We start from the raw sequence: 134,089 nt of genomic DNA on the forward strand, positions 1-134,089 counted from the left end.
TCCAAAGCTTAGCAAAAAATTTAATTTAGAAATCTTTAGTAAGCCATAAACATGTCATAGGAAAAAAAAAGTTAAGATCCTGCCTGATTCCTTCATAAATTGCTAACTCTTAAAAGCCTTGTATTAAAACAGTGACACTATGTACATCACTTTGCCTTTGCAGTGTCATGGACCATATATTTAAGCTTATACCCAGATGATCAACTATGTGCATACAGATATATACACACATACCAAACCATTGCTATGTTCCAATTACAGTAATTCCTGAGGCACAGATGATTCCTATTTTCCTGTGGCATGTAGATAATGATGCAGGAGAGGAAATAAACAAACTAACCACTACCCCAAGAAGTACAAAATTGCAATTGAGCTTCAGCAAGCAAGAATCAGATTTTCAAAACAAATTACTGTCACTTTGTAGACAGAGGACAGTCACCCCACTAGAACTAGCTGGAAACAGAAAGAATGAGCTGAGGTGTTCCATGAACACATAAAAAACCTAGGATGAGGAGGAATTGTATCCAAGGCCCTGGAAATGCATGAGACTGTTTAGTGATTAGTGCTCATCCTGTCTCATAAGATAAACTCTCATTTCATCGCTGCTGCCCACCAGAAGCACGTTCATGTGTCCAGATGAGCTTGATTTGAATTGGAGCCTGTTCCTCTTCCCTAACATGGAAACTGAATATCCTAACTTCTGGTGTGCTAAATCACACCTAAGTTAGGTGTGATTTAGCACATACCTTAAATAAACAGCGTGGGTTAAGTCCCTCCATGGACGATAAATTATCCAGACAAATGTATCACTATAAATTATATCAGTATGATAGATACATATAATTGAGGGTATATAGTTCCTGATTAATTAACTGGCATATTCATCTGCAATTAGCAAATAACCACTCAAATCTTGGCATGGGTACTGCAAATTGTATAAGGCATAGATGCATAATTACAATGAAGGATGTTCTTTTTCATGATAGTTTCTTCAGGAAAACATATTCACTCCAACCTATATTCACAAATTGCTGTGACTCACCCAAAATTACATTTTTTCAAAACAAGTACAGTGTTTAGAAGTCAATGGAAGGATTATTAAGGATATATTAGAGACATGCTTTGTTGGGACATCACTTTTATTACTAATGTTACCTGGTTGGTTTTAACCACCTTTGCTTCAGAGTGGAACAAATCATTTTGTACCACCTACAGCTGAAGATATAACATCACATCAGGACAAAAAGTGCTCCAGAAACCTTTACAGCCAAGGGAAGTTTGCTTGTGAAGTGGGACCATGTTCTTCCATCATATAAGTAGAATGAGTGAAATATTTTGCAGTGCATACTCATGTGACATAGAAGTTCATGTCCATCTCAGCAGACACTGACTGAACTGGCCTTGGGTCTCCTAACAGCTGACTGCCAAAAAAAAAAAAAAAAGTAAAAAGAAAAAAAAAAAGAAAAACTCCTGCTAAAAACTGTTCAACTTGTTTATTGATAGGCACAGAGTTGGCTAAACTGCCTCTGAAGATTTCTCAAGTTGAGCCTGCTATTTTTTGAAGTATTCATTCTTAAAACTTTCCTGTGCAGCCACCACTGTTTAAAGCAAGGAACCATGTAAAGTTTTAGTGCCCAAACACAATTATTGCTGTTTATCTGCAAGTCACACATGACTGTGGGAGCCCATGACACACCACGTTGCCAAAATCCCATTGAGTACCATGCAGCAGTGGCATTAAAAAGACACCCAGTGCCATTAAGATGTCATGCTGGATGTATGACCTGCAGAGCAAGCACTGCAGCCAGAGCAAGAAGCATTGCCTATGGAAACCACGTTCCTTCCTGGCATCTCCAGGGCACAGGACTCACTGTGTTTATGGTGAATGTCTTAATGTATTATTATTATTATTATATTAAACATCTCAGGCACTTTCACTTACCTTTCAGAATTAAAGATTAATCAATTCCATGACTGTGGACATCTAAACAAAATGTATTGATCCCATTCATTTTTAAAAGCAAGACACTCTGTTGTATTTCAATATGTCATATTTTAAGAGAACCTTATTGATCACATTTTGAGAACTCTTGATATTCCATTGGAATTTAAGATACAGAGCAAGCATAAGATTTTCATTATGATGATGTGCCCACAGAAACCACACTCTTTTGTATTGATATGCTGTTGTTTGCCTTGGGATCCACCCACTTCTCTTACTGTAAGCAGAGGCTCCACCTGAGAACCATTGTCCATTTTAGTGTTCCTGCTGTTTTCCCTGGGACCACACTTACACATTGAAAGTATTCCTACATGCAAGGAGAGGATCCTAAAACATGGGAGCAGACTTACATGAGTTCTACATCACACACACAGTCTTATATTACAAGCCTGCAGAAACCGGCTGCTTTTCTGGGAGCCATTTTACTAAATTCAGTTACAACCTTTCACCTTTATAGAAGTTAAGCTCCTCAGAGCAAGACCAGAACCTTTGTTTTCCTGTTTGTTACTTAATGTTGATCTAGTTGGCTTACAGAGGGTAAATTTCATGGAGCACCAACAGTTTATGGATTCCAGATATGACAGTGAGGGTCTCATAACACAGAAAGGTTAAGCAAGAAGGGGCACTGATCACATCTACATGGTCAAATCATCAGTCTGGAGGCATTGAGCAATGAATCAAGAACCATTGGTTCAATTTTCAGGATTTACAGCTCTAAACACTCAGCCTTGGAATGTTTATAAAGCAGCAAAAGCAAGTGAGTCTGGTCACAAATACCAGACACACTCCTACATGGTTCCATTTTTTGGGGTGTGTATTTCTGGATGCATGCACTGAAGTTGAGCCATTGTCCTGTTGGTATCCACAGAAGTCCAAATGCTACAGACACACAGAGAAAGCATGCTGGAAACATGCTATTCATGTAGGGGTTCACTGAAACAGGAATACACTGGAAAAGAAGAAAGGCATCATTCCTGGGTGTCACTCGGAACAGCCAGCTTCAAAAGAGGATCTCAAAGACGATGGCAAATACCTTAAAACTTCTCATCTGTGCATGCATTCCATGTGTTACTCTTCAGCATTACCACTGGAGCCTCTTCCATAAGTAATAAATATGCTGTGTAAATAAAAACACAAATAAATTCTAGTGCTCCAGGCAAAAAAAAGAGCTTATATTATAATATCATAAATTATGAAGACTGTAATTGCTACAGCCAATAACTTTTCAAAACAGAACAGTGTTGATAAATATGTGTGATAAGGCTGAATAAGGCTTACTTAGTTTCAGAGTGGAGTAAATCAGTTGATTTAAGTCAATGTAATTATAGAAGGCAGGCAATGCAGTGAAGTCCTCAAAAACTCATCAGCTTTCTCCCAACACTTTTTTTAATCCTGAGGAAGAAAAATATGAATGAAACCTGTGCAAGAGGCAAAAAAAATAATTGTTCTGTGAGTCAGAATCAAAGAATCATAGAATATACTGAGTTGTAAGAGACCCCTCAGGAGCCCAACTCCTGGCTGTGTGGGGGACACTCCAAAAATCTCAAAAGATACCAAACACCAACCCTTCTTTAAGCATCTTTACTCTCTAGATACTTTTAAGACATCAATGCATTCTTTTCACAAGAAATCACAGTCGGTGATTTCATATTTATAAAATACAGAGAAGACTAGGAATTATGAGCTTTACACTAGATCATTTCCTGAAATGTGGTGGTTTAAAAGACTAATTGAATATATCTATAACAAACAATCACACACACTTTGTAAAACAAAAAAAAAAGAAAAAATGCAGCCCTGTCTGCCCAGCTATGAGGGTTTGTTGTCTCAAAATGCATACTAGTTCAAAATAGAGTTGAGGCAAAATCAGGGGGTTTTTTTCCAAGATCTCAGAGTGTTGATAAAATGAGATTAGGATTCAACATATTTCTATTTCAATGGAAGATGCAAATTGATTAAATCCATTTTTTAAAACAGGATGAAATGTGCAGACTCTCACCCATTTTTTCTCAAGAAGCAATTTCTCTTGTTCTAAACACCAATCTTTCTGTTTCTGCATCTGTGTTCCACCAGTAGCAACTGCTTGGTGCAATAAATGTCTTTTATAAATCTTTAGGAGAGGTAGAACTGATAAAAAACAGTGACATTTCTCAGGCTGCGTTCTGAAGCTTTTAATTTGATTTTTCTCTCAGACAATTTCCTCCACTCTAATTACCTCTCTCGGTCTCTTATGTGACCTCCTCTGCCATACCCTACATTCAATTTGTCTCCCTACGTTCTACAGATCCCGTAGTTTCTAAATTCTAATCCTAAAATGTCTATATTTTTATTATATCATTAATCCTCAAGATCTCTTCATAGTGCACCTGGTAGGTAAAATCTCTTGGTGAAGTCCATTTAGTTCACAGAAAATATGACCCAGCATGAATAATATCATATTTATTTTCCTTATTACTTGTTTGATAACACCATTCTTTTTATTGATGAAATTTCCATTGTTTTCCCTTGCAGACCCTGAAGTTTCTCCATTTTCTACATCTCCATTTGTGTCTTCTGTTGTCATCCTCATTGCTATGACTCAATTTCCTATTTTTCATAGCACATTCTCACTCTCCCAGCTCAGCTGCACTTGAAACTCAGCTCTCTATGCCCCCTCTCTCTCAGTGTATCTGCTCCAATCTCCCACATCCACGTTTCTTCTTTCTTTCAAAGCTTTCTTTCAAAGCCACATCTCCACTTTCATCTCCTCCTACACTGCTTAGCTCTGGCAAACCCATCCCCTCCACCACCTTTCATGTATATTCCTTACTTTGCACCACCCAATTTGTTTGGAACAAACTCAATTATTTATCAAATTCTCTCGCTCTCCTTCTTCATCTGTGGAATAAAAACTTCACCTTTACTAGACATATAAGCCCCTTGGGTTGGCATGAGTGCATAAAATCATGGACATCACATCTTATAACATGCAATTGATGTTTGGGAAAGTATCCATGGCTGATGTGACCTTAAAGAAGGTAAAACACAAAGTTCTGTTTCAAGAAATCTTGATCTTCATAATAAAGCCATATCTAAGAAATAATCAATCCTACCTCTGAGCACATAAATGGAGTCCCTCATGATCCCTGCAACATTTAAAACCAGATACATTTAAAATTTGCTTCCATAGATAATCCTTTATCAGAGCCAAGCATTGTACCAATTCATATTTGTAAAGATGGACATCTAATTCTGCCCAGAAATTTACCCTTGAGGATCCAAAAAAATGCTTCTGGTGTGCCAAACTCATTGAACACACAATGCTTGCTAGATTTCTTTAGCTTTCTACAAGCATCATGCTCTATGGTAATACCAAAGGTTGTCCTAAGGGTTTGACACTGGTTCAGATCTCAGGGCTTTGATTGCCATCCAGATTAAAAGCATTTTGTAAGTATGCCAAATTAATAAAAATGCCTCCTTGATACATTTCACCTGGCCTTGCATTACCTGTCTATACCCATCTACACCAGGAGAACAACGTAATTTCAATTCTGAAATTCCAGAGAGAGTTCAAAAGATCTTTCACTCCACTTAAGAAGACTTATTTATCTCTAGTACATAACCTCCATAAAATTAGGGTAAGAAACAGCTCCTCTGCTGTAACCTAAGCCTGTCTATGCAAGCAGTGTTTCATTTTCTACTAATCCCAATTGTAATCACATTGTAGTTCAATCTCTCTGCAAAATATGGATCCAAATTGGCTTTTCCTACTGTTATGCTTTAACATTTCATGATTACTCAATTCAGACTAAACTGTGGATTTTGCACAAGAAAACTTATTTTCATTAAATTAAGAATGTATTCTAGAAGGTAAGTACTTGAATTAAAATCTTTGTCTCTTAAGACAGGTCCCAGTATTTATTCTAAGAAAGGAAAAAGAGCACATGAAAATGTAAATACATCAAAACACATTAGAATGCCCTAACTAAAAAGGGAAACAAAGGAGACTGCAAGTTAAGGAATAATAAGGTATCACCACTCAATCCTAAAACATATCTGCAGAGGAAATAAGCCAAAAGTCCATGTGATTTATTGGTTTATTTTAAAGGGGGGAAGGAGAAGAGGAATTAAACAGCTTTCAAAGGTGCAGAAAATTCCACACGATAAAATCAGTCAAGATGAAAAGGTTAGCTGAATCTGGATGTGCCGTGAAAAATCTAAAATATCTTCAGGTCACAAGTGGATTAAATATCTAGATCACTAATGTAGACCAAGATTAGCAAAGCTGTAAACCTCATAATTCTACAATGGCCTCATCCCCAAAACTCCATATAATTAATTGAAGCAACAGTAAAGCATTGCCAGAACTGACAGCAAATCTCTTCCAAAAACAAAATTCTGATCTTACAGGGTACATCATCTGCATCTCAAATACATTCTTGAGATATCATAGGTAGACATCATCATGCCATCCAGTCAAATTCTTTCTCCTTTTCCAGGTGTAGTTTACAAATGGAATTAACCTGAGTTGTGGTCCCATAATTTCTACAGAAAATCTTATCTAGAATCAAGCAACTTCCTTCTATTCAGCAAAATCCTCTATAAAATATATAGCCAAAGATAATGCTAGCAACCTTGAGTGCTGGTAGTCTGGTATAAATCTTAGCCCATATAATGGAGAAACAGTGGCATGTTGTCAGGATCCTGCTCACAATTGTAGATACAAATCTACTTCAACTTCCAGCTTATTCCAAACACTCATTACCATACAAAATTGCAAATGTTGTGTAGCTCCATGTGCACAGCAGATAATCTCCTAATAATATTATTAATGTGTTGATATTATTATATTGGCTTATGGTCAGAAACACCTGGTTGCAAAAATCACATGCTTTCCTCCTGATGGCAGGAGATAAAAGTCTATTTTTGAACAGGGAGTATGACAACTTGAATGGAATGCTGATCTCCTTTCGTAGAGTGCCAGACTTATCTACCATCAGCTCCAGAGTTTCACTAAATATCAGCCAGTCCCACTTCTAAGAGCACCTCTGCCTCTTCTTGGAGAATTTGCTCTGGTGATGTTGCAGTCAACAGAAACCTATTAGTTCTATTTTTGTATGCATAGATTTTTCTAAGTCTCAGCAAATCAATATAAAATTCAACTAATTTTGCTCATTCAGTAGGCTTTGGACTCACCCTATATTTATATTTACTTTTAGGCAAATTCACTGGTACCAAAGATCTAAAATAGGCTTATATCCTAAATAATTGCTGTTACAAATGCTGTATAATGACAGCTCAGGAAGTTGACACTTATAACTGAGATTGAAGTTGTCACTGTTTACTCATCAATTTAAAATGTGGGAGAACACTGGTTACTGAAGAAAGAGTTCCAGAAGACAAGGGGACAATAGAGACTCCAGACAGTGATAAACATGTTTGTGTTGTGTAGAATCATCTGCTGGCTGCTCCTAAATTGTCCTCTACAGCATAGTTTAGTAGTCAGCAGCAATAGATATTTCTTTCATAACTCACCAACTACACTTCATATAGTTTTAATTCCTTCATTTCTATCGAGTTCATTAAAAAATCCCTTAAACACATATCAAAGCTATTGATGGAGGAGCACGATGTATCAGCATTGTGTGCTCAAGTTTCACCAGCCCTACAAACCAAACCAGAGATCAGCACAGCTTTCACAGTTTAACTTTCCCAACTTCTCCTCCATGGACTGTCAGGGCTTGGCTCAGCTGCCCAAACACGGATCCAATGCCATTGGAGATCCTTCAGAGATGCTGCAGCATCAGATGTGACACAGGAGTGGCACCTGAAGGACACCCAGGACACCCTAAGGTATCCCAAAAGGCCCTGGATATCTGTGGCTGGGCAGCTGAATGCCTCCCTGTGATTTTAGCAGTATGATGACTGGAAAAGCTCTTGGGACACAGAGCTGGCCTAATCTACATTACATTCTTTTACAGACTGAGCACACTCCACTCTTATTTCCTCTCAGTTTCTAATGGGAGGTGGCCCCAGAATTTTGCCTTCTCTTTCTCATACAAATAATGTTAATGTTGCCAGCCTTACTCACAGATGGTTAAGCCCATTTCTTTAATGCCAACATCTTCCAGCCCCACCAGCACCTGTGTTTTTCCTTTCTTGCTGGGTGTACAGAGAAGATAGATCCACTTACGCTGCAGTGTTTGTCAGGCTAAACAACCCTGGGCTTTAACAGTGCTTTTTGGGGTGACATTAATAGTCTCTATCACTACTGGGAACACTTGGTATGAGATTATTTGCCTTTTCTGCAGTCACTTGGGTGAATCACAGCCATCCTGTTGTTAGCTACCAGACTCCAGACTTTCTACCCTCTTTGTCATTTTGTGTGGGTGAGCTTCCAGATTACAGCAATTTCTTTTTGTCAACAGCTTTCATATCATGGCATTTTAATTAACTTTTTTGTCTTCCTTCTTACATACCCAACTAAGATACCTATATCACAATCCTTTCTTTTATAAGACATGAGCTTTCACCTTCACTCTTACTCACTGGAAGCTCTCCATTTTTTGGCATAAATAACAAAGTTCATTATTAGTTCAGAATTTACATCCTGGGCCAAAAAGGAAACAGGATTTCTTTCTGCTGAGAGGATATGAGAAAGAGAGAAGCAGGAAAAAAACATATGAAAAAGCCGATTATCTTCAGAAAGACAACCTAATTCTTATATTTGGGCACTTAAATCTGGTATCTAGAGAAAGATACTGTGACCTGCATGTTAATTGGGCAGGAAAGAATGCCCAAAGGTTCAAATTTACCTCAAATAAGATGCAAATTTACCATGGCCTTGCATGTGCTGCTGCTGAGATGGTGTGCACAAGGCAGTTCCAGACTCTTCTCAGTGGTATCCAAGAAAGCAAGAATACAAGCAAGGAATTACATTTATACATAAGAAAAAGCTTTTACCTTGTAGAGGTCACTGAACACTGCAATAGATTGCCCAGAGAGGGTGTGGAGTCTCCATCTTTGGATGTATTCAAAACCCAACTTGACGTGGTCCTGACTCTGCATTGAGGGGCTGGACCAGACAAATTCCAGAGGTGCCTTCCAACCTCAATCATTCTCTGATCCTCTGTAACTGGGAAAGTAAGTTGAAAGCTACACAGGACTAAATTTTTGGCCAAGTTTTTCTACACAATAGAAATCTCATGGCCAGAGTTCCTTGAAGTAGTGAAATCCCTACTTCTCAAAAGCCTGCATCTTTCACTTCCTCATTTTGGAAAACCTGTGTTTGGAAGGATCAAACTCATCTGGTTTCTTAATTGCCCTTTTATTCATATCTCACAGATTCTGAAATGCAGATCCCAGAGACTATTACATGTAACTGCAGCATGGACAATGCAGCTCCCTCCTGAGCTGGGGTTAGCTCTCACTGTCAGCTTGGAGGTGACCCTTCCTCAGTGAATCCCCACTGGTTTCCAGAGCTGTTCACTCCTGCCCTGCATAACCCACCCAGTATTGCCACTCTAAGTAAGCAGTGTTTGATCAAAGTCACTTTTCCTTCACAGGAAGCATTTCATTTCCTTCCTTTTCATTCCATTTCATTTCCTTCCTTTCATTTCCTTCCTGGATTTCCACAGGGCCCAGTCCAAAACCCTCTAGGGAAGAGTCCAGATAAATCAAATGGCCACTTAAGTCTTTCACTCGTTGCAATCAAGCAAAGAGAGAAGTCACACCTATAGGAAGGAACCAATTTGGCCTTCACCTCCTCTAGTTTCACATGAGGCTCCCAGCCCAAGATGGACCTGCAGGATCCATCTGTGGTAAATGGGGCAGATCAGACTTCACAAGAGGATCCAATTCTACAGGACAGGAGGCACAAGTCACCATCTGAAGAAGCTTCACCTTCCCCTTTACTCCATTACATCTAAACAAGAATTTCAGGCAGCAAGTCAGGAGTGTTGAACCCTGTGGCATTCCCTCCATACCTCCCCTGTCCATTTCCAAATTCACATAACCACTGTTCCCCTCTCCTCAGCCAAATGCAAGTCCATTTCAATTTGCTTCCACTGTGTCTCTTGACTTAGTAAATCAAATCCATTGTAAGGCACAAAAGCAAAGGCTTTCTTCAAATCCAAATAAATTATGTTCAATGTTTCAGGATTGCCTCCCAATCTGCTGGTGTCTATAATGCATTTAAATGAAACGTATGCATATGAATGGTGATTGCTCCTAATTGAAACGCACATCTCTAAACACCCTGTAATCTTGTTTCTTACCAGTGTCTCCCAGAAATTATTCCAGCATAAAAGGCTTTCTTCTTCATCCTCACACCAGCTTTAAAGCCATAAAACACAAACTGTTACTCAAGCTTTTATATTGTCATTGTATTTATTATTTATTCCCTTTCCTCATACACACATTTATAAGTGTTTTGCAAATATATAAAAGAAATTCTCGTGACTGGAATTTGGACAAAGACTAGGAAAACAAGCAATATATGAAAGACAGAAAAGAAAGTCTCTAATATTCTTGTCAAAAATTGGTAAATATTTAGAGACTTCATCTGATGATTATTGCCAAGAGAAGGAGACTTTTTCTTTCTGCAGTAATATTTTTGCAGCCTGAATTCCTTTCCCATCAGTCAGTCCCCCAGAACCATCTGATCTTTTAAATGAGCAAAGTAAATGAGTTCTCTTTTCTCTGCCTGGGTCTTATGTGTCCAGATTCCATGTCCTGAATGACTCAAAGAGGCATTAAAATCTGGACCCATTATCTCAAAAAATATATAAAGCCTTCCCAAGAAGATTTCTAGCATACCTGGGGATATATTTTTACTGAGTCTCAGCTGCTGTCAAATTCCATTTCTTCCAATTTGCCTACTAAGTAAATTTCACAATCTAAATGGCCTTTAAAAACCTAAACTTCATTTCCCAGATGACCAAGGTACTTCAGATTCAAATCACATTGAAAACTTCCTACCTGCCTAAATCTCTTTTGAAAACTGATTTCTTCATAGCCCTTCCCCAAAGAACCTACACTCTCCATGCTAATTTACACATCTATTTATTTTCTTTCAAGTAACAAGGTGATATTTTTTTCAGAAAACAGAGATTTCATCACCAGGAAAATAAAATAATTTTCTAGAATGACAACATTTAAAATACACTAGTTGCAGTATGATTCGTGCGTGAACGGGTGATGAAAGAAATGCTTTTCTTCCTGCCAAAACTAACAGCTGTATTCTTAAAAATATTGATAGGATGCTGCAAAAAATCCAGTCAGATTACTATTGTGAAAAAGTACCTCATCTGCTGCTTCTTTTTAATACAGTAGCAAATATACTGCCTGGTTTGGCTTCATGCCAAGATTAATTTTAAATTGGACCTCATGAAATATTTATGAGGTCCAATTTAATGGGATTGCTTTCTCTGGCATTTAGCCTGTGTGGATAGCATCTTAAACACTGATGTTTTTAACAGAACCTCAAGACACACACACCAAAAAAATCCTTGGGTATTAATAGGCTTATTAATAAATTGTTTAAGGCTGTGACAGTCTATGTTAAAAGTATTTTGATAGGCCCTTTGTAGTGAATCCTTACCTGCTTTTCTCTGAGCCCTCACTTTGCACTCTGTCAAACAAATGCTGCTTAGCATTTAGCTAAATGGTAAATCATCATTAGTTAGAAACAAGCTGCAGTAAGCCTGGGTAAAGAGCTAATCACCCTTAGGTAGGCTTCCTGGGGAACTGATAATGCTCAGAAAGCTCAGACACCACTCAGCTCCTCTGTGGCTTTCTTGACTCACTGAGACACCATTTACCTTTGGTTTCTAATTACATTTAATAGTTCAATAAAAACACTATATTGAGACACACATACTTACAAAAACCCTCAGTGTTTCGTACAAAGAAAACATGCTGAATAATTGATAAATCATTTTCCTTTCCTTTTTCAATTAAGAGCGTGGGCCTAATCTCTAGAGCAAATTATTTCAACTGCATTTGAACCCATTTCTAAACAGCTGCTTCACTGCTTCTCCTCAGTGCTCACAGTGGACCTTCAGCCATCAAAGACCACGAATGGAGAGTGGTGATGAAGCCAGTACAGACCACAGCCAAATTTGACCTCAGCCTGCTTCTGCCAGGCAGCACCACGGATGTGAGACCCCTGTTAAATGTGAAAACAGCACTGCTGAAACCAAATGACCCCCTAAGCCTATGGATCAGATCTGCAGGCTGCAACATGTTCAATGAGTACAGAACCAAGTGGGTGATGGAGCACAGAAGCTCTCTCTTTCCTACAGAGAGCTTTGGGAGGCCTGACCTAACAGGAGCTTGTCTGGAGTGGAGGGCAGTCGTGTTCTGCACCACAAAACAGAAAATATATTCCTGTGTTTCCCAGCATGACCCCTTTAGAAAGGCCACAGTTAGCTCACATGCCTTGGGAAAAAACAACTAAAATGAGACAGTCAGGAAAAAAGATTGCCCATCTGACCTGCTTGGTTTAACAAACCTTTCCAAAGAAGTAAAGGCTACCCTCCAGAAAGGTAGAAAGTATCAGGTAAGCAGGAGTGAGGAGCACACAATTTGAAAATTAAAGACTAGGGGGAGAAATCACATCAAATTATATGTTTGGGCAACAAAGTCAATAGCTAAAAGATACTTCTTTCCATAGGGTGCACTCTGAGTCTAGAACAACAACTGACAGTCACAGAGTGGGACATGATATTGTAAAATGTCCTCAGCTCTTTTGTGCTGGAGCTAGATATATTCCCATTTCAATCCCATATCCATACCACAAATACTGCACTCAAGGAGCAGAAATTTGCCTTCACCATTTCCCTTCCCAACATGCTCAAGAGTGAGAGCCCTTTAACAAAATACAGCTGTGCTACCAGGAGTTTGGAACTAAATATAAAAAGATAATGATCTAAATAATGAAACTACAAGGGAGTTTTAGGAAGGCAGATTGTAATTAGCCAACTGGAATTTAGCCAGGACACCACAGCTAACACCTCTGTGACCTTCAATCAACACTCTTTTAATATGCATGAAGTTGAGTTTCTTTATCATTAATAAACTGAATGAAAATCCAATTGGAGCAAATACTCTGTTGGTTGATTTTCATCATTACAGAGCTGCTGGGATGATGAAATTCTTGGGGGGAATATTGGTGAATAGTCAGTTTTAAATGCATGGCAAGGTAGCATTCTGTCCCCTCTCCAATACTTGTGGTGCTTGACAGCTGTTGGATGTGCACAGAAAATATTTTCACACCCATATCTGGGGTGTATAAGCAGCACACTTCAGATGTCTTCCTGGCAGAAACCCAACCACACAAATTCCCACTGAAGGCAGTGAGATGGAAGAGGAATCTGTAGAAGGATACCTTGAATTCTCTCTCACACTCCTCTGAGGCCACCTTAGCTCTTGGTACATTCTCTGCACCCTCTTTATTAAGGAATAAAAGTTCCAGGTCAGAACAGCACAAAACCTTCCCATTTTTTTGCTCCCACACAGATCAACACCCCCAGCATTAAAGAAAAGCTAATCACAGAAAAGCCACAATTCACAGGCAGACATTTCAAATGAAGGAATCCCGCCCCACACAAAGCAGCTCTATGGAATAAAAACTTTGAACCTGCTACCTCTGTTTAGGAGTGTTGATAGCAAGATTAATTATACTTCTGTTAAGAGGCAGAAGCTGCCACAATGATGTGTCACCAGCACTTACTGAGCAAGGATGTATTCATCACAAGTGACAAGACTGCAGAGAAGTGAAATTCTTGTTTAATATGTGTCTGTATGCTAATGCAGTTTGAAAACAAAGTTCTCAAAGGCTGGATGAGAAGAAAAAAGAGAAGAAAAAAGAAAAGGAAGAAGAAAAAATGCTTTAGCCAAAGTAAATGACAGGAAGAAGTAAAGCAATTTAATTTTTTTACTCATTTTACAGACCTTTAGAGATTTAATCTGCACAGCCATTAGGGATTTAAAGAGGACTGATGTTTAACTTGTTTGCCTATTTGACTTAAGACAAATCCATGTGACAACAACAAAGCAGTTTCTTTGTCTTCACCACCACTTAATTTAAAGGGGACATGTTTACTAACAGCTTAATCTGTTTAATACAAACAGTCTTTTACATTCTTTTATCTTGTTCAAAAAAATAACAAAAAAACCAAAACAAACCTTCAGAAACCATTTGGTCCCTTCCAAAGCCCAAAGCCAGACATTGTGGAACGTGATATCAATAAAATATCTTAGCTCAACAAACACACTGAACAATTTAAAACTTCTTTATAAAAGCAGGATAAAAATGTTATTTTTAAGGTGTCTGTTGAATGCTATAAGCTTTTTTGAGGAAAAAATACTGTTGATCTGCAAGAATTTTATGGCAAATGCACATATTTATTTCACAGAGCTCCATGCACAAAACTTGAGTTAGCATTCATGAGGATTAATGTCAAAGAGCATAATCACCACAATATCTCTCAATGTCACACTATTTCTAAAAACTACTCAGGAGAGTTCAATGTTCTTTTTTCAATGCACATATAGGCTTGAACTGCATATGGAATGCCTCTTTTTCTAGCATATTCTCTGCCATCACCACTGGTGTCACTTGGTTGTTTAATGCTAATAAAGATGGAAAATGTCTTATTCTGTAGAAGTGTTAACCACCTGCTGGTCAGGTTTATTCTTTTCTGATTGCATTTTCTCATCTTTTCCGTTGATGTTAATCACAATCCAGTGGGGAAAAAAAAAAAAAAAAAGAGTAATGAGAATCTACAGATTCCAATAGTCTCAATTCTGGAACTGCCTGCTGTACCAGCTCAAATAAAAAATTCAGCCCCAAGCCAGCATAACATGTGGCCATATATTTAAGAAAAATTATTCATCATAAAGATGCACTTTATTGTCTCCTTGCACTGGAGCCTTGCCTTTCCTCTGCATTTCAATTTCTCCATCTGCAAAATGCACTAAGAGCAATTCCAGCAAAAAGGAATTGCAAATACAAAGTAATATTCTTGTCACTTTGCCTGAGAACTTTGTTCAGGTAATGTCAAACTATCCTGTAAGGTGACAAAGATTAAATTTTGTAGTTTGCATTTAAAATTATTAGTCCAGGGTTCAGAGCCTTGCAGAACACTGTAGATGTACCATGTTACCCCCAGCTCTCTTCGTATTTCAAAAATTCTAGCAGCATTCATCTTTCCTCTTCTTTAAATATGAAGGAGAAAATGTATATTTGCCACATGCATTCAGGGCTTAGCATTTTTTAAAGCAGTATAAAAGTTGTGTACTGTTTTACTTAATATATCAGTGCTGCTTCAGGAATTAGTTATTAAAATAAAGCCTTTTATCTTCAGATTCAAAAAGGAATGTAACATAAAGACACCTCTGTCAAAATACTCATGGTGACTACACTCATGACTAAATGCAGGCACACAAAAGCTAAGTGATTATTAGTCCTGGTTAAACAAGGAGCTCATGGAAGAAATGGGAACAAGCCAATAGTAAGCATTTACATAGGCCTTTTCACGCAAGAATTTAAAATATTTTTAAAGGAAAACAACAACAAAAAAAAAGCAGCACTTGATTCCTGAACCTCAGTCTTCTGCTGTATCTACCACACATCAATCTTCTCCAGAAAATGTTTGGTTTAACATTTGCTTTGTTAAACTTTGTATTTTCACTCTGCCTCTGTATCAGGTTGCTGAGTAAACTGCAGTTTTATACCAACATACATGCTTTTGAAATCAGACAAATATTTGAATTTCACTGTGGAGGCTTCTATAAAACCCGATTACACCCCGTTCTGTAAAAGCATTATTTGATAGCAATAATAAAAACCATATGAAAATAATAGTAATTTCACGTTAATGGCAAAATAAAGAGCTGCTAGAAGGTATCTTTATCAGCTTAGCAATTACGCTATATTTTAAAAAGACCATGGCCACAGAATAGGTTAGATTTTCAGAGGTTTATCTGAAAATTTCTCCTTAAATTATTATTTAAGATTTTACGTTGTTTTGGAGGAAGGTTGTCTTTTTATTTCATGTTTTTATAGCACTGTATCCTACCTGTCAAAATCTTAGAAATAATGAAAATAAAATCCTGGCAATATTTTCATTAATATTGTGCTCATGGATTGATGGACACCTCTAGCTTGGTCTCAGAAGTCTTACCATTTTAATCAGAGACACAACATCCTTAAAAAACAAACCAAAACCTGCTGCCTCAAGGCATTTGTGAGAGCAGGACTGAGGGACCCACTTGGCTGTAGGTGTAAAATGTGCATCCCAGCTTTGCAGAGCTCTTGTGAGAGCCTCACTGGGCTGTTTTTGGAAGCATGAGGATACAAACTGAGAGGTTGTCTTTCTCTTTAGCTGCAAAAGTGTACACAGGGGGCAATTAGATTGCAATTAACTCCTAACCACCTTGTCTCTCAACAAAGTGGTTCCCTCCTGTGGGAAAGGAGAAAGTAAACGGGATTTGGAGGTGTGGTGTGCTTCTTTCCCTGCTTTCCTAGAGCTGATGAGTGCCTGACCCCAGCTGGAAAAATAGAAACAGCTCCAGTGAATCACAGCAGTTTGGACGTCTTGCTTGGTTACTTGATGCCAGATATCTGATAATGCAGACACTCACTAATCCCCCAGGTACATGGCATTTTTGGAGTAAGGCAGAGTATGAATAGTTTGTTGGTGAGTACAGGGATTTTAATTAACCTGACTTTGTGGGGATTTACAGTTTTAGACTATGCGAGTGGTGGCATTTAAATTTTCTGCCTTATTTCTCTTCGCATTTTCATGCATCTAAACAGCAAGAAAAGATGAGGAAGGCCAAAAAAGTTCCTTGGATGCAAATTCAATTAAGGAAAATAGACACAATTTTTTTAAAAAACGAGGTTAAACATGAATTCTACAGTGTGTAATATCCCAAAGGCACAGGAGCAACCAGGCATTTTCCAAACATGACCTCTCCCAAAGCCAGGGAAGTGCTGGATGTCACACTGAGAAAAGGGACATGTTTTATTGGGTTTTAATTAAGAATAATCACTTCAGCTGTGCAGGCAAAAGAATATGCCAGAAGAAAGTGCAGGTGAAAGAAAACAGCTTTTTGCTACAAATTTTTAGTGCAAGAATCTTTAATGCCTGCACTCTCACTGGAATGTCTCACCATTACCCAAAATCAGCTGAAACCGGACAGGTTTCTACATGGCAGGAGAAGGATGGAATAATGGATAAGGAATAATGGATAAGGAATGAGAAATAATGGCACCATAAGGAAAACCCCACTTACAGCCAGGGTCCCCAAATCTGTGATGCATTTTGCTGTTGCTCCTTCAGTTTAATCTGAAATTATTCAACCTGCAAGACAACCAGTAAATCCATTGTGGGAATTAAAAATTCTGCTTCTTTGGGAACGCCCCATCTTCTTCAGTCTTTTTATGGGTGGGAGTTTTATGGATGCATTTTTTGTTGCCTTTGGACTTTTTATTATTTCTTTATTTAGCATTGAGAGTGCATATGGAAAATTTATGGATCAAAGACTCTCAATTTCTATGTAATGTGTCCATGTAAGAAAAATTAACCAACCCGAACCTGTGACATGTAAAAAGGATTAGGCATTTGGAATTTGAAAATTTCCAATTTCAGTGCATACTTTCTTGTGTCTAAATCTATTTCACATTCAAAATATCCTCACGAAATGTGCCTCACACATTCTTCTTATTTTAAGAAGCTTTTCATTATTTTCAAAATCATTATCAGTGTAGTCATAAATTATCAGCATCAAGAGTAAGGGTAAAGATTATTCATTTATTCCTGTCCTTTGCATCAAGAACCAGGTATCCCCTATGAGGCAAATGCTGTATGCTTAATTTACAGCAGCTGGCCTGAGCACCACAGCAGAACCAGGCAATGTAAGGACAAAATTTCTTCACTTAAAAACGAAGGAAAGTCAAAAATGCAGTATGTTATTACAGCAAATAAAAGACAAATTGCTTAAGACTTTTTCTGGTTCACTTCTCTTTTTGCTAAAGGAGTCTGTCAGGACATAGGAGGGTATTTACAAGTGCACTGAACAAAGACCATAAAAATGGATGCCAAAGAAAATAAACTTTGAACACATCAGGGCTCACAGTCAGACATTCACAGTGAACCTGGGTGAGCAGGCCCAAAAGAGTCCCAGGGATCCTGAGACCTTTCAGCTCCTGATTCTGTCTCTGAGGGAATGGTTGGTTGAAGGTGCTGTGTGCAGGAGAACATTTTAGTTAACTGAGCTCACTGTAACTGTGTTGTGTGCAGGAGAACATTTTAGTTAACTGAGCTCACTGTAACTATCTATTGCTGCCAGAGAGAACTCCACTTTCACAGGCCGATCAAAAAATGTGATGCCAAGGCATCCAGAATTAGATATGGAATCCTTCTACAATTTTATAAGTAATTAAACATTGATTTATGGTAAGTTTTGTCCAATTGCAGTAAGAGCTGAGAAGGTATTGCAGAAAAAGGAAATTATTCGTGTGAGTTCCTGGTTTTATTATAAAAATGCAGAGGAGGACCTGTAGAATCTCAACATGCAGAATCTTATTTCATTATGTCATGATCTTTTATTCATGTGAGGAGCTAATCTTATTTTGATGCAACTCTGTAAATCTGGCAGAGGAAAAAATCCATTCAACTGTTTTGGTTGCCATTTGTACCCTTCCTACTCTGTTTCACAGCCCAATTTCTCCAACCAGCCTTCACCCCTCATGATGCACCATCACAGTTCCATCCTACCTCACCTGGGACCATTCAGGGCTCAGGGAAGATTTAACTGAGGAGTTTTCCTCACGGAGGAAATTGGGAGGAAGAAATGCAAAGATTGCAATCGCTATAGCCTGCATAAGCATCTGTTTATTTTTAAAAATCACAGTTCCTTGTAGCAGAGGAGAGAATTTTAATAGGTTATATTAGTGGCAAAATATGAGTATTTGATAAAATGCTAAAGTGAAATGCAAACACCTATAATCCAAAAGGCATTTCTTTTATCAAATGTGTACAGGATAAAAACTGTCAGCAGATAACATTAGTAGCTAATGTTTAATTAATGTCTGATTAAGCCAGGCCACGGCACTCAAAGTTTAAGGTCAAATAATGTTATAAATTATCAGAGGTGATGAAGATTAAAAGACAAAAATGGTAGGATGTGAGGTACAAGAATGTTGAAAAGAGGCACAGATATTAGGAATATGAAAATACATCACATCACATACTCATTTGTATTATGGAGTCTTTATGCCTCTCTGTTTATTTAATGTGGCTTTGAATGAAAGAAAATTAAAAATCCATAACCTCACTGGACTTACTAGCATGACTTCATCTGCTTCAGTGCTGACGAGAATTTAAATCTTATTGTTCAATAAAATTAAATTATTTAACACTAGAACTGGTTAAATACAGAAAAGGAAAATGCTATTCAGACTAACTAGATTTCTGATTTTTTATTCTTTATTCTTGCATATTTACCTGAACTCATTTTCAGCTGCATAAGTACAGGATATTTCAGAGTCATTCTTGATGTGAACACCCTGGGATGTGCATCAACAATTCAATGTAGTCTATTCAGAGAGCAAAACCATCATCAGGTAACCAATCCCAAAGTACCAATATATGCTACAAATATAACCAACTCCTTGCTGGACAAGTTCAGGTCAGGTTTTAGTTTGAGCTGCTTCAAATTGGAGTGATTTCATATTTCTCACAGAGAATTGCACTGGTTGTGCCACAGGAATGGGTGTGTTTCAAAACAGCTTTTAAAAAATTAAAGTGAAAGAATAGCCCAGTCACTTGATTGGAAATATCAGGTGCAGGCAAACCAGACTCATATCTTGCAGCAATAAATCTGAATACCAGATGTGTTAATATCCAAGTCAGAGAGCAGAAATTCCTTACACACACAATATCCTCACCAAACCTCTCTCAGAAAGGAGGGAAATGGAAACTGTTTCCATCCCAGTTCCCCCATACAAATCTCACTGTCAGCAGAGCATCAACTGCTCATGAAAGGTTCCTTCAGACTGCCTTGTACTTTACTCTGAATCAAAGCATCCTGGCTGCTTTCACCTGCTGCTGCCAGGACAATCTGAAAGTTGATCAAACATATCTGAGCCCTACAAGAGCAATAAGGGATGGAGATGGATGCTGTCAGGTAGGAAGATGCCTTCACGGGCTGTTTGCTCAGCACTTGTCACCTCTGGATCACAGAACCTCTGTGTGCACCTTTCTTTTTTATTATGACAACACTGCAGTCCAGCAGCTTTCATTCCTGAAAGCTTGATGAAAATACGTGATGATTTTTTGAAATATGAGGAGAAGCTGCCTATCTTTGGGAAGATGTTTTCTTTGATGCTGGTGTAAAAATGCATGGAATGCATCTAAACTCAATTAAGGAATATTTGTAGTATCACTTAACCTTTTGCAAATGCTTCCTGGACAATTGTAAAGAGAGCTGACATTTTCTTTGAACAGAAGAAAAAAAGGATCAGGGAGATACATATTAAAACTTACTTTTTGTGGGAATATGGTCTGGGAAGTTTCTTCCCAGAACAGAACATTTTAGGGCTGCCAATAAAATGTTATATGTTATGTACATAAAATGTTATGTAATATCATGTCATTGCTTAAAGGTTGCATCTAGAAAATATTCATTACCCAAAAAAAAATCCATGTAAAGTCCTAGTGACAACATAAAAAAGCATTTCTCACCCATGGAGTCTTAGATTTGGACACTTAAGAAAAACTGGTATGTTATTCAGAGGTGCCTTCCAGTTCATTCAATTCATTTAAGAGTTTCATTACAGCAGATGAACAGGAACATAGTAGCAAAGATCTGCTAAAGAGCAGACTGTGTTAGCAGGATATACTTGTAACATTCCCAAGTCTGAAGAAATACAGAGCTTTTCTTCTAAGGTGACCATTCCAATCTAAAGTAAGGCACAAGATGCTATCAAGTGCTGTTACTATCCTACTATTCAAGTATTTTACATGCCTCAGGTTATTAACAAAAAAAAACCCACAGCTTCTCTACTCCCAACTATTCGTACCAGCATCTCTAGGAAACATTCTGGTGGTCATTCTTCAGCTCCTGAGGTCTCATGGTCCAGATTCTTACAGCCCAAACTCCATCTGAAGTTGAACTGCAACTGTATGTTGCCTTTGGGCTTTCAAGGAATCTCAAGCAACAGAAAGCATCAAATAAGTGCAGATTAGGCTGTGTGAATTAAGCTTCTCCACATCCAGATCCATACTGTTTCTCTCCAGGGCTATTTTAACATAAAGCCTTGGAGGAAGAGGGAAGGGATAGTGCAGTGCAGCACACCATCCCTTCCCTCTGGAGCATTTTCCTCCCCAGCTCCTTCAGCTGAGACTGACACCTCCAGGAAAGTCATTCCTAATGGGTCTACAAGCATAAATAAAAAGTAACAGAAACTGAACTGGTTTGAGGTTTTAGATAAATAAGGAAAAGTGAGCATAAAAACACTCCATACTTTTGAACATCAAATCTCAGCTGTGTTCTTTCACTTACATGGGGGATACCACCATGACATCAACAAGCTCTTTAAAGAATTATAGTGGGCAAAGAAAAATGGAAAATAAAATTCTTTGACTGCTCCAAAAATGCTTCCTAAGGGAGGGTGTGTATTTGTATTTAACCTGCCAGCAGTAGGATAAGGCTGAAGGGGACAGATGAGGAATTAAGCAGCCACCTGATAACATCAGCATTATGAAATTATATTCACAGTGACAAGGTGTCAGCTGTCCTTGATTACCATTCAAGAATAGTGATGGAATTGCTAATGGAAATTCTATCTTTCCATGGAAAATCTTCTCCACCACACTTCTGCACACTAGAGAAACCCGGTCCGTAACCAAAATGAGTGGAGTTTATGCTGGCAAATGGATGGAATTTGCTGCTCAAAATAATGTGCATTGCCACAGAATATACACACAGCCAAAGCCATGCACAAAGCCATCCACAGCCTGTCCAGAATGAAGCTTGCTCAGATACTCTTCATGTCAAACACCCAAGTATTTGCCAAACTTTCTGGAAGGGATTTACAGCCCATACTCCCAAGACAATATCATTGGTACTGCCCATTATCTGCTTTTTGCACAAAGGGTACAAGCTGTTGACAAAGGATATTGTACCATGAGATAAATTACTTCCTGGAATTCCCTGGATAAAGGCAGTGGGAGATGTGGCAATGCAGAATGACCTCAGGTGGTCTTTAGACCAGGACTAAGCTTCCTAAGCAGGAGGAACTGGAATTTCCTATATTTTATACTGAATGGGGCATATTTTAGGAGTTCCCAATCAATCTGCCTAAAAGAAACAGCAGATCAGTGAAATCTGGAATTTTAAGTCCTGGTTCTTTATTGCAAATAAGGATCAATCACACTTGCATATGTCTCCTGGTTCCTCCTGACTGAACATGGCAAGGTAACTAATGAACACCCTAACCATATGAAGAAACACAAATTTTTCTAATTTGTTTGGGGGTTTTTTTGGGTTTTTTTGCCAAAATATTTTTCCAATTTCTTTTGTTTCATTTGAAAAATGTTCCTTCATAAAAATTTTCCAGAAGGGGAACACTCACTTTTGCACTGTTCCAATTCACCCTGTAGGTGCTCTGACCTCTGAACACCCCAGACTTTTGATTTTCTTGTATTATCTAAGTGACTCAGACTGGGAAGATTTGCCCTCCTTCAGGTTTTGGATCATCATGAACAAAATATTCTAGGTCACTTTGGTGATTAAGCCTGAATCCAAATGCAGATACCTAATAAACAAATACTTTACAGGTATACTTTAGATATTGTATCCTGACCTGGAAAAAGGATATTACATTGCATTTACTATGTAATAAAGGACCAAATACTCACATGAAGCTCTTGCTTCTAGTTATAAATCATATTTCTATGGGAGATCAATAGAGTTCTCTGCTTTCTCTTTTCTTCTTTCATTCTTCAGGTTCTTTCTCCCATGTAAGTCTTTCCTTCTGTAATGCCTCCTTTTTCATCCCTTTTGGAAAGAGTGCTCAAATGCTTTCAACATAAGAATACCATAAAAAAATAATGAAAATCCTTGAAGACAGGGGATCTTCTTAACTGGTGGCCTGAAGAAGAAACAAAATCAGTGGGATGCAATCAGAAATTATTGAGACACAGAATGGAAAAAAAAGTGTGGATTTGATAAACATCTATACTAAACATACTTGCATGTAATTTGCCTGAGATTTAAAGGCTTTTGATAGCCTAATCTAAAAGTTAAACATCCCAGGAACTGGGAAGAGCTCTTGATTGAGGATATCAAAGAAAGGAGGCCCTTCCATATGGAGAAGTGCAGGCAAAGTGAAGTGATTGGCAGGTCACCACGAGAATCAATACAAGGACAGTTTCACTCAAACTGGATGTAACATAAAATAAGAGCGCACAGCATGGCAGAAGAGCTTAGCAGTAATTAAAATAAAGAAAAATTGGAGCCATATTAAGTTTGGCACCAATAATTTTACAAGTGATCTGAACAAACTAGGAAAGCATTTAGCTTCCTTATTGTAATCAGCATAAAAGCAGGTTAAAGAGACTTTTACAACAGAAAAAAACCTAATAAAACAAAACACATTATGAGCTGGAAAACTTGGCAAGAAAGCTCCTCCTGATGAAGAAGTACATTTCATCTGTTTAGTCTCTCCTGGCTGCTTAGGTCTCAGTGCTCAGCAGCACTCTCTTTAAGAGAATCAGAGCAGTAGAAAAAACACATACACATCCTAATATTTACATACAAAGACAAATCTCCAGCTACACTTAACCCTCTAAGTGGATGTAAGAAAACCTTTTTCTGAATCTGTTTTGTTCTAGTACAGACCACTACTTAAAATACTCTTTCAATGACAGAATTAACAAATTAACAGCAAGTCAAATATTTTCCTCTAGCACTAGGTTTAAGAAGAGTATTATATTACTTCATAAATAGCCACCTAAATACAAAAAAAATCTTTCTTTTACTTAAGAGACATGCCACAGTAAAAATATCCTTAACAGTAAAATCCTTATTCCATAGCAGTTAGAGAGCAAGACCACCTTTTAGAGATCAGTAAGGAAGAATTACATTAATTTGACCTACAAGAAAATTGTACTACTGGAAGTCTTAAGAGCACAAATGTGAATATGAGCAATAAGCAAAATTTGGAAGTGAAGCTCCCTGGTTAGTTATAGTGTCAAACAAGAACAAAAGAAAAATTTGCAGTCTTTAATTTAGAAATCCAACCTTTGTTCCTATTATTACAACCACTTTCAGGAAACTCATCATCTTACACCTGTTTTAGCAACAGCCTCAAACAATACAGGCATCACCTTTGGATTTCAAAGCACTATTTAAAACCAAAAAACAAACATAAAAATTATTTTGACAATGCCAGAGGAAGCAGAATTAATCTGTGCAAGGACTGGAGTTTATCAAAACAGGTATTTCTAAGGTGGTTAGGAGGCATGACAAAAACAATGAACAAAACTTTCTCATCAGCAGAAGACCATGGTCTATGGCAGAGGAGATGCTATCTACAGTGGGCAGTGCTCTCAGACAGGGCTGTCTCAGACTTCCCACTAAAATACCATCTTTACAGGAGTTCACATCTTCCCCAAACTGTAATGATTTGGGCTGAGAGACTTGAAAATTGCTAAGGCTGAAAATTTTGGGAAATGTTGACCTAGAAGTATTCTGCCCTTTCTCAGGACTGGGAAGATGAATACACTTCTTTCCCTATTCCCTCCTCCCCCCACCTTTTACATTTTAAGTAAAAAATACCTTTTTACAGCTGCTTGGTGGAGATGCTACTGCTCCCTCCATGACTCAGATCAGGATTTGGAAACATGGCACAGCGGTTGCCATAGCATCAATATTCTGTTGTTCTTGTGAAAATGTCCACAAATTCAGCCAAGTGATGAGTTCCTGCACATCTGCCCACACAGACTGAGTGGAAAATTTGACTGTAGAGAAAATAAGAACAGCTGGACCCACTGAAACCTGTAGGGGCAGAGTGTGTGTGTGTACCTCATCCTCCTGAATCACAGGTCCATCCCCTTGCAGGGCTTGGTGAGTCTTTGTGTGCACCCACCTGGCCCACCAGCAATGAAAGCTGTATACTTTCTCCTTCTTTTCCCTTTTATTGCCTCTGTCCTATCCCCCCTTTCCTTGGTCATGGTTAGAAAGGAACCCTGCAAATTATCCCAGTAGAATGAGAATCAGGCAGAAAAGTTTAAGCGTGATTGGGTAAAGAAGTTCAATTACAAAGTTCAGGGTGGAAACTGGGCCACATGGTGGAGAACAACAAATGGCAGCAGATTGTCCAGTGCCTCCAAGGATTTTGTCTTTGCCAGTGTCTCAAGCAATCAACATGTGCAGTTTTACAACCACCTTCCCAACCAGTTTGAAGTCTCACTTCCTTCCACAGGATGACATTATGAAAAATAAGTCTGGAAAAATCCCAGCACTCCAGAATCCCTCCATAACTGTGCTCCAGCACCTCAGCAGTTTTGGACCTTTAATCTACATTAGGCCATTGCATTCTGTGTGCCAAGAGCCCAACAGGCTGGGAGCCCATCACAGCTGGAAATGAGAATGCCATCCTTAAGACCCACTCTCACAGCAGGAGTTGAAAGACGGGCAGTGCATGAGGAAAGTTAAAAACGAGGTCATTAAATAAAAGGATATAATCCTCAAGCATTGCAGTCAGGTCAGTTTTGGCCACAACCCATACGACGCCAAAAAGATCGCCCTGAACTTTGCACTGCTGAACTCTGACTGTCTGGCCCTGACTTTCTGAAAATCCAGATTGCCTGAAATCACAGGTCTGATTTATGAAAGAGCTGAGAATCCAGAACTGCAAAAGTTGGCCACAGACCTGTTTTCCCTACAAGAAGTGTATTCTGAAATGCCAGAGGTTTAAGGCAACTCGAATTCATAAAATTGATCACTTTTACCACATATTTCCCAATTTTTTCTGTCCCCATGCATTAAATAGCAAAAAAACATTTAAACGGTGATGAACCAAAGTCCAAAAACCATTTAACCAGTGATTAATAAACTGCCCTCTTAGGGTAGCACTATATAGAAAGATACTTGAGGAAGTTGATAATCATGCATTCAATGCTGGACAGAATGGTGTGCAGCAAATAACTCAGTGGCAATAACTCTGAGCAATTCAGATAAAAAGAAACATTTCATAAAGCTCCTATTCAGCCGTCTCTTTTGTATATGTTAAAGGCACAGACATCTCAAGGAAAAAAGTAGCCATGCAATCATGTAATTTAATATCCCTGTCAGGATGATGGTGAGCAATTGAAAAAATAACCAGAATGAAGATTGTCTAAGTATTTTCTGTTTTCTCTACACTTGACTTTACAACCTTAACACTCTTGTAACAAAGCATATGATATACTGACTTAGCAAAAAACCATTTTCCCACTTTCGGGCACTTCCATATCAGGGATTTGTAAACACTGTTGTTTTGTATTGAAGTCCTACTAACATTTAGAAAAATCAAGAACTTTAGGAAGTCACCAAATCTTATATTCAAAAATATTTGTTTATTATACATTTCTAGTAATTTGGAATACTGAACCTGCCTTTCAAAACTACATGCAAATGCTATCATTTATCAAGCAAAGGTGTAAGACCATTTCAGTGACCCATTTAGGAGGGTATGGGGGTAGAGGCCAGGAATCTGAAAATATCCACTTTAAAATGTCTCCCTTCTTTAACTTGGATCAATTAGGGAAATGGTTTGCCATTAAACTATGGCTCTCCCACACACCATTTAAATACACACTTGACTGCCATTGAAATGGTCAGTTCAACTTAAATTAGATTGAACTGTGCATAAACAAAAGGCTACTGGAGAGCACAAAACTCCCATAGCACCCTCTGCTGATAAAGAGGGAATGGGATTAACATTCATACAGAGCAATTCCACAGAACAGGCAAAGCAACAGAGGGAAGTGAAAATGGGTTTTCATTGCAGTTCAGAATTTAGGCTGCTGCTTTATAAAGGGACCCTTTCAAGACATTACACTCAAAGGTCCAATCCTGCAGTCCTTACTCTGGCAAAATTCCAGCTGAAGTCAATGGGAATATTGCCTGTGTAAGGACTATTCAAAATTAGTCAAACTGTCTGAATATCATTCAATCAGCTCTAATCACTGCATTGAGAATAAAGGCCGTAATTTTAGCAGTTTTTGTCACTTTAAATTCTTCAACAAATACTTGCATTATTCTCTGTAAATCATCTTGCCAAGCAGTATTTGTCAAATAATTGGACAATTTTTTTCCATCAACCATTGAATAAATTATGAATAACAAGCACTGATTTAACCATGTGACTCCCATCAGTCAATTCTTAAGTTTCCTGTGAAGGGCTTAACTGGAGGTTTTATTGGTGGCTTAAACATTAGAGAAAATCTCATTCAACAAGAACTACTCAGCAACCTTTCCATCAGTATTGACAACACTAAACCTGAGTGGCAATTTACTTTTTTAATTGTATGGACTACCATAAAATTTAGCATATTTTTGACAGAATGTCTGATTTTACTCATTCTTCCAAATCCAAAGTATAATTTTAGAAAAAAAAATATACAAAGCTCTATTTAGGAGAGATGATGTATGTAAAGAGATTTAATAATATTTGTCAAATTAACAGATATACTTGGAATAAATATTTATTTTCCCTCCTGCACATAAGCCTCACACAGGCACAATAGCTCCATCACATTAGCAAAAGCATTTGTGTCTCCTATTCAACAAATATTATGCTGGTTCTTTCACCTCTGAGATGAATTCTAATTAGAAATATGAGGGTTATTAGCAAATTTTACTCTCTGTAAATGAAAAATTAAACTGGAAAATACATACACATTTAAACAGGCATTTAAAATAAAAAAATAGGGAGAAAAATTATTTTTAAATGAGAAATACTGGGGAATCAACATGCACAAATAGCCCAGTGACCAGTATCTAAAATATTAAGTGACTTCTGATTTAGAAGAAGAAATAATCCCTTTAAAGATCTATTATTGTGCAAAACAGTGTTAGGAGAAAACCTTGGCTTTATCTGAAGTTGGATGGAACTGTAGTCACCATGACTTGGAGCAAATAATTTTGGATTTTTCCTTTGTAACACCAATCCCAAAATTCTAGAGGGTATTACTGTTCCAAGCAGTGGCTTGCCCTACAGATCCAACAGGGATTGCTTCTCTCTCTCCCCCATGAGGATGGAACTTTTTGAACGGGGTTTTTCCTCATTAACTCTCATTAACTTTGTGTTTCCCTCTCATTAATTCACCTTTTATTTCAGGTAGTATCAGGAAGTGCAATTAGCTGCATCAAGCACTTCTTCACTCCACAAATTATTTAGCTGGTAACTGTGTTTATAATTAAGTGGTTTAACACCACTTTATTGCATATTTTCAGTTGCTCACAACCTTGCCAAACTTGACTTGTTTTCCATGCCAGGTTTCTGTCTCGGGAAGAAACTTTTCTGGAAAATTTCTGTGAAAATCTTCCATGTGAGTGGAAAAACTGTTTTGTCTACATTCAAGACAGTTACTCCTTTCTCAGATATTGCTGGTGTGGTAATTGCAGAAAAAGAGATAAACCTGGGACGTGTCCTTCTACATGTGCTCAAAGGGGTCTTGGTGGAGTTGGCAGATTTAAAGCCTCTGCCTTTGGATAATATGTTCCATCTTCCCAGAGCTCTAAAAATGGAACAACTTTGACCATATTTTACCCTCAGAAATTGACCAGCCTCTATCCTAGTAGTCTACACAGAATATTTTCTGCACCAGTGTAGGAAGACATAGGCACCTAGGTCAGAGAAACTGTGGCTTTTACACAGCCTGAGCCCTGTGCATCCACAGCTTGGTGACACAACCTGGGCAGTTTATCCCCAACACCAAGCCTGCCTTGAGCTCAGTGTGGGCCACCCACAGAAGGGTTAACTTGGTTTTCCAGAAGGATTTTGTAGCTCCCACAACATCTGTGTGATGCAGAGGTAGAGGCAGAAGGCAAGTTCCTCACCTTGAAGGCAATTTGGGCAGATGGCAGAGGAGCAGAACCTCCCTGACAGCTGGATGGACTTTTGAACTGCCTACTGCATTCTCAGTGCTCTCCTTTTGCTCTGTGGTGCCTACATAGCATGGTTTAAAAAGCCTCCCTGATGCCAGAACTAGAACTGGGAAAAGGTAGGAGAAAGGACTAGATTGGAGCAGACTGGGATATGACAGAAGAAATCTGCATCATACAGCAAAAATTAGAAAGCAACTTTGCATTGACTGCAAAAACTGATCCTAACCAGCACTCAGAAAACCCCGCACCTCTAAATATCCACCCTGTAGCCTTTGCACAACCTTCCTTTCACAATTACATCAGTCTTTTGCTCTAGATCTCTGCTATAATCACCCTGGTTTTCATATTAAAAACATATTGGGGTAGGTTCTCTGCTGGTGTAAACTGGCAACATGCCCTGATTCTGATGGAACTGTGCCAATTTTCATCAGCTGCAAATCTGGACCATTCTTGCTAATTTACTTGTAAAGAAGCTCCCCACATGCCTCTAATCATTTCCATTTTCCCCCTTGACCCTTCCTGTGTATGAGGTTGGGTTTTTATCCTAGAAACATGGTGAGAAAATGCTTTATTTTATTTCATCAGCAAACTGGGATGTCGTTACTCACCACTTCTGGCCTCTCCTCCAAAATCAGGTTCACAATAGGGTGCGGCACAGAAAGGTCTGTGACACCTCCATGGTTTAGGAAAGTGCAGGAATGGACACACACAGGGCAGCTCAGGAGTCAGACCTGCTGTGTCACAAAAAGAGGTGGCACTTACTCTGTCCCTGTGGCAGTTTAAGCACATCTACAATGATCCTTGGATATCCCACTGATGTATGTCTCTAAGGAAATCTTTTGTTTTCTATCATCAGCCTAGTTTTCCCTCATTGGCTTTATTTGTCTCACCTAAACTATTAAGTTTTTATTTTTATGCTGAGCTGTTTTATTAGCTTCTCTGGAAAAACTTTGTCTAGTATTTTTTGTGGAACTCATGTCTTTTTGATAAAGCTATATATGTACTTGTAAACTTCTCCATTAAATTGTTCATCTTTGAAATATCCTATAAGGCTAGAGCAGCAAGATACACTGTTGCAACAATCAGGGTTATTTTTCCTTAGAATTATACTCCATCCAGGCTCTTTGTAGGTTTGGGTCTTTTATCTTTAATGACTTTATCAATTAAGTTTCCTGACACCAAAAAAGTTCACCATTGTAATTCCTGGAAGCATTCTCAGAACCACTTATCCCAACAGGGTTTTGTATGAAGCTGGCTACCTCCAGTGTTCCTCTATTGTATCACATTTTCCTGATTAATTACCTAAGTTTTAATAGGAATTCAGTTAGCAATTCTTTAGCTCCTTCAGATTCCTTGGACGAATGCCACAAGTTCTGACTTTCACTGTCATTTAATTCCATGGGTTGTTGCAAACCCTGTATATACATCACTGCTTTTGGCAACACTTGCTCTTTGTAAATAGCAAATTCTAAGGCAAGTGGTTCCCTATGATCTGCTCTGCTGAAGTTCTAAGCCACCAAAACATTTTGTTTCTGCATAAGCTCTTTGTCTTCTCCGTTTGTTCCCTCTGTGCCTTGGTGACTCCTCTTGTATTTTCAGCACATTATCACTATAAACATTCTTCAAATTTCCTCTAAAGTATTTGAGTTTAATTACTACAAGCAAATGGCTCTGAAATAATAATAAACCCCTATTTTTTAACAATGCACACCAATGTTGTCATCTATCTTTACTCATATTTGCCTTAAAACCCCGTCAGAAAAGAAAATAGTCTTTGCTTTGTGCTCTTTACTGTCACTCATAACCTATTCAAGGTAGGATTTAGCCCATGTATTTTCTCCTGGTCCTATTAACTCTTCACTTTTCTTATCTAAAGAAAACCTATGGGATTTATGGAGCAGCCTCCCACTCCCACATCCCAATCTCTTTCCTGCTCAGTACAGAGAAATGAATTATTGCACCTCATTGATTTTTTAACTTAGCACCATATTTCACAAGTGATAAATTGTACCTACATTATCCTGATGCCAGACATTAAGCCCTCTCAGAGTTTCCTTTAAGCTCCTTATATCAGTATTTGCAAGTTTTATTATTTTACTGAAATGTTCCTCTTTAGAGGTGTTTTTCCCCCTTGCTGCACCACAGATGCAGTTATTTATCATGTCTTCTCTTCTTGGGTATATTTTGCAAAGATGAGAGGTCTGAGCAGCCTTTAAAAATGGAACATATTTATCTTCAAATACAAGAGAAGAAAAGCAAAATTACAGGAAAATACCCTTTCTTGTAAAGATTGGCTTTTGCTGCATACATTTTTGCTCTATAAGGAAATGTGTAACACTAAGCAAGAATAAGAAATATTTTTGCTTTGTATAGGTTGATGAAACAAAGAACAGAATACTATATTTTTTCAAGTATCTTAATTTTTTTAAGTTGAAAATTTGTGTAATACACAGGGTGCAAAAAAGACAGGAAAATATTCTAGGCCTAGGCAAATGTCTCAAGTGGTCTGACAAACCCAATCTATTCAGATTAACAACAGAAATTGAGGGATGACTTGATGACATCGTTAATGTATCTTTTCAAGGAGCAAATAATACCAGTTAATAAAGAGCTCTTCAGCCTAGATGAGAGAGGCATAAAAAGAGCAAATGGTGAGAAGCTGATGCCAGACAAATTCAAATGAGATATAATAAAGAGTAACAGTCATGATGATTAACCACTTGAACAAACAACCTCCTCCACATTATGAAATTTTTAGATGAAAAGTGGATGTCTTTCTGAAATACACGATTTAAACAAATGGTTTAAGTTCTAAACAACTGCATAAAATTCCTTGCACAATCTTAGAAGGCCAAAGTGGGTGATCAAACAGTGCCTCAAACCTGAAAGTTTTAATATGTGGCAGCTTCCAGAACCACACAACCATTCATAACTACTGCTGGCTTTTTATCATTTTCCCTTTTTAAATTTTCTTAAAATGGTAAGTTTGTGAAACAGTTTTCTAGCCCTCAATCTTGTTCCACAAAAGGTTAATTTCCCTTCAGACGTATCAGGTAAAAAGCAGGTGAAAGTTGTATTTAAAAAAAACACTCCTGTTTCAAATAGCATTTAACATAAAGAGAGAGGGGGGGGGTAAGGGAGAAAAAGACACAAACAGCAGCTCTGGAAGTATTAAAAGCATGCTCTGAAAACCTCTGTGATGACAGTTTGAAGAAAGCAGCTTTTATGTGCTACTGAGCCCATCTCCACAATGTCTTTTAAATGCAGCTGTTTACCCAGAAAATATCAGCAAGGGCCAGAATCTGGACTAGATGAGGCACCTTTTGATTGCAGACACTGAACTGAATCCTCAACTAATAAATTGTTCCACACCTTTGTCTGAAACAAGAAAAGCAAAGGTCTTCATTTTCTCACAAGAATGCACAAGCCCCCTCAAAAGCAGAGTATGGTTTTCTACATCTAAGTCTCAGTATTTATTGACTTAAAGAGTTTGTATGAATGACAATGCACATCACTGGTTTGTTACTTCTGTCATCTGTGCTACTGAGTGTACCTTGGCTCAGATCAAAGTTGAAAGCTTCTTAAAAGATACACAAACCACAATGTGACAAATAGCATGCTTTGTTTGACACAGCAAACAAGAAATTACTTTCATCAATCCAGGAAAAGAATCCTGTGTTTTCAGTGCTAATTCTGAAGGCTGCAGTGATGGAACCAGAGCTTTACTTCATCCCCAAGGAATGAGGACCTCTCCAAAGACAAACAGAAAGGAAGAAACAATTTCAGTGCATTAAATGCTGACAATGGTATGAATTTGAGGCTTGCACTCTACACATTTGCAGGAAATTCCCCATTTACACAATTAAACAGATATCCCACAAAGTGAAAAGTGTTTCCATTAAGCAAATAAAGCAAATATTAATCTGACGGAAATTAGAGATTAGAACATTCTCAGCACTTCATAAACAGATCCAAAACTAAACATTCCTACATCTACCACATTACACAGCCTTGTACCACACATGGTTAATGCACAGGCATCAGAAATACTGCAAACAAGATATTTTGTTCTTTTAATAGCAACATTACCTAAGCAATTGCCATTGCACTCTTATCAAGTACTTTAACGTTTTCAAAAATATAAAGCACATTAGATCTATAAATCCTTACTAAATGTGCTCTATTGGAGTAAAAAAGATTTTCAATAAGATATATGCTCAATAAAAATCAGTGGTCATATATGAAATCATGTTTTGGTTGGAATCTAGTTAGATCCAATAATGTATATGTACAAATTTATCCTTAAATTAAACTTTTTCTCCCTGAGAAGGAAGCAATATTTACTTAACAGAGCAGATTTTTAATTCATCTAGGAACAAGTGACAACCTTTTCACTGGCTTGTAAGGGCTTTAAATGAGACCTAATAACATCTCCACTACCCTTACAAACTAAAATTGCTCAGCTTTCCTACAGAGTTGGAGGCACATGTCTGAAAGTTAACAGAAACTCACAGAAAATGCAAACACTAAGAAAATAACACAACAATGACAAATACAGAGTATGCTCATGTACAAACAAATATGTATTTAATATATGTGAACAAAGAGCAAATTAAGTAAAACATTTTCAAACTCCTGAGAAGAAAGGGCAGACACTGTATTTTTGTAATTAAGGATGTCTGACTCAGATCTCTTAAAACAACCTTTAACAGGGCGACTACAAAGGTCTGTGACACAGTGTTCCTTGCTGAGTCAAAGGCAGGGCTCACATGCAGATTTGCCAAAACCTGCCCTCCTCAGCCAGCAGAAGTATTTCAAGCTGGAATTCCTCTTTAATGCGTTCAGCCTCAGCTCTCATTGTTTATGACAGCAGTGCACTTGGTTCTCAGAAGAAATCCTGGCTTGTAGGCTTCCAGGAGCATAAATGTCCTGATTTCCAGTGGGAGAAAAAAATCTGTGTGTTCAGGTTGCCTAAACAGGCAAAGGTTTATTCATCCTGCTCAATGTTTACACCCTAGAGCCTGGCTGGGAGGGAGGGACACAGCCCAGCATCCCTGGGACCATCCCTGGGACCATCCCTGGGACCATCCTACCTAACAAAACCTTTAAGGGATAAGCCCAGGGCAGGTAGAGCCCTCACCATGCTCACTGCTCTCCACACAGGTTTTATTTATTGTGTCAATACACACTTTTATAACACACCCTTTTAGAAACCACCAACCTGAACAACAGTACTGCTTTCTTTTCACTTACATTCATGTTTTTATCACACTTTTTTCACACAACTAAGTGTAAAAACACATTACAGGCAGCAAGTTTCATGATGTAAAGACACAATTTCACTCAAGCCCATTGCAGTGGCTACACTAAAAAGTTTGCTTCAAACCTTTTCCCCAGCATTGCTGTTTCTGTATCAGATTTATTCAGCCCACACAATTTAATAGCTCTTCCTGAAAAGTTGCTCTCCTGCCATTGATGACAGCAGGCCACCTGCCTCTGCTAATTAGCAGTACTATGCCCAGTTGCAGCACCACAAGAAGAAAATAGATTAGCTCTCTGGCTGATGCATTTCATTCTAGAAGACCAGAAGATGTTGAATCTGTGTCTCACTCCTCCAAAAAGATTTTAAAATTTACTGCAATGTACAGTACCTCACCTGAGTGCAGCTAAAAAATCCTCATTTTTCCTAAATCTTCTGTAAAAGTCAGTCATTCGAGACAGATTTGAGATTTCAGCACTATTTAAACATACAATTAACATTTAAAAATTATACAGATGGATAAAACCAGGTATCATTAGTCACTTATTACTCACCTTCAAAACAGGCAGCGTGTTCATTATGTTAATGTCCTTGGAGTGTTTAAAGCAACCTTTTGCATTTGAAGTGGAGGCTCTTGGTAAAAGGTGGCACTTAATAAGAAATGGCAATTATCAAGACATGTTACTCTCCAGAAGACTGCAGTATGAATTTTAATTTCTTCCTGGCCATGTATCAGCTAAGGCTAACGCAGGCATTTTACTTTAGAAGCAGTAGGAAGTACAGTAAAAGTGAAGACCAAAATGAGAGAGGACACTAATCTTCTCTGAGTTTCAATTAAGGCCCAGCACCTCTGGATTAAAGGCTTATTTTAACGAAAAGCCTTAATTAAGCATACATGTGTATAGGATCACCTTAATGAGGTATGACAGAAATAGAAGAGATGGCAAGCATTATTTGAAAAGAAGCTTATTAGCCACTTTAGGAAAGTCAGTCATAGATTCTAACAAAAAAATTGAATGCAATACTGAAAAGACACAAGAGTGCTGAATCATGTTCAAGCATAAAACTGAAACTGAAATAGGCACAAGAGAGGTAATTTTCAGCATCTTTATATCTAAAATTATACATGTCAGAGATTTTTATACACATCAGTGGGTTGGCTTTTGAAAATATTTCAGCATTTATCCTTTCATTTAAATTTTAGACAGCAGAAAATCGAGTTTTCTACTTTATTTCCTAATTAAATTTATTACTGAAAATCTTTAAAAGTTTATACTGTAAAATATCCCTTCATCACATTTGGTGTCAGGATAACGTGCAAGTTTCCTTTAAAAACTGCTATTTTATCATTTAATTCCTGCCTTTGGAAACAATCAGTGATTTAATGTCATTTTAAAGATAGCCACTTCAGCTGCTTTTTCCATCTTCCCCTACCGTACAGAGAGGTATTCTCATTTGCAGATTTGACTTTAAAGTAATTACTTGTAATTACAGAGAAGTGCATCCAGTGGATTAATCACTCCATTTATATGCTGCTCAAAGGATTACTCTCAGGACAGCCTAACTGCTTTTGCTCAGAAAATGTCACTTCCACAGGAAAACAAATCTCTCAAGTCAGCAGCAGCTGAGAAGGACTCTGACAAGTATTTAAACCCAAAAAATCAAAGAAATTGCACACCTGGATTTGAGGCACCATCTGTGCCTGTTCTCCTCATGAAAAATAAAGGGCCACCAAGTGAGAATAACCAGGGAAATGGCCAGAGGAAGCCCACACTCCTTCTAGAAGGATTCCACACAATTCTGCATCTGGAAGAAACACATCAGTGCTAACCAAAGACACGGGCAGTGCTTTGGCTCAGGATGCCACATTTTAAAATGTGGGAAGGACCTGAAGGAGCTGATGCTGTACTAAACACATCCTTACCATGTCCCTGAGCCTTGCACAAAAATAGGATACTAGGGGACAAAGACCTTTGTTTGATCCATATGGATTCTGTTCATCTGTCCTTTTTTTAAAGATTTCTTCTTTTTTTTTTCATGGTGATTCCATTATAGAGTAGCCAAAGACACAGGTCACCCAAAATGGCAGTGAGGAAGCTGCTGAGCACAAGTCCTGTGAGGAGCAGCTGAGGATGGAGAGCTTGGAGAAGAGAAGGCTCAGGGGGGACCTTGCTGCTCTCCACAAGTACCTGGAAGGAGGCTGTAGCCAGGTGAGAGTCAGTCCCCTCTTCCAGGTAACAAGCAGTATGGATGAGAGAAAATGGCCCCAAGTTGACTCAAGGGAGGTTTAGATTGGAAATTAAGAGAAATATCTTCACTGGAAGGGTTGTCTAGCACTGGAACAGGCTGCCCAGGGAAGTGGTGGAATTACCAGCCCTGGAAGTGTTTTAAAAAATTGTAGATGTGGCAGTTAGAGAGACAGATCAACGGTGAATTGGCAGTGCTGGGTTAATGGCTGGATTTTTCAAGTCATTTCAAACCTAAATTATTCTATAAATCTGTGATAATCACAGGGCCTCCTCCCATCTTACTACCTGCCAGCTTAAAAATACACATTAAAAATTTAAAAGCACAGCAAAAATGTCTTCAAATCCAAGTGCACAAGGAGGAACACAACTGATCCTCCCCATTACCCCACATACATAGAGCTGAATGGGAAAACACTGCCTGGAGACAGTGGGATACAGTGAGTGGTAGGGAAAACCAGAAATTATCATTCCCAGAGACTGGTATCAAGCCAGAAGAGGCTCCACTGCACCCTCTGAGGAGAAAGGAGCAACATCCACTGCCACCCTTCCCTCAGAGCCTGTGGGGCTGTGGGGCTGGGGAAAAAGGGACAAAAGGTTAACAAGAATCATCATGGCTGGAAAAGATCTGTAAGACCAATGAGTCCAACCATTAACCACTGCTGGGTCCACCACGAAACCGTGTCCCCCGGTGCCACACCCACAGCTTCTCTGCAGCACAGAGTCCCTCTGGTCACCCCATCTTGAGCTGTGAGTGGAGAGAAGCAGGGCTGGCTGTGGAACAACCACACACTGACACATCCAGGTCTGGGCTCCCAAGAGTAGGAGGGACATGGACCTGGAGGAGTGAGTCCAGAGGATGCCACAGAGATGATCAGGAGGCTGGAGAACCTCTGCTATGGAGACAGGCTGGGAGTTGGAGCTGTTCGGCCTGGAGAGGGGAAGGCTCCAGTGAGACCTTAGAGCAGCTTCAAGTGCCTTAAGGGACAGCAGGAGAGGGAACAGAGTGATAGGACAAGGACTTAAATGGCTTTAAACTGAGAAAGGGTAGATTTAGTTTAGATATTAGGAAGAAATTCTTCCCTGGGAGGGTGGTGAGGCCCTGGCACAGGCTGTCCATAGAAGCTGTGGATGCCCCATCCCTGGCAGTGCTCAAGGCCAGGCTGGATGGGGCTCTGAGCACCCTGGGATAGTGGGAAGTGTCCCCAGCCATGGCAGGGGAGGGGAACAAGATGATCTTTAAGGCCCCTTCCAAACTGAACCTTGCTGTGGGTGTGAACCAGAGCAGCCCTGTGGGCAGTGGCTCCTGTTTGTCACACCTCAGGGGTCTCACTCATCCCTGCACCTCCATCCTGGCACCAAGTCACATCCCTCTGCTGTACCAGGGGGGAATATTGGGACACAGAGGAGCAGCTCCAGCCCAGAGGGGCTGCCAACACCATCCCTGCCCTGTGTATCACTGCCTTCCCTCTCTACAACAAGCCAATCCTGAAGAACACTTCTGGGGTTTATTGCTGCAGCCACATCTTGTCAGTTCAGCCTGAAATTTATGATTCCTAAGATTTGTTCTGAGTCCATTCCCTGCACACTGCAGCCCACTGGGGGTGAAATGATGGGGACAAGAGGGGAACACACTTGGTGGTTTATGGATCCAAAGTTAACTTCAGTGCCTGGAACAGATGTTAAGCTCTTTCCCATGGGATCCTGAGGAGAAAACAACAGAAATTGTAGGTTTCTTACCTGCTATTGAGGAGGCTGCTTCTCCTGAGAAATATTATTGAAGTCTTTGTACATGTCTGCATGTAAAGGAACACTATTCTTGTCAAACCAGCTAAAGATTAGCAATGGAACATCATGATTTTACAGGGTTCTATTCTACATCTCCTAAAATAAAGCATAAGCATGGGGAGAAAGGGAGGAACAGGTAGATAAGCCCATTCCCTGTATAAAAAGAATACATTGTCATTTATATTCAGGGCTCTGGAAGGCAAAATTAGCCTTTGGGATTGTTTTTAATTATATGAAATTAAAATGTGTTTGGGCATGCCAAACTTTTATAGTTCATAATGAGTTTATTGAATATAATAATTATGAGCTCAGTAGTTAAAACTTTAAAATTACTGTTATTTTATTTAATATAAATGATAAATCAAAGATTTCATTTGACTTTTTATAAGTTAAAACTAGGATGTGTCAGAAACATCAATCTTAAATTTCATATTACAGTAATTGCACGTTAGGCTTCAACTACTGGAGTTGTATGTGTATAAAAGCTTTTAACAATTGAAAAATATTGGCTAAGTGCAGAGTTTCATTTAATTTACTATAATATGTATGGTTTTAAATAATTTATAACAATAATTATTCAAGATTGGTTGGGGTTTTTTGTTTTTTAGGGCTGCTTCTCCAAACAAGAGACAAGAGCAGTGTCTGCAGTTGCTCTACAGGATCATATAATACAAAATCATCAGCTGCAGGATCCTTTAACATCCTAAGTCAAGGACAAGGAATACCAACAACTTTTACAAATCCCATTAATAAAAGAAATAGTCAGCGTAATAGCAAATACTGGACTAAGAAAGAAGAGCACAAAAGCAAGGAAGATGCAAAAAAGGAGAATCTTCTTGACCCCAGTGCTCCACAGCTGACATTAGGTAAACCATTCTGATTTGTAACTTTTGTTATTATTTAAAATAAACTAAAATGTGAAGGCTAAGCTTTGAGTTCAGAAGATGATTAAATGTTAAACAGCATGGTATCTTGTTTTAAAATTTATCTAAATTCAGCAGTTTAAGCCATTAGGTAAAAAATGGGATTGCCCTCAGTGGCTTATGTGTCTTTTCATATCTGAAATGCATTTATAACATTATTTTTGTGACAATGAATGTAAAAAGGTGAAACTAGGGCATCTTGATGAAGACATATTCTTCATTAGAAGCAATAAGTACTTTTAATGTCTATTGAATGTCATAACTATCTTTACATTTTATTTTAAGAAAGCATCAGTGATTTTCTTACTGTGTTTAGTTGGGGACAGGTTCTAGCATTAAGCTTTTTTTAAGGTCTATTTGAAATGATCTGGTTTATTCCTTATTCTGTAAAAAGACACTTAATAAAGCTGCATGAAATGTATTCTTTGTTAATATATACCCAGCTTTGCTCAAAGTTAAAAAGGTTTGTTTATACAATGGTCCTGGGGCTAAACCAGGGAAGAATTAACACCTGTAGCTAAATACCTTTTTCAAATTTAGAAGCAAACATGCAGCAAGATAAAAGTCACAGATGTGAGGGCTTGGAATGATGCCTGGTGAGAAAATTCACTTTTAAATAGTGTTATAATAATACAGTTGTGGAGCAGCGACAGACGATATTGCTTAGAAAAACAAAACCAGGGAGCATCTTAAGGGACCAGGAGATCAAATGTGCTTCTTGCCTCTCTGTATTTCCCTTTTCTAAAGATTTCAACACTATTTTTACCACAAACATCTTCCTGTGTCCATCCTTTCTGTTGCCTTGATTGGGCACTACTCAAAGAACCTTCTGGCTCCAAATTTTGCAGTTTTGAGTATAATAAACTTTCATCATTGTTAATAGCTGGTTTATTTAATCTTTTTCATGCAAACACCCTTTGGCCTCCCTGAAGATCAGGTTGGCTTTGCCACAGGAACTGTCACAGCAGTCCCAGCTCCAGAGGGAACCCATTAAACCAGGGATGCTCCATCCAAGCACATCTGCCTTTGGAATCTGCTGAAAATTCAGAGGGAGACTTCAGGCAGTGCACAACAAGGGAGTGTAACCAGTGGCAGGACAAAGGTAATAAGATGAGGTAATTAGCACTATATTTACATGGTTATAGTTCTAAAGAGGGCAGGGTTTTTTCTTTGGTTCATTCTGAAGAGAAGATAGCAGGGGGAAAAACAGAGAAGAGGTATTGGGGTTAAAATGAACATCAGTGATGAGTGATTATGGAAGCTAAAGGCTGAGGTGAAAAAATGCAGCCCAGGTGTGAGCATGTTTTCTGCTGTTATTAGAAAGACGAAATGTTTTCTCTTTAAATCACAGCACTGACTGAGTTTTCCCACACAGATATTGGTGAAAGGGATTCAAAAGACTGTACTGAAATACTTTTTGAAATTTCAATTGTTCCTGGGTTTTACTTTGTAGTATTTTCACCAATATTCTCATATTATTTCACCAATATTATCATATAATATCTCAAATAATAATAATAATAATAATAATAATAATAATAATAATAATAATAATAATAATAATAATAATAATAATAATAATAATAATAATATATTATATTATTATCTCAAAATGCATCTGTCAAACTTTCTCTTCCTTAATAAGGATTGTGTGGTTTAAACATTGAAACTGCAAAACAACTTTGAAAATGTCATTTAATGGAACAGTTTCTTCTTGAGTTCATGGGTAATAAAAGAAAGTTTAAGAGGTCTGTGTCACTCATTTTTTTCAATAGGGGTTTGATTCCTAAAATCCAACAGTAATAGTTTAAAGGTTAATTTATATAAATGCTTCAATAAGGTTTATTTTATTGGTTGTAAATGGGTGTGTCAGTAAATGGGTTGGGCTTTTAAACTTGATGAATAAGGATGAAAATTCTTGGATGTCCTGAGCTGTGATAAATGTAGTTTTTCATTGCTTGTATCTTTTCAAAGTGCTGCTTTGAGAATATCTCCACACAGCCTTTTTCTTTGACCACACATCCCTCCTTGTGTGTCCTGCCACCAATTTTCCCTCAGAAACTCTGCTGTATAAAAGTTTTCCTTCTAAACACCTGTAGAACCTGTCTCTCACAAGTGTCCCATCTGGTCTGTATTATTTAGAAGTTCAGCTTTGCTGCCAATCTCTTCTCGTTTGGCAGTTTAAATAAACCATTTTTGAAGGCTTTAAATAAGAATTCTCTCTTACCCTGGCGGTATACAGAAGGCTTTCCACAAAGCCATCTCATTTTCTTCCTTAAAACATTCTCTGACCACAGTGCTTGGAATGAAATCAAAATCAGGCATTTTTTAGGTTGTGATGGTATCTTTCATGCTGTCCCTGCTTTGCTTTCTTGTTCACTCCCCCTGTACCCAGATTTTCTCATCACAGAGGCCATCACTCCATAGATTGAGCCACCAAAATGGGATAACAAAAGTAACCAGGTGGGATCTAGGTGAACCAAACCACATGCAGGGAAATCCCTCCCCACATTGTTCCAAAAGCATAAATTGACCCAGCTGAAACCTCAAAGCCGTTGCTCTAAAACACAGATTGAAACTGATTTATGTTTGAAGGATGTCATGACCTCACAAGGAAGTGGGTTAGGCAGATAGTTCAACTAAAGGGAAGGCAGTATTCCTGATAGATCCTTTAGTAGCTCTCAAAAGTTCTTTTAAAAGATCAAAGGCAGTTTGTGCAAATTTCAGATGATTAACGATATACATCTGTAGATGGATGAGCTCAGAAGGAGAATTTTAGCCTCAAAAATTAACAAATCCTGCCCTAGAATAATGAGACACTTGAGCAAGGGGATCACCAAAACCCCATGACTTGCTGGGATTCCTTTTTTCTTCATGAGAAATGGGTTTGGATGCACAAGCTGCCTGATGGGGTTTTGAAAGCTTACACAGAACAAATATGTGCTGCATAGTACTGTCAGATTTGTGCAAAGATTCTGGTATGAATGAAGGAGTTTACCCTTTCCTTCCCATCTAGGGCTGAGCTCTCATCTAGGTGTCATCACCTTGCATTGTAATTATTGCAATTATTGCAGGTTGCTCTTCCTTTCTTGTTTTGTCAAACACCATTAAAACCTCACCATGGACTCAAGTTACACATGGCTTGTTACACAAACCTTGGACATTTCTCCATGGATTCTGGTCATCCAACACAAGCAGCTTCTTCTGCTCTTCAAAAGATATGGTAGAGGAAGATTGGTAGCATTTGTGCACTTCTGGTGTTATGACAGTAGAGAAGCCTTTTTATCTGTTCTTGCAAAGCAGGTATAGGCTATTTTCTGTTTCAAATAAACCCCTGATAGATATGATTCTGGCCTTCATTCATCAGGGAGACATTTGCTGTTTGTACAATTCAAGATATTTTCACCTTCTCAAAAGCTTTGTTAATTTCAGATGCATAAAACAGTTATTTCTATTTGGGAAACAAAGCAGGTGTACACCCAATGCCAGACAGTCACTTCCCCAGGTTATTTGATGAAACGCCTGCATTGTACCTCGATGGCCTGCTCAATGCCCATGTGTAGCATGGGCATAAACACATCCTGCTTTATTACATTCTCTAATCCATCATCTTGAAAATATTAAGCAAAAGAGACAAGTGACTGATGGAACAGAGAGCTGCTTCAGAGAGGTGATGATGGTAATTTGAAGAATTATCCCAATTGCTTAAAAGTTCCTTTCCACAGTGCATTTTAGGGTAGTTTTTCTGCTTGTTCCCCTGTTAAATTTTTTTAGAAGACTTTTCACAACCAAGTGTGTGTTGTGAATCAAGTCTTTGAATATCCTTAGATGTGGGGCTGTTGCTTCTTTTAACATCAAGATTAGCTGGAGGTGAACAACTGTCCACAGACAGGTGGGAGAGGTTTGGAAAGATCTGCCAATTTCTGGCTACCCTGAAAGTTTCAAACTTCACAAGAGGGAGCAAAAGACAGCACTTATTAAGAAGGTTACTTTAGATTTGGCACAAAAAGGCAAATGCCTCTGGAATTCTTTTTGTCCTTGGTGTTTCCTTAGCTTTTTTTCACGGGAAAAGCCACTGTATGTGAAAGCTCTCCCTCCAGCTTCTCTGGGCTTCTTCTGGGCTTCACTCCTTCCCCAGCTGCCCCTTCCCCTAAGAGCCAACAGCTTTTTTTGTCCAACTCTGTATCTTTTGTCAGCACAGAGATCATCAGCATTTGGTGGGAGTGTAGGTCAGATAAAGGTGAATTTTTCCTGTAGCCTGTCAACTTTCTTTCTCTTTTGTTTTTCTGCATGTGAGAAACGCTGCATTTGATGTGCATCACCTCTTGAAATGTAATGTCTCTGTTGGGAAAGGGGAGGAAAATTAATCAGATTTCATTTTAAATGTTTGGTTTATCATTTTTTCCTCCAGCCAGTAGTAGTTGCCATTTCTTCCTTTCTGCCACCCCATGTGCTGTTAACACAAAATTCACAATTTCACAAAGTAATTTTGTTTTCACTCAAAAGAGTGCAGTAATCACAGAAGCAAACTGATGACCTTTCAGAATTTTTCATGTCAGCATTTTTTTCCTTTTCAGCTGTTAGAATGCTTTAAAGTCAGGTTTGGTTCTGGGGTTGTTTTCTTTCCTTTGAAAAAACAGGTGCTGCATTCATGTTCCCATGTAGTCCATTAAGGGAGTACATTTTTATATATAACTACTCAAGCACATAATACATGAGTCTTTTAATTAAACTACCTAAGTGAATATCTTAATGAATTAAATGTAATCATCTTGAAAAGGAATTTTGATTCCAGATTTTTATGGTAAGAAATATAATTTAAAGCTATTTTATGATGAAGTACTTTATTCTTTTTTATAACCTTTTTTAAAAGCACATGGGAAGAACATCATTTGTAACTGAGCTACACAGAAGTATTCTAACCTGGAATAATTTAATCCATGAAATTTCATGTGATTATGTGGAGACTTACAAAATTCTCTTAACACTTTTATTTTAAAAATGTGCATGTTGTAGAGTGTTCATGGATTGATTAATTAACTGTTTTTATATTCTGTAATCTAGTCTGTTTCATCTGTACCAACGAGATGAAATATATTGCAAGTAATTGTAATTATAATTATTTTTTGAAAAATTTACAGGTAAAAAGTTGTCCCATGTGTAGAAAAGAGCAGTATCTGACAGGAGTAATACATGATGGGGCATGCTTAGTTAAATTGAATTAATTAGGTAAGCTTTACTTCTGCTACAGGTGTGTCACCAGACAATATTTATTTCTTAATAATGTTCCAAATGCATTACACTTTTAGTAAGAAACTAGACAGAATGTATGCACTGGAAAAGTTAAAGTTAAAAAAAAAAGTAATAAGTCATTGTTTCATATAAATAACTAAATTATAAAAATTCAAGTTTCCTCTTTTTGAGCAGAATTGTCTTACAGAATTTAAGCTTCCTGGAGGGGATATATTGCTAGAAAAGAGTCTAAAGACTTAAGGGAAGCAGTGCCTCCTAAGGATAGAAAATTAAGAAAGCAACTATTTGAAAAAATGCTTTGCTGTATTTGCTTCCTTGGTCTTTTTCCTTGGGGCAATTCAGCTTCCTTAAACCAGAACTCCTGAATATCAGGAGTTTCCTCCCTCCCTTTTCACTCATTCCTTCTCATTCACACTGAACAGGCAGCACTGTTGTTCTGTCAGTCTGCTCATTCCATCCTCTTTGGAACCAGTGCAAAATCCTTCCCCGGAGCAGAGAAAAAGAATACAAAGGGGGCTGAAGAACACTGAATATGAAGGTGACTGAAGAATATGAAGGTGACTGATGTTCCATGTTCCACGCAAAAGTGCTCAAGCCCTTAATTTGGAAAAAATTAACCTGCCAATGGATTGTGACTGTCCTCAAGAAGCAACACTAGAACAGACAACCCTTGGATTTTCCTGCTGTTTGAAAGTCTGGGGAAGAAAATATAGGCATTTTTCCCAAGAAGGCTGCCAGTTTCCCATGGTCCCAAGACACCATGCAAAGCCATGAAACAAGGTCTCAGCTACAGGAGGCTGGAGAAGGCTCCTAAATGTGCTCAAAGCTGCAGCTGAATGTCAGTGGTCACAATTTCTCTCACTGAAATTCTGCTACGGCACAATCCCTCCAAGCCACCTGCCCTGGGCTGGCTTTAAGGTCCCTGCCTGTGGCACCTGGCTGCCCACATCTCAAAAAGCCACAGGAAGATCTTCATCCAAGAGGGAACAAAATGGGGACTGCTTTTCCACCTTCTATTAAGAATAAATTTATAATGTCCTCTCATAATGATTAGGTTTGAATAAATTCAGTGCAAGTCATGATTAAAGGACCTGCACTTATTTTCCTTAGTGGCTTTCAAGTGGGAACTGTAGATGAGTTTTCCTGCTGTTCACTCTTAAAGTGTTGGTTAATTAAAACATTAAAGAAAGTTTTCACAAGGAGCTATCCATTTCCAGCCACTAAAAAGCTCTTCTAAAATAGAATTTGCTTCTCAAAATTGAACTGTGCTTTTAAAATGTCACTCCCTAAACATTAGCATAATCAAATGGCATCACAATAGCAAAAAAACCCCAATTATTTTTTTAATAACCCTGCCACCTTTGGAAGGATCACAAAGGTTAAATGTCAAGTTTCATATGCTTAAATAAATATCAGAAAATAAAAAACAAGGTCTGAAATATTAGTACTAGGAAGGACATATATTGCTTGTTTCAGGGTGCTACAGTAGCCCTTATTACACCTGGCATTACAATTTTTAATAATCTAGATCAAAGGAGATAAGAAAGGTCACTGAAACCAAAGTAGGCTACTTTTTAGCACTCTCATACACAGAGAGCAGGGTGTTGCTTCAGCATGTTAGGTAGTGAATTTCTTTGATCCTCCCTATAAATGTCACTCTGTATGTCATTTAATTGTGGTATAGCCTTTTATTGGTGCAGTTAAATCTTTTCTAATGCATTACATTATCTCCAGCTCTGCTAAAAATCCTGCCATTGTTTAGGAAGCAGGAGGTAAGTCATTGGGAAATGATGCAGTTAACTTTAGTTTCTTCCTCCTCCCTCCACATGATTTCTCCCAACGATTTTAATTTAAATCTCACCAAACAGTATAATGGTCCTGGAATTTGTTTAGTCATTTGACTTCCTTTATCACACAGAGATGGTAAACATTCTGTTGCTAACCTGAAGTGGCTCCAAGCAGCAAAACTAGGAGGATATTAAACCAGTAAAAGCTTATCAACTGATTCATTGATATGCTGTAAATTCCAGCCTTTTCATTTTACTTTTGAGGGTTGCCATAAGTCAACACATTAGTAAGCAATTTGCTGACATTGGATCACTTAAAAAGGCTTCCCCCATGGACAAAGTTCACCTCGGTGCTTTGTTTCATGGTTTCATTTTATCATAGTCCTGGGCTGCTGTACAGATGACTGATGCAGCTCTGCATACCGATGGGGGATTGCACAGTCACTCTCTGCCACTCTGTCCAAGCTTTAGGAAGTTTCAGGCATAAAATGGACAGGGTATGGTGTTTCCAGAAATAAATTCAATTGCTCTGTTTCATATTTCAAGGCTAAAAAAAAGTTATTCGGTATTATGTATTAAAATTTCATTTTTACATCCTAGAACATGACAATAACAAATTATTTAAAATGCTGATTTCCTTTCCATTCACATTGATAGTTCACACTGATTTACCAGTTAACAAAAATTCTGGGTTAAATTTTAGTTACACTTCTTTCTTTCTTCCCAACCTTAGACTTGATTTACTGATGTGAGCTGGGTCAGATCATACTACAGAAAATCCAAGAGTAGCTCAAAGATGGTATCTTAGCAGCAGAGGAACTTCATAGATCCCTGTCTCATGCAGGAAAATAGTTTTCTTTTGTTTTTTACAGTTCCAGCTCAGGGATACTCACTTGCTTTCACCACCAGGTCAGGTCTGGTCAAGTCTGATACCACTATACATGATGACCAAGCATAACTCAGAAGTGTTTTAAAGTGATCAACCTTTACTTGATGGTGAACAGAAACCCCAAATTATATGAGTTGGGTGTAATCTTACCTTGTTCCTCCTGAAGCCAGATTTTAATATGAAATCAGTAAGAGCGGTTCAAATTGCAATGCAGAGATCCAGTTCTAGAACCCAGCTAACAACGGTCAGGTAAAACTTACCAGGGCTGTTATTAATTAAATACATAATCACATTAAAATATTAAAGATACAAGCAAGGTTTCAATGCTTTCTCATTCAGAGAGCACATGGTGTCACCAGTCAGGACTGTTTGGAGACCACAAAGTGTAAATATTGGAGGAGGCCTGAGGTGGGACTGTTGTTTGTTTGTTTTGTGTTTTACACATACCACTGAAGGTCAGTGTGAACAAGAGACTGGGATGTTTCTTTCTTGGCACTGAGCAGTGCTGAGGGGAAGCACCAGGTTCCCAACCTGCTGTTTGCTACACAGAATTCTCTCAGAGAGTACAGGAGGGGCTGCTGCTTTACCCATCATTTTGGGATTTAAATACATCCACAATACAAAGGCTCCCGGGAAACTTTTATGGTACATTGCTAAATCAGCATTTACTAACAAGGAAACAAATCCTATTTCCACTGACAAATGGATACATCCTTTCAATATCCTGTTCTGTTAAGGATCATCTGGTAACACAGTCAGAACAGTTCTCAGCAGTGAATCAGACCACAGAATCAAAAGAATAAGATCATGTTAGCAGAAAATTTAGGAAACTCAAAGCTTATATAAATTCTTAAGTGAGTTTTCCACATCATCTCTGAAGGATTTTTGTGAGATTTGGGCTCTCAACTTCTTTGGGTCTAGAAAAGTTCATTTTAAATACTCTGATATATGCTATGGAGGGTCACTTTCACAGCTGGAAGGGAGCAGATGTGCTGGTAGAGAAAAGCTACCGGAAGAAAAAGAAGTGAAATAAAACAGTAAGAAAGTGTTCAGGTGCCATGAGGCTGTCTGACCTTGAGCTCAATCCTTCTGCCACCTCACCTCCCACTATCCAAACCACACTCCCTGAAAAACTGGATCCTCCTTTTCCTAGCATGTTTTCTGTCACAGGAAATAAACTGAGAGAAAGGCTCACATTGCCTGGTCATAATACAGATGTCAAAATGTCCCTTAAAACTGCTGCACACATTTATGGGCAGAGATACACAGACCTGTGTGAAACCCTGCAGAGCTTTCAGACACAGGGGTACATTAGGAGGAAGTGGCCACAGTGAGCTGGGGTTGCACTCAAGATGATTAAATTCAAGAAAAGCAATCCTTTTAGGTATTTATTTTGTTGAGTCCCTGTGGGAGCATCTTCAGATATGAAGATGAGATTGCCCAGTCCTATGTGCAATATGCAGAAACATACTCAAAAGGCAGTAAAACGGCATAAAAATCTCTACTGAGGACAACACCTGAGATCCCTCTTCTCCCACTGTCTGTCAAAAAACCAAACCAACCAAGCCCAAAAAATACAAAGAAAAAAGTACTGAAGATATGACGTAGTGCCAGAGCTCAAGCTTGGAGGTTTCTGTCTCCACTTGAGCTCTGCATTTCCAAAAATACATAAGCATCCCCACAGACAGCAAAAAGGATGATAAGAGGCCTCCATAAAACTGTTGAGGGAATTGGGATCACTTCTCATATAAATGAAGGGAAATGTAACCTTTCAGGTGTGGAAAATAAAGGGAAATGTAACCTTTCAGGCATGGAAAAAGCAGTGCAAGCAGAAAGACTTGTTTTACTATGGATGTTTGAGAACAAAATTAAAGCTTAAAGCATGGCCAGGGCCCTTGACATTTGACATTTATGAAATCTTGGACAATTAAACAGTGGAATATACTGCCTGGAGACAGCACAGCAATCCCATCACAGACAGCCCTGCCAGGCTGGTTAAATACCAGCAATAATGGAGCTATGTTTGATCCTGTGCAGCTGGATGGATCAAACATCTCCAGGTCCCTTCCAGCCACGTGATCCTTGAACTTTAAAAACAGCCTAAACTCTCCTGTGAAATGGAATTTAAAGTCTGAAGCTGTTTAAGTTACAGACAGTTTAGGAAGCATGGTGGTCAGGGGTTTAACATGTAAAAATTGCCCTTCAGTCAAACTATTAAGGAATTGCAAATTACTTACAAATTACATAATGAGCATACTTTGCTATAAACAATCCCCACTGGCCTAAAGCAGAGAGTTCCAATTAATTGCACACCTGTCTTAAAACACAGGGCTGTGATGCCTCTGAATGTAGAGGAATCTCCATCACATTCCCTACCTCAGATATTTTAGAAACACGACCATTTGAGAATTTCAAAAGCAGGTTAAACTGGGAGAAAGAGGAAGTGAGAAGAACACAACTATTCATACCAATTACAGACAGGATAACTTAGAATGACAGAGATTATTTCTTCATTGCTTATAATAAAAAAAGGGACAAAACTCTGCTATAAATCACACTTTACCTTTATTGAAAAACGGTAAAAAAAAATTTTCCTACAAAACATTCAGTGTAACATTTCAAACAAAGGAAAAAAACATATTACCACTGCTTTCCACAGAACAGAACAAAAGTATCAGCCTAGCTAAGGCAGCAGATTTTTTTTTTGTAACACAACAAAATACCCACAACAGAGAACATTATAAACAATAATTCTGGGTGACCTAAAATGAACCAGGAAGGGTTTGATGGGGAGAAGGTATCTACACCAAAACTGTTGGGATTAAAGTAACACTCAAAGCACAATTTTTCAGCTGTGTTATACCTTGGTCAGATACATCCATGTGAAAGAGAAGTCAGCTGCTCAAGACTGTGGAGTTTACAAAACCTGAAGCACAAATCAGACCAAGAGGGGACCACCAGCTCCATTCAGCACCTCCCAGCCTCACGCAGTTCAGAGATTGTGCGTAATTTAGAATTGTTTTTGTAAATTGTGGTATTAACCAGGAACACTGCAGTGAAACCCTGAATGTGCACAGTGAAGGTACCTGCTGCCATCATCACAGCCCAGCCAGAAGCATCAACAGCCATGGAAAGGCCAGCTCAGAATTGTGGTTTTATGGTCATGCCACCTAAGCACACATGAAGCCAATTCCATGTGACAGGGACCAGGGTGCCAGCAGCACCCTGAGGCAACATCCTCAGCATTCTCACTGGGAATTTTAAATACAAAAATTAGTGGAGACAAGAGCAACACATGATCTCTATTTAGGGTTGGGCTAATGTAGGGTTGGGCCCAAACCCCACAGGAAAGGAAATACTTTGTGTACATGTGTTTCATACACACACACCAATATTTCAAATCCCATACCTAAATATATTTTCTTTTTCTATCCAATTCTCCTTAAAGCAACAGAAATCACACTAACTAAGGCAAAACTACTTTGAAAGCTACCTTTAAGAAAGTAAAAGTGACTGAATTTTTTTGTTATATAAAGCCAAGGAGGAGAAAGTACTCAGAGAGATTTTGTGACTCTTAAGAATTTTGGTCCAGACTGGAAAAAACTCATGGTTAGTGAGAAACAGGAAATCATGCACCAGCCAATTTTCTTCTTAAACATTTAAACACACCCACTGAATCACTGCACAGGTATCACCATCATGCCACTTCTCTGAATGACCAACTCACACGGGGAGAGAAGGCCCAAAACATGCTCATACACATGAAATACAAAAATCCAGAGAAAGGTGAAGAGCCTGAGCTCAGCACCTCTCACAGGCTGACCCTGCTGAGAGCTGACACAAGGCGTGCCCACCTCCCACTGAGGGAGGTCTCTCTGCACACCCCACAGCAGAGCAGGAACCCAGCAGGAGCCACCCTGCAGTGACACCACCCCAGGGCTCCCAGTGGCCACACCAGCTCCTTCCCCTCACTGACAAGTGGGGCTGTACCCTCACAGCCCTGGAAGCTCAAAGCACAAATATATACAATGACTAAGCCCTCTCACTCACGATCCAAACTGACTTGAGCTCTTGGTAATTTGTTAGAGGACCCTTGCTAGTGACAAGATTGCTTAAACGGAACCTAGTGGTTAAAAACAAATTCATAAATGTGAACGTTTTTGTAGTGGAAGACCAGTTCTAACTAGGGAATGAATACCTCTCTATGTGGGAAAAGAAATACATGAAAATCAAAGCAGGTGCCCCAATACTTCAATAGCTGGTATCTACGGAAGCAGGGAATAGAGGAAGAATGCAAAATACAGCCCAAGAAAGGAGCTTCATCCAGTGATGCTGACTATAAAACAATGTTATGGGGGTAGGGAGAAAAGCAACAAGTGCTTGGGGTTAGTGATCAACAACCATCCAGAAGCAGCATTCCAAAGTGCTCAAGTAGGTACATATCAACATTCAGATACCTAAAAGCCTTTAAGAATCAGGATTTCCTAATTTCTATTTGATGTAAGGCCTTCATACAGATAGTTTCTAATTAGCTTGGAATCAGTGCGTCAAGAATATCAGAATTTACAGGATATTTCTCACACTATCTCTTTGACTGTTTGGAGTCACCTTCTGTATTTGTCAAAACATATAATGCTATGTATATTTTTAAAAAATCATTAGCATTAAATGAAGCTAAAAAGTTACTGATAAAATATGGCAGTTAACACAAAACTAGCAAGCATCCTAAGGTTTCTGTTGCCAAGACAGAGATACCTTCAGAAGTTCACAGGCTTCTATAAAAGTCCAAGATACTGTTTCACTGTGAATCACAAAGGAGATTTTAAGAAGTGATGAATTTTTTTTCAGTGTCAGTGAATTATTGGCTTATTTAGAGAACATACAATTGACATTTGTATACTAATGATACACGTTATTTTTATCTCTGAAGAGTTCTAGGTGCTTCAATTGTGAAATATTTCAAAAGCCTTCCATTGAAGTTACCTTCTGGTGTGTTTTCTTACAGTGCATAAATCAAATCTATGTGGATTCTTCTGCTGTTTCATGTTTTGTCTATCTCAAGGGGGCAAGGTAGAAAAGGGGGTAGATATTTTATCACTGTGTGGCTGGTGGCTGTGGCCTTAGTTTGCTCTTGCTGAATGGGATAAATTCAAAAGTAGCATTTTTGTAGAGTTCAAATCTGACAATGTGACTGAAATAACCTGCCAGCTTACCAACAGCAAATTCAGTGTTCATGGGTTGGGGAGGGAAGTCAGTGTAGGCAATATTCTCTCAATTCAACTAAAATAACAACAAAAATCCTAATACTAGGAGGTAGGGAATCTTATTTCATTACAGCAATTAAAGCTTCACAGTTCACATCAACACCTTTTAAAACAAAACTAAGCACATTTCTTTCTGAAGAGGTTATTTATGTGGCCTTAATGTCCTGTCTCTGCTTAGATTATTTCACCCTGGTTTAAAAATATGCTATTTTCAGGATCAGAGAATACATTAAACAGGATTTAGCTGTGTATTTGTTACTTCAAAATTTTAGATGCCAGTCCACTAAGGGTAAGGCTCAGTTGCTGTACATACACCACCACCCCACTTCTGGGAGAGGGAGAAGAGATGGGAAATAACCTAGAGCATGCTACAAGAACTCAAGGAAAGCCACATGCAGGAAGAGGCCAACTGCTTTCTGTTTCTACCTTACTCCTTTCTAATTTAGACTGTAAATTCTTTGAGAAAAGGGCCATCATGTCTTCATTACACAGCACTGGGCACATGTGAGCACCTCAAATAGCCTCAGCTGCTGCACAGCCTCAGGGGTGAGTGGCAGAGACATGGTGGGAGGGACAGGGGCTGCAGGGCCTTGGTGCACATCACTCCTGGGGACACTGGGGAGATGTGACACCCCTGGTGACACCGGGGAGGAGGATGTGACACCCCTGGTGACACCAGGGAGGAGGATGTGACACTCCTGGTGACACCGGGGAGATGTGACCCCCTGGTGACACAAGGGAGATGTGACACCCCTGGTGACACCGGGGAGATGTGACCCCCTGGTGACACAAGGGAGATGTGACACCCCTGGTGACACCGGGGAGGAGGATGTGACACCCCTGGTGACACCAGGGAGGAGGATGTGACACTCCTGGTGACACCGGGGAGATGTGACCCCCTGGTGACACAAGGGAGATGTGACACCCCTGGTGACACAGGGGAGGAGGATGTGACACTCCTGGTGACACCGGGGACGACATGTCCCCAGGATCTCTCCCCATGTCCCTCCTGCCAAGCACCTGCTGCAGGAGTTCCTCCCTGCCTGTGTGGGCAGCCCAGCCCTCCCTCCACTGGTGCTCCAGGGGTAATTGGGAGCCAGACAAGGGAAACCACTTGTCAAATCTTTTCATTTCTATGACACTAAAACAGCCAACAGGGTCAAAGGGATCAGAGGAACAGGGCCAAAGATAAACAGCACATTACAGACAGTAAACAAAGCTCCTTATGAATGCAAAACTGTCACTTGTACAGTAACCAATATTACTATTTTTTAGCTTAAAGTGATAAGCATGTGTGCTTCATGCTTAGAAATCCCACAAATATTACAGTTCTGCAATTGCATTTAATATTGTGCTACCAACACAGAAAAAAAGCCAAAAAACAGCTAACTTAAAACACTCAGTTTACATCTATTTTTTGGTCTTGTGTGGTATCTAGTTGAAGATGGAAGCATTGATGTGCTTTTTGCCTCCTAAGAAGTGAGGCAGATGTTAATGTTACTAAGATCAGCTGTATATACCTTGAAGGTATAGACCACCTGACTCTACATGAGTCAAATACAGGAATGTATTGTCAATATCCATTAATGAATTACCAGTTGCTTGTATTTAAGTGACCATATGATTCTGTGAGAAGTATACAGTGACCTGTGTCCTGCATGCAGTGACAAAGCTTTGCATAAGCACGTCATCTTCAAGGCCAAAGGCATATTTTAATGTCACAATATCAGCAGTTGATTTTAAAACACAACACTGCCAGTGTAATTCTGAATTTCTCATCCATCTTGGAAACCACACAGCACCTCAACCATCCCACGGAGTCCAGTGTCAAGTTTTCCCTAAGGTAGCCTTAACCCACGCATCTGCCTGCAGAATCCAGCAGAAGGGGTGGGCACAGTCAAGGCTCTAAAATTTGTTCTGAAAAAGAATTTTAAAGTCTTGCCTGAAGCTTGGGTGCTTCTCAGCAGGAACTGCTTCTGCTCAGTTGAAGTAATTGCCCAACTCACTTGCAGAAGCCACACACACATTAAAATCCACCTTTTTCTGTGTTCTTGGGTCACTGATGCCATGACAAACATCTCTCCAAAGGCACAAAGAGCAAGACTTATGCTGGTTCATACTCCTAGGTTTATTCCTAATATTAATTTCTTCAGAGTGTATTAACTGTCTTAGCATTGTAACAGAAATATTTATTATCTAAAAGCTAACTGGCTTCACACACCACAGTTCACCACCCCATTAAGACATGAGGACAATTTTGGTCATACAATGACTTGCATGGAAAAGGGGACATATTTCACTGGGTTTTAACTATGATGCCAATACATAAGGCTATAAGCTCTAAGAATACCTGGCTGATGCCCCTAATAATATATCTCCCAATATTTTAAATATAAACTCATTTTAGAACAAGTTTTAATTATAGCTCTCTGTTATTGGTTGCAGAACTTTGACTCAGATAAAGATTTCTCACTAAAGTGTCACCACTAAGCAAGAGAAAAGATGCTTGTAAATCTTAGTGAAATCAAATAATTTTACTTTTTCTTCCAAGACTTGATACAACACATCAATAGTCAGTTCAATAAACCTTGAATTTATACTGATCACACACACACAAAAAAAAGTAATCCTCTAGCATCATATTTACTACAGAAATATTTACATTATGCCCCAGTTCAAGTCAGAAAAGGCAGCTGAAAAATGATAAATCCTCATGTGTACTGGAGCATGATTTTTGAAGCACTTCAGGGAAAAAAAAAAAACAAGCAGACATTCACACACACAGCAATAAGGTCTACAGCCCAGAGCAGTCATCTCAAGAGAACAGCCAAAGAGTTTCTGACACAAGGTTTACCTTATTTTGGAACCACACTGGAAACCAAGTTGTCACCAATGAATATAAGACCTCAAACTACAGACAGGCAGACTTGTTTCACAGAAATAGGAATTGAAGAGGAAAATTTTCTGGCTCCCCACATGAAGGGGCACTCACTGAAGGTGTCCCCATTCCAGTCTGTTTGGAGATTACTTGTGGCTGAGCAGGACAAAAGTGCAACCAGATTTTTGAATACTTACTTGTTATTTTTCTTTACTATAAACTGCTTAAAGGATTCCCTAAGGCTGCAAGGAAATGCTACAAGAAAGGACATTATCACCCACTGATGCCGTCTTGAATCTAAGGCCTCTGAGCAGTTCAACACTTCAGCAATTCAAACTACCAAGACTGCACACACACGTTTTACTTACCAAACCACCTACTGTCATCTCTACAACCTTAGAACTTAATTTATGATATCTACACATATAGGCCTATATACATGAACATGTGTACATTAAAAAACAGGCCAGTGACAGATAACTGGGTTATGCCACTGAACAGAAATCCTGGTAACTGAAGTATAAACTCAAGAGAAATTTACTTCAAATTAAAGATTGTAGAAAACTGCAACTGCAGCCTCCTAGGCCTGTGCTCCTTGCATTGATTCCAGGTACTGCTTACACACAGTAGTTCATCAAAAATTTCACAAGGGTCTTGGGTAGGGAAAGGGACCTCCAGGGCACAACAGCTCACAGAACTGAGAGCTGTGACAGAGGGTCTACACAGCTTTTTACAAAGCATACTAGGCTCAGATTGAACACTGAAGTTAATCTTCATCTTGGACTTCTGTAAGACATTGTTTGACCACCAGTAAAGCAAGCTGGCATCTGGAGCTAAGGACAGAGAGCTGAAAACACACTGGCCTGCTGAGAAGGCACCATGACACAGCCTACTGCATCCAGCACTGGGATCTCTCCTGTCCTATTTAACTCACTCTCAGTAGAGCTGTTCATCTCCTGTCATGGGTACCTACTCCAGCTACTTTACATTTCCAGTGAGGGTCATATTGGCCTTCAAGTGTATGTTTTCTTCTTTTTCTTTTTTTATTTTAATCAAGTCCCAAAGTTATTCTTTATAGCTGTGTTTGTATAACACAGGAGGTACTGTGCATTCAAATGGTAGCAAGTCTAAAAATAAAGATGTGAAACTGTCAACAAATAAAAAGGAATGCATTTTTCTCCTCAGCTTCCAGTCTTCAAGGCACCTCCTGCATTAACTTCCTGGGAAATAAACAAGCAGACCAAAAGTTCACTGGAAAGAGAAGAATCCGATACACCTAACTTCCTCAGAAGCACACAGCATCAAAATGAGACAAGGCTCAACCCAAACTAACAACTAAAAGCAATATAAAAATGCTGATGAGATGACAGGAATGCCATGAGATTGATGTTTTCAGCTCTGCTGACTGCAGGTGATTGTTATCACAGTGTTTTCTGATGGCCATTTGCAGAAGGCTTTGTCTCCGGGTCTCTTGGATTGTTTGATAGGTGAAGTTTATCTAATCCTGCAAAACATTACAGAATAAGGAAAAACTTAGACTCCCCCTTGTTTCATGCACACAGGCATTCAAAAGAACACAGAGAACCCAAATCCTACTCTGTGATTGCAGACTTTACATTTGCTGAAGACCAGAACTGATGTTCTACCTCCTCTAAGAATTGCTTCTGGGAAATTCCCTCAGTGTTGTTTAAGTGAGAAAATCCATTATAAGCATGGGAGATGGAGAACCCTCACTTTCCATTGCTTAAATCACAGACTCAGATGTTAAGAACCAAGAAAGACTTGCAATAGTTTACCCTATTGCCTAAAAATACCTAAATAATTACCTAAAATTATTAATTGTATTACTTTGATAATTAATTATTAATTATTTTAAACTAGAACATCTTTTTGTAAATCACCCACTGCTGATCTTAATGTCATTTGTGATGACCAGATCATGTCTCTAAACTATTTATATGTCAAATTACGTTTTTATACTACACTATTACTGATTTATATCTGTTTCCAGCCATTTGTTCTTATTGCACAATTCTCTATTGTGAGTGCTAATTCAAGTCGCACATCCTGCCCAAGGCAAGCAGTTAAATTACTCTTTTTGAGGAGGAGGGAGATGAGGAAAGATGGCAAATTTAGCCATATTTTATTCAAAAGAGACGTGATGTCAGTCCTTCCTTGCTTGGTACAGTTTCTCTCTGAAGTCTCCTATCAAGTTCTCTAAAGTTAAGGATCAAATCTGGGAAGAGTTTCTTATTCATTTTGTGTAGACTACACTGAAGTGCCATGATGTGCAAAGTTAAACTTCTTGCATTGTTGGAAGTGGAATTCCAAAATTGACTGCACTACTAAAAAATCAAAATCTCCTAAATATTGTCTTATTTCTAGTCCTAATATGTGAATTTTTTGGTCATAGACCAATTTTGGTTCTCATTCTCTGAATTCCATGGGACAGTTTTTAACAGACATAGTTTGTGATGTACAGCACTGAAAACAAACCCAGTTTGTGCCAGGAACCTGCACATTTCAGGGTTTGTGACTCCCTGTTTGTGTCAAATCCAATGATCATTACCCTACTGTGCTTGCATTTTATGTTTCTTAATCTGCCTTCAACATCTGTAATTTTTTATTAAACACTTTATTTCTAATTATTTTACAACAATTTTAAATTAATCTTCCACGAGGATTCTGAGAAGTGCTTGGATTTTGTTTCAGCATCTCAACTCAAACAGTGAAAACTAACATCAGTAACTTCTAGATGATTCTATCTGAATCCTCAGCTACAAAGAAACACTAAAGTTTCACCATTATTCCTCTCAATTTAAATACTACTCTAGGGATCTAAAGAGAGAGGAGCTTTGTTAATTAGTAAAGATAAGACAGGGTGACAACAATAAAAAAATAAAAAACATTTTATGCTCTTAGTATCAAATGTGTTTCAATCCTTTCTTCAAGAAACATCAATGCAAAATTTGATCAAATTTTTGATTATATCAAGTACAGGCTTTACTCAGCCAGTTACTAAGGTTCTGTACATTCTGTACAATGATTCTCTGAATAGATGTTCCAAAAATGTATGACAACAAAGTTGACATCTCTGCTAACTATTTATAGGGAACTACTAGGTTGATTTAGACAAAACAGAAAGACAACCCATAGACAAGCTGAAGTTTAATGTGGAATAATTGCTCCTAGCAATGAGAATGTTTCTATGCTCTCCAAAGACTGAAAATCCAACTGAAGACCAGTAAGTACCACAGGCATATCACTGAAATCAACACTGTACCTTAGCTCTGGACTCTTCAAAAAACAACACGTTATTCATCCTCACACTTTAACTTAGAGAAATTTCCAGAAAAAAAAGTATTCTGTGAGCTGTGACAGAACTTTACCAGTAGCACATCAGGGTGTCAGTGGTGGAGAAAGGGATGGTGAAGCACAGAGTGAATTGTCAGGGCTGTGTTACCTAATGCCTTCAGGAGCTCCTCTCGCACAGCAGACGTGAACTTTCTGACCAGACACAACGTTGTCATGATAGCAAAGAGCAAGTTGTAAGATAACACAATGTAGAAGTTCCCCAGCCAGTTGAACCTTCCAAAGTCTCCAAGGAGATCAAATCTGGTGATTCCTGTTAAATTGCATACAAGATTTAGATCAAAATAATCATAACATTTTTTAGGAAACACAAAAATTTGATTCTATTACATTTACATTTGGATGCAAAATTCTTACAGATAGCACACCAGAAGACATATGGTTAAACACACAAGACAAGGTTTGTTGGTCACTATAAAACTGTAAGACACCTTTATCAAAATGTTTTTTAAATTTCATAGTGAAATGCTTGAATAATGGGAGTTGAAATGAATTGTCTATTCTAGGTAAGAACTCTTTTTATAATATCAGTAAATGTAACAAGGAAAAAATCAGCTTTAGTATGAAAACTGCTTGAAACCTCAGTTTTGATAAAATCCTTAATGATTCCAAAAAAGAATGAAATGCTCCTTGAGCTTTTTTTAAAAAAAAACAGGTAGCAAACAGCCTTTCTGTGAGAGCCACAACATCTTACGGTAAACACTAAGCTCTAAAGTGTTCTTCCAGAGCACTGCTTTTGAAACCAAAGTTTAAAAACATCTTTCCAAGTGCAGTTTTTCTCCTGGATCCACCCACCACTACAGCCATGGAGCATTTGCACAGAAGGAAAAGAGGCTGAAAGGTGGTGCTGACAGGTCTCCTTCACAGGGCACCTCCAGCCCTGACACTTGGGCTTTGTGCTGATCAAAGGTCTGTCAATCAATAATTAAGTGATCAACATTTTTCTGAAACATGGAAACATCCACAAGGTGTAGGGCCCATGGCAGAAGGCAGAAGAGGAAGAACCACAGGTTATTCCTTTGTCAGGTGTCATGGAATACTGCACTGAACACATGGCAGAACACTGAGATGACAGCTACATGATCATTGTCTAGAATTCAAAAGCTGCTTTATTCCCAAAAAACCTTTGGCACAGATGATGTCAGAAGGAAGTGTGCCCTCACAACAGTGCAAAAGCAGGAAGCTGACCCTGTCCCAGAACTAAAATGGCAGCAGCAAATGAGGCAATCACAAAGTAGCCCTGGCTCTGAAACTCCTGAAAGCTCCTGATTTTCTATCATCTTACTTTGAAAGTATTTTGGGGCTTTTAAAAACTGACTTCAAAAGTGATAATAAATGAGGACAATTAAGGGTCAGCTGCACTTCTTCCAAGGGTAAACCTGACACTTAGGAATCTCACTGTATCTGCACACCCAAGACTTGCAAGGCAGTTATCACAATGTTAAATGATATACACACTTCTTATACTCAGCATCTGTCATTTAAATTAAAACATCGAAATTGAATTTGGTACCTAATGAAAAAATACTGAAATGAAAAGAAGTTTCAAAGGATGAAACAAAACAATCACTGATCAAAACAGCAAAAGAGGCAGGAAGAAATACTAAAAAAAGCACAGAAGGTCTTAGCACAGAAAGAAAAAAACAACTGAATTAACTGGTGAAGAGATGAAGGACAATAAACACAGAGCTGCTTTCCCACTTCAAGGCAAACAGGGTCCTCAGCATTTCCAAAGCAGCAGTGCTTTAGCCAGATTGTGAAGCCACATGAAAATTAAGAAAGTCAGGTTTGAATGTACAGGCTCCCAAAACTTTAAAGGAAAAGGAACAAAACAGGCAGAGCACTGGAGTTCTCTGGGAAAGGAAAAACATTCCTTGACACACAGAGGTCCAGAAGAACAGTGAGCCATGGAGCAGTGTTACCAGGACAAACACAAATGAACCCTGACACTTCTCTTAGAGTAGGTGGGAAAATTATTGTCCATAAATTACATTCAATTACATTCAATTTCTTCTTACAAACAGAAAAAGTCACTGCTCATCAGAAAAGTGACACATAACAGCCTGTAAACTCAAGGGAGAAAAAGGTTAAAAAGGTTTTGATGTCTTTCTTACAGAAGCAGTACCCACTCAGCCCACAAAGTAAAAAAACCCAACACTTTTAATAACTCCTCAGTAACTGAACAAAAACTTGCATATCTAGTGGCACAAATATATACACACAAAAGCTGATGAAATTTTACCAAATAAACTATTAAACAAAAACCAAATGGTAGGTTTTAGACAGCACACACAAATAAATTTAAAATCCCCATTTACTTGTACATAATACTCAAGTGTAGAATTCTAGGAAAACTTCCATACACCAGAAAGTTCAATTTTCTCTGGAATTCTTTGTTTTTTGTATTCTTGACTTGAAGAGCCTTGTTCCTAATTTGCTTCTCTGCGATTAGCAATATGGTGCTGGTGGGAAACATTTCTGAAGGGCTACTAAAAGGCTGAAAAGTTCTGGGGAAATATGAGTTAACTTATTTAAGTAAAATAACTTATTTTAGTTTAAAACTTTCCTGGAGTTCTAGAAGAATGACAGATTAGACATATCCACCACCTACATATCTAATTAGAATGCTATGAAACATGTAAGAAGAAACTATTTCCATTTTTTAAAGTTGAAAAAGGTCAGTGCATGTATTAGATAACTTTTGCTTTTTCACCTTTCCCATAAGGATAAAGTCTAGTCTTTTCTCTATAGCCTAGAATCTCGCTTTTTTAATAAAGTGAAAAGACTATGAATCTGCTTAACATATTTATTTCTTTTCATCTATTCAGTGCCACAGGGAGGTGGCATGTAGTGCAACACACATTGATATTTCTGCAAAAGCACCACATGACTCACTGTACTCTAATACACTCTATTAATCCTGTTTGGACAGCTGTGACTGTGCATTTGTTAGCTGTGTGTTAATTGTTCCATCTTTTTTCTTCTTTTATTTATCTCTATGGCAAACTATTCAGGAATTTCACTTGTTAGTCTGGTTTTTAAGTGAGTTTTACCATTAATCTGTTTCCTATGAGACAACAATGGACCCAGCGTGTACACTTACTCCCACAGAATCTGGTTATTATCAACTGGTAATCTCATGGATCATTAACAATTAATTTTATTTTCTTTTAAACAAGTCTTGAATGCAGTAACTTAGTAGACACAAACTCATGTTACAATTCTATTCTAAACAGTGATTTTTCTATGGCTCCATATGCTAAAACCATTTCACTTCTTAGACCTTTATTATACTGGTTTTATTTTAAAACTCCACTGCTTTAAATACTTGAATTACCCTTTTGCATTTTTGGGAAGTTTTACAACAGATTTTTTTAAGTTCTGGAATGCTTATTTTAAGATTCAACTCTCCAAAATGCACTGCAGTAGGTTTTTTATTTGCTATAAAAATGATTTATAATTTATTAAAATATCCCCTCATACATAGCATGAGAATATCCAGTATAATACTGGAAAACCATGAACTACTCTTGATTCAAGAGTATTTTCTCTGAAAGGAAGAGCAGCTAGAGAACTACTGAGCACACACTGCTGGTCTGTGGGCCTGAGCTCAAACTTCTAAGCTTGTACTTAAGACTTGTACAGCCTGAGGTGAAGATTTTTGTTTTGTTCTATTTAATGTTCCCAATGAAATTCACATTAGTTACAAGGATTCTGCACTACTTAAAACATGTAATAGCCTTGCAATTTAGCTTCAAGAATTCAAGCTGAAGATTACCTAATTAAAGTGAAGATACAACACATTTTTCCAACTGGTTATAACAGATTAACTACTTCAAATGCTACTGCCAATCCTTAGCAATAAAATCAGGAGTTCTTCAGTTCTGCTATGGTAGACTCCAAATTGTTAAATTTGAAAAAAGAAGTTAACAAAAAATACAAGCATGTTATTGTAGGGGAAACGAAAGTAGCCTGGTATCACTGCTGATTTAAAAACTTAATAGATGAAGAGTCATTAACTCTTTTTAAAAAGCCATTTGCACTCAGTGTTACCTTGAATTTCAGACACCAAATCCCAAATGTATTTCTTGACGGGAACTAAGCACTAATTTCACAGTGAACATGAAACTATTTCAGACTGCTCTGGACAATCAGTTTTCCTATCTTTTCATCTGACAATCTCCTGTTTTAAGAAGTTTCAAATCTGACCTTCTTAAAATAATCTATTCCCTAAAAATACTTAACATCATTTTCTTTTTAGAAAGTATGTCCTGCAGTTTCATGTACATAGATGTATGTTCAACAGTTAATGTTTGTGTAGAAATGAAGGCCACAGATACATGTTTTTTCATCTGAAAGTGATGACAAATTACATCCCTATTATGAAAAATACAGGTACAGGCTCTTATTTTTTCTTGTTTTTTTTTTTTTTTTTTTTTTTTTAATTAAACATCCTTTATTATGATATTATTTCCATTTCACTTACCCAGTGTCCTTGACATCACTGGCAAAGCAGAGCTCAGCACCAAGATTGAGACACAGTTTCCAATTATCTGTTTGAAAATGACACAGCATTTAAATGATAAACGAGATTGCTGAAGGGAACACAAAGAAAAACAGCAGTCAAGATGAAAAAGAATAATTCTTAAAAGGCACATTCTTCAAATTGAACCTAAAGCAATTTACTGTAACATATTGTTAGTCTTGCTGACTTCTGTCACTCCTCTCCACATGGTATTACACAAGACAAAAATGATTCCAAGAAAAAAATCAAATATGCATTCATGTGCTTTTAATCAAAGTGTTGTGTATGCTCAGATCCAAAATTATTCAAAACAACCATGTTGCAAAGCATCAACTGTTTACTTACTTCCTGTGAATGTTTTATAAAAGAACAATTCCATGGGCTTAGAATGGATGACTGATACATCAGCTTAAGCCTTGGATGTAACTGCTTGCAGGATTAGCACTATTTAAAAAATTACAACAAAGAGCTTCCTTTCAATTCAATGCCTGTTGTCTACTTTAAATAATACAAAAAAATTCACAGCTGTTAGATTTCTTCTTGTTCTTGTAAAGCCTTTAAAAAGAGTAATTGAAACTTTCTTTCACAAGGGATCATTTTCTTCAGGTCTAGTTCTATCAGAAGCCAAAAGGAAAAAAAGTAAACTTGAAAGTAGGTAGACATTTATACATTCACTATTTATCTCCACACTATTCCTGGTGTACTGTAAACAATCAATAGGAAATATTAAGAACAATCCAACTCTCTGCTACTTATTCCTCTGATCATTCTGTGTATATACCCACTCACTTCCAACAATTTGTAGTAAAAGTATCTTATTCCATTATTTAAATTTAAAAAATATAGAAACAATGAAACATATTGAAAAAATAATTAAATTCAACATCTGTTTCTTGGTTACTGATCACTTTCCCATGTCAGCTGGGGGAATATTTTGCAAAAAAACCTAGGCATGTTCCTCCCAATTAGGTAAAGCATTGGTTATGCTAAAGCCAGTGCTAAATTGTAGAAAGTCAAATTAGCTTCAAATTGGACAATGCTGCTGAATAGCTGTCCTCAGTCTTAGTTTCATTATTCAAATTTGAATTACTTTGTCTTATTACTTCTAGCAACCACGTTGCTCAGATCTCAAACAAGGTCCCTGAAGTACAGTTAACACAATCAAAGTTATTCATTAGCAATAAGTTCCCTTTGAAGGAAGTTCTTTCACTTGCTTTTCTATAGCCAGTTAACAAGCTCTGCCATTCCTGGCTTTTTACAAGTGAATGGATGCCATCCAAACTAAACAGAGCACATCCTTTTTCCCACTCATTCAGCATTTTGACAATCTTCCAGTTTGTGTTTACGCAGCTTACAAACAAATACTGATCACGGCAAATGAGCCATTCAGGGCAATTACTAAGAGAGTCAGTTTGTCTTGGGTGGCAAGAAAGACAGGAGGGGGCCATGCCCATCCCAGATTGTACCTTACCTTTGTCATGGTTGTGTCATCCTTCCTGGGAGTGAAATTCTCAAAAAAACGAAGACTGTAGAAGCCGACGACAGAAGATACCATAAGATAGCTGTGAGAATTAAGGAAAAAAGGAACCCCCAAGGAATGCAAGTTTCACTCAAGTTCTCAGCAGTCTCCTAAAAGTCTTAAGAACTAAAGAAAAAAGAAACAAAAACAAGTGTTTGAGAAAGACTGACCTATCTTTCTTCTTTCCAGGCTAGTGTCTTAGTGTATTATCAGTGTCCCAGAAAACTAGACAGAATACTTGTTAACAGACTGAATTCTTTCAGAAAGGATACAAAATCAAAATGATTTCAAGTGCTGCTCCCACGAAGCCAAAGGTGGATAAGGAGGCATTTCCTATTCCAGGTCCCTACAAGGAAAAAGATACTTTGCATAATTAAATAAGATCCAAGCAAGAGTTCATAAAGTTAATTTCTACCCAGAACACAACATGCAACATCTTATAGGCAATACAGCCTTTTCTCAATTCAGTGTTTCAGGGGGGTTCTGATGTCCCACATTCCAAGTCCCCCCACCCCAAGCAATGGCACCAGCAGCTTTCAAACTGCAGTGAAATGCATTGCAAAGACAGAACTGCAAACTTCAGATTACTGATCTGCTGTAGTGCATCACTGGATCTACATAAAGCTTCTGCACTATTTTAGTAAGCACTCACTAGATGACATGTAATAAATGTTTGTGTGGGCACAGAAATGAAACCTAGAAGCAAAGTCAAGGTCAAGGCTCATTGGTTTCCATGTTATTAAAGCAAAATCTCTTACTTGCACTTCTGCAAGGCATCCAAAGCTTTACTAAAATAATAAAAATTGTAAGAGAAGATTACTTTACCCCCGATCCCTTTGGCATTGCAGTCTCATCAACCAACAGGTAAAGAATGTTGAGAGCGACTAAAAGAACTGAAAAGGACTATAAAAAAGAGGAAACAGTCTTGTTATTGAAAAGTATTCCACATTTTTAATCTTCACATTTATCCTCCTCACCAGACTCCATAATGTCCAGTTTTTGTTAAATGGTCAAGAAAAGAATATCAAGATTGCTGCTTAAACAATCTTCACTGAGAAAATTTAAAACTGTTTTGTCAAATAACCAAGGAACTCTATACTTTTAGCTGGGAAAAAAAAAAAAAGAAAATTCTTACTGTCTCAGTCAGGAGCAGTATCATGACAGCTGGATAAACTAAATTCCTTTCCCAAGCAGAAGCCTTTTTCCTCCGTTCTGTTCAGAAGAGAAAAAACATAAGTCTAATACCATAGATCAACTTAGAATAAAACAAGGAAGAATCATTCAGCTATCCATAAGCTCACTATAAATATAAGTAACAACAGTATCCTGATCTGGAGCAAACATCAACCAGTTCATAAGAACATCCACCTGTACTGCTCTACAAAGCAATGGCAAAAACATGAAACCTCTCTAGAGGAAGGCTGGGGAGACAGAGACAAGCAGATTTTTCTTAGAGAGGCATGTTTCCCCTTAACTTTTTTCTTCCCTAGCACACAGCAGTTCCATAAAGTTTAAAATCAGCTGAATTTACAAATACACTGTTTACATGTATATTTTAGCATCACCTAAAGGTCAGAATTTCAGATATTTAAATAGTATTTTCCTCTTGTAAGGCAGGAGAGACAGAACTAACTTCACTGGACATCATTAGCATGTGCACGAAAAGATTGTTTGAATTTTACAGAAATAATTCAAACACAAAAAGGAAAGTAATGTCATCAATTAGCACAAATATTCATAAGCATATTATACACAAAAAGCTACATGCAAAGAGGTGGTACAATTTCTCTAAAATAATGTTAAAATAAGATCCAAATCAGACTCCTTACTTAATTTTTTTTTGTTGTTGGAGGGGTGCAATGATTTCATCTAACATATTTGCAAATGCACAAATTTAGTTAAGAACAAACTGGAATCAATCAAGCAACTGCTCCAAACTAAACACAGCACCTTAATGTCATTTAGTAAACTACAATCTACATGAAACACCAGAAAGTTCATTACCTAGATTTGTTTTCTTGCTTCTCACTTTTTCAAGCTCACGTTCCAACTCTACTGTCTGGTATTCCACTGTGGAAGAGACACCTTTTAAAACAAAAGACATGATTTTCTTTTGGATGTGACTGCAAGGCACACAGTGACAATTTGGATTTAGGAAATATCACATTAAGCACTTGTGAATTTAAGCTGCAGGTGTTTCTTTGAGACTCTTCAAATACTTCTCAAAAACAGCAGAGTCTACCCAGAAGATTTCAGCATCATCTCCTGTGATCCCAGTCTGTTTGCTGATGCTGAACTTTCACACAAGTCCAATGACCAGCCATAGAGTGACAGACAGGATGTCTCAAATGCCTCATTCTTAAATCCCTATAGGATTCTGGTACCAAGATGTAAAGAATCCCCAGATGCCCTTCAGGAGCATTATTATTTAGCAAAAGTGGACCTTTGCCTTTAAAATGGCCAGAGCTCCAGATTCAGCTTCTGCCCCTCCCTCCCTTTTCCTCAGCAAGCTCAGTTTCCACACTCTGACCTGCTTGCTGATGGATCTTGTGCTCATACCAGTGCCTGCTCTGTCCCTCCATGCCAGTCAGATATTCCCACAGCCACCATGAGACCAACCTCTTCCACTTTCCAGTTCACAACATACATGTGTCACTGTTGTGCAACTCCCCATACTTTCTCCTGTACATCAGTTTAGCCCTGACAACCATAATATTAATCCCTTTTCTCCTACTAATTTTCTGCCAAAAAGCTGCTCATCAACTTTTCTTCCTATCCTTATGCAGCCTTGAGGAAACCCAGCCCATTTTCTCTCTACATCTTTTTTCTCTTCCATTCTCTTCTAACCACTCCTCTTTTCCAGTGCAAGCACAATGGGGTTTCCTTCATTGATGCCAGCTCCTCTACAAACCCTGCACAGTGTTCAGGCACTGACACAGCACTGCAATGCTGACTAGAGACCTGTTTCTGCTGTTTCAGTTCCCATCCCATTATTTCTGCTTTAGCTTTCACTATCTGCAATTACAACCTGGAAATATTCTGCCTGGGATAAGTTAGAAACTCTCCACTCACCTTTGTTCAGAAGTAAAAGGGATGAAAGTGGGGCAATCTCACCTGAAAATAAGTTAAGGGCTCATATTTTCCCTGTCTATTCCAGGCCAATTTCACTCTGCAATAACACACCATGGCAGTGACAGTTCAAGGTCTTAAACCCAAAGTCTTCTCTGCTGTTGTTTTGCTGATTTACATTCACACCTTTCACCTGCTGGTCATTCCCTACCCTCAGCCCCACCTCTGGCCATGGGCTAACCTGTAAGAGCACCAAGCTCCATGGACTTTTTTTAAACAGTCTCTAATAAATTTATAGGAGATTAATATTCTTGTCCAGGCTTTTATCTGATATCTTGATCACTTGCCTACAAAATCTAAACAGCACTTAGGCTGCTGGCACAGCAACACTACTTTGTAGTCCAGTCTCATTATTTCTTTATTTTCTGTTGTCTCCTCATCCATCCAGCAACCTCAATACAAGAAAAAAGGTGACTCTTCTTATGGCAGACTATGAAATACTGATTTTTTTCAATGCAGTCAAATCATCAATGAAACATCCAACTGTTTAAAATTTTAAATGTTTAATTGAATTAACTGAATGTTTCTTTCACTCACATTTTTGCATATAACATGCAACTTTTGTGCTTTCTCTAAACATTTATCTTGAATATCAGTGACATAATGGATAATATTTACAGGCTTCAAATACATAAATAACTCTAATCTCAGGACTATTCAGTAAGACCTACAGACACTGTTCCATTACAACATCTTATCAATTGAAGTGCGTAAAATACAAATGTCAGTTCCATTTCTCAGTGTTTTTTAAAAAATTAATCATAATACACAGGTTTTCAGAAAAAGTCTTTAAAAAACCCAAGCCAATTATCCCTATAAAAATAAGCTTTTGTAATGATGCATTTCCCCCAGAAAAGTCTAAAACATCTGTTTTATGGAATGACTAATTACTGTTAGGTGGGAAAAAGGACAGCAATAGAGCTCAGTGGGAAAAGAACATTCATGGAAGCAGCTGAACAAGAAGGAAAACTCAAGTCAACATCTGATGTTTTCTTCTTTTCTGTAACTGATTTAGGAGTCTCTGAGGAAAAGCTCAGTTCAATATATATCTATGTTTTTTTCTCCCCTCAACACAAAAATCCAGAGCTGAAAACACTGATTTCATGGGAATCTATCCAACAAATCAGCATCATCACAGAAGGTCCCTAAGACTCAGGTCAGTAGAAATTCTGAATCATATCTAAGTGCTGTTGTAGTTCCTCCTTAAAAACAGTTGCAAACAACAGGTTGCTATACAAAAGGATATTTTATGAGAGAGGCAAGGTTTCAGATCAGTCAAAAGAGTATTTGGAAAGGATGCAGCTAAATTCTTAAAAGCTCTCTAACATTAGCTTTATTTCAAACACGCACAAAGTTCAATGTCAGCGCTGTCTAGCCAATAAATCAAATTGGTAGACGAGACTTGTTTGGACTAGCAATGAAAAGTTAGAAGGGATTCTCCAAGAAAGCCACAAAGCAGCTCATTTAAGGTCAATTTAACGGTATTATTCTGTTTTTCTTCCAGCCCCGACATAAGATTTCAGTACCTCAAAGGAAATTGTAAGAGTATCTATTTGCATTCCCCCAAGGTGATTGGCAGTTCACCACCAATTAGTTCAAAATTACACTGTTACTAGTGTGCAATAAAAACAACACCTTTCATCTTTCTTACATAGGTAAGGATACCTTCAGAGCCAATAACTTTGATCAAGTAAGTATTTTTGATCCTACCCCACCCGTCTCTTTGGATTCAGGAAAACTAATAGCTGAAGGCAACTTTTTTCTTTTAATATAAAAAAGTCCCAGCTTTATTTTTCAACTGTAGGAGTGATGTGGGTACTGAAATATAATACACTGGAAACAAACATTTTCCCAAAGCCCAGTATCTCTTCAATAGATAAAAATACTGGGGTAGATAACACAATCAAACTTTCCCCTCCCTCCTCCTCTGATTTTCAGTTAGACACTGCAGACACCTGAGGAGGAAGAAAATTAGTTCCCACAAAGAAGATCTACAGTTTCACAGATAGATTTATTTTCAAATATGAAAAGCTTTACAATCATCAGGTATCACTTAAGCCTCTGCTCTGGTCCTCTTCATTTTAATCAAAATTCAACTCTTTAGTTATACATATAAATAAAGTATTTAATTTCAGAGCACTTTACTGGAAACTTGCCCAGCAGGGTTACTTAAGCACCATGGATTCCACCACCAACATGGTGGGAGAGTTGCAACAGCCACGGCAGAGGAAGTGTGTAACTGAATATATCCAGTGTGACACAGCAACAGTGACAATCTGTGTGCTAAAACACAGATTATGGCCTCTAGCATCAGAGACACCTTTAACTGATGTAATTAGCACCACCCCCATTTATACACACTTTAGAAAAGGCAATAAACATGGTAAACATGACCCTTCATAGCTCTGGCAATAATGATGTCAATGCTTCTGGCATGATTTTTTATGTATTAGAAAGGCTTCTGGAAGAGAAGACAAAGGTTTCCATGCTCACCATAATGAGAACTGTGCTTAAATTTACTAAAAAACTACTACAAAAATCCTGCAAAGTATCTTCCTGCACATATAACACCTTGCCCCAACTCCATGCAATATGCAGTTTAGATTTTCATTTACTTTTCAGCTTAAGTCCTTTAATTTTCTCTGTACATCAACCTAGGGGTTTTCAAGCATTCCTTTTGGGGGTGTCCATGCCATTCCCTCAGCACTGAAACAGAGGGAATCCAGTTCCTCTCCTGTCTCAGGACATTAAATCCCATGTCTTTCACTGCTCAAGAGCAGGCTGATGAGTGCTCCATAGAATATGGGTGGGCTCAGCTCCACTTCTCACTGAATACCAAGTCACGTGCTGAAAGCAAATCCAGTCTCTTGGGACACATCCTAAATCCATACCCAGCTAGCAGGCACCTACAAACAGCCTAGGCTGATGGTCAGGGGTGCTCCCAGCACACATCCTAAATCCATACCCAGCTAGCAGGCACCTACAAACAGCCCAGGTCCACTCCACAACTGATATCAAATGGCAATATAAACAACTCTTGAGAGACTTCTGCAAGAAAAAGAGCAGCCAAGCATCACCTAAATAATCACATTCCCCATCTGAACACTGCTTCCAATAGATTCCTGAATAACTACTGGGACATTGCTCTGTGTTGTACACAAGTAGAATCACCATGACAACATAAAATATTCAGTAACAAATATTTTACAGTTCCCACCTAACATCAAACACACACAATGATTATCATCACCCCATCACAGCTTCAAAGACACTCACTGCCTGCACCTTTTTGTGTGTCTGTGTAAATGCACACATAGTGTGTCACTATAAAGACCTGAAAAGGTGAATGTTACTTTTAAACTGAAGTGATGGCTGATTTCAGCACAAGGAAATCACTACTCCTCCACAAATTTTGAGCCCTGGAATAAAGATGACCACCATGATCTCTGCTATCAAAGGTACTTCCCCTGACCAAGCAACTTTGAAAGGAGACTTAATGAGACCTCAAAGAAGGAAAGCTCAAGATATATGACAGAAGACTGAAAAGCAGGAGAGAAAAACCAGGAAATTTTAAAAATTAAGGCTAAAATAAGTCATCATAACACATACATTGTTGTGCTGTTTTTACCTGAAAATTCCTTGGTTTTCAAAACTGCAGTAATTGCATAAATTATGAATGGATGGCTTATCATGCAGTTAAAAGCAAGTCAGAAGATTTGTACAACATGATTTCCAGGTTTATAGAACCAATAAATTTTCCATAAGTGGTGCCTGCCTGTTGCAACACTCCTTTCTCTTCTAAGTCAAAACTTCATACTTTGCTTCATACTTCATGTTTTTAAACACTTCATAACAAAAACACCTTATCAAGAAATGCAAAATTTTAAGTAAAATTTTAAATACAGTAATTCTAAAAACATTTGTGTAATTAGTAATTTTCCTTACTTATTAATAGAATGTTTTTATTTTTTAAATTCACCAAATAACTCCTAGAATATAATAGAGTGCTCTGATTTTTAATGGATTACTACCTATGATTTTAAATAACGATCAACCAAAACACAAAAAATCCTCCAAATTAGAAACAAAAACTCATATTGCAGGAAGTCAAGCCTCTTGCTAATGTAAGTTCATTGTCCTTCAAACAAGGCTGAAATAGAGTCATTTACCAATCCAAGCTATTTTGCTGAAAGGGTGGTGGGTCTGGACAATGACTCAACTGCCTTCTCAGGCTCAGAAGATTCCCATGTTAGAGAGCTGATGAACAATTCAAAAACAAAGCAAACCACACATAGACAAGAACCAATCTTGGAAAACCTGGTGAGGAAATGTACACCTGTAACATTTGTTACAGGCTAAGATGTTTAAATTTTCTGTTTTGAGAGAAGAGGCTGACCAACAGAAACTCCTGACCAGAACCACTCTACTCTAAATACTGTATCTGAAGCAGTACCATTACAGGTATAGCATACATACCATTAAGCTTCCTCTGAATTGCTTCTTCCTCTAAAGTGATGATATACATCTGCTCATCTAGGTCTTCCAGGATCTGTATTTGCAAACAGAAACATGAACTGAGTATCAGAGACACTTGTTTTCCTGACTGCACTCACACAATCAGATTGACTTTGCTCCTGTAACCTGAACTTTCAATACACGGTCTACAACTTTACAATAGTGACACAAAAAATTCACAGATTATTCCATTCTGTTACACAACTGTATCTTTACTGTAAGCAAAGTTAAAGGTTTGATTTTGAGCTAAGGATTTTATGTTCAGTTTCAATTTAAAGAGACAGAACAGAATGTCTGACCTATATTCAAACCATATCAAACATCACACCAAATTTAAACAGAAATAACTAAAGATTTTGAAAAATTGTGTTAAAAAGCAACTTTTCACATAAGCCAGTATTTCATGAAAATATAAATTGCTATAAGCTAAAACAAATCAATGAAGTCAGTCTATCTCAGCTACCAGGTGCTTTGAGACTAGAGATAAAAACAGTAGGTATTTTCTTTGTATTTACAGGGTTGAACCAATTATCGAAAAGGAAAGCAAGATCTAAGTGCACCCAAATTTTAGTAACTACAAACTAGGACATGTGACACTGAAGTCACTAGAGCACTTGTATGTGGTACAAACTTCTCCCTTCCCTCACAGCATCCAGACCATGAACCAAAGAGCATCTGTGTGTAAAAAGCTCTTAAAGATGACAACTACCCACATTTCACCCATCTGTGTGTACCCCAGGAACCCTTCTTGTTATCCAGACTTTCTTTGCTCTTGTGTTCTTTGCAACTAAACTCAGAATATGCCCACATTTTTCAGGCACTGATAAAACACAGAAGGAAATACTGCTAATAAATATTAGTAGCATTGACATAAACAGCAAAATCAGAGAAAGTCTGTATTATTATAAGAAAAACTTGGGAATAAAACCAGGCTTTAGTGCTACATGAAAAAACAGAAATAGCGGTTATAGAAACTGATGAACTGAAGAGTCCTGTAAAAGTGTAAGCATTCTAGATGAAAGTACCCAAATACCATTCCACCTTCTCACAGGTAGCACAGGAGGACAGAATTGGGGAGCACAGGAGGACAGAACTGAGGAGCACTTACTGTTGGTTTCACCAGCAACTGACCCATAACTGTAAACATCCTCGAGAGCCCCACTGGCGTACACACTGCAGGGGAGGAAGAGCATGCAGAACAGTAATTTGTAAGTCAAAGAGCGGGTGTTTTTATTTGGATGCTTAGTGTGCTATTTCACATATCACCATTTTTTGGTTTTGAAAAGAGCAAGAGCTTAAAGCTCCAACATGAACTTTCAAGCACACTGTAATCATACGATTTTGATCAAGACAAGCGTCTCTCCCCTCAGAGCTTAACTGTGACTTTTTGTCAACAAGGAACACCATATAATTGGAGATCTTAAACCTGCTCAACTAATTAATTAATTATTCAAATCATGTGGCACCTGAGGCTATGTCTTCACCAGTAAACTCAGCAGTGCCAGGATGCATTCCTGGGCTCTAAGACTGGATTGCCTACACCAGTAAATTGCTAGAACTATTCCTGGCATGATTTACCCTGGGCCAGTTAACACGTTCCCAAACAATTCTCAGTGCAGTTCTGGAGTTGAGGCAGCCCAGGGACCATTATCATGAGCCAAAGCTGCACAGGCACCTGCTAACTGCAACATCCTGGATGGAGTGACACTGGCTGGCCACAGCACTGAAGAGCATCTCGGGCACATTTCATCTTTTAGCACAGGTGTAGCTGCAAGGCCAAGAGATCCTGAAGCTGCTTTGCTCTGCTGAAAGTTATCCTTCAACTTCCATTGAGAGTAGGCTCAGCTACCAGATTTTAGATTATTTTCTGTGAAATAACACTGGGCTCTTTCTGATCCTAGCCTGTGATGGTTTCCAGGAATGATGCATGTCTGCTTCTTGGGAGAAAGGCTCAGCCATGATAATAGAAAATTCTAACAGTTTAAGGAAAACTGCCTTCAAATGCCAAAACATGCCAGAGATGAAAGAATTTATAACAGTATGGATGAGCATGTATATACATCTATAGTTTCCATTATAGTAAAACATTGTTGCCAAAAAAAAAACAAGATTTAGATTTTATTGTGAGGACTGCATTTATTTTTATTAATTAGTGTTTCCCTATAGCTACTGCATACTATAGGAAAAATACAAGAGTATTCAAAAATCTAGCTTAAGCTAGTCCGCCTTTACTGCAGAAGAATCCTGAAGAAAAAGCCAAATGAAGTGATGCTCAAATCACCACTGCAATAAGCTTTACTCAAACATTGTTTCAGCAATTAAACCAGTTGAAGATCTAAAGCTCTACCCCAGCAGCTGCCCCACTGCTGTAAACTGCCCTTTCAGCTACATAGAACTAACAGCTTGGAGGGCCTTCATCTCAGGGATTTGTTTAAGTTGCACATCTCCAAAACCTGGCATTTAGTCACAATAACTTCAGTGAACTGGTTTACAACAGCCTCAGAACTCAGCTAGCTGAGTTTTCAGCTCTACTGAAGCAAACTGCAGGGCAGATTTGAAGTTTTGCAAACCAACTTCCCATTAAAGTGTTCAGCACCTCTGTGAATGCCACTCTGGAAGAGCATGCATAAGATGTTGAGGATCCCATTGTTTAATCCTCCCACCTTCCTCCAAAGTGGATTTGAGAACCTGCACATACAGAAAACCTAAGGAGACTCACTGAGGTCTCTTTCATAGATCTGTTTAAAGGATATCACAAATGATCATTCCCCACCCTTTCTCCACAGTGACAGCCCCACGTAAGCTTTGTACCTGTCAAGCTTAGAGAAGGAATGAAACCACAGTAATCTAGAAAGGGAGATGTTTTGTTCCTCTCAGCAATTTTCTAGAAATTATTCAAAGAAGGGGCTGAGATTATAAGTGGGATTTGGAGCCTTCCATCATGTTTCTTATTCCCCTGAACATGGATGACTGAACTCTGGCTAGGAGCAGTCAGTGTAAGTTGGGTTTTTTACTGCATTTGTTTCAGATGCTATTGTGTAACTGCCCTGCAGACTGGCCAGAGCCCAGCTGCGTGATTATGAAAGCTGGCTGCAGTCTTCCAACTCCTGCCTATACATTTTCAATTACAAAAGGAAGAACGGTAGTTTACTGAATATAGGACAAAATGTTCCAAAATAATTTTCTCACCATACTACCAGCCTCCTGCAGACATTTCATTTAAAAATTGTGCTTTTCTTTGCAGAATAGAGTCCCTATTTTTCAACTACCTGCTTTAACAAGTTATTAGTCAAAATTGGGTGAGTTGGAAAGTTTCTCAAAAATTTAAGGTACCATTTATTTAAACTTCAGAACTCAAACCTAACAAATTCACACCTAAATTTAAATTTAATCAAAAAAAAAGAAAATCCCACTTAACTTTCACAATCAAAACTGGTTTTTTAACCATAAAAAAATTGAACACAATACACAAAAAATCCCCCACCATAACACCATCCATCTTTTGGAATAATGAGGAAAATACTTACACAGAAGTAACAAGCATCCCATCAGTGATATACAGGAATATAAATATGGGAGGTAGAATTCCCAGAGGTCTGTAAAGAAAACATTCAGCACAGTGTTAGCTAATTACCAAGAGGCTGCTTATGTCACAGAATTTAACTTCAAAATTGTGCTGACTGAATTAAGACACCTCCTTCACAACTTGTGCAATACTCACATAGCATATACTAGAAATAACTGGAAACCTGCATTTCTGTATTTACAATGAAAGTGGGTGAAGGTTTTTGCATTCCATACCATATAAAGACTCCATACTGGCAGCATCATTGTCTATGAGTGCTGAAGCCACCCATACGATTCCAAGGATAAGCAGTGCAAGAAGAATGAGCATTACAAGGGTTTCCAAGATCCTCGCTCTGATGCCCTATGGGCAGAAGAGGGGAGAGGGAGGAAAAAAACATAGCCAAGAAGTTGGAATCAGGTATTTTCAAACCCTTTTAAAATTACAAGTAAATAGCAGCTCCTTCTTCCTAAACACATACTCACATTTTATCACAGACAAAAGCATAACATGTAATGCACATTTAAAAGGTAGTGCATAAAAAAGGAAGTACTTATGGCTTTATAGTGCCCAGATTGCATTTTTCCCCTTAAACCCAAAGAAAAACGTTTTAAATTGCATATGCCTTACAGTTCTCATTAATCTCATTATTCCATAAAGTACTCTTTATACCATATGATTTTGTTCGAGCATTTTTAAAAGATGGATTACTTTTCTAATACTTTCAGCAAAGAAAGTGGATTAGCAAATTTTTATCTATGATTCCAATCAAGGGAATGGAAAGCCAATTATGGCAAATAGCCAAATGGCCCGGCAAGCCTTAAACCCCGCGCAGGTACAATGTAGCGATTCCCCTGAAATCGCCGGGCAGCCGTCAGTCTGCGGAGCCCTCCAGCGCTCGGCGGCGGAACTGCCGCTCCAGCACAGATCCCGCAGGGCTCACCTCTGAAAAAGGGAGCAACGCTCCGAAAGCTGATGCTACATTCGCAGATATATATATATATATATATATATATATATATATATATATATATATACATATATATATATATATATATACATATATATATATACATATATATATATATACACACATATATATATATATGTGTGTGTATGTGTGTGTGTATATACACATATATACACATATAGGCGTGCGTATATAGGCGTGCGTATATAGGCGTGCGTATATAGGCGTGCGTATATAGGCGTGCGTATGCATAATATACCAAATAACCAAAAAAACCCACCAAATAACACCAAAAAATCTGATTTACTTTTTAATGGTATCACTAATTTGACTAATTTTGAGTAATAGAGTGATTAGGATGCTTTCTTCATGCATCCACGCCATTAAGGAACTACGAGACTGATATTTAAATAACAATTTTACTTTGTTTTCTTTGTACATCTCCACGAGCAAATCCAACTTGTTTTTCATACAGATTCACCCCAACTTGGGGATACTTTACTGCAAAGAATACTTGATAGTTAAAAGCAGAACATTTGTTTTATTTTATTGTTTTTTCTATTTTTATTACATCTTTCCTCACTCCTTAACTAGGGGGTTACTTAAGGGTAATCTTTATATGACATTTACCCTAAAAATTATGCTCTCTACATAATCACAACATCCAACCATGAATGAGGACCCCAGGCATCCTAACCATGAGCACTGATCTCTTGTAGCACCCCAGTTCCTCTTCTCCACCAGTCCTCTGCAGAACAGCAAGATTACCACTGACAACTCTCTCCATTCTGCTCAGGGCACAAGAATTTTTATATTGCACAGCACACAGACTAGGATTCACTCATTTAAATACAGTGAAATCATAATACTTTAAAGAACTTTGGGGAAGTGATAAATAGAAATATTCTGTCATAGACACTAATGAATACTTGGTAATGGTCCAGGATAAAAAAGAAATTAAGACACTTAAAGCACATAGGTAAATACTTCATCTCAATTAGGCACCCATAAGGCTGTGCCCTGTGAAAACATTAATGTTCCAGGCACATTTAGTTCATACTTACATACATTAGAGTACCTGCCAAATAGCTGCTATTTGAAAGGAAAGTAAGGTACAGAATTTTCCCCCATGTACATGGAGAAAACCTCTGGAGAATCACAGAATGACTGAGGTTGGCAAGGACCTTCAGAGGTCACCTGGTCCACCTCCAGCTCAAGCAGACACCAAAACCTGGTTGCCCAGGAATCTTTTGAGTCCTCCAAGCTTGGAGACTCCAAAACCCCTCTGGACAACCTCTGGCTTCATTTTCAGTAAGACAAGGTGCACCTGAAGTACTTCTATTTTAAGGCAGTCAAATTTTCATTTGACATTTACTTTTCATTGGCCAAATAATGCTGGGATCCTGATTAAGTTAGAGGAGTTAAAAAAAAAAGAAGTCACAATTCCATTTTGTGTATTTTAAGCTCAACCTTATAAAATTAAGTGGACAATGGAAATGCATATTAAAGTGGTTGCCTGTCATACACCCCCTGCTGTACACTAAGAATACTGCTATGACTTCAGGTTACATTTCTGTGCATCAGGGGAAAGGGGTGGGAAAGAAATAAGAGAAGTAAAAAGACCTGGAAAAATATATTCCTTTTTTAAAAGTCTTGTCTAACACAAAGCCTACTATTAGAAAGGGTATTCACCCCTCAAACATTAGAAAATTTGTATCTGTAACCAGGACAATTCCATTTTATCAGTGGAAACAGTTAAAGCAATATAAAGTATGATTGGTTCTTCAAATACCCCTGAAGGTATCAGAGGAAAAAAACAATGAAGAGTGACATGAACAGAGAGAAGAGGTTCAGAAAGCACCCTCACTTTTGTACACACTGGGGTTATTCCTACTCTCCAGGGACATGCAGAGAAGAGTGAAGGCTGTGTACACCAAGAGGGAGAGAGAGATGACCTGGACCACAAAGAACAAAATTATAAAAAAACTAATGCATGCTAAAAAGAAAGGCAGAAGTGTTAAAAAGAGTCTGATCTTTGGTCTTCATGCCTCAACTTCCCTGCATGCCAGTAAAGGAGAGGGACACATTCCCAAGATGGACTCAGGATCAGTGTTTAGGAAGCAAGAACACCTGACAGTTTGAAGGAAGGCAGTACTTCTCTTTCTCAGCAGTGATTTTGGTTTTAGTAGCTCTCCATTTTAATGTCTTTTTACATGAAAGTGTCTAGAATAAAGCATCAACTATCATTGCACTACAAGCCTATAACATCTCTGGTAATTCTGAACAGGAAAACAAAACACACTCAACACCTTCCAAATTCTTCCAGCTGAGTTTCAGATTATCCATAAAGCAAAAGCCACTCCTGCAAGTCAATGCCCTGTGTGGTTCCCTGCTGTCCCTAAGCAGAAGTCAGACACCTTCCAGGCTGACACATAAAAGGAGTCTCTTTTGGAAGATTAAAAAAAAATACGATAAAAACTTTTGGAAGCAAATTACTATAATCCAATAGAAACTGTAATTTATCTATTTATCAAGAAAACTGGGGGGAAAGAACTGACAGATTATACCCTCCAACCCCCCCAACTTCTTTTTTAAACTTCAAAGTTTCACAGCTTATGAGTCCACACAGCTCACCTACACTTTCACTCACAGCATGATTTCAAAATCCACCAAGTTCATGAGCACTTAACCAAATGAAGTATTTTATTAAAGGAAAGATATTTAACACATCAATCCCAGCAGACTGCAACTTGCCAGGAGCTCTGTTAATATCTGTCATCTTCTCTCTGCACTAATGGGGGGAGTGGGAAAAAAAAAAGCATTTGAAGCTCTCAAGGCCTGCCTACAAATAAAAGCTGTCCTACAAACACATTCTAAGGTTCTTGTGGTTTGTACAGCCTTAAAGATACCTGACTCTCAGACTTCTAATTCTTTAAAATTCAATTGTCAAGACAATCAAAAGTTTTCACAGCTTAATCCTGAGCTACTTATACTGCCTGGAGCACCAGGCCTAAGGGTTCATGTTTGCAGAAAAGTCTAATTTTAGCAGGAAAGATTTTAATTGTTTTAGAAGTGTCCTGACAAATTTTTAATTGCTACTCTCTATCATCAAAATCTTACCATGTTTCTTTTCTATTCTGATTAACACAGACAAATCATCCCAGATGACAAATAGCCAAAAGATATTAAAAAACAGCACATGGCCAAAAAAGGTAATTCTTCATCTGAAAAACCCAATGAAGTACAAATGGCAACAGTCCTGAAGGAATAACAGATGTCATACAAGCAACTCAGCATAATTACCAAGGAAACCACCTCTCCCTGCAGTACATTTGTGTTGAGGGATGATTATTATGCCACTTATAACACATTAAGACTTTTCCTGCTATATGTGTCAACACAACACCTAGAGACTGCTTTTACTTTAGAAGATAACATGTGCGGTGATAGGTCCTTAGAGCTTTTCAATAAGGAAAAGGAAAACTTCTTGAAAATGGAGGCAAAAGTGTTGGGTGGTTTTTTCCTCCATTTAAAATTCTGTAATTACTTTGAAATATACAAATGTAACACCACAAGATGCTTTGCCATTAATCTGGCACCAATCTGGTAACAAGTGAAGACCTTGCCTTGCACACAGGTTGTCCACCAGGTTCAGGCCTCTCACACAACCAGCAGGGCACAGGGATCTCTCCTGACTCACAGGGACTGCACACAAAACCTCCTGCCTGCTCCTCTCTCCATAAAGAGCCACATGAAAGCTCTGGAAAGTTTAAAAGTTTAACTCTGACAACTGCCATTCTAGCAGTGCTAAGCTAAGACATGCACCATATTCCAGGAGAGACACTGTGGAAGGTCATGTGGCACAACCTGGGCCAGAAAATCACAAGATGTTATTTTTTAGGAAAGAATTATTAAATAAATGAAAGCAACTGAGCCATCTGTTGCTGATTTTTTGCTCTGCCAGTTGTAAGGAGAAACACAATCATTATTCTTCAGAAATTTAAGCATAGTTTTAAATGCTGTCCAATGCTGTATGGATTTTAACACATACATCAAGATATTTACCAAGAGTTCTGTTGTTCTAATGCTGATGAATGATCAAAAAACCTTTCAGTATTTTATCATCTCTTTTAGCAAGAGGCAAAATTCCTGGTAAAGGTAAAGAACCACAGCTCCATCCTTACTTTAAGAAAAAGCATTTCTTTGTTGAACCATTACCTGACTGTAGAGATTTTGATGAACATATTATTAGCTCCTATAAAATGGACATTTTTGGATCTACATTGCTAATTCAGGACACAGAATGGCTTTTATTAATTCCACATTTTAACCTAGCTGCAAAGTGCAGGAAAAAAAAAAAAAAACACCCTATCATCAATGAAATCAAAATTACATGTTACACACAAAACCAGAGAGTTCTAACTAAGTTTCTATGGTGCTGAATATGTGAACACAGTTCTGCTTGGACATCTTGACCTCTTGCAAGGTAGGTAAACACCACTTTTTACACCATGCCCTGACCCATGGGAAAAGCCTGGGAAACATTTCTGCAATCATGGCACATTTAAAGTACACATGAGGCCCATTGTTCTCACGTGACAGAAAGGAGCCTTAGTAACCTCAAGATTTGTTCAGTGAGGGGCTGATGGCAACAAACACACATGATAACATCTGCAGGAGAAGTGGAGGCACTAAAGAAGGGAGGATTTCACTGAGTATGAGGTTGGGGATGTTATATATTAACCCCAATTACATTTTTAGCATGTGACACCCCTCTTTCTCAATTTGTTAGCATTAGTGAAGAGATGAGTGTCAAGCATTTCACCCCTTTCTATGGTTTGACACCAGACTTGGAGCAATCCTTGCTGTGACCTATTCAAGGCAGTCCACAAACAAGTTTTTAATAAGTAAAGGAGAACAACTTTGCATCAGGAAGCATTAAACACATCCTACATTTAGCACACTGATATTTAGTCAAGGGGTCACTACCTCCTGAGACTACACAAATTAAGTCAAAAACAGATGCTGTAGTTTTAAACAAAATCAGTTCATTTTAAAAATGTAGCTGCTAATGACTCAGAACCTTCAAGAAGCAAGCTAAGAAATTTTAATCAAGAAGTAATATATCCAGGTATCAGATTCAAGTAGGGGAAAAAGAAAACCAACATTTCCTTGCCCATACAAGAACCAAATACTTCAGGCTATATTACTGACTGTGTCTTCCCCCACACCACCTCTTCCCCCACAGAATCTTCACAGCCTACAGGGATTTTAAGATTAAAATGTGCACTCTTCCTCACAAGTATACTTGAAAGCTTATATTTATTTTCTGCACAATACAAACATGAAAAATTCAGTCATAAAACATTCCCAGCAACTTTCAGCTGATTTTTCTGTTAGTATCCTTTCTCAAATGGTTTCACAGTTGTTACCACGCTGTCAATGGAGCAAGAGTAGGAGGCCAAAACACTGAATTTAACAAACTTACCAGCCACACAGGATAAGTAACAAAATTCAGAAAATTCTGAAAATCCAGAAAAAATAAAGTTTTGTTGGGAAAAAAAAACCAAAATTTTTTCTTTGGGTACTGGCTAAAGACATGTAACAATAAGCATTAGAGTTATGCTTGCCAAGTTGGAAGTGAAAGACCAAAAATCCCTCAAGTAGAGCTCAAGAAAAAGATGTCTTTACTTAAGAGCCTGGGGAGGAGGCCACGTATCCAGGATCCAGTACACTCTCTGCAGTGACTCCTCTGCCAAAGAAAACCTATGCTCCCTTCTTCGGTGTCCCAGAGGAGCATCCAAACCACAATGTTACAGCATAGTTTGGGGTCCATACCCATTAAACATTCCTGTTGACACCACTGCACACAACTCAATGAAATAACCTAAGAACCAAGGACTCCTTGAAGATCTGAGTCCTTGGGAACAGAATAAAAAACAGTTCTTTCTCACTTTTTTCCCTGGGATCTATTTAATTATCCAATGCAAGATGGACTCCAGCAAGAACAATACAATGGGATTCATTTACTGCCTAGCAATTAAGGCACTGTTTCAAATACATGGATTGAAATAAATTGAACAAAGATGCTCTTCCACATTAGGCATCACTCCTATAAATTTAACAGAGAAATAATACATTTCTCTGTTAGCTGAAGTACTATTCCTTACAAATTTTTTATCAGAATACATACTAGAGTACAGAATACATCCCAATTTCTTAAAATGAGGAAAAGCTAGACAGAATTGCAGCCCAAATGCAAGCAGACACTAACTGGAATAAAATAATCCCAACCTACAGCTGTCAGATGCACACGACTACCCTGCAGCAGCTCGCCCTAAAAGGGAATGGATGGAGATCTGTGGACATCCAACCCAAACCTTCTGGGGAGAAGGGAAATGAGAAATGAAAGGATAATCACAGTAAAATGGTCACTGTCCCAGTGTTACCCCTTTCCCCCACAAGTTTGTTCTGTTGCTCCATTCACTAGCCCAGCTCTCACTAATTAGCTCTGAGATGATCCACTCCCTCCACCTACCAAGTTTCCCAGACTTTCCAATGCCACCTGCAACAACAACATGGGAGCTGTGGGATTTCTGACACTGTGAGCCTCCCTCTAATCATTTACTTTTGGATCAGAAAGAATCTTTCCTGCTAGACTGGCCTGATAGGAAGACAAATAGATGCTTTCCAACTTCTTTGTAGCTTGGCAGAGCACTAAGATAAGTAACATTAAGACTTGGAATTTGTGATTGTGTTTTGGCAGAATGAAACCCTGAAGACAGCTACCAAAAGCAAATGACATGTACAAGCACAAAGGTCACTTTTAATGTTCTAAAATAAATAAAGAAAACAAAAGTAAATCCCCTGAAGTCATGTCTATTACTAATGCCCTGAGAGGGTGAATAAGCCCAAGAAGAAAGGAACTTCTAGGAACTGGCCAAAGCACCAGAATGCTGGAAATTCCCATTAATAAGCTGGGAAACTCTTGAAAAAGGTATAAAAAAACCCAAAACACAGGGATGGGAGAAAGTCTTTGGTTTTCCCCCCTCCCCTCCTTTGTAAATAAAATTGTTGTCTGCCTCACAGATTTTCACTACAGATGTGTAAGCTCCTTCTTTGTCAGTACAGAATAAGTGACTCCTAATACAGAGTAACCCATAGCGTGAAGTAATTTTAATAATACCAAATAAGTAATACAGACTACAGGCCTAAATATCACATGGTTATCAGTATACAAAACCCACTGCTTTCAGAGAAGGAATAAAAAGTGGTGTCTGCCTAGTAAAGTTTCATTTAATAAATGAAAATCCATTAGAAAAACATTTATTGCCTTTCAATGATTAAGACAATTATATTAAACCTTTCAACTTTTAATATAAAATTCCCTGGAAATTTTCTTCTGTGAATTAAAATTACAATTATAGTAAATCTGTAAAGTATTTTTAAATTTTATTATAAAGCAACAAAAGTGCATAAATAGATTTAAAACAGAGACAAAGTTCTGCTTGTTCTAAACAGCCACTACTTGATGTCAATGGAGACTCAAATGAAGACCCTAACTAATGTGGAAATATTTAAATATTTAAATCTTAATAAGACAGTCCTCACGCATAACCAGACACTTTTATAAAATAAATTATATCCTCCAACTAAAACTAACAGCAAATCAATGTAATGTTTCTGACTATTTATTGAAATAAATCCAAACACTGAGATGGGAAGATGCTCACTTTGCCTCTTGAAGGCAGTGTGCCTCTCAGATATGCCAAACCCAGACATGCCAAATTCTTTGCCTGTTTCCATTGACTAAGAAATGGGTCTGGATCACAGCTACTTCAGGGATCTTGCATGTGTGAATAATTCCTTCCCAATGGATGGCAAATTTTCCATGAAACACTTCAGTTTTAAATTAAATTGTTACATGAATTTTACTATAAACTGATAAGTAAAATAATAAAAAAAAATACATCTCTGGATTTTTGATACACAGCTATCATTTACTACAAACAGAAGGGTCTATAGAGGGTATTAAGAATGCTCCATCCAAACTAAATTTAAAAGCTACTTATTTCTGCTTAAAAATAAGTGTCTTAGGAAGAATATTTTAGAAGCCAGTGCTTCAGTTTACATCAGTGATAAAATAAGAGATTCAAGCTTAGCACTGGTAGCTGTACCATTTGTACACTTTACAAGTAGTAGAAGTATTTAACATGTTTGAACATGTTTAAACATTTTTGCTTGTGCAGAACTCTGTAGGCTATCCTAAAACCAAATAAAATCTGCAAAAAAACCCCTCAATTTATCCCCTAAGAGAGCAGCAGAGGAAAATATTCTCCTCTTATTCCATTTGCAGGCTTCCAGCTACGTGTTAAGGCTGTTAGCAGAAGCTGTGGAAATTCTACAAAGCACAAACTTGCTACATACAGCACAAACGTGCAAGTTCAGGGCAATGTAGGCGTGGGGAAAGCACAAAAGTTCAGAGATGCAGCCCATTCCTGCCTGGGGTGAGGTGGAACAACTAATGCTCCAGTGCTAGCTTCCAAAACTGAGTTGTTTTACAGATGCCTCTATCTACTCATAATGTGTCACCTAGTGGAGTTTCTCAAAGCATGCTAGAGAAGTCAGTCAAAAAAACACATTTCAAAATAACCCCATTTTCTTTGTGCAGTATTTTTATCCCAATACTACCAACAACACCAGGTTCATCTTACTGTTAGTGATACTGGGATAAAAATACATCATCAGTTCAACTATCAATTTCCACAGCTCAAATATATTAAAACACTGCCAGAACACAAACTAACCTGACACATTTTGATTTCCTATCTACATTACAGGATTGGTCACAAAAAGTAATTATAATCTCAACCCCATTCACAGCTGCAGAAAGGCTGAACCCCTGCCCACATAACGAAGCCAGTGAGGCAGCCAGTGCAGAAAAGCTGCACCAAATAAACTTTACCATCTTTTTATCTCCTGGTAGCCTACTTTTTGTACCTTCCATGAGGCCTCTTTAAACGAAGTACCATCTAATTTATGGAAGCAACCAACTGACATTTAACTACTTCAATGAAACTGAGCACAGATCACATCTCATCACATCTTGATCCAATGTGTGCAACAACCAACATTCCCTTATTTCCCCCTCAGCTGTCCCCAGATACAGAACTGTTACTTATATTCAACAAACCACAGATCTCCTATCCTAATATAAAAAAGGCAGATTTTTGCCTATACTGACTTAAGCAAGAAATCTTATAAAAACCTGATAAAATATTTTATATATCTACAAAACCAAATTCACATTAAGCCATTATTCCTCACCTAGCAAGTTTCTCTCTCCTGGCCACTGCTGCTTGAATTTCTTTTTATCTCACTCTCAGTGAAACAGCCTTAAGCTGACAAATACATGGTTGTTATTTACCTGTCCTGCACAGCCTTCAATACTAAATGTCTAAATACAGACATTTAGGCCAAGAAAAAAAAAGAATGTGTTTTGAAGTCAAGATTTTGAAATACAAAAAAATAACACAACCAGGATTCCCAACCTCTTTTGACTTACCTGTAGTAATTTTCATACTCTTACAGCCATTGTGAAAGGACAGCAGACATCACTTTTAGGAAGGTATTTTCATTTTTACACTAATCTACAGTAGAGTTACAGATTCCACTCACAGATTCACAAAAGCAGGCCAAACACTCACCAAACTCTAATTTGCTAATATATATATACCTGTAAGGTAAGAATATTTTTTTTTCTCTGCAGAAGTGCAGGCAAAGGACTTGGTAAAGCTATAATTGTACAATGCTTTCAGAGTTCAGTGTGACACTTGTCAATGTTACATGCTAACAAGTTATAAACCTTCTCATCTTCCCTTCCCAGCTGTTCTATAAACTCTTCTCATTGTTAGTATTAGATGGGGTTACCCTCTACATGACAAATTACAAACACATTCTACATTTAGCCATGCAGAAGCTGTTTCTGAGACTTCGGTGGAAGCAGCAACCACACAAAGGTTCAGGAGAGGCACCATCCTTAATGCAAGATTTACAGTTAAATACAGTCCTAAACTCTGCATCTTACATCCTACAGATTGTTATGGGTTTGTACAACTGTCAGCTAAGTGTACTTTGATTTTAATTAGAAGAAGTAAAAACTATAATCAAGCTACTTGCCAAATCAAAATTCCAGAATCATCAGGATCTGCTTCCAAACAACAACAAACTCTAATAAATTTTAGGTGGTGTGATTTTAAAGGACTCCAGTTTAAAAACTGGACTTCATATCTGAACTTAAAATGTTAACTTATGTCAAAAATACAAACCCAAACAGCTGCTTTTGATGTGGCTGATTAAACAACTTTTGTCTCTGGCATTACTAATGGAATGAGTAAATGGGTTGTAATGTAATGTACAATATTTCAGTTGCATACCAGTAAACATTTCATTGAGATCAGAGCACTAAAGTCTCACTTCATGCTAAATGATTTTATAGACAAATAAATATGAGCTTAAACACCAAATAAACATCCACTGTCATCAGGGCACCTCAAGACTATTTGGTGAGCCATACATACAGTGGCCTGTGTATACTGCAGTCAAGGGTAGAAGTAAGCATACAGCACAGTCAAATGCTGTTTGCAAACAATGTTCAAGTTTCTTGAGATCTCAAAATCCATTTTACAGAAAAATCACAGCAAATTTTAAAAACTAATCTTAATTAGAGATAATTTCATATTGGAAAGAACTTCCAAGCCACTTATTTTCTAGTGTTTTGCAATACAGGAACAACTTCTTTCCATGGAAATCTGCTTGAGATAAGTGAAAAAGGTTCTAAATATAAATATTCAAAGCTAACTTTGAACATACTTCCTACATTGTCATCACACACTGTAAAATGTCTTTTACAGTAGTCTACACCTATAGATGTACCAGAGTTCTACTGGTACAAACAGCAAAGCTGGGAGTACAGATTTTCTGTAAGGAAAAATACAGAAATTAGAATTTTCGTACACACCAAGAAATAAAAAAGCAGCATGTCCACTTTTCACTGTATTTATTTGTGTTTAGTTACTTGGAATTTGCACATACAATGCACTGCAACACAATACATCAGAAACTTAAGCTCAGTTCAGCCCTATTTCATAGTGCAATGACTAGAAAAAGTAATTGCTATTAATAAAGTGGATCAAATAAAATACTGGGGAGATGGAAGACATACACAAGCTAACAACAGAGTACAGCAAAAAAAGCAGTTTAAAAATTGTTAATAATAATACTTTTGCAAAGCTTCAACTGTCACCCTCTCCCCAGATAAGTAATTTTACTTACAAAACATATTTTTAAAAGAGAAAAAGGGAAGAAATTTGCCTCTAAAAGCAGAAACCCCTGCATTTCACTATTTTGTGAGGAACCTGCACCCCCATGTTTTACTTGCACGGGTTAAGCTGCAGCTGCTGACACAGGCAGGGCTTTGCAGCCACAACAGCCAAATCTTTATACAGTAGCAAGCACAGCACAATAAATGTTCTCAGCACTGGTCCAGCTCACCTGCCTTCAGCATATCAACAAACTGCTACATTTTTAAGTGGTGTTTTTATTAAAATAAACTGAGAATTTGGGAAGAGCCATCAAGAAAAAGGCAAGCAGATGGAGAGGCTAGCTGACACATAACAATAGCTGGTGAAATATTACTCTTATTTTCTGTAATAAACACCAAGATCAAAACATTACGCAAGTTAAATTTCCTTGAAAGGTTCCCAGCAGGAGTTTTCCTTTTTGTTTGTGCAGTACACGATTTCCTCTCACCCACAAAAAACATACCAAGAATGTGCATGTGCCACTAACACTAAGCAGCACTTCCTTAATCACTCATTTCCAACAATTTATGGATGATCAGTGGCAAAAACGAGCAAAAATAATGAAAGCATGCAATGAAAGCTCATTGAGACAAACCGGCTTGGACTTCCTACTCATTTCTGTGTCTCTTTAAGATGGGGGTCTGATACAAATTAGCCACTGGGAAAAAAGTCATCTGGTCATAAAATACAGTACAGGGTCACTTTTATGTAAGTTTGCCAAAAGGGACATAAACCAGGACAATTTCAAACTGTGACACAGGATAGAAGTATATTAAAAAAATCTTTGTTCCTCCTCCATTGTGCTGTCATGTTGCTCAGCTTTATAGATGTTCTGAGCACCAGCTCTGGCCTCTTCGCTTCCACCTGGCCCACCTAATTAATTAAGCAAGGAAGTTACCTCAAATTTTTGTACTATTTGTTTTTATTATCATGCACTTCTTTTGATGTTCCAGGAGTTAACCTCTTAATCCACAGACTCTGTGTGTTGTGTTCTGAACATTTTGGGATGTCTGGATAATTTGGATAATTGGTCAGGATGTTGCTGTCGCTCATGTTAAACTTTATGCTATGACTACAAGTTCAAAGATCAGTATTAAGGTAATATACTTCATACAGCCTTTTTAAAACTACACTTGTGATTATGCAATACCTAGTTTTTCCAGTTTCTCACAGTAGTAAATTGCACTATTTGTATTTTTTTAAAGGAAATTACTCCAAAACATCCTTCTCTTTGTCAACTTCAAATAAACACAAATTTCCATTGAAGTTACATCAAGAGAAAGGTCATATTTTAAAGGTCAAGAAAAGGTATGGCAATTATCTCCTCAAAAATGTTTGCCTCCTTCACACAGCAGCACACATGTAATTTTCTGTGCAGTCTGTTACCCCACATGGAAACATCAGCACTGTGACCTACTCTAATGCAAATTGCACAATTTTTCTTTTTTGGAGGGAATGATAAAGAATGAGGTTAATTCTGACATTAAGAAACACTGCTGACAACTTTGTTTCATAACTACAATCTGAGCACATCCATGACAAAGAACTAAAAGATTACCTAAACAAGAAACATAACTTTACGCGCAGCCTCTACAAAAGAAGACAAGAAGAACAGAGAAAGATGTAAAAGAGTTTTTAATACTGATGCAAGAGATTTAAGTGATTTCAGGTACACCAACAGCTCAGTTAACAGCACTGGCTAAGCTGCAATGTATTATGATTCAAAGTCTTGAAAAATCCAATCCATGTGTGCACACAAAAATGTGTGTTCATACATACACACATGGCAGATGCATAGAGACATACATATCTATACACATGTATATTATACAGCTGCAGTACTGGCTGGATTGTTATTATTATTATTATTGTCCTGACATCAGAATTGTTGAAATGCCATTCAATGGAAATGAACAAGAGCAAAGAGCAGCATTTAAGCTCTTCAGAAGGGCATGGCCAGCCCCCTCAGGCCCCAAATGCCCTTTCTGAATTCACAGAGTGGATTTCATGAACAACTAGCAGAGAATCAGCCTGAGCTCCAGTGCAGCACTGCACCCATCCATGGCCATCACTCATTTCCCCATTTCTCTCTTCTGCACACTACACAAGGCCTTGGTTGTTTTAAACTGCTGCCCTGGGGAAGCCAAGTGAGCCTCTAAAAGAGGCCATGAGCCATTTAGAAAATATACCAGCAGCCAGGGAAAACGGCAAAATGGCCATGGGAAATTGGAAGATGGTTAATCAAGCCCATCCTGATTCAGAACAGTTAAGGGAGCAATGCTACCACTCAGGAACATGGAATGAAAAGTTATACAAAGCTCACAACAGTAATTTATGAGCTATCTGAAATATCAGAGCTTGCAAAAAAAAAAAAAATCACATTACAGTCAATACACAAAATCAACTTTCATAGCACTGTCTGTGATAAACAAACAGATGGCTAAAACCTTCAGGAGTCAGACCCACATGTGACAATGACTAAAATTACTGTTGCTATTTAATCTGAGCAAAGACATCCATTAAAAAATGAAAAAATCTTTTCAATTTCAAGAATGAACCGCTTTCAATTGTGCACTTTCAAAACTTTTATGGAAGTCCAACAAGTAATTGTCATATTAAAACCTTCAAATAGACATCTTCAGTGCACATACCTATATCCCAAGTGACCTATTTAACCATCATGATGAAGGCAATTCAATGAAAAAATGACCTGCATAAAAGCTTCCACTGGAACAGTCTTTTTATCCAAACTTTTATCTGAGCTGGGTATCTAGAACCAACTGCTTTCCCAACTCCCAGCTGAAAGATTAAAGATCCATGCCAAACCTCTTTACTGAATGTCTTCACATTTACAGTAGATCATTCTTCTCTTAAATGCTGTAAGTTCTGCCAAATGTATGAAATGTTCTTTTAAATTGAGATCACTACAATCTGATTTTTCCAGTGAACAGTAACAGCATTTGAACAATGTTTTATCTCTCTGGTCCATTACTTTGATGTGGTAAATGACAAAATATGCCTTTTTTTTTAAAATGTACACAAAATAATTTGTTCAAATACCAAAATTCTACAAAGTAATCATGGTCTCAAAATCTTCTTGGAAAAGAAGTAAGAAACATGACAAAAATCTAGTGAAAGTAAAACTTGATGGGAAATACCTTTCCTTTGCAGATGCTGGAACTGAAAACCTTACATGTAATCATGAGTTTGATTAATTATGAATTTTCCCAGATTCTAGTCACTCAATTATGTGATATAATTCTTTAAAACATATCTAGAAATTATTACAAGTAGAACCCTCTACCTATATCAGCATCTGAAAAGAACAGCAGATTTAATTTTAACTATCACCTTAATCCAGAAGTGCCATCTGCCACTTACTTTCCAAGAAAAGCAACCAAAGACAAGGTATGTTCATATTACAACATCCAACAATGCCTGAATCTTGACCAGCAGCTTCAAGGCTCACTCCAAAGTGGCAAAACAATTCCATCCATTTTGGATAATTTTAAACAGAGCAGTGAAACAGAACAGACATTGCATAAAGGCCTGGAGTATTTGTAGCAGGAATCACACTTGGCTTCTGGGATGTTCCAAAAACATCCAGAATTCAAAAGTAAAAACAAAAAAATAATACAAAACACAATTTCCTCCCCTTCAATAGCTGGGTTTTGATACTAAAATCTCATCTCATCTGCCCCCATAAAGAAGCAAACTTCAAAGCACAAAAAAATCATCTTTTCCCTGGCATCTGCAGAAGATTATGGTTCTATCTAACCCATCTTATCTCACAAATGCTCTCAAGCATAAATGTGCAGTGGGGATCTGATTGATCTTGAATGGGATTTATTGATAGCCACTACTTAAGAAACACATCAACTACTAAAAGTTTCATATAAAGTGCAAATTTTATGTAGCTGGGATACACAAAGCATCTGCTGGAGCCAACAGAGCTCTACCAGCAGCAGGACCTTACCCAGTATGCTAATGGAGAGAATCCTTGGTTTTGTTGGATGGCAGGAAACATAGACCCCTATGCCAGTTAGAAATCAGTTAATATATTTTTAAGAAAAGATAAATATTAGCTGTGGCTAGATACTTAAGTGTCAAAAGGAAAATGGAGTGGCCTCCATAAGAAAACTGGAAAGACAGAGTGGTTAAAACCTCTCAGCTGTAGATACCTGAAGTGAATGAAGAACAGAAAGTGTTTTCCAGCCAAGATGGATGAGTTAAACACAGGACCCCATCACCCAACTCCTTGGAAGCTGAATGCATTAGTCTGGTCACCCAAACTCACAAGTGAAGTGATCTGGCTACTTCCGCAGTTTGGGCAATGCACAGCAATGCTGCAGCAGCTCAGCCCAGGTGACAGCAGACAACATTTACACACCACCTGGGCCAGCCCTACAGGTGTTTTCTAACACTTTTCTACTGGTGGCTGTAACCCACCAGTACCTTCTGCTGTGGAATAAAGTCTCTGTTTATCCACATTATTCTCTCTGAATTAAAATATTCCTTCACGCAGTAGTTCCTAAGTTGTTTTTTGTTTGTTTTGCTGTCCTCTGTTTTTTCTCAAGTGAGCTCAAAAATCCCAACTTGAAAGCAGCATTTCAGTTGAGTTTTCCCTAATCCCACCAAGAACCAAAATACCTTCACTGCCTTCATGCCAGTTCCTGTCACTGCAACCAGGAATAACGTTTTCCTTCCAAACACAATTACCCCCTTGTGCCTTTACATTCCATGCCATGCTTCAGTGACTCCTAGCCTTCTGCATCCATCTTTAATTCATTTTATTCTGCAGATTTCAAGATCACTTTCCAAGTCCCTTTGCTTTCTGACAATTGTCATCCAAAGGGAGCAGAATTCCCTCAAGTGTAGTATCATTAAAAACAAAAGTGTAATCATGTGGATGATAAAGATTAATGGAAAAGTGCTACAACTGGTCCCCAGACAGTCATTCCAGTTTAATCGATTGGATATTTATGATTTGAAATTAATTTTGATGTGTCTCCCATTATAGTAATTTTTCACTGTATTTCTTTAGTTCACATATTATTACAATCATTATGATCTTATTGTTGAAAAATGGCTTTGCAAAGTTCCCTGCTTCAATGAAATACTCAGCACTCTCAACCTGAATATATTCAACTGAGTTGAATATTTTAAGACATTTTTTAACATATCACTTTTAATATTGACCATATTTGAACCTTTTTTGGGATGTCTGTAACCTTTAAAATTCACAAATCAAGCTTGCATTCTCAGGGTCATCTGTTTTTTAACCACCCTCCCCATTAGCAATAAACCTGTCCTTTTCCTTATTATTTTATTTCTAGTGCATTTCTTGAACTTTCTCTCCTCTTAATATCAACAGAATCATCTTCCAAAAAATAAAACCTTGATTGAATCATTTAATTTAAAAAAGAAAAAAAGTAATTTTCTTTATTTCAGCACACATGGCTTTTAAGGAGTCCTTCTTCCCCCTGCATACCTGGCCTGTGCCAAAATGTGCAGTTGTATTTAACCTTCACATAAGCACACACATGCCAGCCCCCAATTCTCCCCAATCTGTAATTTCAGTTTCATCAGAAACAAGCGCTGAAAATTAAGTGTACACTGCGATTACTCTGTATTTAATAGTGTTTTCCTACCTTTTTTAAGCCAGCAAATCCTTCTGATTCCAGGAAGAAAAATGCAAAGGGCATCAACACAAATAAACATAGATTTGAAAAAAGAGAGGCAAGATTCCACAAACCTGTAACAGACAAGAAGTTTACAATGTAAAGTTTCAAAGTTAAATATATCACATTTTCCTCCCTTACATATAACAATGTAATACATGTACAAGTGCCAGGGGTTATGGATATAGATATTTACAGGTCACTGCTGAAAAATATCCATTTCTCTGCATAATGATCTTCCAACAAAACCTGGACACAACTTACCTTTCAATAACAATGTCTGAAACCTTGGGAGATAAGCTGCAAGCTCAGGTGTACCACTTCAACAGGCTCACTGAAAGATCTTTAGAGAACCACTAAAAGTTCTCTAAAGTTCTGCAGAAGTTCTCAGGTCAAAAGTACTTTACTGCTCTCAGTGAACCTCAGAAAATCCACCTCTGTATACTCCCTTTCTCCCACATTTTTCCAAGCAAACCATGGATTTCAGCATGAGCAATACACAAATGCCATCATCACCTCCAAATCAGAAGACGACATCATGGTAACAGCAGCCTTCCACAATGGTATGACTGACTCAGTAGGCAAAAGAAGAGCAGCTGATCTTTTTATCTCAATTTGATAAGGCTTTCAACATCACCTCCCATGAACCCCCTCATAGCTTAATTAATGAGGTATGGGCAAGGTAAGTGGACTCTGAGGTGGAGTGAACAGTGGCTGAGCTTCTGGGCTCCCAGGGCTGTGTCAGAGTGGAATGGACACCCTAGGGAGCTGCTGGTGGGTTAAACACCTTCATCAGGGACCTGGGTGATGGCACATCCCCAGCAAACCTGCTCCAGAGACAAAATGGGGAACAGCAGTGTCCTGCAGCTCTGATGAACCTCAACAAGTGGGACAAATGGACAGGGAGCAGAGAAGAGAGGACTTAGGGAGATTTTATCCATGTACATAAATATCTGATGAGGGAGGAAGAAAGGAAAGCAGAGTCAGATCTTCACAGTGGTATCCACTGAACTGAGGAGAGGCAATGAGCATGAATTGAAAAACTGGCAAATCTACTTACTCATAAAAGAAAAGAAAAAACCGAACAAACTAAAAATCCCAAATATTTTCCACTGCCACTGTACTTAAGCAATGTAACAGACTGCCCACAGGTTTTGTAATCTCCATCCTTCAACATACTCAAAGCTAAAAGTGGAGTGCCTTGAGCAGCTTCTCTGACTGACCCTGCCTGGAGCAGGTTATTTCCAGAGGTCTTTCCAGCCTCAACCATTCTGTGATCTGTGTGAAAAATCAACAACTGACTACAGCAAGGACACCCGTAAGACACATGTGACATCTGCAGGAAGAGAAAGGGTTTAGAAAACAAGCTGAAGTGATAACTAATCTCTGTTAGGGTATCTGCTCCATTAAGATTTTCTAAGCTGAACACTTTCTGAACAGCCAGTTTCTGGTGCCTAAACATGAATCCATCCTCAATCATCCTATCAGAAGTTGAGCAGGATGCAGAGTTTATTCTTTATAAAAGCAGAAGTTTATCTGTAATTTAGTAGCTAACAGGTCTAACTACTGTCACATGTTCTGCATCCTAAATTATAAAAAAAAGTCTGTAGAGAAAAGCAGATCTCCTTCCCCAAACCCACACACACTTCCATAATTCTGCAGGGCTGCATTGTATATACCCTGAATATCACTCAAAAAAGAATATTCCCCCATGATATATAAATTTTAACTAACAGCCTTGTTTGTTTACTTCTTCCCATGTACACGCTTGTTCCTTTTCCTCTTTGAAACTAGCCATTTTGTAAAGAATAGGGAAAGGAAAAGGCATTTACTGGATGTCCAGGGTATTAATTATCAAGAGAAATCTCTTAATTAGATCCAAGTGTAAAAAACTTAGCAGTGATTTTTGCCTATACCCTCTCAAAAAAATGCTTCTACCATATACTTCCTTTTTACTTAAATTACAGCATTTAAATTTGAAGAAGAAATAAAAGGTAAAGGGGAACAGGGGGCCAAGTGAACTTCACCAATTGACAGCAGCGGGACACCAGCGACCAAACTCAGCCAAACAGGCTACAGAAAACCAAACAAGAAAATTCCAAAAGATGCGTGAAATATAACACTCATTTGCTAAAGAAAACAGAGTACCTAAAGGTGGCTAAACTCCAGTTAACAAAGAGGGGGATTTTTCCTTTTCAATTTGCTTTGCCAGGAAGCTCCTGTTACCATTCGAGAAACATTCAGGCATGGCAACATCAGCAGGAATGTCATTAACAGCCCTTACAAGGGGACATTAACTCCAGCAGTCTGCACTTTTTTTTTCTTTCCCCCCTAAAAAAGACACCAGAGGAAGAGCAGAAATACAACTTGATGGGGGTAGGAGTCTTATTTCAGCAGTTTTCTCTCACTGAAGATAGAGTGCATTCTGTTACCTAATGCAAAGCTGAATACCTGCTTGTCCTAATTTCAGCAGCTCTATTACATGAGTATCTTACAACAGAAAACAGTGATTAGGAACTGCAGAGAACATTAAGCATTTGACAGGAGAGGAGACTGGTGCACATCCAGGGTAATTCTTAAAAAGTTAAAATCCAGAAATTTACACATTAGTAGTATATAGGAAATAATTTACAGAATATTAAACTACAGAGCTACAATATGCACATAAAGTTAGGAAAGAAGAGCAGTGCTGTTCTGCTGCTGACAGACATGTGCACCTTCCTCAAAGTAAGGATCTTCTCTATTTCTTATTGAATTTGATAGTTCAGAAATCAAATTAAAATAAACACAGAAAAATAATTATTTTCTACTATACAGACTGCATCATAAAATTGCATAAGACACTTGACATCAACATATAAAAAAGCTTTAAGCAATCAATCAATTTTTTTCATTTGCATTTGTAGTGACCTAAGACTGTCCCTTATGAAACAAGTTCATAAAACATAAAAATTAACAATTTCTCAGTCTTTGGCAAACAGATTAGACCCTAAGCAACTTTCCATTTTTCTTATTCATGGCAGTTTCATTACGTTTTACCCCCACCTGGTGGCTGTACCCAAAAGCAGCACAAGGGAACACCGCTGTCAGAACCAGTCGTGGATTAGTTCAGCATGTGTTAATTAGCTGAGTGTGTTTATACTGGATCCAGGTTTGGCCTTTCTGCCTAGCTTCAAAAGTTTCAGGCATGTATTTTCTGCTGGTTTATTTGCCAGATGGAATGTAACAATCTACAGGATTAAACTCTCAGTGTCAGCTCCAAGTACATCAGACGATAGGTGTAAATCATGAATCTAGAAAAATAAAATGTTTTGAAGCAACACAAGTGCTCCGATTTGACCAGATTTTCACGGCGGTACACAAACGCTAGGTGAAGGCGGTGTAGCAGAGTTTGAGGGCGCTGTGCGCGTTTCCGAGCTCAGGTGCCGCTGCCGGGTCCCTCAGAGCCGCGCAGGTTTCTCACCGGAGCCCCGAGCGCGGCGATCCCGGCGACGGCCACGAGGGGGAGCCCGAGCCCGGCAAACGGCCCCGAGCCGAGCCCGCCCAAAGCTCATTGAGCGCCATCGCAACGCACGCCTGGAAACGCCAAAATCCTCGACTTCCCTCCCTGTTAGCCACTGCTGACAAGTGGCAGAATTTCTATTTGGTAGAACTTCTATTTTACCAAATAGAAATTATACGTGTGTCCATGAAGCGTTATTTTCAAACATCAGCACACTAAAAGATGGTCACTGGCAAATTCAAGGGCTTTCCTATTCCAGATATCTCACTGACCCAAATTTTCTGTAGCAACAAGTGACAGTAGCAATTTCTGAAATGGTTATTATATAATTTTCAGTCTCTGATGCATTTTATTGCCCTTTTCCCAGAGATGATTCAGATACAGAAGGATTATCTTCCAATAGTTTTTTTTTTTCTCATGTTTAGGAATAAAGAATATAAATGTCTGAGCAGCTAAATCCATGTAAAAAAATGTATTTAGTTTTTCCTCCCATGTAGGAGACATACCAAATTAGCAATTCTCCATGCCATGTCACAAAACACATCATAAAATAACTCAACTAGAAAAAGCCTGGGAAGTCACCTAGCCTGACCTGCCCTTAAAAAGCCAAACTGCAGCTGCCATCAGGCTGCTCAGGGCTTTGGCCACCTGACTTTTGGAAAACTTACAGCATCTTCCAGTGCTTTTTTTCACTGTTCAACCATCCCTGCTGTGAAGAATTATTCCATTATGTCCTACAATCACTTCTCACCTCTCATTTCACAAAAAAACCAAACAAAACAAAAATCCAAACTAAAAAAGAAAAGATCCTTGCAAGTCAGGGATCTGGAAATTCATGAATTTGCTATGTGTGAATTTTATTAGACATTTTGCAAAAAGCATGCACTTTTCAGAGAAAAATCCTCCAAAGCCAAATTGCTGTCTCTTTACACAACTAAAGAGAACTCCACAAGTTAACTGTGAATTATTTGTACCAGTTTAAATATTTTCATACAGTGAACATACTTTCTGCAGAAATACCTAGAAAAGAATGTCCTGTTTTCCCCAGTTATTTTATTGCACATCTTTATCACAATACATATATTACACAATTTTCCTTGTTTGCACATAAATCACCAACAGCTGAATTTAACTATCTCCTCTGAGCTGCCCACAGCTAGCAAGTTTCTTAAAACATGTTTTTATTTTGAGAGTAAATGTATAGATATCACCATAAAGAGAAATGCATAATCTTGCATTAACATAAAGAAGTGTGAACAGCATGTTTAAAGTTAGCTTCTAGTAGCTCTTATTTACATTAATATTCAAAGCAGTGAATTTAGTTTAATTCCATCAAGCCTGCATAATTCTTTAAAAAAGAACAGAACAGTTAAGACAGACTTTTGTGATATATCACACAGCAGCAAAACCAACTAGCCAACAGCACATTAACAATTAGCATATTAAATGAAAATGAGTTATCAGTTTTAAAATAAGAACATATCTGTGCACATATAATGAAGACATTTTAATTGAATTATGCTGAGTACTAACCATGAATTAGTGAGCCATTTAACCACTGAATATAGTAGTTTTGTGGAAAAGAAAGCAGGATCTCATTGCTGATTATTGAGAAAGGTAGAAGCAGGACTGCACCAGCTGAAACTGCTAGAGTGAAGGTGCTCAAGAACAGCCTGAAATTTAAAGAAATGTACCACTGTTATCACCAACAAGCTCTGAACAGCAGGAAAAAAGTAATTAAACTACCTGGTAATCAGTGTCTAAAGGCAATACATTCTTATATTGTAAATGGGCAGGAGAAACTGGGATTTCCAAAACATTTGACTTTCAAAAAGAAAATTTAAAATAGTTTACAGAACACAATATAAATAACTTGTTTTTACCAACTACCCTAATTACTCTCTTAGCACATGCATACACTCAATTCCATTGTAATACAAAGGTTAAACTATTGGAGTTCGTTAAATATCTTTTCACAAGTCTCCTCTGTCAGTTTTAATTTCCCACACAGACACATACACAAAAAAATACTCAGTTTCTACATTCTTAGCACAATTTTTAAAAGCAGAGCAACGCTGTAACAACTAAAAAGAGTGAGTACTATTACACATAAATATTTGAACACCAAACTAAAAAAAGTTGTATTTTCACAAAGGAGTTATTCAATTTTTCATCTCACAGATGTAAAGTCAACATACAGAAATTGTCAGAAATGTTGCAAATATTTAAGCTTATTCTTTTTAGGTCCCAAATACAGCTTACACCAAATGCCATCTTGTGGCATTAAAAAGAACTGTGTCCTTAAAATAAATAAGATCAACAAAACTTTCTTACAGAACTAATCTAATGGTATAATAAAACTATAAATAATTCTCCATACAAAATTGCATAACAAAATAAATAGAAAATTCCTACAACAGTAGCATCAGTAAGCTTACTTTTCCTTAATAGTCTACAAATCCATTTTTCATTCATACAGTACCTAGAAAGTATGAGGAAGTAATTTTAACTTTAAAAATATTCTTATGTTATTGTTTTTGTTGGCTTCTGAGATTTTTTCTTTTATTTAAGGATGTTTAAGTATTCTAAACCAGAACTGGGAAACCTAACAAACTTCAGCAAAGTGCTCCAGCCCTTTGCCTTTGTTTTCCCATCCCTCCATACCTCAAGTCCTGACAATTGTGCCACATGAAGAAAAATCTATTTACATATGTTTGAGAGTTATTGCTTTTAGGAAAACAACATGCACATTTAAAGAAGCTTAGGCTGAAAGAAAAAAAGAACATTTTCTATTTACAACAACACTTTTCTCCAAGCTCTCCAAGCCCATCCTTCCAGGGGGATGCCAGCAGCACCAGGGAAGCCAAGAACACTGGAACACAGGAGGAGCCAATTCACACAGCTCAGCCAACTGAGAGGGCAGCAACAGCCAGAGCAGCTCTGCACAGCCTGAGGCATTCTCAAATAGGAGATATTCATATCTCACTTCACACAGCAAGAGGATAAGGAGAGAGCTGCTGGCAGACCAGTAGGGCTGGGAAGTGCTGGTCTGCCACTTGTAACCTTTCTGCAGCGTTTTTACACTGATCAAAGATACCTTCTCCAGAGAGAGCTAACTTGCTTCACACCATCCACTGCCTCCCTCCCATCGACTGCTGTGGCCACTTACAGCACCTCCCATCCAAACACCCACGTTTGGAGACCTAAATGCAGGCCTGGCACTCAATTCCATCTCTTGCACCAGGTCCTCATGCAATGTTCTGGCCAACTTCATACCTGCCAGCAGAACTACAGGTGAAAAAAGGCCTAGACCAAACTTTCACAACACTTTTCATAACTCAAGGTGCCACTATGCCAAATCTTTTTCCCTGAACCTCTAGCAATCTATTTAAGATATTTCAAAGAGATTCTTATTTATTTGGAGACACAGAAGATTCCTATCATAACACATTCAGGAAAAGCAGTTGTGCCAAGAAGAGCTGTACATACGATATTCTGTTCACAATGGCATCTTCATCCTCTTGCTCATCTGAAAATTAAATGACATCAGGTTATATTCAATACTCACTTGTCTTAAGGTTAAAATGTATATAGATAGGAACAATTTTAATTTACAATTCAAATTCAATTCAAATTGTATCAGATGTACTGATACAATTCATGAGCATCAGTATTTTAAGAAGGTTCCTTCCTAAAATGAACACTCTCACCCTGTCTTTTCATTAGTCAAGCTCTTTTCAATCAATGTAACAAAGTTATTTCACTTTACTTAAATATGCAGTTTAGAACTTCTTTGAGCCCTCTTTTGACAAACATGTTTTCAGACTGCTACAGCCACAGCCTCTGCTAGAAACTGTCCCTTTGGGCACCTCTGGAACCACAGAGAGCAGGCAAGCTGCAGGGAAGTGCAAGAGTCCGTGTAAGTTAGCATACTGCTAGAAATCATGTGCAGTATAAGTGTCTTTTAAAAACAAGAAAGCATACCCAGAACAATAGTGATGACTACTCAGTTGCTTCCCTTTACTTACCCCTCTTCCCAGCTCCTGGGATTTGGGGGTGGGGAGGAAGGAGAGGTGGTCATATTCTTGTTATTTGTTTTGGATTTAAGATACCAAGACTTCCTTCTGATACTTCACATTTTAAACCATTTTTATTCACTTACTCCTCACTTAATACTTCTCTAAAACCATCTTTTTCAAACAATATCAATATTTAACTCAGATGAATCACTAACACATCATTTATTCCTTACATCCTTCTCTAAGCACATCAGTAAGCAAATGTAAGCATTTCTAAATTTCAAATAATGCAGGCATTTTGAAATAAAAATTTCTGAATTTGAAATAATTTTACACTCAGCATTCTAAAGTTCTTCCTATTTTCCTTAGGAGATAAAACACTTTGACTTTATTCTTAAATTTTAATACAAAGTTAAGTTCTTAAAGAGTTATGCACACAGTTGAAATGAACACATAGCATATAACCTCATGCTATTTTGAAATTCTTCTCTGAAAGAACCTGGAGGTGTTGGTTTTTTGATGGATATCTCATGGTGTTTTGAAAGACTAAGTAAAGGTCTCTTATGAATCATTTTGGCTAAAAAGCTTCTTGGAAAAGCAGCGAACAATTTGTCCTGAAGAGCTGCAGCTGAGTTAACTCTTCAAACATTTCTCATCAGGAAGATCATAGCAGGCTACAAAGTGTGCCCAAGTGCATGCTCACAGAGCTTTCATAAAGTCAGGGCAGCTGCAGAGCAGTTCCTCTTACAGCTGAGGAGATAACTGCCAACAAAAGGTTATAAAAGTGTCTTTGCATCCAACAGTGTTTGCCAAACCAGTTTCCCCTTCCTGTTCTTTCCATCTCCAAATGGCAGCAGCTTTGTAATGTCCAAAATACATATCAGGATCAGAAGATAGTACCTGTCTTCCTGTGTTTACACAGATGTACCTTTTTTCCAAGGAATTAAATTCCATTACAAGTTTACTTTTTAAAACATGAATCCATCCATGACAGCAGCTCTGTCATAACACAGGTCACTCAATAAACAGTTTCCAACAAAGTTCAAAGCACCAAGATCACCATACACAAAAATGTTTCTAAGGCCTGACTATTATCAAGTAGCAAGGTCCCAGATAAGCTGTCAAAAGTCAAAGATTCTGTGATTTCACACTGATTTTTATGCTATTTGTCTTTAGAAAAAATATCAAAGAAAATTACAGGGCTTCCTATAGACTAGTTTCAGAATGGGAACTAGACAGTGCTCCCAAAGGGAAAAAAACCAGAGTATTAGCTAAAGGTATTTTCTGAACTTCAGTGGTGAAGTCAAACAGGTTAAGACAGCTGAAACAATAACTGTACCTGATGAGAGCAGGACTTTTTGAAGAAAGAATGCTACTTCCTTTCTGTAGCACTGGCAACCTTTCCCTTTCCCAGCAAAAGCTCAGAACCTGATTTTGCTGCTAAAACACAGCTGAAGATAGTTATCTGGAAAAGCTGATGTGAAAGGAGAACAACAGGATCTCAAGGCAAGGGAGACAGAAGTACCTACTTTGACATGAACCCCTTTCTTCCATCTCAAAACAATTAACACACAGGCTGCCATACACAACCAGGTCAATCAGGCTGCCATAGACCAGCACCTAACAAACAGTTCTGGTTTTCCACTTTCCTTGTGGAGATGGACAGGAAAAGAATCATCTATTTCTGTGAAAAACAATTTTTTTTCCTGACATATTAAAAATTCTATGCTTACCTGCTTTCCTTTTGTATCTTGTGATTATAAAGTAAGAAACTATGTAGAGAACAGCAAACAGGAGAAAACAGATCTGGAAAAATAAAATTGCATTTATTAGGTCATGAACAAATGCCTGGATTATAATAAGCAGTAAATCTAATTTAAACGATTTAAAATGGAATTCAGATTAATATCAGCATATTTTATGTAAATTTCAAGACTGTTATATCTTATTAACAGAAAGTTAAACCCACTAAAACAGCTTGATTAGAGCAACAGGTATTGCATCAATTATATGGTCAGCAAGTTTTACTCTAAAATTAAGAGAAAAGACTTATTCACAGTGTGATTTTTTTTTTGTTTGAGGGAAGGTGAGTGGAGTGGGATGGACTGATTTTTGAATTTTGAATCTACTTGATTTGTAAAAGTTATCAGGCTTTGCATCCCCTTCAAAAGTCCCCTAAGGGTAGTTGTATTTTACAGAATGGGCTCTTGAGGATCCATTTTGGGCTATGCTGTCAGCACATGTGGAAAGAAACAAACATGTTTACTATCTGCATCCTGTCTTGAATCAAACAAATTCCAAGTGACAACACACAGAGAAAACTCGTGCCTACAGTGGATGTCCAAGCATGAGCTCATCAAACATGAGGTTTCCTTCACAGTCAGGAGCCAAGGGCACAACTTCCCTTCTCAAAGGTTGGTGGTTTATTTAGGTCAGATACATCTTCAGCCCACAATGCCTTGGACCAAGTTGTTTATAAGATTTGGCTCTACATTAACAGTACAATAAGATAAGACCAAAATGCCTAAAAAAATGCTGGAAATAATAACTGTAATAATAACTCTAGGAAGGGAATTGAACAGCAGGAAAGTTTTAGCCCTCCAAGTCTTTACAGGTTTAAAAAATGAAAAAAAAAACCCACAAAAACAAACCCCACAGATTTTATTTTCTCCTGAATGAAGCATCAGTGGCTCAACACTGCTGCCTTAATCCTGGATGCCTATGCCTATTAAACACATGAGTCAGTCAGAAATGCAACAAGAAGCAAGCATGCCATTCTGTTTTGGAAATGTACTCCACTGGACAATAGCTGACCTATTCCTTTAAGCTATCATTTGTAGATTTTTTGCCTTTAAGACTCACTGTCTTAAAAAAAAATCAAGAGCAGAAAGGCTACCCTAAGAGAAAGGGAAAGGTCAAAGTGAAGATAGTGATCATAGCCCTAGATACAGATAAATCTGCATCTAAATAACAATACTGCATCCAAACCAGCAAATCACAGTGGAAAATGATGTATTATTCATGCAAGACAGACCTTCTAATAAATACTGATAAATATAAACTGAAAGGGTTGTTTTTCTGGTGCAGTCAGACATTTCAGATTTTAAAAACCAAGTATAGCCAAGTATCTGAGTATGGCATTTGGGTGACTTCCAGGTCCCTCCCTGGGACAACAGTGCTGTAAGTCTGGAAGTGGCAACCCAGCTCATTCTCTGTGCAGGAAACACAGCAGCAACACCCAAAATACAGGCACTGAAAATGAGATTTCATAACTAGATCTCTGAATTCCAATCTTTAATATGAATAGAGCTTACCACTCCAACTTTTTTAAGGATGCCTCAAAGAAGAAATGGTTTTGATAAAGAATTCAGTTCTTTATATAAGTCATTCTAAAGAATGTTATTAAGATTTAATAAAAAAGAAGTTGGTGTATTTTTGAAACAGGAAGAACAAAACAAACTGAGAACAGCCTTGGTTTTTGAGTCCTCTGACACAGCTCGTCCTGTCAGTATTGGAAAATGCATTGCCAGTGCTGAAAGAGAATCCTTCTCTAAGCTTCAGTTCCTCTGAAAACTAGACCAAGGCTACAGCTAGAGACATCTAATTTTAGGCACCCACTTTTGAAAATCAGGTATCACATAAACAGGGTAAGGGAAATCTTTAAAAATCTGTCAGATGCAAATAATACGGTGTAACATGTGTAAAAGAAAAATAGTTTAAAAGTTAAGCTCATTTTTTGTTTAATTTTATTTCAAACAAGAATAAAAATTACTGCAGTTTTGTTTACACCTTCAAATAGAGCAGCTGACCTTTATTCTACCTGTGATAGCAAGGTTCCAAAATGTGGGTCTGTACTTACAAGGCACCACTGAGATAACTGAGGTATTTTGAGGGCAGAGCAGACAAAAGCTGTCCAGCAACACAAACTGTCAAATGCTGAATTTCTGGTCTTAGATAACAGCTACTCTGTACCCAGCAATAAGGGGTAACTCTACAGCCTGGTGTAATTCTCCCTTTACTTCTGTCAGATTTGAGAACAACTTTGTAAATGTCTGATTCAGTTTACTACTGAAAATTCACAAAATTTTAAAATTGTTGACAAAGAAAAATTCTATTAAGTTAAAGCTTTATGATCTTAAAAAAGAGCTCAGATGAAAAGTCCTTCATACTGACCAAAACAAGTTAAACAGCAAACTCAGAAACATTACTGCAGTCTCACTTTACACTCAGTGAAACCTCTGATCCTGAACTGTTTCTAACCATGCATTCTGAACAGCTTTCTAAAGGAAGCAGCTCAAGTCAGCATCCCAACTATTTTTAGAGTAGAACTCAGTTAAGCTGGGGAAAAGGAATGTGTTGCCTATGATAGCTGAAGAATAGGCTCCACTGTCCTGTCATCACTGCAACCCTGGGCTCCTATTCCTCATCCTGCTGTTTGTTTCAGGATATTTTTGTATTAGGAAAAGAAACCATCCAGCCTTGTTCGTATTTGCTGTAGTTTCAGTTCATGTTTCTCAATTATGAGTGGCTGGGCTTGTATGCAGCACTCCAGGTAAGATTTTACAGCTGCAGGCAACAGCACTGAGTCCTTCCTGCTGCACTGAAAATGCTTCTCCACACTCACATTGATACCTCAGGTTTTAGCTTTTTGTTCTTTCTTTTTTCTGATTTTGTGCTGGTTTGCTGTGTGGGTCTGGGTTTCAAATTAGGGGACAGTAAGGTGTGGGTCTGGGTTTCAAATTAGGGGACAGCAAGGTGTGGGTCTGGGTTTCACATTAGGGGATACCAGGGTGTGGGTCTGGGTTTCAAATTAGGGGACAGTAAGGTGTGGGTCTGGGTTTCACATTAGGGGACAGCAAGGTGTGGGTCTGGGTTTCATACTAGGGGATGGCAAGATTCAGGTCTGGGTTTCACATTAGGGGATGGTGAGCTCTCTTCACAGAGCAGGCAGACACAACAATTCCTTCTCCAGCTGGGGACCCAAGGACAGCCAATCTGGGTCACAGGCCCAGGAGTATAAACAATGTGGACTGAGGAGAGAAAAACAAGAAGGATGGGACTCCATGGGCTGGGGTTGTAACTGGACAATTTGTCCAATATGCTAATGGACCAAAACTTATAAAAATGTGAGATCCTGTCACCAAGCCCTCTTTTGCTTCCAACTTGGAGCCATGCAGGCAGAGCCACAGCTGTGGCTCTGGTACTGCCAGGGTGTGGCCTTTGAAGGCTCTACAGTAAATATTCTCTTTATTCCCCTTAACTCTGTCTAGCCTCTGTTCCAGCTGCTTAAGGCATCAGCCTGAGAGCCACACTGGTAACTCAGCATTAACCTCCTGCCACTGGATCCACCAGCACTGTCCTCCCCAATTGCTTACAGCAGAGTAACTCTCAAGTTTCAGCAGAAATTTGGTTTTAGGGATCAAGTTCATCACCATATATTTTCTTTTTTTTTTAAACCACATCTTAATGTCACAATGCATACAATTATCTATCAATTCCATTTCTAATCTCTTAATAAAAAGCACAGTTAATCATACTGAAATAGGGCACTAGTCACAAAAGAACATAATACACAAAACTACATTGATATCTTCAGTAAAAATAAAAATTTAAAAGAGCCTTTATTCTATTAATTCCATCTTTCCTTCAGAAACTACTGTGTGTGTCAGTATTGGAGGCAATACTGGAATACAATGTTAAATCCAAATTATATTGCGAGTTGTTTCCAACCAAAAAGCAGTGATTAATGCCATCATAACAGCTCACAAAAGGAGGCTGCAAATATAACAAATCTAGGATGAGCTGTATTCCTCAGATCCCCATGTTCTCTGCAAGCTTTTTACCAGAGCTCAAATGAAGCTTCTCCAGGTTTTACTTGGGCAGACAGTCAAGACACTGTGCAGAGAATGTACCCAACTGTGAAGAATAAGGATTGCTGATATTCCCCACCTCACAAGAAATAATACCTTTCTATCTTAAAGTTTATTTCCTTAAGTTCATTCCAAATTTGAGGGACAAAATAGTTGTGGACCTGTTGCCATAATCAGACAGGGAAGCTACTTTAAACGCAACTAGAGTGCATTCTGACCTTACAGGGGAAATACACTGTCCATGTTTAACCAGGTGGATCAAAATATAAAAGAAATTACAAGGAGCCCAAGACTTGTCCATGCTTATAGCCAAACAGTCATCCAAAGCAATTCTTAATAATTTGTGATGTCTTTGTGTGCACAGCACTCAGTAATTGAAAACAAGACACACCGACTCTGTGCCACACCCCAGGGCTCCTTTTTAACACATGGCACATTAAGAAATCTTCAAACATCAAGCAAATAATTCATTTATATCTCTTCCCACAGACTAAGCACAACTTCTGGTAGGACAAGCAAAAAGCAACCTGTCTTCCCCTGAAGCCCTTAATCTTTACTCAGGAAAGGAAGCGCCTTCTGCTCCTGCTTAGATGACACACCAGGAGAGGCTGCCTGTGAGACTGCACTACACTCTTGTGTCTCTTGTGTAGAGACACAAGACTCTTCCACAGTGTCAGACCCCTGGATCTCTCATCCAGAGGCATCCAAGTATGATCTACACCACACTCTTGGATCTGTGCCACACATCTCCCAGCTCCTGTGAGAATTACCTGCATACCCTGTGCCTCTAAGGGGCCAGCACTGAAGGTTACACGAGCAGTAACAGCCTGAACCAGGTCAAATCAAGTTGTAGTTATCCCAGTGGCAATTACTGAAAATCAGCTGACACTCATTTGTCTGTGTGGATGATCTTTAAAACTCTGGCACTGGAATTCATGCCTCAGATTGGGCAAGCAGCATCTTATGTTGCAAGTGTAAGAGCTACACTTTCATGCTAAGAAAGACTATGCTCAAAAATGTGTAAGGTTCTCTTTTTCTCCCTCTCACAAACAAGATTCAACCATCTTTTACAACTGCAATTTGTGAGTGTGATGCATTAAAAGCTGCATTTCTATGTACAGGATTCCATTATATATAATGGATATATAATATTCATTATACAACATGGAATTATTCCCAACCGTTGTGAGGGAGCTGTATTTTACACTGGAAAAAAGCATTTAGGTGCCTTGTCCAGTAATTGCTCATCACCCCTCAGTCAGTGTGCCCTGGCAGCACACACCTTAAAGAGCATCCCTGGCTGGATTACCTGAAGCAAAGCAAATAATCATGGGAAGTAATTCTCTCTCTCTCTCCAAACAGCATTCACCCTGTCTATTTTGAGCCACCAGCACAAGAGTTGGCAATTACAGAAAGGATGGTCACCAATGGTCAGGAGGCTGGAACACTGCCCTGGTGTCCTCAGCATGTTCAGCCTGAGGACAACAAGGCTTCAGGAGGATCTGACAGCAGCTTGCCACCACTTATGAGGAGGTCACTAAAAAGAGCTGAGCTCTTGACATGGTGATGAGACTGAGTTAAGAAGAAATCCCCTCCATGAGCAGAGCCAGGCAGGGGAATCAGTTGCCAGCAAGGCTACAAATCTCCATTCCTGGAGGATTTCAAGCCCCAAGTAGTCTGATACCACAGCTGACCCTCCCCTGAGCAGGAGCCTGGAGTGCACTCAGCCTTATTTTCTACTTTCCTGACTAAACCAGCATCATTACAAACTTAGTCACTTCATAATTTATACCCTTCTCCAGGCCATTTATGAATGTGTTATTAAGTGTAAGCACAGGCCCTGTAGGGCTGTGTCAGGGATGTCCTCCCACTGTGAGAGAGGCAGACATCTTGCAGAACAACCTTAGCAGCAAGGAACCACCACAGACCTGCTTCACAGAGAGACGTCCCACACGTAGCAATGTTCTTTAACCTAACAACACTTCCAAGCACGAAACACAGATTCAACACAGGTTCATCAGAGAAAATAAGTGATTGCTTCCTCCAACTTGATTGCATGCTAGCATATAGAGCAGGGAAAATCTGGAGGAGCAAGGGACAAGCAGCAAACAACATTTTACTATGCCATGTATGAAATTAAAGATCAGGAAGCTCCAAAAAGTAGCTCCAAAATGTAAGGGAAGAAAGGAAATAACTTTAAAATGAAGTGGCTGTGTCAGTATTAAAATAAAGTCACTGCTATTACATCCACAAGCATTTCTATGCAAATGATACACAAAACAAGGCTACAGACACATCTCCACTTCTAGCTGCTACTTTACAGAATGTGTCCTTATCTGTAAACAGAGAAACCAGCACAGAGAAAAGAGAAGGCAGAGATCACTCTGGGTAATACCATCATGTAGAATATGTCTATTTACATGTTTAAGTGTTGAAAATGAAACAGTCAGTATTTTGCCTGTGATTACTATCTACAGAAAATAATAGTGTTGTCCTTCTGGGTTTTAATTTCTGTAATAGAGAACAACAAACACACCATTATACATCCATCTCTTAATGCTGTTGAAGTATTTTAATGTGCATTACAATACCACAAGGCAATTAAAAAGCTTCCTCCTACTGTCCTACTTGGCAACTGCTTTTATTTACTCATAGAAAAGATGGCAAGAATAAACAGCAAGAAAATACAGGTGGAGACAAGCAGCTCTGCTTGGTCTATTTCTAATAACTCAATTGAGACTTAATTCTATTTCTAATAGAAATAGGTCTATTTCTAATAACTTAACTGACACCTAAAAAGCAAACGAGGCATTCCACCTGTTTTGGATGTGCCAACAGTAAGTGACAAACCAACAAAGCACACTAAAGAAAACTGAAATCTTTGTCTATGGTCTCAGTTTGACCTTGGCATTCATTGTATCATCTGCTCTGGAAATCTCATTTTTCTCACATGAGACATGAACTCTGCTGTGGTTAGATTAAGTTCACTCTAAACCAGCCAGCCTCATACACTTGGCATGACACACTAAACTTAACCTTAGGAGAAAATATCAAATATGTTCTATGACTGTCTATGACCAGAGATGAATTTTGCTCATTAACACTGCTCTCCATACCTATGATTCCCCTCCATGTATGGCCTCTTCTCAGGACTCCTCCCTGGCTTAAAACATTTGCAAGAGGCTGACCCACTTTTTTTGACTCCTAAGTCATGAAGAAATTATAAATGGTTCAGAGGCATGTGCCTAGACTTGCTCATCCAAAATAAACACCCAGGATCCAATGAAAAGTAAGAAATACTCAAAATATATATTATATTTTATAAATATATATTACAAACATAAATATAAATTATAAATATATTCTAAATATATTTCTGTGTACCAGAAATTCTGCTGAAGATAATAACCAGCTTCTACAGCCCTTCACTCAAAAATGTTTTTCAGCACAGGAGCAAGATTTAAAAACACTCTAGAATTAACACAATAGCACCAACCTAGATCATTCTAACATTCTGTCTCTGAATGAGGCATAATTCAACACTGGAAAGTCAGGCTGTAATAATTAGTTATATTAAAACTCCAGAGTCATACATTAAAAATTCATTTCTGTAAAAATAACCTCAAAAGCTTCATTAATATAGACTTGGTAAACAATTTATTTAAGACAGCCTCTTTGATAATATTAATTTTCAGGGCAAGATGCAGAAGATCTTAGAAGACAGTTAATAAACTTTCTTACCCTAACACATAAAAATACTCTTCCTTGTCTTCTCACACATATATCCTGGAACATTTTTAAGTGGCACTCTCACTCCCAAAACACAAACATATTTTAACTGCAATAGCTGTATGTTTTCCCAATTCTCACCGATTATGCAGACTGTCCACAAGTTACCACAGTCTGAAACTCAGCAAATATTTGAGACATGTTCCTATTGTCAAATTCAACTAAAACTCATCAGCACCAATTTTTCCCATAAACACATTAAAAACAGAAATTACAGGTAGATAATGGAAAAATTGGATAATCAAGGCCTAAACAGGGACTTAAAATCAAGAGTAGTGTGGGATCTCAGCACCTCAGGACGGAGGTGCAGAGTGGCCGAGACCACCCTTGGGGGGCTCGGGAGTCCTGGAATGTTGCCAGAAGTGTCTGGTGGCTGGACTTTGATCCGACACAGGAGATGACACCTGTATGAGGACTGGGAGGAATTCACTGGGTGAATGGTGAAGGGATAAGTTAATTAGAGTGTAAAACACAGGGTTTAGGATTTTGGTACAGGGGGGTCTAAAGAAGTAAGATGGAGGAATTGGGGCGTGTCCTGTTCTTCTTCTTCTTCTTCTTCTTGGCCTCCATCTTCTGTGGTGATGGTGGCACTTTGGGATTGGTTATTACTAGAAGTGCACTGGTTAATAAGGGTAGAAGGTATTGGGGAAAAATGATAAATATTGTACACGTAACTTCGGGTATAAAGATAAGTGACCGCCCGGGGGCTTGGGGAGTGTGCCCATGGCTGACTTGCTGTGCAGACCTCTGTCGGGCTGAAAGAAAATCTTTTAGATAAACAATTAATAAACACCGAGACCGAGACAAGATCAGAAGTCTCTCCTCGTCCTTTGAAGCGCCGGGCTCTTCAAGGCCATCCCTGGGCCTTTCCAGGCCACCTAGACAGCACAGAAAACTTACAAGCCTAAACAGCCGAGAAACCGAGCAAGTGGCATCCCTGAGCTATCTCCGGACATAAATCAGCACCGGGAGAAACAGTGAAATCTACAGAGTAGAACTGAAGCACCATGTTTTGATGACAACTGTGAAGCCTATGCTGGAAGCCCCACAAGAAGGTAAAAGGGGAAAAATGACACACAATACCCTGATTCAATCCTCTGTACATTAACCCAGCCATGTGCAAACTTCAGTGCCATCAGTACAGCACACACTGCCTGCTGCAGGGCACACGGGGTTTGGAAATGGAGAAACTGAAACACACTTCTGTATTTTCCAGTTAATCAAAGCTTTCAAAAATAATTCAAGTGCTCAAATATTAGAACAGTACAAAACCCAGGGCTCTCTCTTGAAATCATGCTGATGGTAGTTAGAAACAACTTTTATATCCAGCTAATCAAAAAACTAGAAATCTCTGTATGGGGAGAAACACATACATGAATATTCAACACCCAGCTGATAAAACAGCAACAGGAGTTTTGAAACATCTTTCTGAGGGTCAGCTGGGTCCCAAAGAGCACAGGTCAAAGCTGCTGAAAGCATGAAGCAATCTCACCTGTCACACCTAATCAGGGGTCAGAGCAGCAGCTCCTTCCAGGTCACCTCTACCTGCCTGTCACCCTCCAGTGACACAACAACCAAGGCTGTTTGTCACTGCAGGCATAAAAACAAACTCCAGTCATGACTTTCAAAGTCTCTCCTCTTCCTGTGCTAGAAGTTGTTTAAATTCTTGAGCAAGATTGTTCTTTAGAAGGCAGGGCCCCAAGTCATTTGACAGCACACATGAAAGAATCAGTGGTTTTCAAGGGAAAGGGGAGAGTGGGAGTAGAGAGTGATGCAGAAATTAAGATTTTCTCAATAAAAGTTATCACTGCCCTCCTAAATGAGAATAAATACCCAATTAAATAGGAATGGCTAAAAGACAGGAAAGGAGAAAGCACTTCAGTTTAGAAGAAAAAAACACGTGCATAATCTTCAAATCCAACCAGTAAACTTATACTGAATGAAATCTTTTCTTTAGTGTTCCTCAACCCAATATTCCATGTATGTCTAAATAACTGAGCCCTGAATTTATCATAATGTCACTGTATTACCACACCTGTGTGGGTGCGGCTGGTGAGAGAGAGACAGCGAATCTTGTTTCTTGAATCAGAAGGCATATTTATTAAGATATTATATATAATACATTATTACTATACTAATAGAATATAGAGAGAAGTTTGCAGAGCTGCTAGCTAAGCTAAGAATAGATAGAAAAGAATCTACAACAAAGTTGTGTTCAAAGACTCAGTCCCCTAACTTGCACTGGTGATTGGCTCTTAATTATAAACATAGAAAATGAGCCAATCAAAGTGTTCCTGTTGCATTCTCTAGCAGCTGATAATAATTATTTACCTTCTCTTCGGGGCCCTCTGGCCTCCCGAAGACACAGAAATCCGAAAGAAAGGATTTCTGTAGAGAAATGTCTGCGACATCACTGGCAATGTGCTTCAGATTCTCTCTCCACTCTGACTTTACCTCCTCTGCTACTCTGGTCACCTGCTCACCCATCTCTCAACTCTGTTTAACCTCTCTGAAAACACTTATTTCCAGGTGTTTTGTGTTTCCAGGTATTTCCAGAGGCTCTTGCGCTAATAAACTCAGGAACACTCAGCAACCTCCTCTCAGCAAAGACTGAGCTGTTATTACAGCCCTCCCATCTCACCCAGCCCCTCTGCTCCATGCCCAGCCACTTAAACAAAACCCAGGATGGATATGCTTGGTTTAGATCACATTATAAAAAGCTGGTTTTGTTTGCTGTCAATTCTTCCTCTTTTCATTAGATTTTCTCAAGTCTAATTACACCTTAACACAAAATTTTCTTAAACATATGCCTGTACCCTCCATGGAGTTTGTTGCCCTTTTGGTCAACTGCTCCTCCAAAAGAGCACACCAGTAACTCAAAAGGAATTATTTTGAACTGGAACTATTTGCCAATTTTTACACTTCAGCCTTTCATGCCTATTTTATGTAAACAGAAATAGTGGAACTCTCCAAAAGCTGTTTCTGTTTTGGGAATAAGTATCTCTCTGCACTTGTCCATGCCAAGTATTTTGAGATGTCTATTGATTCCAGATGGATCCACAGTGCTGATCCCCAGGACCAACAGCCAGAAGATGATTCATCACTTCTTAAAGTTCACTACAGCACCCTTGTTTACAAGTAAAGTTAAACTTTTAGGATTACAGATTTATGCCAACATTTTATATATGTAATTATGTTAAATATGCACCAATCTTTCAGCTTTATGTCTCATATCACTGCTACAAATACTTCTTTATTCGGTCACAAATATTTCCCAAAATATTTAAGGGGAACAAAAAAGAAGCAATACTTAGAAATCTAGGCAAAATTATTTTCTGAAATACAAGAAGCCATTTAAGACATAAAGCAGTCCTCAAGTTTTCAGTGTAAGGTAAAAAAAAATTGAAAGGCATCATTTTTTTTAATAAAAGAGAAACTTGCATAAGCATTCAAACAAAATCATTTCAGTATTTAATGAGTTTATTCTGATTAGAAGCATGGGTGATTTGTAAGAACATCACTGCTGGCAGAAAAAAGGGACTGTGAAAATCTCAGTTTGTTAAGGATGCACAACTGGTCACAGACAAGAGCCCACTACCAACAGAAGTGCTCAAAACAGCTCCCTCATTTTACAGCCTTACAGAGGACAGATGCCAGCAGTAGCCACACTGAATTAACTGAAGAAATAAACAAACGAAGATTCTCAGAATATTTAGCATCTGAAGCCTGCAACCCTGAAAACATTTAGTCCTTCAAATGGAAGCATATCACATTTAACATAAAACTCCATATTACACCAGTTTTAGTATCTGCCTGAACTCACATGGAACACTCAGAAGTTATAACAGCACTTTTGTATTTGAATTTATTCTACCAGGACTGATTTCTTTTCATTACATATTTAATATAATGAATTTATTTCCAAATATACTATGTTTATTCCTAACTAATAATTATATGGTGCTAATAATAGAACCTGGTAGTTCTGTTGTGTTCTTCCACAGTTTTCCCCACATTACAAATGGCAGCAGATTGTGTTTATTTTGCCAAACAACCCTCATCACCAGGTGTATGTGTATATTTTTAAATACTCAAAAGCCCACATTTGTTAAGCTGAAAAAGAACAAAAAATTTAGCTTGTATTTTTAAAAGTACAAGCTAATACTGCAGAGTAGAAGACTCAAACTGGAAAAAAAAGGAAGTTAATATTCTAAAAAGTAAACCCAGGGGACCACAGAGAGGCTCAAGCACTGCACTTGTTCCATTTCCATTTGAATAAACAGTTCACAACAATACCAGCTGAACATGGAACACTTTATAAACAGGCATAATAACAGGACCCAAGGGAAAAGCAGCTCCCTAGAAGTTCAAATATGTTCCATGGATGTGCAAGATCTCAGCAATTATAAATGAATCTGAAGGACCAGGAAGGTTAAACTAACAGAATATTGTCTGGCATTTTCAACTCCTTCACACAAATACTGACCAAGTGCAGAACACAAACCCTTTTCTGTACTTTGCCATCAGCTAAAGCTGCTCTGCAGAAAGATGCTCCCTTTAGCCAGAACTGAGGTGGCTCTGGCTTTGTTGAAATCAAGGATGTCACTGACTCCAAGCAAACTCTTGGCTTTGCCATCTCTTGCACTGGGTCACCAGTTCAGAGTCCCCACATTCACCTCATTGCATCTGAATTCTGAAGTTCAGACTCAGACCAAGTCTTGGTGTTTTCAACAACTGTCCAAAACAACAGCTCCTCTGTAGAGCAGATTGATGTTTGCAGAGCCATGCCTGCCTGGGGAGTTAACCACCTTCTAGCAGCACAAATCATCCCCATGAAGCAACAAAATCCAAGGCAGATGATTTTGTTGCAAACAGGCACCCTCTTGAAAAACAGGTGCCATACAGACACTCCAAATGAGGTCAAGAGCAAACAGGCCTGAGTTAAATTAAGCATTAAACCACTGAGTCACTTCAAAAGCAGATGAAGGATGTCTTTTTTAAAAAATAATCTTTTACTACCCTTGCTCAATCTATAAACATGTGTCAGAAATATTTGGGTTTTGAAGGTGGAATTAGCAGAAGTTGGCACCTGCAGAAAGAGACAGGCACCACCAGCAAAAGCATAACAAGGCTTGAATTTTTTTTTAATGTTACACAACTTTATGGAAAACTTTGTAGCTTGCCAGTTCAGAGAATACATGAAACAGAAATAAAGCATTACACTGCAGCTAAACTCAGTGTGCCCTTAGGACTCTGATTCCATCAGAGAGCACAATATAGAAATTCTGTATGCATTCAAAGAATATTTGTAAGAGGAAAGTGAAAAGGATTTTCTTTTCAACTACATCAGCTCACTTTGATTTCTGTTCTCTCACGGATGTATCATTTTAGATTCCAGTAAAGGCTGTGCCACACAAATAGCTCTTCAAAGGTTCTTCTAACAGACAACATAAAATTCTCTTGCTCCTAACAGGCACAGAGAGGTCTCCTCTGGTGTAATATTCCACAAGTGGAATGGAATGGTTTGGGTCAGAAGGGACCTTAAACAACATCTGTTCCCAACCCCCAGCCATGGGCAGGGACACCTTACACTGGAGCAGGTACCTCATAAAGCCCCATTCAAACTGGCCTGGAACCCTGCCAGGGATGGGGCACCCACAGCTTCTCTGGGCAGCCTGTGCCAGGGCCTCACCACCCTCACAGCTGAGAAATTCTTCCTACTATCTCATCTAAACCTACCCTAACCCAGTTTAGAACCACATCTTTTAATATCAAATGCTTCTTTGAACTGCTCTGCTGCCCCCAGCCCACCTGCAGCTGGAATCAGGGTTTAATGCCTGTGTCAGAGGGGAACATGTTCCCTGCTCCAGCTGAGGGCTGATGGTTACACCCACTGCCTACACAACAACCATGTATTTGCATATTTTAAGAAATTCTATTCACCATGTAACTTCATGGGCAGCAAGGGCAGGACTGGGAAGGAGAGGATTGAACATAATTGCACATGTAAGCAGCATGCTGTGTGTGCTCCAGCATGCTCAGACTAACCACAAATGCGCTCACAGCTCCAAAATTCTGCAGCCACGTGGGAGCCACAGCAGGCTGTACACCCAGGTGGGGGTGGCAGCACTCCATGCCCTCATAAAACCCTGTGGTGCTCCAACATTAATTAAAGATCACAACTGCACCAAGGTATGACTTAGAAGGCAACATTGTTATTATTATTCCTACTGATTAAACAATAACAAAGCTGGCCTGTGATCAATATTAACATCAAAGTGAAGTTTCAAGAGCAAGAATATTCTGAGTCCACTGTCCAAACAAAACAACACTGCACCTCTAATATATGAGTTACTGGTGTGTGATTTCTCACATGACTACACCAGTAGGAAGAGTCACCAACTGCTCTGGAGGGGCTGAAAAAGTCCCTGTAACTGTGGAGAAGTACCTGCAGTACAGATGAACTAGGTCTTCAAGAATTTAATAGACTTCACTATTTGTAATGGTACCTAGCCATTCCTTCAGACTCAAAAATCTGTTTCTTACTGAATGAAACCACAATATGTAACATCCAATTCATCAGAACAAGACTCTGGTGAAAGTAACTAGGAGGTAATTAGCACAAAATAGAATACAAATGGAAAAACGGACATGAGGGAAAAGAAAGAAGATTTGTACATACATTCATGTTCTCTTACCATAAAGGTGATTAAGATAATACTTAGAGTCCTCTTTACAAAGAAGTATTTTACTTTTAGTGCCCCTCCACTAGTCAGGACTTCCAGGACATAGACTACATCCATGCCCACAGAAGAGAATTCAAAAAAAATCCCATAAAGTAACTGCTCTCCTCATACAGGCTTGTTTTGCACTCTTCAGAAAAAAAGGTCCCAGAAATAGAATATTTCACAGGAAAGGTCTTAACATGGATTTGTATACTATAGAAGAGTAATCAACACATTCCAAGCAAGTCTGCTATCAAGTGACCTAGCCACACTGCTACATAAACCAGTTAACCATGGTATTTTTAGAGTCTCCCAAAAAGGGCTGAAAAACCTAAAGCTAAATTGTGAAATTCTATTTTAATTCAAGAAATCTGTTTTTTCCTCCCAGACAACAGGGTTGGCAAAGAAAACTTGCTGAGCCAGGACAGCACGTTCACAGGACACCGTGCTGCACGTCTCCCTTGCTCAGCCTGTGTTTCCTTCCTGGAATTGAAGCAGGAGAGACATGAGCCCCATCAAAACACCTCTATCAGATCTGAATAGTCCTGAGAACAATTAGAGGCTGTCGGAGAGGAAAGTGGAACTGCTCTGTCTGCACGCAGGGTGTAGTGCTGAACCTGCCTATGCAGGGCTGAGAGGGGACAGCACAGGCACTGCCATGTGCTCCACTGGGACAGCACGGGCATGAGGGAAACACCAGGTTTACACACAGCACTGCAAACAGCCCAGCAAGGCAGGAGAATCCCAGTATGACAAGCCATACCCTGAAATCCCATGCACACCTGACAGGAACAAAGCTGCACCTGAGGACTGAGGTGTTCACAGAATCCCAGAATGGGTCACAGTGGAAGGGACCGCAGTGGGGCATCTGGGCCAACCTCCCTGATCAAACAGGGTCATCCCAAAGCACGGGATTGCATCCAGTTCTTGAATATCTCCAGGAAGGGAGATGCCACAGCTCCTCTGGGCAGTCTGTACCAGTGCACGGTCACCTGCACAGTAAAGAAATTCTTCCTCATGTTCAGGTGTTTTTTTTCCATTGCCTCATCTCCTGGTGACTGGCACCACCGAGCAGAGCCTGGTCCATCCTCTGGGCGCCTCACCTTTAGATCCTTGTGCACACGAATGATGCCCGCCCGCAGCCATCCCTTGCCGAAGCTGAGCACTGCTCACGAGGCTGCTGCACCGGTACCTGTTCCGAGAGCCCTCCCATGGAACACACGGTGCCCTGCCTCATACACCGCATCTCCATCTTCTGCTGAGGGCACTCGGAGAGGAAAACCCTCCAGCGGGTGAGCTGGGCTGCTCCAGCTCCCGGGGCAGCTCCGGGAAGGTGCCCTCACCGCTCTGCCCACCCGAGACAGGCCCCCGAGTCCCGCCGGACACTGGGCGAGGGGCGGGCAAGGACAGCGGGGCAGAGCGGGACAGCCCGCCCGGGGACAGAGCTGGGGCAGAGGGCAGTGACAGCTCAGGGACGGTCTGCGGCGGCACCTACCGTGTACTCCCGCACTTGGCTGTGGAAGTTCTGCTCCCGGATCGTCACCTCGTCCGCTTCCATCCTTCATAGTACCGCGGCCCCCGCGAGCAATGGCGGCCGCCGCCGCCGCGCCTGCTCCTGCCCCGCCGGCGACGAGCGGGCCACCATGGCCGGAGGCAGCCCGGCTGCTCCCCCGGGCCCCGGCAGCGGCTGAGGAGCCCCGGCTCCGCCGCTCTGTCCCCGTCCGGCGGGCGCGGAGGAGGAGGAGGAGGAGGAGGAAGGGCGGGAAGCGCCGCCTCAGCTCCTCCTGCTGCGTCACCGCGCAGCGACCCCGGCGGGGGCGGGCAATGGGTGGGCGGGGTCAGACCGCGGGGGGCGTGGCTTATGGTAAAGTGAAGGGCTGGCGAAGTCACGCCCAGGGGCGGGGCCAAAGGAAGCGGGGAGGCGGGGCCGTGGTGGGGCGGGGCCGGAGCGCCAAAGGGGCGGGGCTGAGGGGTTTGGGGCGGGGCCTGGGGCGGGGCTGGTTTTACCGGCAGGACGGGAACCCAGAATCGCGGAATTGTTCAGGCAGGAAAGACCCCCGGGATCATCGGGTCCGGGCTATGTCCCAACATCACCGTGTCCACTAGACCGTGGCACTAAGGACCACGGTGTCTGTCCTTAAACACTCTCAGGAATGGTGACTCCCCCAGCCCCCCGGGCAGCCCATTCCAATGGGTAATCTCATTATTCCCTGTTCCCTCTACATGCACGGGCAATCTTCTTCTGAGTTTGCAAGTAGATCAATTGTCTAAATATACACGGAAGACCATTAATCTAGGACATACTATAAATTATAGATTGTGGTTTAGCAAATCAAACTTTTATTTCAATCCAGGTATGTATAATTAGTCTAAAGAAGTTTCAAAAATAAGGATCATAATTTTCTGCTTATTTACAACTATCGATACATTATACATGTTGTCAACGCCAATTATAATTCCAATTATATTAATTCCCCAGTCTCTGGCCCATTTTCTTGGTTAAAAGCAGATGGTAAAGTATTTATGAAATGTTAGACTTAGAAAAAGTAATCTTTGATTGATGTATTCCTCGTAGTCCTGAATGGATGCAGAAGGTCCTGCAGCTTCAGTATAGCCACAGTCCCACCCTTGTTCTTCTGACACTTGTGAAGACACAGACAAGGTATTTGCAGGCACAATCATACCAGGGGTGTGACAGGCCAGAAATGTTCCTGTGCTCTCTCCTCTTGAAGCTCACTGCTCAGGGAGGGAGACTTTAGGTGTTCACTGAGGCTGTAGGAACAGAATACCATTAAAAACAGAGTTGAAGGAGCAGGGAGCACAGTTTTTGAGCTGCTTCTTGGGAAAAGCTGTCCTACTTTACAGCTGTTTTCTGCACAGCACTTGATTCTGTCTGGTATTAGTACTTGTCTGGGGTTTTCTTCTTTGCCATTTCTCTTCAATCTCCTTTTCTTCTTCACATGCTGAAAGTGATGAAAGCATCCCTAGTTTCCAAGATGAATTTGACAAAGAATTAGGCTTTTAGTTGAAGCCTAGTTCTAATTTTGACTAGAATTAGGCTAGTGCTGTTCTCTGCTCAAGAGCTGGTCCAGACTGAGCAGTGTTACCAAGGGCAAGGTTATAGGTAGACAAAATCTCTTTTATTATAACAAACACAGTCTGGCATGTGCAAACCTGACCCCAGGGAAACCAAATTCTCTTAGAGATGCCTATAGAAGTATTGGAATAGAACAGACAGGATCCCAGCTCTCATCATCTTATATAAAAACCCACACAATAAATGACAATGGTATTGGAGCCAGGTATTAGGAACAGGATGGATTCAATGGATTTGTGATGGAGAGAGAAATGCTGACACCAGAGCAAAGCCACTCTAAGAACTTGGGAGAGCAGATGGCCCAGCCAAAGAGGAAGAACAGGAACAACCAGAGACTCAGCCAGCAGTCCAAGCCTGAGGGGAGGGTTAGTTCCTGGGCTACCTGGGAAATGACTCAGCCACTGCCAAGAAACAGCAATTCAAGCATTTCTAACTTTGCCTGCAGACATATTCAACACTGGAAGATTGTAAGGAAAATTAACTGTATTTTGGTAGCTTATAGAAATCGAAATTTAGAACACCTGAAGCTTCCACTCCCACGTGGGCAATATGTGTTCTTTTTAATTTACTGAATTTGAAGTAAACCTAAGGAGGAGATATAGTACATAATTTGTTTCATACTGTAGACTGTCAAGTTCTTTCTTCCAGTTGAGCAGATGAATCATCAGAAACAACATACACATTTATATTTACTGAAAAGGCAGGGGAGGGGTGGAAATAGCTTCCATCCTTTCTTGGGCAGAAGTTATGCTCAGTTCTGAGGTATCTACATCACAAAGGAAGGTCAGAGTAGCCACCACAGCAAAATCTATTTATACCACAGGAAATTCAGTCTAAAGTGGCAGCTCTTGCAAACTGATGCATGTATTGATCTGATGGGGGTACAAAAGTAGTAATTGGAAGCATACTAGATGTAAAACTACCAAAGCAAGTCTGTGGTACTTTACACCAGAGAGTGGTTAAAAGATCTCTAGGGTGTTGATCATGGTATAAAATAAACAAAATGTTATCATAATTATGTACATTAAGTTTGTTTATTAGGTGATTTTTTTCAGTGTCTTATATGTTGTAAGCTAAAGCATAGCAAGAATTGCGTTATAACTTTAGAAATCCAACTCAATCAGTCTTGGCTCTGGATTCAGCTTAAAATATTGCTAACTTATGCTTTCTATTTCTTTGGTGTATTTTAGAAAAAGAAGGAGTTTTTTTGGTTTCAAATATTTCCAGCCCATATTTTCATTGAGTCAACCCAGTAACAACAACTCCCCAGATAAATGTTGTATTATAGCACAATATATTTATTTTAACTTTTTGAAACAGCAAAGGGAAAGAAATTTAAATTAAGAATTACAATGTTGGCATGAAAAAAGAGGATATAAACTAGTTTAGTATAGACTCACATAGGTATGTGAGTCTGGATTTTATACATATATATAGTCATAAATGTATTGATGAATATATATTCCCCCAAAAAGAAGAACAAAGCACAGTCAAAGTGTTCCCATTTTGAACAAGTTTGTAAAATTAACATTTTAGTAAAAATATACACCATTTATAACTTAAAGTTGGTTCACTTGTAAAAAACTGAGTGAGATTGCTTTCAATAACAAAGAACTAGATTTAGGAATGAATAAAACCTCTTTGAATCTTTACGTTTCCCTCACTGACCGGAGCCTAGAGTCAGAAAACCTGCAGAATTTATTATGGTCAGAGTCACAAACTCTGCAGGAGTTCAGTGCTGTCAGGTAAAGGAAGCATAAGTCACATCATAAGCTAGAACAGTTTCTCTTCCATATCTAGCAGCATGGAGTGACTGAAAGCTCACTTTGCCTCCATTCACCCTTAATGGGTTTTTCATGTCCTCAAATCAAAACAAAGCAAAACTCACACCACATTGCAGCCTCAACTTGATTAGGAATAAAATGAAAGATAATATTCAAGGAAATGCAGCTGCATCTGCCAGCCAAAATTCACCTGCTGTGCAGATATGAGCAAGGCCAGGGTCATCTGTTCCATGCTGTGTACCTGTGGCTGTTTGAGCTGATTCTTCAAAAAGGTATTTATTGGTAGAACTCTGGAACTGCTGTCTGGGGCAGTGTTGTTACAGAAGAACCAAAGAACTAAATCAACTTTAAAAAAAAATGTATCCCTTTCACCAGTCTATGTCTGGTTTTAGCTCAGAAATTAGTGTTAGACTCAATCAGCCTCTGAAAGGCATTCAGCTAGAGCAGATGGATGAAAAGAGTGAAAATTCATTACTTCTCCTTATGGTGTGCTCAATATTTAATTCCTGCTAATCACAATTCCCCTCAAAATCTCCTTTTCAGTCAGTTAAAAAGATTTACTCTAAGTAAATTTACCCTTTGAAGATTTTTCTTAACCGTGAACTCTTTTTTTTTCCTTTCATCCCTGAATTGTCTCCAAACTTTTAACCTTCTCATTAAAATGCAGACACAAGAACTGAAAGCAGTATTCTAGGCTCAGTTTCAGCAATTCTATGAAGAGATGTAAAATCACCTTATTTTATGCTTTTGTTACAGACCATTTAATCATTACAGAGGAAAACAGCACACAGATTCAGAGGTGAAACACATGATTGCTTCCCAGAAGTAAATGGAATGTGCATTTGAAGACACTTGTATCTACTCCTGTCTCCCTGCTGTCAGAGGCTGTAGGTAAAAGGCTGCCTTGTGGTTTTGATTGCCGTGTCCACTTACTTCCTCACAGAGAGTAAGGCCAATTTTATGGACATTTTAATCCAAATGCTATAGCAATCATTTCCTTGACACAGAAATTAGTGGTTTCCTCTGAACTTCACTCATACCAATGAGCAGCAATCTGTAATTTCTATTCTGAATCACTGCCCTGCAGATACAGCCCTGGTTCTGTAGAAAAGACATCAGCCCCTTGTTCCTGGTGCATTCATGGGCTTTTGACTGAATTCAAGCCTCTTCTGTTTTCTGCTTCCCAAATATTTCAGATTGCTCTGTATGATGAGCTCATCTTTGTAATTTACCACTCCCATTTCCAGTATTTGCCAGCATTTTTGTGTTATCTGCAAGTAGCATTAGCAGTGATTTGTCAACCAGAATAAACACATACTTTTAAAAATGTCATTACTGTCTCTGTGGGGCTTTTTAAAGTTTTTCTTACTATTTTTTTCCTCGTCTTTGGAAAGTTCCTGATGTACTAAGTACATAAAATAATTATTGTACTGGTTGCAAGTGTGATGTTTGCCCATATGTAACAGGAGTTTGCCAAGATCATGGGTTGGTTCCATGGCAACACCATAAGGGGATTAAAAGAATTATCACAGAATCACAGAATCACAGAAATTCTAGGTTGGAAGAGACCTTTAAGATCATCGAGTCCAACACATGTTCTAACACCTCAACTAGATCATGGCACCAAGTGCCACATCCAGTCTTTTTTTAAACTCTTCGAGGGATGGTGACTCTACCACCTCCCTGGGTAGATGATTCCAGTATTTGACCACTCTTTCTGTAAAATACTTCCTCCTTAATTCTAGCCTGTATCTCCCTTGGCGCAGCTTGAGACTGTGTCCTCTTGCTCTGCCTGTTGTTGCCCGGAGAAAGAGACCGACCCCCAGCTCACCACAGCCACCCTTCAGGAAGTTGAAGAGAGTGATGAGGTCATCCCTGAGTCTCCTTTTCTCCAGGCTGAACAACCCCAGCTCCCTCAGTCATTCTTCATATGGCTTGTGTTCCAAGCCCCTCACCAACCTCGTTGCTCTCCTCTGGACACGCTCAAGCATCTCAACGTCCCTCCTAAAGTGAGGGGCCCAGAACTGGACGCAATACTCCAGGTGAGGCCTCACCGGTGCTGAGTACAGGGGAAGAATGAGCTCCCTGCTCCTGCTGGCCACACCGTTCCTGATACTGGCCAGGATGCCATTGGCCTTCTTGGCCACCTGGGCACACTGCTGGCTCATATTCAATCGACTGTCAACCAGCACCCCCAGGTCCCTTTCCACCTGAGCACTGTCCAGCCACACCGTCCTCAGCTTATAACGTTGCAAGGGGTTATTGTGGCCAAAGTGCAGGACTCGGCACTTGGACTTATTGAACTTCATCCCATTTGATTCTGCCCATCCATCCAACCCTTCCAAGTCCCTCTGCAAAGCCCTCTGTCCCTCTAACAGATCAACACACGTTCCCAGCTTAGTGTCATCTGCAAATTTGCCTATAAGGGACTCTAAACCCTCATCCATGTCATCAATAAAAATATTAAACAGAACTGGCCCCAGCACAGACTCCCTATCCAAGAGTGAAGTCAATATTATTTGTGTTAGCAAATAATCATTAGAAGCTTTAATGCTGTTTTACCACTGGCTGAATTGCAGCACCAAATGTGGCTCTGAAACCCAAGTGTCACAAACAATTCTTCTGTTCTTCCAGGAGAGATGTTCTCTTCACTCTGCTTTCTTTTCAATTTAATTCCCACTTTTGAAGAGCCCACGTGGTCCCATTTCAGATGACCCCAGGCCCTGCTGCCCTTTGGTTTGTTGTGTCCATGGCACCATGACACAGAGCTGCAGACTCTGCCCCTGGGCTTCCTGCACCAGCTTTGCTGATCACTCACCTTGTTACAGCTTTTCTCTGTCCTTTCAGAATATTCTCCTTTGATTTGTGGGCCAGTCAACAGCTTGCATTAGATATCTGAGTCTGCCAATCTGCTATTGATTCTGAAAGATGTGGTCATGCATTAGCTGTATTATAAATGACGAAATTGCAAATATCCACCCGTATGATCAGTTCCTGCCTACTTAACATGGCTGTAATCATCGTCCTTTAAAAAAAATTAAATCATTAATCTGCTGGGCCATCTGTGCTTACTCTGAACTATCCTCAAGCTATTTTTTTGTTAGTTACATAGTTTTGAGAAATGAAATTTTGCCATTTTTGGAGAAGAGAAGTTGCACTTTGAAGTCCCTAAACAATAATAAAAAAAAAAATTTGGTATTAGTTAATTTTTTTTCTCTAAATTCAGCATCTGACTCATCATGACTAAGATGCTTGCACTGTTAAATACCACATGGAAGGCATTTGAAAAATCTATCCAGTATTAACTACAACCGTTTTTCAGTCTGGGTGTCAAAAATCACATCGTATAAATTTAGTCTTTGAAAGTAAGCCATGCACCTTTTATGAAGGACTTTTATCCAAAATGCTAGAAATTTTAAAGGAAATTAATCATCTTAATTTCTTAAATTAATAGGTGCAAGATTTATTCTTAAATCATGGATACTCCTTTCTAATTAAATTCAAATGTGTTTAATGCATCTCAGGAGTGTTAAGATAATAAGTAGTCCTTTTCTGGAACTTAACATCCTCGATCCCTGTCAATAATTATATTGGGTGACTAATAAAATATGATGCCAGGCATTTTTTAAATCTTTATCTTCCTCCTCTGTCTCATTAGCAAAATGAATAGGTTTGCTCCACAGGCACCACCTAATCTGGGGAATTCAATGTTGTTCAAGGACACAGCAAATAAATTTCAGCAGGTATTCCTTCCTGCAACAGTCACATATAAAATGCACTTTTACAGCATCTGCCAGTTGCTGTATAAGATTATTGCCATTGTAAAAGCCACCAGAGGCTGGAAAACCAAAAAGGTCTGTCAGGTAGGAGAATTCTCCTAAGTAGGAGAATTTTATGCAGTTATCCCATCAAAGACTACACTCCTCATAGAGCTCCAGTGTCCAGTAATTGATCCACAGGAGACATGGCACCCATCCATTCCACCAGTGGTCTATCAGAAAATGCTGACATCAAGAGAGCAAGTTATTTTATAACATAAGACAATACTTATTTTCAGAAAGTGGACTCAGCTCTAGCAGGCCTTTTAACAAAAATCATGCCATTAATGTGAAATTACCTAATTTGTTCTTGAGAGTTTAATTTCCTTTCTCAAGTAGATATTACATTACAGTAATTACACCTGCAAGTAAGAAAAAAAAATGGCAGGCTCCTCAGTCCCTGGGATGATAGATAGTCCTCTGGCCCTCATATAAAAGCAAAATCCATCTCTAGTCACTTGGGTATATCTAAGTATTTGAATGGAGGACTCCAGAGATTTCATTCCACATGACAGTAGGAGGACAGAACAAGGAATAGGTTGTGATTCATCCAACTCCTTGAAATATTTTCATCTTTCTAATTTTAGGTCCTGTACACCATACATTGAACTCAGATGATACCCACCCTGCCAGTGATTGCAGCTGCAGAGATGCTGCATGCTGATCCTCCATCTCTGCCTGTGCTACAAGGCCCTTATGTGATATTTGACCACATTTTACATGTGGCTTGTCACCCAGAATCCCAGAATCTTCTGAGTTGAAAGCCACTCATAAGGAATGTCAACTCCCTGCTCCTTGCAGGACCACCTGGAACTAAACCATGAGACTAAGAGCAATGTCCAGATATTCTCTGAACTTTGACAAGCTTTTCCATGATCAGTTCTCTGGGAAGCCAGTTCCAGTGACCAACCACCCTGTCAGTAGAGAACCTTTTCCTAACTGAAGTCCAGTATGAACTTCCCCAACACAGCCTCATTCCATTCCATAAGGCACCTCTTTGAAAATCACTACCACACTGTGCCCCTTGATTTTTTTCCCATTTTATTGAGTTGCAGCCCTTGGCCTGAGCAAGAGGAAAGGTCAATCTACACAACATACAGAAAAGCATTTGGCTGTCCTACAAAATCTCTGAATCCAAGGTTTGTTTAAAGACTACTGTCCATATACTTCATCTTACACTGTGAGTAATTATCTTACTTAAATTGCAGAGGTAGTACAAAGTCAACAAAGTTTCATAGGATATATCCATAGTGTTTTACATCATATGTATTGATACTTCAAAACTTACTTGCTTCTACACAATATTTTTTGCATGGTTTATAATTTGCCAACAGCTAAACATAAATTAAAAGAGTACATTAGAAGTCACTATAAGGCACATGGAAAAACCTGAATACAAAAGGGTCACTTCATCCTGAATATTACAAGCAACAAACCATGGGAAATAACTGCAGTTTGTAGTCACTGGTGAAGCATTGCAGAGGAAGTAGTTTTCATTGCAGTACCATTAACGCTGCATAGCACATGACAGCTTTGCTGTTTATGCAGTCATGTGTGTTTCTGTAGCCTGACATCCCATCTCCCTACCCCACACTCTGTCCTGCCTTCCCTGGGGGTATCCAAGTGCCAGCACCCTGGGCATATGCCAGTCTGACATCATCCCCACCTTTAAATCCTAGCCTGCAGCACCCTTTAGTGCATTTATAGACACATGCCCCAAAATTAGCATAATTAGAATATACTTTCAGACCCATTTGCTGTCTCGTGTATTAACACCTGGAAATCATCAACAAAGTAAGAAAACAACTAAACTCTATGTGATAGTTAGTCTGGAATGCATTCAGGCTGCTAGCAAATGTTAGGGAATTAATTATTGAACACTGCTCTTGTCCTAAATAACACTATGGGCTATGACAAACATTTGGATTTTTTGTTGTAGTGACAGAGATACCACCCCAGTGAGCTCATTATCTTTCCAGGTTTACCCAGCCCACAGTAAATCACCAGCAGCACCCTGGTGAGATGAAATTCCAGCCCTGCTCCTTGCCTTCCTCTGTCTTGCAGCCCCACATGACTCCCATATTTAACACCATCACCCCACAGCAGGATCTGCTGATGCATCCCTTCATATTTTCTCAATGGACCTTGAGTCATGCCAGGCTTGAGGGAACATTAGCTTTCCTGTCAACAGCTCTGCAGGAAGTCTCAGATTCCTCCTCTGTGCCCTAGAGCACCTTCTAGAAATTCTGAATCAAAAACTATTTTGTCTATTCAAGTTCTAAAATTTTCACATAATTTGGCACTTGTGAATGAATCCTGCAGCAGACACTGCACAACTCTAAGTTCCTTACATCTTTTTTATATTTTTTTATATTACTGCAGACTAATAATCTTCACAAAGCCTCTGAAAAACCCAAGTGAGGATTTCATTTGAGCACTTTGCAAAAGTACTCAAGCAAGCACTTGTTGGGCTGTAGTGCTGACCCTGTCCAGCTCTGATCATGTTCAATTTATTCCCACTACCCCTCAGCAGCACTGGCACAGCCATATGTGGCTGATCAGACCTGGGGAAAATAACTGAGCAAAAATAAAATATTTAATCAGAATGAATTCTCTGAGCCAGTTCATTCTGCATTCATACAGCAGGAGCAGTGATGTAAACTGAGCATAGAGAGCTACTCCAGCCATCACTGTTGCAGAGAGAAATGCTTGTGATCTTCAGTGTACATGTAAAACAATCACAAATATGTTTTTCTGTTTGACCAATGCCATTTGTAGTACTGAGAGTAATAGAAAATGTGAGAAACTATATTGTCCTTTTGCTCTATAATCACAATCCTCATAAAGGATTTATGAGCCCAGATATAACTACAGACCAATAATTTTCACACAGTTCTTCCTGCCTTGGGCTATGGAATAAGAAATATTTATGCAGAATGTCAGCAGTACAAGTTTATTGCATTTTTTAAGAGTTTTTTCAAAGTCTCAGTCATGCAGTGGATTTTAAACTCTACATTTTCACATAATTGAATGAATTTATATATTGTATGCATACTCACACATAGTGTGAGTCTGTGTATTTATGTCTCTATATGTGGTGTATGTGCTTATTTTTATTTAAAATTCCCCAAAATATAGTTACTCTGCTATAGTACTAAAATAAGCTTGTACAGAAGAGATCATTGGGTAGTGTCCTCTAGAGAATTTCTTTACAAGAGCCAAATTACATAATTTGTATGCTGAGTTAAAATCAAGAAAGGTATGGGTATCAGCTTTTTGGTGTCTTTACAAAATCATGGTCTAGTGACTTTTCTGAAAATGGTATTTTTGCCTTTAAAATGAAGTAACAGTTCATATTATTCTTTCATGTGAGTTTATATGAGTATTTATATGTAAGAAAAAGATAGGTTAATTACTGATAAGCTAAAGAGGGCCTCTTTAGCTTATCATTTTTTTATGCAGTGCCTCTTCAGCTTATCATGTTGTCATGCAGTGTCTCTTCAGCTTATTTTTTTCTGCAGTTTATATTTTATTTCCTTAAGAGGAGCATTGAAGTTTGTGCCCCAAATAAATTCTTTATTTTAAAATGGACAAAATATTTACATGGCTGCTTAATATAACACAAGAACTAATAAGCTAAAGTGTTATAAACTGAAATAAATTATTATAGACAAATCTGAAATATACACCATATTGTCTTTGTTATCTTCCCCCATTAGATGCATCACTGCATGCACAAAATCATGTAGCTCAAATCAATGTCTTCACTTAAACTATGCTCTGGAAAAAAATGGGAGTTTTGACTATATAGAAATATAATAATAATTCCACAATGTGACCTATAGTTTTACAGAAATAAATTAATGGATGGCATGCAGATGCCAAGATTAAACAGAGTAATAACAAAACATTAGTAAGCACTTTTAGTGTAATTAAATTTTTGATGTATTGCAATTTTTAGTGCGTAATTATTTTTGAAGGAACTGGAGAGTAATCCTGGATCACACCCTTATTCAATCTAGTTACTAAAGAATAAAGTGTAGTGATATTTTGAAATTCTATTGCAGAATAATGGTGTATTGTCCATCACAGATAATGATGGCAAGGTTTTTCTCATCTGATAATCACTCATAGTGATTACCTAATAAAAGGACAATCCTTGGTACTGCAAGAACCCCTGGTCAGTGCAGAATGTAAGCAAGCATTAAGATGTGCTATTTAAAGCATCTCAGCTTGCAAGTGACCTTGAATCTGCTTCCTTACTGCTGGAGGTTGGGATTGTTCCATGGCTGTGTTCCCAGTCTGCATCAAGAGGCTGCTGATAACATCAATCTTATACACGAGTCTCTAAAACTATTTTTGATGTTGGCCTTGAACAAGCCTAATAATTTCACTTAATCACCTCTGTTTCTACACAAAAACTGGAATCTAGGCTGACTTGTAATTTTTCATTCTTGTGAAATCCGGCCACAGGTTTTCTGTCTGCAATCAAATATCTGGAATCATAATTAGCTAAAATATGTCAGATGGCCTGTGACTCCCAGCCATCTTTATTGTATGGAAGTTCACTTCCAGCTAAGAGTGGAATAAATTCTGTTTGTCTGAGAGGTCAGTCCTTGGGAAGAAAAATGGGAAGTGTGTTCATTCGCATATTCAAACATGCAAATTGAATGCATCCAATTTGCCTTATTTGTCTCCTAATGACAATGACCTTTCCTGCTGAAGGGAAAAAGCAATTGAAATTAGGCATGTGAAAGGTATGGAAAATACAAAATTCCAATCTTTAACAAAACAGGTCAACTGCTTGATCCTGTGAGTTAAAAAATAGTCAATGTCATATTGAACCCCAACTCGTGGTGCTTTCTCACCTTTAGGTTCAGTATCTGAGTTCTGCTACTCAGATGTATCTCCCATAACACTTCTTGCCTAGCACAGCTTCCTCTTCACCATCCTGCAGGAAAAACATCTGAACAGTTCTCCCACCACTAATGCAGCTCTGGTTAACACCACAGCATCTTTATCATTAATTTGCATAACAAAATATGAAGCTGTAAAATTCTAAGATCAAGTGACCTGCCCAAGGTTACAAAGAGGATGTTACTACATCAGGACTGAAACTCAGTTACATCTGGTCTTTGGTCCTGTGCAGATCAAGTTTCTTTCAATACCCAAATTGAAACAGAAAGAAGCCATGATCAATTTACCAAGAAAAGGAACATTAAGATCACATAGCTGGTGTTGTCTCCTTCTGTGAATGCCAGAGGAGAAAACAAGTCCTGCACATGGGCAGCTCATCCATAGACAGATATCATCATCACTACTATGCCATGCATTAATATGCATTAACTATCTCCTCTTCTAGGAAAAGAAAAAGAAAAAAAATATATATGGCCAAATTGCTAATATGCTTCTCTTCCTTTCAAGCTTCCTCTTTCATCTGCAGAGTTCAAAACCAGGCAGAAGTGTCACCACAAAGGTAACAGATCTTAGAACTGGAACCACTCAAGTGCAGGATTCAGGACTAATTAAAGAGCTCAGAATTCAAACCAACAACTTGACATGCCTTAAAAGTAAGAGCACAGTTATTTATTCTTGGTTTTGTTGTTTCTTCTTCATTATGGGGCTGCAGGAGTCCCACATCAGGGATGAGGGCCCCACATTGTGAGGATTTATTTAAACACTTAATGAAAATACCACACCTGCAGTTAAGAATTTACAACTGCAATTTTAAGATGAAGAATAAAACTGTCTCTTCAGTTGATTTCTGTAATCATAAAATTCTAAATTATACTAACATATGCCTCAATTTAAGTGTGTGTTTCCCCATGATTACTTAGAGGAATAGGATGCAGTAAGTTTAACACTGCCATTCTGAAAGTGCATCCAGACAAATGTGGGTTGTCCTAAAAATAGATTTCTTACCTTTAGCCACCAGTAAACAAGGAGGAAATTTCCACTGAGGAAACAAAAATGCAAGCTATACAGACTCAGCCAGATTCCTAGGCACACACATACATTACCTTACTTGTTAGTGTACTTTGTTTTTTAGAAAATTATTAAGAAAAGCAAAGAAGACAAACCCTTTCATTACAGTGTAATTACACAAAAAAGGGTTTTGTAATTGTTCCTGTTTTCACCTCTCTTTCAAAACCTGTTTCAGACTGGCCAACAGAAGGGCCAGCTGTAGCTGTTGAATAATGAATTCTCCCTTAAAGCAGCATGGGAAATAATTCTGACACAGTAATTTCTGTAATCTGCTAACAGTGTAGTTTCATAAGTGTGCTGCTACTGGAAGAAGTTCTCTTCCCTTTCCCACAGCTAGCTACCTCTCTGTGTAGCTGAATAACAAAATTAAGCCAGTCCAATTTATAAACTTTTTTGTTTCATTCTGATCAAATCTTGAATTTGGTGCATTATGCTGTGACTCCTGGTGTTAACATGGGGAAAAGCATTACCTGGACAAATTAATGGTAGATTGAGGTTGACCTAAAGCAGCTGCAAAACTGCAGGTTTGAAAGATGGGAAGTCATCAAGTGAAGGAGTAGATCAGGGTGGTATCTAGTTTTACATACTGCCAGACACAAACTGTAAACACGAGGTTACTTAAGGTCCTGTGAGGTTTTGTTTTGCTGCCCTGACCTTTGCATGAGTCACCTCATGAGGTATCTGCAAGGCCATTGCCTGCAGCTAAGCCAGCCATGGAAGGCAGCCTTTTCACCCTGGGCTGAGGGAGTCTAAGGCACTGATCCTCTTGTCCTGATGCAGAAGCCCTAAGATGAATTAGATGAGGTTTTTTTTCTCTAAAAGTCATTATTTTTCTAAAAAACAGAGAGCAAGGAGACTGGCTCAGCTGCAGGTGTCTGTCTAAACTGAGGGAGAAGGTCTCTGCTGTCTGACAGGCTTAGATCAGTGTGGCTATTTCAAAGTACTTTGAGAGAAGGGTCTGTAACCAGAGATGTGGCAGGCACAGTCCACTGCTGCACTCTGCTTATAGTCATGCAAGTAGAGCTCCTGATCAGGAGCTGTACCTTAAATCAATACTGTATTATACATAATAACATCATGCTTTATAACAACCGGGATTAAAATATGGAATGGCAGCCAAAATGTATGAATTGATATCATTGTCTCAGTACACTCTGAAGAGACCTCCAAATGCTTCATTGTATTTGGCTCAGACACACGATATTTTGCATGTTTTGCAAAGCCTCAGGAAAAATGCAGTAAGAGTTTTGTTAATAGCTAGGAGCACCTCACTGAGCTGGAAAAGCTGCTGCAGATTGTCTGGAAATGATCACCTTACACCATGGACCAGAGACAGGGGATGAACAGGAGCACTGCACACTGCTACTGCTGCCACTGCTGCTGTGTCAGTGGCACAGCACTTGCTCTTGTCACTGTCTTCA

At 38.7% G+C, this 134,089-nt stretch overlaps 2 protein-coding genes across 7 annotated transcripts; one reads left to right on the forward strand and one right to left on the reverse strand.

Moving 5' to 3' along the window:
* Positions 1-36,125: 36,125 nt before the first annotated feature.
* RNF32 (ring finger protein 32) lies at positions 36,126-47,367 on the forward strand. Its single transcript, XM_059486190.1, is given in 6 exon segments — positions 36,126-36,153; positions 39,071-39,253; positions 39,256-39,312; positions 44,434-44,598; positions 44,797-44,925; positions 47,282-47,367. Coding segments are annotated over 6 exon segments (648 nt in total).
* A 7,710-nt stretch (positions 47,368-55,077) lies between these two features.
* LMBR1 (limb development membrane protein 1) lies at positions 55,078-119,760 on the reverse strand. 6 transcript variants are annotated; one of them, XM_059471725.1, is made up of 17 exons: positions 119,480-119,760; positions 103,334-103,406; positions 101,071-101,110; positions 99,115-99,254; positions 94,050-94,153; positions 76,302-76,428; positions 76,028-76,096; positions 73,609-73,673; positions 72,462-72,534; positions 66,861-66,941; positions 65,992-66,068; positions 65,682-65,759; positions 65,129-65,202; positions 64,809-64,899; positions 63,299-63,365; positions 58,904-59,065; positions 55,078-56,944 (listed from the first exon to the last, which is right to left on the reverse strand). In XM_059471725.1, exons 1-17 carry the CDS (start codon positions 119,540-119,542, stop codon positions 56,862-56,864), a joined length of 1,467 nt encoding a protein of 488 aa, XP_059327708.1. In that variant the 5' UTR covers positions 119,543-119,760; the 3' UTR covers positions 55,078-56,861. The 6 variants fall into 6 exon arrangements, with proteins under 6 accessions (XP_059327708.1, XP_059327739.1, XP_059327731.1 ...); XM_059471756.1 differs by lacking the exon at positions 119,480-119,760 and adding an exon at positions 118,788-118,814; XM_059471748.1 differs by lacking the exon at positions 119,480-119,760 and adding an exon at positions 118,767-118,810.
* Positions 119,761-134,089: the final 14,329 nt, after the last annotated feature.

Source organism: Ammospiza nelsoni, chromosome 1 (genome assembly GCF_027579445.1).
Source record: "Ammospiza nelsoni isolate bAmmNel1 chromosome 1, bAmmNel1.pri, whole genome shotgun sequence".
Lineage (NCBI taxonomy): Eukaryota > Metazoa > Chordata > Aves > Passeriformes > Passerellidae > Ammospiza > Ammospiza nelsoni.

Excerpts from the sequence above, each read along its gene's own strand:
- LMBR1 (XM_059471725.1), bottom strand. The coding sequence starts at position 119,542 with ATGGAAGCGGACGAGGTGACGATCCGGGAGCAGAACTTCCACAGCCAA. Across the intron at positions 103,407-119,479 it reads GCCAAGTGCGGGAGTACACG|ATCTGTTTTCTCCTGTTTGC; the intron begins GTAGGTGCCGCC and ends TTATTTTTCCAG. Across the intron at positions 72,535-73,608 it reads AGTTGCTGGTGAAACCAACA|ATCCTGGAAGACCTAGATGA; the intron begins GTAAGTGCTCCT and ends TTGCAAATACAG.